Source organism: Anticarsia gemmatalis, chromosome 8 (genome assembly GCF_050436995.1).
Source record: "Anticarsia gemmatalis isolate Benzon Research Colony breed Stoneville strain chromosome 8, ilAntGemm2 primary, whole genome shotgun sequence".
Taxonomy (NCBI): Eukaryota; Metazoa; Arthropoda; class Insecta; order Lepidoptera; family Erebidae; genus Anticarsia; species Anticarsia gemmatalis.
In genome coordinates, this window is record NC_134752.1 from 8,037,371 (window position 1) to 8,139,396 (window position 102,026).

The 102,026-nt window shown below is 34.6% G+C and overlaps 2 protein-coding genes and 1 long non-coding RNA gene across 4 annotated transcripts; 1 reads left to right on the plus strand and 2 right to left on the minus strand.

Moving 5' to 3' along the window:
- The first annotated feature begins 13,828 nt into the window (after positions 1-13,828).
- On the plus strand, positions 13,829-21,858 carry LOC142974949 (uncharacterized). Its single transcript, XM_076117526.1, has 8 exons — positions 13,829-14,018; positions 14,171-14,394; positions 15,583-15,693; positions 15,779-16,171; positions 19,468-19,675; positions 19,888-20,392; positions 20,565-20,699; positions 21,210-21,858. The coding sequence occupies exons 2-8, from the start codon at positions 14,178-14,180 to the stop codon at positions 21,345-21,347; spliced, it is 1,707 nt and encodes a 568-aa protein (XP_075973641.1). The 5' UTR covers positions 13,829-14,018; positions 14,171-14,177; the 3' UTR covers positions 21,348-21,858.
- Positions 21,859-22,030: 172 nt separating this feature from the next.
- LOC142974951 (sodium-independent sulfate anion transporter) lies at positions 22,031-70,163 on the minus strand. 2 transcript variants are annotated; one of them, XM_076117530.1, is made up of 13 exons: positions 70,003-70,163; positions 50,582-50,798; positions 49,268-49,463; positions 46,138-46,277; positions 41,833-41,913; positions 37,880-38,043; positions 34,693-34,850; positions 29,323-29,484; positions 27,738-27,850; positions 27,145-27,318; positions 26,676-26,826; positions 25,642-25,815; positions 22,031-24,992 (listed from the first exon to the last, which is right to left on the minus strand). In XM_076117530.1, exons 2-13 carry the CDS (start codon positions 50,780-50,782, stop codon positions 24,814-24,816), a joined length of 1,893 nt encoding a protein of 630 aa, XP_075973645.1. In that variant the 5' UTR covers positions 50,783-50,798; positions 70,003-70,163; the 3' UTR covers positions 22,031-24,813. The 2 variants fall into 2 exon arrangements, with proteins under 2 accessions (XP_075973645.1, XP_075973646.1); XM_076117531.1 differs by lacking the exon at positions 70,003-70,163 and adding an exon at positions 66,403-66,536.
- A 3,516-nt stretch (positions 70,164-73,679) lies between these two features.
- On the minus strand, positions 73,680-77,148 carry LOC142974645 (uncharacterized). The gene is made up of 2 exons (XR_012959577.1): positions 76,600-77,148; positions 73,680-73,771 (listed from the first exon to the last, which is right to left on the minus strand). It is a non-coding gene; the product is annotated as an uncharacterized LOC142974645 (long non-coding RNA).
- Between the last annotated feature and the right edge of the window lie 24,878 nt (positions 77,149-102,026).

Genomic DNA, 102,026 nt, shown 5'->3' on the forward strand with positions numbered 1-102,026 from the left:
TCTAAGGACTTATCCTTGTTTAATCACCTTTGAGGGGATAATTAGGCCAGCGTTTGATGAATTGATAATCAAATACTAATATGACTGATATCTTAGGAGATAATCAAACGTTAATTTCAATAAATTTAGTGTAAAGTAGAATATAGATTTTGGAAGTTCAAGATGGCCTATTTTTTAATGTATCACTGTTCCAGATTTCAGAATATAATGCAAGAATATTGTGTAGGTGACAGAATAGGAAATATTATATTTTACTAATTATTTCAAAATTAATATTGTGTGAAGATTATTTATAACAATTAATTAGGTGGTTGATTGCCCTTCATGCGATGCAAGTGTTGCGGGGCAGAGCGCGAAGCGCGTCGAACTGGCGGGAGAAAGTCGAGTCTTCCGCGAATGCAACATCAGCGCGTGAGCGGGCCATGCCGGCTCATGTGACTCCGGGGAGGGGGCGGCGGGGGCGGCGGGCCGAGGGGCAACCGCCGAGGGAAGGGACCAACAATACATTGCGAAAACTCTACGTAAACTGGGCTACTAACATTATGTTTGCGTTACGAGTTATTTTGTATTTCTAACATGTTTTTATTGACATGATAAAAACGATTACACAATGCAATTAACGTGCCATCATGTGTACTTACATTGTTCAAAATTACAATTTAAGATTCTGATATCCGACTTGATTTGCCGATGAATATTAAAATACGGTCTTTTTTACGAAACACTCGACACTACTTAACATATGGAAACCTAATTACCATAAATGGATTCCACTGCTAAGCAGGCATGTCATTTTTGTTTTTCTTTTGGGTGCTCGGAAAAGTTCAGAATATTTAACAATAGTACGCTGTAATTTTATCCGAGAATATAGTAACTGATACGAAAAACATAATGATTTATGTTTAATGTTGTATATTGTGTTGTAATATTCTATGGATTTTGTTTAAATAAAAGCATTGGGGACTGAAAAACCATAATAAAAATCACAACACAATTACTGACTGTAAAAAGAGATTTCATAATAGTGGTTTAAAAGTCATATAGGCAGGTACCTACTTGTAAAACAGTTTTTCCGAACAACTTTGTATTTATCGTTAAGAAAACTACAGGAGAATTTCCAAACGCACGATAGACGTGTTTCAATGTAGCAAGCAAGTGACGTGTTGGGCGACAGTATTAAAAGTACTTCGTATAACGGTTTACTTCGAAATAGCAATATTATATACTTATATTTTGCATATTTGAGTAGGTATAAAACAAGTCCTACGAATGAATTTTAAACGAAATACTCATGCATAATATTTGTAGAATTGTTGCCCTTGGTTTGACTTTAGTTATGACGTAGGATAATAATAATTATAATAAATGAGCGCAGGTAATCCTGTTTTGACTAAAAAGGCTAAAAGATGTAACACAGACACACAGTCTATCTCAACTACTATATTTAGTTGACATAGGAACGTTACATTATTCTTGTTAGGTACCTATTTTACTTTTATCTCATTAAAAATTCAACATATCCATATACGGTGCTGCTTTGCTGTATCGGGATTCTCTAGCATTAAAAATCTGAACAGCGCCTCTAGCGTGTGTCGTGGTAACTATTTTTGCAGTACATTTTAAATGTTAAAATATCGATACTAGATAGTACCGGCTGTAGGGAATCGTGTTACTTATTATAAAGACCAGAGCGATTCCTTAGATGAGGTTTCTTCAAGAACTGACATAAACTATGTACAAAATATAGCTTACTTAACACAGATCAAAATAATAGAATTACAATGAAAATATAGAACTGTATTAATGCCGCCGTCTATAGATAACCAATATTAATTATATCACCATTTGATAGTATCTCAATATTCAGCAAAAGATCGTGTAGTCAGACGTCGAAAGTATGTCAATAATATCTTAATTCCAAGGTCTTTTCCGGGTTTCACGAGCAAAAATGCCTTTGACCCCAACCTTGACAACTCGTAACTTTTATACAAAAAAGTCTAAAATAGAGCGAAATATTTGTATCGAATCGATTCTAATAATAATCATTATATTTCTAGTTCCGGATGCCAAAGGAGTTACAACGGTTGGTGAAACGTATTGGGAAATCCCGACAGTAACCCGAAAGAAGCCTTGAAGTTGATCGGAGTAACATTTTTGAGACAAAGCGACGATCTAAAAAAGAAAAATGCATCGTCTTTCCCGGACGTTGCGGGACGGTCAATTCAAGAACGTGTAATAAAAAGGTGAAAGGGCAATAAGTAGAATCGATTTCCAATTGCTTTTGGTTTTAAGATGGGGACACGTTGTAAATTTTGTGCATTAGATATTTTGGTTACAGCCTACAGTAAATATGTACGATTTTTAATGAATGAATTAGGTTATGTATAGTCCATATTAAAATCTCTAGTTCCTGTAACTAGAGATAGAGTAGAGTTATAAAATTTCAATTATAAGGAATTTATTTTTTTAATTATTATTATCAACATTCTTAAATGCCTAACTTATCATAAAACGTTACAATCAGCAAATTGCATCAGCACATATCCTATCGGAAAACAAGAAAACAACACCAGTTATATAATTAGTCAATGAAGCTCCGCATATACATTCCATAAAGACATACATAAGTGGGCGTCGGTTGAGTAACAGGATGTCGTACGCATCACATGACTTGAGATAAACGCGTCAAGCTTACGTAGGTAGCAACCGACTTGTTCGGACCGCAGCTTTGATATCATCCCATTATGTCGGTACAATAACCTGTTGTTATATGGCTTTTGTAAAAATAGTTTCTTAGGAAAATGTTTTTTTATTAAACCTTTAAACGTCATTAAAAGTTCGGTTGTTGACATTACGAGATGATCAAGGAAAGCAAAATTCGTGATCATCCTGTTATGTTTCTATGAATTTGGTAAAATGTTCTCGAAATTTAAAATTAAATTTAAATTTTTTTTATTTTATTTATTTAATTTAAATGAGATTTTCAGTGTAATAGCTTATGATCGTATATCCAATAATCTAGATTGATTTATTTTTATTTTCTTTTAATTACAGTCCTTTATTTATCAAATTTATTGCGATACCATGACTGTGCAGTTTTTAAAAGCATTTATTATGAAGCTGCCTCATTGTAATGCATTTTATGAACCACATCCTTTTCTGATTTATATAAATGAATGGAATTTATAATTATTGTTTTGTAACCTCAAACCCTTAGAATCAGATGACTTTAGCGCTAGTTAGAATGACTTTGAAGTATCTGTTTAAGGGCACAAACATTTTGATAAGATCTGCTTTAAGTGCATGCTAATCCTAAAAGTCAGGTTAAGTATTAATGGAATGATGCTAAATTGCGTACAAGAATATTTTTTGTTTGCTATTTGTTTCTTATTGGTTAATAAATAACCACCTATAAAAGTTAAAGCGAATTGTATTTTAAAAAGGTAAGGTTTTTGTGTTAGAATAATTCTAATTCATTGATTTTTAATAATATTAACAATTCTTTGTTGTTTTAGCTATACTCCATACCAGTAAATGTTCACTTAGTAATAAAGTGGTTATTTATTCGGTATGTAATTATACCGCGATTGTAATCGATGATGAGTGCCTACTGTTATTGCTAGTTTGCATCGATTATTAAATCGATCATTAGTAATCACTGCTATTATGAACTTTTAATCAACTCTTCCAATTATGTGCAGCGTGATTGTTTATGATTATGAAAAAAAAGTAAGCAAAAACTCAAAATATCCAAAACTAATCACTCTATCATATTTGGAATTCTGGTTAAAAGTCATAGTTATTAATAAGATTACTAACTAGATATTCATTTCTTTGAAATTTACTATAACAAAAAGTTATAGAGGAAGATCCGGAACTAAGGAAAATTGAGCGGGAATACCTGAGAATGTATGAGTTTCGGAGAAATACATCTGCTTGTGTATACTTATATAGTACTCGCTTTTACCCGCGACTTTGTCCGCCATTTTCCTTTAGAAATGCATCATTTTCCCGGGGTAAAAAGTAGCCTATGTCCTTTCTCGGGTATCAAAATATCTCCATACCAAAATTTCATGCCAATTGGTTCAGTAGTTTAGGCGTGATTGAGTAACAAACAGACAGAGTTACTTTCGCATTTATAATATTAGTATGGATATAAGTATTTGTAAAGTGGAGGCTAATTGTGGAAGCGTCCGTTCGTGGGCAATTTGAGACGATTCCGTCGCAGAGTACCGCGGATGTGGCCGGTGATCACGCTAACAAACTTTACGTGCACGGTGCAGTACTACTGTGTAACTAATATATTAATGGCCATACATAATTTGGTTTATTGTTGGATATTGTGTTACAGTAATCTCGCAAAACCTAGAGAGATTTTGCTGCTATGTTTTTGTTAGTTTTAGAATCACAAACGCTTTTAGTCTGTATTATTTTTAAAGTTAATAACTAAATGTTCCTATTAGGTATTTAGACTAAACGAAAACCAAAGATAACTGAAATGTTCTGCCTACAAATTCAAATTGAAATGTTTATATTCCAAATATCAATAATATTTCTTCATTGCATTCATTGCATTGCATCCTGCTTGCAAATTTACATCAAAATCCAAAATATTACTATCCTAGAGGCAAACAGATCCTTAAATCCTACCAATAAACTTCAGGATCCGCATAGCCTAGAACAATAGGAGCTAGTTCAGACATGGCGTAATCCGTGCGGATGCAAATCGCGCGGTTAGACCGCGCGGATCTTATTTACATTAGCGCCTATAAATTCGTTCATACCTGTCCGCGCGGATTGACAAACCGCGCGGCTACCGCCACTCAACCGCTAGAAAATGAAGTCGCGCGGTTGCCGCTCGTACAAGTACACACATATTGCTTCTTCGACTTCCATGATTGGACTAGAACGCTGTCACTCTATGCGGATTACGGCACTCCGCATTTACATCCGCGTCTGTCTGAACACTTGCGTTTAGAACCGCGCGATTTGCATCCGCACGGATTCCGCCATGTCTGAACTAGCTCTAGATGTCCACAGTACAACAAAGTCGTGGCGCGTAAGCTCAACCGGTCGTAGTATCGTCCTCGTCGGAAAATGTCAAGGCTGTCATTGTGATACACACAAGCGGTCACATGACGATTGCTAATATTTATGTTCGATCGCACGCCGCATAACTCCCACCCTATATTTAAACAGTCACATGACTACTAGAACTAAATTTGTTTTTTCTTTTTATTTTAATTGCTCTAGGATGAGTAAATTGGCCTTATCTCATCTTCTATGTGTTTGTGTCGTGACTGTGCAATTCCGTTTATTGTGCAGTTTTCAAGGTCTGAAGATGTAGCTTTGACAGTGTGAATAAAAAATAATAAAGCAATTTTATTGCCAGCTTTTGAATGACAATTTAGTTGTTATTTTATTTGGTCATCCACATTATTCCTATTAAGGATGTAAACTAAACTTTTTATACAGGCAATGGTAAAAAAATCTAGACACAAAATAAAGACGACTTTAAATATTGTAGTAGTGCTATTTCAAAAGCTTATACTTAGAACAAACACTTGTATGAATCTGATTTGAATATTCCACTCGTCACGTAGCACACTACGTGACAGTCCAGATCATAAGGATTCATCTAAGGTTCTATTTTAGTTGTAAGCGTTGTAACAATGACTCAGCGACTCTATTTAAAGATTTAAGACGCCTTTCGTTTCCATAATAATCCTGTTTCATACGTAATTAATCAAATATTTCTATGCCTAAAGAATTTTGTTTCTAACATTCCAAACCATGACAAATCTTATAGTAATACAGTTATATAACAAGTTTCATGTTTTTATGTTTTCTGTTGGAAAATTCTGGTCGATTATTCAAACTATGATAGTAAATTTAAAAGCTATGAATCAATGTTATGAGGAGCTACGACTTTAGAACATTATTAAGGGACTTCTTTTTCTGTACTAGAAAACAATGAAAGTAGTTAATGCCAACATCTAAAATAATTGGCTTACTGGGTGACAATGAACCCGCATATGGCCAGCGTGGTGGACTCGAGGCTTAATTACGGGAGAAGATCCTGGCCTAGCAGTGGGACAGCGATGGGATTTTTTTTAAATTCATTATTATTGGTGACAAAGTCATCCAAGCCACCCAAGTTCCATTGTTTGGACAGGATTACTACAATTATTGTAACTGATCACTATTGAGAATATTGTTACTTTAAAAGTAAGTAGTTCCAATCCCCGTATGAACTAAAAAGTTTAGTAATCTTACTAAAAGAGCAGCAATAAGCGCCTATAAATATTGCCTTCAGCGACGCAGATGCTTGATATATCAAAATTTTTCACTTAGCATTCAAAATAGTCACTATATCATTTTATCCTAGCAGCGTAGGAATAGAAGAACATTATATTATACGAAGACCTTAATACAAGAACTCTTTGATGAATACGATTAGAGGTTAAAGTCTGGTTTTATACGCCCACTCTTTACCTAAAAGGCTTTTAGGCTACCTACGTTATAATGTAGAGCACAAGAATATTAAACATGTTTAGTGTTTTAGCATGCTTTTTCATCAATTTAAGACAAAAATAGCGGCATACTTGAAGGTCCTGTAAAAATGTTCCTAAAAAGATACAAAAATCTCTACCCGCACTTAGCCATTGTAGAGCACCGAAGGCCAGTCTAATGTGAGAGGAGAAGTTTCCCAGCAGTGAACCACTTATAAGGTAAATTCATTTACTATATGATTTATATTGTATACTTCGAAGCAGAAATAGCCAAGTAATATAAATTAGCAACTCTCACAAGTGGTTGACGCTTCGAACCCAAGGATAAAAATAAAAAATGTATACTCGACCATTTAAAACATTTTAATACAAGCAAAATTGCAAAGCGTTTTAAATTATCCTTAATGCCTTTGAAAGCTGCATTGTTTTAATAATAATTATAGGTACAGAAGCTTATAACTCATGATAATATTTAGAGCAACGGCCCTTTGTGAGTGATCGTGAGAGGTTCCGGGTTTGATTCATAGGTCGTACAACTGGTCGGCTTTTGAGAGGAATCTCAGCCATTTGGACATTGGAACTTAGCTTGGATTGCGGTAGCTGGACCACGTACTTACTAGTTGTAATAAAAGAATGATACATCAAATATTTTCTATAAAATTATAATATAGATTAGATGCGTTCCTGCATTGATTGGTTTGTTATAAATAGTAAACTGTACATGCTTATTGCATATTAGTAAGATTAATTCTTAAAGAAGTGCTTTGGAAGTTATGAAACCTACTTATAAAAATGTCTCCAAACGTTCCCTGTCAAAAATGTAATAGCAAACAGCACACGCATGGCTATAGCTTGAGTTGAAAATTTGAGACTAATTAAGTAGGCGTTGTTTAATGTTGCACTTAATTAGTTCAACGATTTAATTTCATGACACCACTTAATGTAACATTTAAGTCATAGTCCAATTTTGTGTATGTGTACAAAATCACTTTGGAATTGATAATATAGCTCATTGCAGAGAAATGGTAGACAGCGCCATCTATACGTAAAAGTTACGACTAACTTTGTGCTTCGTACCTTCACTAAGCTAGTCACGAAATAAGGCTCTTAAATTCGTAATAGTTAAGTGTGGGTACCAATAAACAAGCAGATATAACTTAAGAGAATAAAATAGTTACATAGCTTTCCAATAGATGGCGTACAACAGTAACTTAAATTGTTGTCGCTTTTGTTTAAGAACTAATAGAGACAGAGAAGTCTGCTTACAATAAAATATGGGTAGGAAAATGTAATCGTAATTGATATTTATGTATTGAATGCTACCTGATGTTATTAAAATTATATTTTTTTAATAAATTATTGCTATCGTAACTTTACGTACAAAAGACATCAACGCGTAACGCGTTGAAGTCTATTGTTAGGATAAAAATTTGTTTGCACGCTATTATTGTAATCACGGAATAACTAATACAATTTGTGTGAGTATTCCGTCATTATAACGTTATTTTATTTAAATAAAGTTCACATAGGAATATATAATGTTTACATTCAATGTGTCATAAAGAAAGCGGTATAGGTGTGGCAAACATGGTTACCCTGTGAGCAACATTAAAGCAAGGAGTAATAATATGCAAAATACTTGGAATTGAAATAGCTTCTCGAAAAATGTATATTTCGATTTTTACACAACTGTACTCAATGTTAAATGAACAATAAACCTGCATTTGCATTGAAAATTCATTACGTAAGTAAGAGTAGGTACATTCCATATTTATTCAACGTGAAATTGTGAAACCCACACATCAATGGAATGCGAAATTAATATTCGGCAATATAGATTTCAATTTCACTTTTATGTTGGAAAGCTAAAACCAAAATATTTTCTACATTCTAGTAGAAATTTTATGAAGCACATTCTAATGTTTATACATAATGATGTGATAGAGCGGACATTTGGTGTAGTTGGATGTGGGGCGGTATATGGGCGAGACAAGTCCTGTGCCGGTTGCGTGGAGGCGCGCAGGCGCAGGCGGAAGTGAGAACGCCCGAAAGAAAGTACTCGTCGGTAACCGGTCGTGTTTGTAGGCCATCAGAGTTCACGACGCGCGGTGCGTCCGTACGCTTAGCCGCTCATTTCTATTAACGTCAAAACTTGACATACTATGATTATCCCGTTAATGTAACGGGTGTAGCTGGTCGCTAGTGTCCCGCTGGGATGAAACACTATACTTTCAGTTATTGCTTTCTGGTCTAGATATTATTTAGAGATATCAAATATGTTTACAATTCATTTCTCATTACGCGAAGAAATGGTTCCACTTGTTTGGAACAAGTAATCAGTTCAAACATTCTAGACCGTGGTTTTATTGTTAAAAGAAATGTAGTCTTTTTAGTCGTCCCAAAAGTCTACTAGTAAAATCAATTTATATATATTTATCCTCCTTTCAAATGTATCAAAGTTTAAAGAGCACATATAAATTATGGCTTCTAATTACTAACAGAGACCTCACATCCAATTAACATACAAATTAAACAGGGCTGTGATTGCCTTTTATGATTTACGAAGCAAGATAACTAGCCTTGAAAAGAAAGTATTAAAGATAAAATTTCATCGAATTATATAACGTCGAGTAAGCATTAGCCATTAGAGCGTAATATCAGAGAAAATAAAACCAATTACACGTTATAAATTGTAAAGTGAAATCGACTAACGATACCTATTGATTTCCGTTAATAATCTTCGAAAAATGCTCGTTTACTAAATGCCGTAATAGAAATTTTATTTGACTTTAGTTTTGGAAATACAACTAGATTTAATGGAAAGAAAGTCTGGTAGATTTATATTGTAGGTTAGATCAATATAGGTTTTAAGGTCGGACAGGTTTTTATTGGTTATTTATGATAATGTTGATGTGACAATGATATAGATGTTTTTTACAGTACAATATAAATTATAACAATAACAAATCACCTGCGACTTGTCATTGAGTAGTATCGTCAATTTATTGAACGCCTTTAGCGTGTGTTGAAATAATATACATTTATTATTGGGTTTTTCTGTTAAGCAATTCTCAGTAGTAACTTTTAGTTTAGCTAAAGGTATTATATTCAGTTAGTGATACAGTCGACTACTTACTTCATAGGACTAAACCTTTGTTAACCGACATGAAAAAGGTGAACGATTTCAATTCGTCTGTTTCTTTACGATTGTTATATTCAGTTAGAGATTATAATTTCGAGTCAACTCCACACCTCATAGGACTTATTAACGAAAATGCGAACGATTTCAGTTCGTCTGTCTTTTTTATTGGTTACTTCACAATGCTTTCCTTTGTAAGAAAACTTCGATCGTAAACTCACTGTTTTCGTAATATTTCATATGCATAAATAAATTATATTACATAAATAATAATAATAAATACAAATGTATGTATAATAAAACGTGGCACTTGTACCGTGAAGACGCAACAAGTAACCGTGAACTTGCTTCAGAGCATTATTACATACAACGTAACGCGATGATTGACAGAATCATTATATTGTGCTTAGACTTGACCTTAATCATGTTATCTTGGGATCTCCCACCTGTGAAGCATGTTACCTATGTATGTATTTAAGCTTGCTTTAACGGAACTGTGTAATAGGGTGTTTATATGAGACTAATATAGTAGATGTTTTGAGGGTTTGTACGTTTAAAAAACAATAAAATCTGTTGTTGCTGCTGTTGTAAATGCTGTAATTTTTATTCACATAGATATGTTATATCCAGCTTATTGAAATAATCTTATTGGTTACTTATTGGTGTTTAAACAATTATAAATTAAATAAAAAATGTAAAATCGTGCATTGATGTGAATTATGTTCTCCAGCTCTTGGTAAATAGTTAATGCATCAATGTTATTAAAGACATATTAAAACACATCGTTAGCCATAAGTGTGTGCAAGTCCTAAAGGAAGTGAGGGACGACTAACACAAATATTCGCCCGTAACTGTGTCACATTGTATGCGAATACGTTGAACTTACGACAAGTGTCGCGATTTGGGGCCCGAGCATTCATACCAGTCGACAATGTGTGTACTGATGTCGTAGCTCAACAAAGAACCAACTAGAATATTAAGCAAAAGACGATGCCAAAAAATTTGTACACTCAATTATTTTTTTTACCCAAAGTTGCGTTTATGTTTATTAAACGTAAATATTGCGAATACATTGCATGTTTCGGCTTCCAGGCGTACATAAATAAAAATGTGGTGAAATCTACTGAACCTACTTTCCGATGTACAAAGAAGACATTAATTGTATCGAACGTTGATATTGTTTAGTTTCGTACAGAATTATTTCAATAATCCCGATACGATTGCTATGTCAGCAGCACAGGCGTCGTGCATACACGACCTGTGCACGCCAGTGTTAGAGACTCGCTTGGAGCGAGAGAAAGTCCTCGGGGTCCATTCACAAGGCGCATACAAATATTTGTGGACGCCTACAATACCAAAAACGAGTTTAGACCTTTCTACCTTCGGTAGCGATGTCGCGATATCGACCTGTATGGCCATGCGCGCTGACATTTTTGTTAATGAGTGTATACAATTTAATAGCTGTAAAACTATAAATTAAGCCATATCAAATTGCATGTAATCGCCGTATCGAGAATTTTTATTTTGGGATTTAATTGGAAATAATATTCGTGTGCACGCCATTGCTTGCTTGAAATATTGGAATGAAATCGAGAAACACTATACAATTTTAAACGTTCTTGCAGCGATGATTTTCACTGATAGAAGATGATACAATCATTATGAACATTGAAGTAACTACAAGACAAACATGAGAAGCACGTCATCGCTTATCACAAAATTAGAAGGAAAAGCTTATGTAAACATTTACTTTGAACAGCTGTTTAGATTATTCTCAATCTCTACTTTTTCTTAGAACTTCCTGAACTTTCTAGTGTAGACAAAACTCGTATAGTTTGTCGTGACTTGTCATTTCCACTTGACGTGACAATGTTTATCTTAGATCGTGACTCAGTTGATTGTATGTTTTCTATCATACAAAAATGTTATTATATGAAACATAGGAAAGTAATATGGCTTTTGTTTTCGTTGCGCTTATAATTTTTCCTGTAGAATTAACTTTGGTGAATTTGGCTTGTAGATTACAGGTTCAACAATAGTATGGGATATAGCTTTTACGAAAATGTTAGTAATAATATCTAGCTTCAATCCAATAAATAAACTAATTTAAAAAATATATATTTACGTTGCAATTCCATCTGATAAACTTGTATTTATCCTAAGATAGTAAAACAGATATAACTTTTCTCTTAAACTGCCTAAATGAATGAGTTTTCGTAGTAATTCTTCAATTACCTCATGCGAGAAACTATTGTCCACTTCAGTAATTGGTTATCTCGATAATATTGAAGTTAATTGCATAATTTCGTCGATAATGCGGTCGTTTATGTTCACACGCATTTGTGTGATTGCATCTCATGCATTTATTGCTTACGAACACTGGAAATATTGTATGTCTTATTTATCAATTATTGAGTAATTGATCTTTTACTTTGTTTTTAGGCACAATTATGGTGTACTGTTTGAAGTTTAAAATAGGTTTAAGACGATATCTTTGTATTGAAGATTTGAATGGGCCCACTTTCTTGTAATCTATACTAATATTATAAAGCTGAAGAGTTTGTTTGTTTGATTGTTTGTTTGTTTGTTTGTTTGAACGCGCTAATCTCAGGAACTATCGGTCCGATTTGAAAAATTCTTTCAGGGTTAGAAAGCCCATTTATCGAGGAAGGTTATAGGCTATATATCATCACGCTACGACCAATAGGAGCAGAGTAACAGTAAAAAATGTTACAAAAACGGGGGAAATGTTGACTCATTCTCTCTTATGTGACGCAAGCGAAGTTGCGCGGGTCAGCTAGTGAAATATAAATTGACTTAAAAGGTATATTTTGTTTTTAAGCACTACATTTATTATTAATACATACTTTCGTAATGTAATGTTGTTGCCGCTTATTGTTACATGTGTGTCAAGAAATAGCAGTTGCCGAACAAAAGAGGAAATATTAAAAAGCATGTTTCACGCAATTTAAAGCGCCGCTCGTTTGTTAACAATAAATATAACAAATTACCGCACTTTAGCAAGTTAAAAAAGTGAAATTATTTTTTGGAGTTCCTTAAGTGACAGTTGCGTAGTCCTTCCGACATCAAAAAAAGACAAGAATGTTCAATAAAATGATCAAAATGCCATATGAAGGAATATTTGCTTGAGGGTGACTGTGCATGTAGAGATATTTTTTTTTATTTTGAAATGATCCAGGAAGAAATTAAAGGATTTTTTGATTTTAACAGATTTCAATTAATTCTTTTTTATACGTCTTTACGCTTTCTTATAGAACCCAATGTGCAACATTTCGGTTCACACTTAACCAAAATGTACAACATTACAAGCAAGTGATTAAATAATTCTATGTATGCTGTGTTGCAAAACTTATATGTCCATACTTAACGCCCACGTTTTCGTTTTTACGTCACGTTATCAATAGCACTTAAAGCGCGTTTACACACATAACCTTAAGTGAAAGTATGGGGCCGGTCCCCTCATACTAATGTTCAAAATGTTTAAAGATTCTGACACAATACAGGCCGCTCGCACATTTCTCCAGTGAGACACGACAAGTCCGTAAATAAGCTGAATAAATTAATCAATCGGACCTAACCAACCCATCTTCGTATGCCATAGATTAAGAAAAACCAGATTTTCGCAATACATTATGAATGAAAAGAGGACTGGTTTATAACAATTTTGATTCTTTACCTGATTGCTTTATGAATAAGTGAAAGCTTTAGTGACTAATGGTTTTGGTTTGCAATATGCAAAACATGTTCCGCTGAAATGATTGTAAAAGTTGCAAAATACAACGCTTTTGGAATGCCCGGAGTTAAAATGTGGTGGAAGGAAATGACTAAGTAAAAACTTGCATCTGCGGTCTGACAAAGAAAAGTTTGCGCAGCCGACCTTTCAGCTCTGAAACATTGACATCTCTGTAAAATGAATCAAAAAATGTTATGTCTCTCATAGATCGTAAAACAATAAATGATAATCATGTTTAAAATTAACTCATGACACCTTTATTTTAATAGCTAATTAAGACTATGAGGAAATGTCGTTATGAGAAAAAGTGGGGAAAAAATCTTAAAAGACGTATCTAAAAACCAATGCAGACGATAGGTATAAAGGGGACTACCACGGTGTGCTTCTGTGTATTCATTGATCTGTGTCGGCGGCGACTACCATCACTACTTTCCTTCGCTGCGTGTGTGACGTAACTCTATAAAAGAGTGCGCGGTGAAGACGCCGCCGCTATACCGTTTCCGCTCGCCACGCTCGGCCATAGCGTCCCGTACACCGGCACTGAAGGACGCGAGCGGAACCTCTTCCGCTAGAGCCCACACGGACTCAACAGTGACAGACAGTTAGTCAAAAGGTGAAGTGTCAAGGACATGAGTGCATGTGATTGTGTTCGTGATAAGTGTTGTGATATCGTGATAGCAACAGTGGTCTGGTGGTGGGTCGGCTCGGCACTGTCGCGGTCGCGATGCTCCCGGTGATGTAATTAAAGGTGTGTGTTTGTTTCAGATACGAGATGAGGTCGTTGTTCTTGTTAGCGGCTTTGTGCTGCCTAGTGTTGTCAGCTTGCGGTAGTCCTGTCGCTCGCCCGGAGGATGACACAGAAGTGAAGGAAGTAGGAAGACAGTCCGCCGCGGCTGCTGCGGCGCCAGCTGCGGCTGCAGACGACGATGACGACGACGACGATGATGACGATGATGATGACGACGTCGACATCGACGAGGCGCTAGGAGGTCAGTAACACTTTATATACAACTTAACATAAAAGAGTAAAGGGAGAACAAAATTAAGTTCAAAACATTAGCTGAAAAAAGCTATGGTTGATTTTCAGAAATGTTGATCGTTTTTGAGAAAATAAGCCAATATTGCGATTAAAAATGTTGCGATAACTCGAAAATTATATGACATATGACCTAAGTCTAATTGAACCTTGTTAGGTCTGATGTTTCGAAAATAGAAATTAATTTGTGAAAGGTTTGATTTATTAGCCACTTTATTGTTGTACCGTTGAAATGAACTGAGGATGTAACGGTAGATATAATAAATACATCTCGTGAGATATACGCTCAACTGCTTCTGTACCAGAAGCAATAAAACATCAACGGATAACAGCACTCGAGCTTGATGGTCAATCATCAGGAGAGAATATATTGCGTTTTATGGAACACCTGCATAATTGTTCCGCAAATAGAATGGTAATAGCTCGATAAATGATTCAAGCATACCTGAACACTTAAGAGCAATTTGCATCTATAATTTACGACTTAATAATGCCTGCTTGACTACTTCAATAAACTTCAGAGTAGACGTATTACTTCGAAAATTGACTTCGTTGATAGCAAATAAATCTTAATTCAGCTATAAATATTTCTCTATACATTCATATCCATAAATATTTTTAACTATATAATGTCTTTTAACTCATAAAGATTCTTATAATAATTTAATGTGTGAAGAAATTGGTCATATGAATTTGTAGCATTCAACGAACACACTGCGTTACGGTAAAAGTGTTACGTTTCATCGATAAAAATTCCTTAGAATCAGGACGCGGCGGGGCCAATGCGGAATGCGAGCAGCGTGACAGGCGCTCTCAATCGTTAATTAATTCAAACAGAAAGACTCAATCAGAGAAATTGACGCTCCCCTGCTTTCTAGCTACGAAAGCCTCGCTTAGGACGTCACGCACCGAGAGACGGTGGCGCGCGACTCTGATTAACTGTTTGTTTAACAGTTCATTGGAGTTGAGTGCAGTAATGTGCTAATAATAATAATAAGCAGTAAAGCGGAGCAGTTTATTATAGGTGTTAATTTACGTGCGTACAAAATATGTACGATATCGGTAAAGCATTAGAATTGTCTGATTCTATTTAAGTGTCATTGTTCTCGTCAGGGTTGTTCTGATTTTATATTTTTTACAGATGCAGATGACGACGACGACGATGACGATGATGACGATGAGGAATCTGACGACGATGATGATGATGATGATGACTACCTCGAAAGATTCTTCGACGACATCTTAGGTGGAGGTAAGGAACTGAATACCTGAAAGTTAAATCTCGTCAGTTGGGCTTAAAACGATAACGTGTTTAATACTACTATTTTGTCTCACAGACGATGATGACGATGACGATGATACACCAGCGGCCGTCCAACCCGTTGTCGCACCCGCCGATACAGTCGCAGCTGCACCTGCCCCTGTCGCTAGCGCCTCTGAGGAAGCCGCGGCTGTCGCCGAGGAAGCCGACGCTGAGGGAGAAGTGCCCACAGAAGGCGAAGAGACCGAGGCACAGAAGGAACCCGCTAGCGCTGAAGTAGAGGCTCCCACCGAGGCCGTCGCCGCCGAAACCGAGGCCGAGGATGACGATGATGATGACGATGACGGCAGCATCGACCCGCTCGAGGGCGACGACGACGACGACGACGACGACGAGGCCGAGGACGACGACGACGACGATGACGACGATGATGTACTCGGCGACGCGCTCGGCAGGAAAAAGCACTCACGTGAGTCTAAAAAGCTGAAGGCGGGCGTCGCGGCGTATGTAAAAAAGGCGGGGAAAAAAGCCAACCACCTCGGTAAAGTAAAGAAAACCAAAGCGTCATCCGCCGCGGCAGTCGCCCCTGAACACAAAAAGTTCAGATAGTGAGTAGGCGGCGTCGAGTCCCGGGCGAGCCAGCCCTTCATCCACCTGAGAGACCTCCGCGGTCCCATCCTTTAGCTTAGCTATTTATTGACTATTTATTTATTCTATTTATTTTATTTATTAAGTGACGTGTGTTTGATGTGTGAAAGTGTAAGTATGGTACCGAGAAAGTTAAAGTTAAATTAATGTCTAGATCATGTCACATTGGTCTCGTGGCAATTTATTTGAAATAAATCTGTTGTTCTAATTTATGTGTGAAATTTTTTATCTCACCTTCACGACGATTTGTGCGTCATAATTGTACACATCATACTAAACACAATGTTGTACATTATTAACTTTATCAGTCGTACATCGGTCAGAAAACTAGTTGCCTGTTCTATCTCGGTGTCAACTAATCGAGTGACATTATCTAGTGATATTAATTTAATTTTTATTGTAGTAATAAATTGTATACTAGTCAGCTTCAGCTATTTATACTCCTTCTACCCTAATCCATAACTGTTACATATGTTTATAAACTTATGTTTCAATAATATACATATATAATTGCTTTATCTCCCATATTATCTCCATAGTACATATACGTAGCAGTATTGTTTAGAATTAAAATATAGATATTAATAACTAGCCTTTTGACCGATTTATGTATGTATTATAACGCACAAATATCCTTCTACCCCTATATATCCACTCCTTATCCTTATCCGACTAATGCTAAGAAAAATAAATTATATATACATGCTTATCATGATCGTGACTCAATGATGAGATACGGGCTCTATCGAATGATGAGAAGTAGAAACTGCGCCGATGTCCAGGTGGCGGCGCAGGCTCAGGCGCGGTGCCGCGGCGGGCGGTGTATCGCTCGACAAGGAACTGGTCGCGGGAGTATGTATGTTACGAGGTCGGCCGTCCACTGCCCGCTTACTTTCCCAACCGGAGCTCGAGCGATGAACCCGCCCGATTTCTTCTACAACCTTGACACTTTCTTTGACCTTGCTCTGTCCGCGCCCAGGAGCGACCTTGACGAATATTCGAGCATTATTTCTAAACGACTGATAGAAAGTAAATCGAAATAAATTTTTACTCTCACTTAATGACGAAACCGCGAAATTTGCGTACCGAACGTCCGGTACAGTGAAAACAACATAATGAGATGCGAAAAGAGAAATTTTAAAATATTTGCTGTCGTGAAACGCTGGGAGTGTCGCGAGGAAGTCATACACAACCTAAATGGAACTCGTTTCTTGCCACACATAGGCACTCGTACGACCGCTGAATATATTGCCTTCCTTTTACGGAAATCATAGCTTTACAATTCTCACAAGCATAGTAAGATACCTCGGAGATGATAATTACTCCGGTATAACTCTTAGCTATACAGGTTGCGCAATTATAAAGATCATAACCGTCTACATAGTTATTAACTTATTATAAACATATGTCATGAGAAACAATGTGAAGAACTAGGTATGTAATTATTAGAATTTTAGCCTGACTCCATGTTCAAGTGGTATAAAAGTAAGCCGTAATTAGATTTCTTCGAATGTGCGTGGCACGGCACGCAGTTTCTTTTACGTGTGGAAAATAGAAAATCCACCGTTGACTGGGCGTATTAATTGTGAACGACGATTAGAATTCAAGTGGGGCTCCGAGAGACCGATACAGTTAGTTCGCGTGCGTTCGGCATAACGTGGTTAGAATCAGGTGTGGGTTTCAGTTGAATAATTATCAAGTGTGCGCTACGGCCATACCTGCATGATCGTACTGTATACGCAAATAATAATTTAAGCCCATTTAAATAAGACGACGTGAACGAATGACCGTCGAAAGAGAAATTTATTAATGAAGTTTCCCTTGAGGTCGTACGCGTTCTGTTTGGCAAGTCAATGGACTCATTTACATATTTAGTTCTATAAGAGCGATTGACCCACAATTTAAAGGGACATTGTGTCAATCATATGTAAATAGTTCTAAAGGTTGCCTTTTAGCGATAGATAGCGATTATATTTTTCCGAACAGAACAAGATCTTTACTGAGTCCAAAAGCAATTGTTATATTGTAGTGCATACCTATATCATTTTACAATGCTCGAGAATCAATTGATCGATCAGCATAATAAGTTCATTCCGTCACACGAAATTTTTGAATGAATGCTCGAAATTAAATGATGAATCGTACACAATTCACGATTGTTCACCTAACAGTTCGACTTTTGTTGTTTTCTTCTAATAGATAATCGCTGATTTTCGACTGCCAAACAAACGTCTTTGTTTCTTATTGTTAGCCTAGAGTACAATAAAGTCATCGAGGTAAATCTAAATAAGATATAATAGGTCAATATTAATATGATTGAACTTTGTTTCAATACAAATGAATGATTGACAGACTTGATAACATCATAAGTAGTACTTAAATAAACAGTCACGTTTTAAGTGCCACGTACGGTGCCACGCCACAAAGCAATGGTTTAAAACAAATTTTCACTTATAAGCAATTGCATCCTACGATATATTTTGTTCTCAAGTCTCACATACAGTAAAACAAACAAAAAGCGAAGTGAGTAATGTAATTATCACAAGCACATATTATACTTGAGTCAATGTACCATTTGGTTACGTGTTAAACGCTAATTAAGTGAAGTTATTTCAGTAATTACTATAAACACCGCGGAAATAGTTAACTGTTGTTTTCATGTTGCCTGATAGATATAACACAGGCTTATAGTCAATGTAATTAGTTTATACTTCGGAACTAATGCAATAGAATCGAGGAAAGGCATCAACGTTGCGAATTATTAGTTTATGATACAGAGCAATGAACTCGTAACGGAGGAGCAATCTTGACATACTTACGATTGTTTTATCAATAGTTTTTGATCATAAGATTTCGGGCGTAAGTCAAAATCAAGGCCTCACCCCTCTCTCATAACGGGAGGAGACTCTCGCCCAGCAGTGGGACAATAATGGGTAAAAATCATTTGTTTATTTAGGTTTTCAAATAACATATACTCGAAACGAAGGCACGATCATATTTACTATCTACTATAATATCACGAAAGTAATCGTTCATTGAAGACATATGACACGAATCATTGACAATCTATCTATTGAGTTATGAATACAAATTGCTTACCCAACAAACATTTAACAGGCGCACTTAAGGAAGATACAACGAATAAGCCGGCGACAGTGCCCGCTATCTACATCGTCAAGTACAATCGTTTCGTCGACAATATTCTGGAGAAAATGAACGATATTCTCAGAACGTCGTATGATCCCGTCAACGTGAAACTACAACCGATCGACGCTAACAAGAAGAGCTCCAAACCAAAGAAAACTAATAAGAACAAGCCGAAGAGGTAAGATATAAAAGAGTTAAAACTTTCCAACTGGATAGGTTACAGTTAGATAATATACAACAAAATGCATACATTTCGGTGCAAATATCATAAAAAGAGCTTAGAGAAAACCAAAATCTTAACAGGTATAAATATCAATTTTCGAAAAAGTATCTTCTCACGTCACGTCAAAATGGTCTTTCAATAAGATATTAATGAAAATTAAACTTTAGGAAATCATCTACTAAAAAGAAGAACTCAGGCCGTGGAAGCACTACCACTAAAAGCATTGAGAAACAAGTTGAGGTCACCGAAGTTCCCGAACTGGTAAAAGAAGAAAACACTCAGACTAATGAAGTGAAACCTAACGAGGTTGTTGTAGAACAGACTCCAGTAGCCGAGGCAGTGGAATCTAGGGCTAACAAAGACAAGGGCACTGAGAAGGCTAAACCTACAACTATTAGAACTAAGCCGCCAGCGAAGCCGGTTGCTAAGCCGCCTACAAAGACTACCAAGCCAAAACCTAAGCCCAAGCCTACTAAGTCCACGACAAAGAAGCCGCCAACTAAGAACAAGACTAAAACTTCTGAGAAGAGCAAGCCCAGGGCTAAGGGAACACTGTACGGTCTGTCTTCTTTGAGAAGGACTGGAGATGTCGCTGTTAGCATCATGGCTGACCATACCACTGTCAAGAGCAACTTTGCTGTCGGCCCACTGATACTGAGGGTTCAGAAAGAGGTAGGTTTATTTTTTCTGTATGATTAATGCATATCTTTCTTTGCTTCTTTGGTTTCCGTTAACTGTTTTAATACATTTTGTGTAGTAAATTAAGAAAAAAAAGGACTTTAATGAGTTTAAAAACTGACTTGTTTATGTGTATCAGCTGTTAAACTTTTTCATTTGTTACTAGGTTGGTCATGGAGCCAAGAAAGACATTAGATCGGCAACAGCAACTACAGCGGAGATGATTGGCAAACTAACTCTGAGAGTCAACAACCAGGGCGTCGCTTCTCTACACACCATCAAAGTTCTTCAGCCTAAACAGGTAACTTATTTAACTGAACTATTGACAAAATAGATCGCATTAAAAATGTCTAACAGTTGTTAGTGTTTCGTACTTCGACTAATACAGGAATTTGTTCTATATAGTTCCTACAAGAGCGTTGATTATATTATTTGTTCGACAAGTGTAGTCGTGTGTTACCAATTCTGGAATTTGAATGGACATTGTGTTATTTGGTTGTAGGTTTATTAAGAAAACTGAGTAACATTTACACAATCAACAATACTTTACATTGACATGCAACTAGTGAATATTCAACAAGAACGATTATCCGTCACGATCATAAATAACTGTATCCACTTTGTTACAAATTATTGCTTGCAGTGGTTGATGATAAACGATTCATAACGTACAACAAAATAAGAAGTTATTTAGATGTTTTAATTTATTTAACTACCAGTTTAGTTAGAGCTTAAAGTTTATTACACATTCTTCATTATGTCTGGTGTTTTTGTATTTCTTTTTATACTGAATCAATTTATATTTCTGCAGGTCCGAGTAGACAGCAATAACGAACGTACTCGGGAACTAGTTTGGCAGCGCAGCGCAAGGATAGCCCACGTTGTTTCAGAGAAACTACTCTCAGCTTCTAAACCCATGTTCCACCAGCAAACTGTTGTCAAACAATAGATTTTAAACCTTATTTCACAGCGTTAATGTCTAGTTTGTAATGAAACTTAGCTGTTCAGAGGTATGGTGACGGGATATTAAACATTGCATTTAAGCAGCCGACTCGTCAGATGCGTAGTTTAAAATATATGCCAGAGACTGACATCTACGTTGAAAGACTAAGCAGTTATATAAGAATTTTCACATTCAGTTTAGTCTTCACATTTTATGAAAACACTTGTACAACTTTTGAAAAAATGCAAAATACGCCTTTGAATTGTCGGTTAGTTGAATTGACTGATTGTTAGAATATTATTTATTTTCTATATTTGCAAGGAATTTAAGAGTATTTTTAACACTGGCAAGACTTATGATACTCATTATTTTTAGTAAATAGTCAGAAAATGCATTTACTATTTGTAACTTAATGGTGCTAAGATTTTAATAAGATAGTACATGTAGGCAAGTACATAGTTTTTTTACGATGTACATTATTTATTTTGATTAAATATATTTTTATTTTACATGATCATTTATGGTTTTATTTTTCCCACACATCCCTTCCACAACACAGAGATTTTATATTAAGATCGATTTAGTAGAGCTAAGATCCTTGTATGCTATAAATTACCTGAAACTTATGAGAGTGTCAGTATCACTTTTGTTGTAAAACAAATGGGTGTAAATAAAAGTAAAGTTTATATTGTAAAAAATGTATTTCCAATAGTGTGCATGCAGTCCATTTCCAAAATTCACTGTTAAACTGTCAATATTTGTCTATTACATAAATTCAGAACAAATCCACTCTTGTGCTTATATTGCTATTTATAACGAACTAAATGCTGCAGAGAGCAATAAACATACTTATAAAACTTATACTTAAAATAGCATCAAAATAATACTTATAAATAAAAACTCACTGTGTCTATAAGTAGTCAAAAACTTAAAAAAATAAGGTAAAATATTTATTAGAAAACACCTCAATCATAAATGAAATTTACATAAAAATATTTTTGAGCTTTAAATAAAGTTGCAGTTGTTGTGTTGTTATTGTACTTTATTATGTATCTGATAAAGTGATTTAAAAAAGAATTGAATATTAAAATTTTATTAATTGTGCGTAATATTATAATTGAAACGTTTTCTAATAAATACAAAACTTCACGACGCATAAAAGGCATCGCAACGTTATACGAACATTATTCGATTCTCACAAACGTTTTGACACCAAATCGAATATATTTATCGATTTTGAATCGATCATTCGCATCTCTAAATGTTTAGTAGACGCTCACATCTTTGGTACTGTTCACTTTTATGCCTTCGAGACTTACAGGGCTTATATAATTTGGAACAAATAAAAACAACTTAAGTAACAAATAGGAATTTTTGAAAATAGGATTCATACACCACAGTTATGTTAATGCCCAATTATAAATATTTGGATAGCCCGTTACTAATCTTAAACTGCAAAAAAACATTACCAATATATTTAGCACTTATTTTGATCAACACATTTTTATATTGCATCTCATTCGCCGATTCCTTCGGCTAACTTCGGGTTGCTTTCGGGTCCCAAACGCCCGTAATATTATTTGCTAATTCAAACATAAGGTCTAGTTTATTTCATATTTTCTTACACTGACTGAGAATCACATTATTCACAGAATAGCGTCCTACGCTTTTTGATATTACTCTACGTACCCATTAAACAACTAACAAACAGTTTAACAAAAATATGATCTCTCACTCTTTTTATGGAAGAAAGACAAAGATGGCAGATTTATTTTCTGTACTTAATTTGGTAATTGTGTAAAAGGCTTTAATTCTAAATTATTACGTCAATAATTCTGTACAAATTCTATTACTATTGGCAATTGCTACGGACAATGGAAAGACTTGAAAGGTAGATATAGATTAAATATCATCTTTACTAATAAACCACAAACATCGTTTGACTAAACAACGCAATATTTTATATGCAAGCGTCTCAAGAACAAAATGTCCTAACAGTTATCATTTCTCTATTGAAATTGGACTTTAAAGCAGTTACATAAAGCTGAGAATCGCGTGGCAAATATTCAGGCATTCTAAGGTTAATTTACGTCGCGTATTTTCACGCACTCAACCGTGTAATAAGAGTCGCATTTCTCTAAGACTTACGATGTATTAATTGTCTTCAATTAATAAACACGTCACATGATTATTCGTATTTAAAATGGAGGCTTTTTTATACGAAATATATTGAATACACTTAGCATTTGTAATGAAAACGATATTTCGTTTATTAGTAAAGGACTTAGGTCGATAGAGAGTATGGAAATTGGCAGTGGAAAGCTGTTGAACGAAGAACGACAAAGTTATGTTTGAAGTCAATAAGCATTGAGCGTTAAAATTTTCAAAACAATACAGAAACGAAGCCTAACTGCAAAAAAACAATAAACCGTTACGTTTATGTCACATGTCACAACAATATTTCCGTTGAAAACTTTTCCTGAGATATATTTTTTTTTTATAATTCCATTTTAATGTAACTTATTGATAAGTTATTGAGATGAATTTAGACCCTTATGTAATCCACTATTTTGGCTAGGCTTTGTAACTATAGTGTGTCGAAAATTTGATTGCAGACAGTAGAAATTTCAATGCTGATAGTTAAAAAGGATAAAATAATCAATAAAATTATTTACATTTTGTGTTTAGTGTGAAATAGTAGCAGTAGATATAAAGTGTAAATCGTATGTGCTTGTAAAGAGTGACAGCCTTTCAGTAAGTAGCTAAATAAATTGCGTAATAAAAAGATATTTCATCAGCCGCGCTATAACGAATTAAATACATATACGATAGAGATTAATTCGTATGTCAAGAGAATTGGAACAAACGGATACATTTTTGTAGTTTATGTAGAAAGCATAAATTCCATTTGAAAATTAAGGAAGGCATATTATATAATACGGTAAGTACATAAGTAAAAATAAGTACTCAAAAATTCTCCAACCCTTATTTGTAAGCGTATTGGACATATTATCTAGCCCCGCTCTCATTCCGGGAGGGGAACTCTGCCCAGCAGTTGGACAGTATAGATTTATTAAATACTGCCAAAAATCACTGGGTAAACCTTAACAAATTATTCACAAACCCTCCCTCGAAAAGCACTCCATCCATTGATGGAAAATTCATGATAAGCTACTAAGTACATTTTGAGTTTATCGCAATTCGACAGCCAATCGCGGCGATGCGTCTTTGTTTTATTACTTATAGTGATAATATATCCACTACTACTATACTTGCTACACAAACTACAAAAAGTAAAACAAAAATAAAATTTTCATTAAGTACTTTCTAAGTGTCGGACAAACTTAAGTAGGAACTATTTATATAAACTAAGGGAGACAAAAGTCTTACACACTACAATAATAATAATAATATATCTACACACGCACACATATAAAGTACACAAACTACACAATACCTACTTATAAAACGGTCACGTGTCATTATTGACAGTTTTGATAGTTCCGTTTTTGTACAACAGAGGGACATTGTTTTGTTCGTCAGCAATCACTATTTCCGTGACGTCATCGTCGCTTTGTTTCAACGAGTCGTAGTTAGGCGGCGGCGTGTGCTCTTTGGTCATTATTGGTAGAGGTATCTGGCCGGTTAGACCTGTAAACACATAAAACATATTATTTAAGACATTTTCAAAATGATATTTCAACAAACACTAGATGGCAGCACTTGTATATCAGACTAGCTGACCCGCGCAACTTCGCTTGCAACATAAGAGAGAATGCGTCAAATTTTCCCCGTTTTTGTAACATTTTTTACTCGTACTCTGCTCCTATTGGCCGTAACGTGATGATATATGGGCTATGTAACACTGAAATAATTTTTCAAATCGGAACAGTAGTTCCTGAGATTAGCCCGTTCAAACAAACAAACAAACTCTTCAGCTTTATAATATATAGTATAGATAGTATAGATGACAGCAAAACTGTAAGGGTGTTTTTAACAAATCCCAACGACGACTGACTAATAAGTGTAGCCTGTGTAGCCACACTATAAATGCTTTTAATTTAGAGTTACAGAAACTTATAGTGGTCTTTACACTTCGGTATACCAGAGCGGTGCCCCAACACAGTTTATCCTCTCTGGTAAACCTGAATTCGTATATGTCTTTACGATGGAAACAACTACAAAAAAAAAATCCACAATAAAAAAAATTGTATAGCGTCAACCTGGATGTAAATCAATACAAGTAGACTGTTAGGACAGCAGTATTCTAGTACACATCGCTTTAATATTAACTACTCACCATGCAACGTAGAATCAAGTTCAGCATGTGTAAGTACAACAACGACGTTGGAGCCAGCACCGCTGAAGACTGCCGCGACTGATGCCCGCGGCGCTAGTAGCACGAGCGGTTGTCCGCGGGCCGCTAGTGAACTTGATAGAGCGCAGATGCCTTTAGCTGCTGTGAAGTCCGCGCCTGAAATAATATTTTTTGGTTAGTAAGTGAATTTAGTAAGTACTTATAACTTTAAGAAAGGATGTTGTAAGAATTTTTACGTACATGAATACATAAAATCGCGCCTTCTTTCCATGGGGGAAGGAAAGACACCAGAGAACAAGACATCACCCACATGGTCTGTGTATGTCTTTCTAGCGCGTTCCTCCCCCCTGCGTCGCCCACAGTGAATTACAATTTTTATTTTGTCTGTACTCTGTACTTGTATGACTAAGTAAACCTATTTCTACGATTGGTAACACGGCTCATACTCATGAGTCAATGACCTTATCACATCAAGTTCCACCAGTGGTAGGGAGGCTGCGTATCAATTGGCCATAGTTAAACGGAAACGATCCAACCCACACAGACGTAGTTTCGAGATATTTAACTTTAAAGTTCAGATCGTATTCCGTCATTGATTCTCCACTTTAATTTTGGGGACTAACTCAGGACTATAACTTCATGGCGGGTTTGAATTTTACTTGGATTGTTTTCGTGATATTAAAATTTTAACTTCAAGGAGTGTTTTAATAGTGTGGGTTGGATCCTTTCCGTTTAACTATGGCCAATTGTGAAATCATATTTTTTCTTCAGGGCCAGGCAGTCAATATTTTACTGTCCGGAATTTCATGATAATAAACTAAGTCCTATTAAATGTTAATTTATCATAAATCGTTTTACTATCAATAAGCCAATAAATAATAATATCTACCTCCTTCCTAGTTTGAATCTCTAAATTTCAAAACAGTACAATAAATATTATAATAACAAATTCTTAAGCCTTAATAAAGCTTAGCTCCTTAATAAAATCGTAAGTTGATATTTATATAGTTTCGTACCTAGTACATATCGACAGTCGATAACAACAGGCATGCTGCAGCCGCCCTGTTTCTTAGCAGCTCGCTCCACGTACTGACGGATGTACTCCACACCGGGGAAGTACAGGCTGTTGCCAACTGTCACTAAGACGTAGCTGAATCCGGAGGAATTCTGAAATGAATTAAAAGTAGTTAAATAATATGCTATGGTTAATAGGAAGATTATGTAAAGTAACATCGGTATTTCAGAGGTATCAGTAAATCAAACTATATTCAACCAGCTCTATACACAAACGAATAATTCAGTACATTTATATAATACACTCACACAATTTAGTTATCAGAGAACGCCTTTCATTTCAAAGAATTTAATAAAAAATATTGAAGAAGTATGCCATAGAACTAAATAGCGACATGTTATAAGAATTGATTGTTATAAAGTTAAACAAAAATTACGTAATAAATTTTTGAACTATTTAAGCAAACTCACAGTAACAATCTCTGCTTCCAGCTGTGGTCTTGCACTAGGGTACAACAACAGTATCACATTAACAGCAACCCCCGCAAGGATTCCCAGCTCCACTCCAACAGACAGACACAGGGCAAACGTCGCAAATGCAGGCACAAGATCTGCGCGCCGCGACCGCCACATTGGTTTTACTACCTGAGGAGAGAAAAACAAAGTATAGGTTAGCTTTGATTACATTAAGTGGAAAGCTATTTAAAAGTGGTTATATCATTCCTTTAAACTTGATTATTGTATCTTAATAGACACGTATACGTAAGAACGGATACGTGTACGAGCATGCCCGCACTATGACATTTGTCGTGTACACGTGTACGAGTATACGCATTAAATGCCCTCAGTCTTGTCTTTTACAACTGTTTATGTTGGTAGATTTAAGCGACTAATTAGAAAAAAAAATAACAGGCGTCTTGTGGTTATCATTAAAAGGAAAAGCGATCGATTGTAGGTAAAACTACACCTAATTTTGATCGAATACAGACAAACTCAAAATCGAATCCGGAACAGCACACATCTCATTATCAAACATAACACAGCTGATAACATGTTATAGTTACCTCATATTCTATCATGAACACCACAGCACATATAACGACGGCGGCCAGCGACGCCTTTGGAATGAAGTAGAAGTATGGCGTCAGTAGACTGAGCGCCAACAGCACCAAAATACCTGCAAACAGAATAAATATAAATTTTAAAGGACGTATTTTTCACCCATCTATACTAATATAATAAAGCTGAAGAGTTTGTTTGTTTGTTTGTTTGTTTGAACGCGCTAATCTCAGGAACTACTGGTCCGATTTGAAAAGTTCTTTCAGTGTTAGATAGCCCATTTATCGAGGAAGGCTATAGGCTATATAACATCACGCTACGGTCATTAGGAGCGGAGTAGCAACGAAAATGTTACAAAAACGGGGAAAATTTTCTTAGGTGACGCAAGCGAAGTTGCGCGGGTCAGCTAGTAAACTTATAATTTTGGTAGGTGCCCAAGTAGATTATAATTGGTACTAATAATTGAAGTTAATCTTTTTATGTACATAAAACCCAAGGTTTTAGGGGCATAAGTTAGTTGAGAACAAAAATAATAAAAAGTTAAACTTTGTGCTAAATTAAGCTACATAGGTCGCTAGTTTTGTAAATTGTGTTCAATATTTTACCGTCGAAGTATCGTAGAGATCAAATCGTATATCTGGTGTAGTAACTTACGCATACACAAAATGTTTCAATTCATAAAAAAAAAATTATGAATGTATACACGTGGCTATTTGTGTAACAACACTATACAATACTGACCTCGCAAGTTCATTCTATAGAAAAAATAAATATTTCGTGACGTACCGTGGAAATCCCTAAAAATACTTTTTGCGTTAATTCATAAATAGTATGACAAATTACATTTATTATATTATATTGTTTATGAATGGCTGTTCGAAATCTATAACTAATAGATTTTTTTTTCTTTGTTAGTATGGCGAGTCTTTTGTTAAGCCTGTTCCATTCATTTTAGAGTCAAAATAAAAACTCACGTGATGTTTAAAGACCCACCGTGAAGTTGAATCTTTATTTACTTTTCTATATCTTTATTTATTTGCTGCTGTGGATGGTAAATTTGAAATTCAGCTTTTTCTATTTGTTGTTATATATGTTAAGTCCGAACAAGCCGGAGTTTAAAAACTATGTTACGGTATATAAAAAATCCTCCTTCATAACTATTTCACGTTATAATTATATACTGTGACATAGTTATGAAGAAGGAGTTTTGGGCACAGCGACATGGGTAGGTTAGGTTAGAAGGCTGAGGTGGGAGCGAGCGAAGCGAAGCTCCCACCTTAGCCTTCGTGGTTTTTTTTATTTTAACCACCCAGTAGGAGGAGCCCCGCGAAGCGGGGCTCCGGCGACATTTCGACATCATCAAGTGAATATAGGTAAAATTTCGAAATAAAAGAATTGTTCGGACTTTTACCATTGCGAGTTGGTAAATCTTAGGTTATACCGGAAAATCTTAGGATTTACCACCGTTCGGGCTTTTACAGTAACATATATATGAATAGAAATTAATAGAATAGAAAAAGCTGAATTTCAAATTTGTCAGTGACCTTTGATTTATATATATTTAGAAGTAGTATTCATAATTCATCTTACCTGTATAAACGCTGCCAAACTGCGTGGCAACCCCGCTGGCATGGTTCACAGCACTCCTTGAGAAAGAGCCCGTGATGGGCATAGCACCGGCAAACGCGCCGAATATATTCGACAACGATAATGTTATCAACTCCTGTGTCGCATCTACTGAATCACCACTCGCTAAAATAGGAGAAAGAAGCAATGCAGTTATTCAATATTTAAATATGATTGTAGATCATTCACTATAAATTGGTACCTTCTACGCAAGAGTTTAACGGTTCGAACCCGAGGCAACACACCAATAACTTTTCGAAGTTATGTGTGTATTAGTAATAAATACCACTTGTTTCAACGGTGAAGGGAGATCATCGCGACGAAAGCTTGCATGCCCGAGAGTTCTTTAGAACAGTTCTTGAAGGTATGCATAATCCCCAACCCGCTATTAGCCAGCGTGGTAGACTCAAGGGCTGACCCCTCCCTCATTACGGGAGGAGACCCTTGCACAGCAGTTGGACAGCAATGGGTAATTTCTTTTTGCAGATTAGTTAGGAAACAGTAAGGACTGATTAATTATTTTCATCATCGCATATCTTTATCGAACTGATTATGTTCGGGTATAAATTTGTGTTTACTTATAACAATTAGGTTCTATCACGTTACAATATCGTTTATTGTGTATTTAAAAAAAAATCCAATCTCAACAATTGTGGCCTTAATGTACCATTCTCTTTCAAGGGGCTACTTATTTATGACACCCTTGTAACAAATCGTTATATTGATAAATTGCAAGTTATCGTGTGCTACGGTGACAATTAAAACTAATTAAATATGTAGTAACCTAGTTATTACAACAAAAAGCTGGTTTGTGGTTAATTGTCTGACTGTAAAAATCAGTATCGCAAAACTTTTTGACTAAAATAATCAACAATTCTAAATTTCTAGCGTTCTGAGTCTATCTGTGGTTGTTAATTTATATCACAATATAAGCGTCGCCAAAACCCATGAAAACAAGTAGGTGATTTAGAAAACAAGTGAACGTCGACCCAGAGCAGAAGACTCTCGGTTGATTGTTCTAGATTGTTCTAGCAATCGGACGATTGAAGCGTACTAGCATTCGCCGTCCCACTGGCATTTCTTTAACAGCTACCCTTAATATTATTTTGTATGATGTAGCGAAATTCTTTAAGGTGTTTGGCGGCACCGATACTTCGATTTGTTTGTTTAGGTGAGTTATTTTTTTAATAATAAAATAATATGCAAACTTTTTCAATCACGTTTAGTATCCTCTAATAACTTCAATAATTCAGTGTCAAATATATCATTCAGGCTATAACCGGTCAATGACCCCATGTATTGTGTAATTGAATGTCTGTTTTGTTTATAATTACATATAAGTCGTGTTAAATATACGCTTGGCTGCACTTAGCTTCATTGGCTAACATACCACTGTTACATGTGCAGTTATTTATTAATAACTAAACACTACTACTTGCAGCTAGTTGTCTGTAAATATTTACTACGTATTATAAAAAAAGCCTAACAAACTAGGTAATTACGTTTCAAATAGTAATGCAAGCCGCAATAAAGATCCGCCAAAGAAAGAATAATCCCTCCCTAACCGATTTCGACTACGGCAACCAGTTTCATTGAAACTGGCAAACGGTGCAGGACTTAGTTTAAAATCACAATCAAAAATCAAATTATTTATTCATATAGGTCAAATGCTGACACTTATGAGTCAATGATTATAGTACCCAAGTATGTACAGGGAAAATCTCAGAAAATACTTTTTGGCGGGACCCAGGATTTGAACCCGAGACCTCTTGTGATAGTAACATACACTGCCGACCGCGCCATTTTATCTTATATTAATAAACATCCAACGCGAAAGTTTAAAAGTTACCTTCTAAAGGCTTAAGTAAAGACGCGACGCGAGATTCTTCTCTATCAACGCATAAGAATAAAAAAGCTGAATGATTCTATTGACTATAATTTGAACTAGCCCGATAGAATAGAAACCACATAGTTTCTCGCACTAATCGTTATACTAAAGGTTAAGGGATATCGCTGTATGCACAAATGAGCGACAAAATAATTTGCATACTATGATTAGTTCAAAGCATATCTTGAACCGGCACCTTACACAAACAGGGCAATCACAGACCAATTAAGTTATAATTAGTAATTGTGTTCAATCTATACTAATATTATAAAGCTGAAGAGTTTGTTTGTTAGAACGCGCAAATCTCAGGAACTATTGGTTCGATTTGAAAAAATCTGGATTTCAGTGTTAGATAGCCTATTTATCGAGGACGGCTATAGGCTATAATAATATATCATCACGCTACGACCAATAGGAGCAGAGTACGAGTAAAAAATGTTACAAAAACGGGAAAATTTTGATCCATTCTCTCTTATGTGACGCAAGCGAAGTTGCGCGGGTCAGGTAGTTTATCATAATAGTGCACATTTTTTATACATGTAGGTAATATCACGCCTTTTATACCCAAAGTTGTAGACGGATGTGTAATACAACCACGCTGTATCAATTTAATAGTGGTTGTAAACAAAGGAGTAGAGCACCTACATTTCGATAATAATAATGTAAGCCTCATGTAATATAGGGGGCGAACATATTTACTTGGCACGATCCAAGACTCCGGGTTTAAATTGAAGAAATTTCAATATTATTTAGAAAAGAATAACACTTAACACATAACACTTCGCCTGGTCCGGGAGTAGAACCCGAGATATCATACTCGGCAGTCGGTTATACCACTGACCGCGCTACAGAGGCAGTAAATTAAGTAATGCCATCAAAAACATTCTGTAAAAACCTCAAGTCTCGCCGTAAAAAGTTGTGAGATCTATATAATACCAAGTCGATTAATCTATTTAGTCTCTACTTAAAGGACCTTCTGTCTTAAGTTATTACGTATGTTATTATCATGCCAATTAAAAAAAAATACCTTTAAAACAAATAGACCGACCTGGCCATCGCATGATTTTATTATTAGTATGTATCACACTACACACTACACACCACGACGAGAAGTTAATGCTCCTGAAATGTTAATGGCGAATTTGTGTTTTCTTGCGATGACCAAGTCGATCTATTTGTTTTAAAGGTATTTTTTTTTAATTGGCATGATAATAACATACGTAATAACTTAAGACAGAAGGTCCTTTAAGTAGAGACTAAATAGATTAATCGACTTGGTATTATATAGATCTCACAACTTTTTACGGCGAGACTTGAGGTTTTTACAGAATGTTTTTGATGGCATCTCACTTCTTTTTGTAGAGCGAACATAAGTTCAATTTGTATGGAAAGACGTTTTTCTTTCATAATTCAACATATTTTCCTATGGGAATGTTGTTCAGTTTCATGGGCTAAACACCCTTACCCACCCTATACCCCCTCCCGTTATGCCTCATATAGTAGGTACCTATTTACACCTATTTATTTTATTTTCTACAGTAACAATAATTTATTAACCGCAAATGTAACCTTGTAATCTTATACATTTATATGGTATTACAAAGTTATTGTTGCAGTTGGTGTATTTAGAAAACTGGACCGAAATTAGAAAATATTACATTTTTCCCATGATTAAGGCACTAAACCCTATTTGTATTCTAAATTTTAAGCTTCTAAGTCTGCTAGAAGTACCTTAGACTTTTGATGATCGGTGAGTCAGTGAGTCAGTGAATCAGTGAGTGACAAAATTCAAAATTTTAACAAGTTGTCATTCTTAAACTACTGGTTCAAATTGACTGAAATTTTAAATATACCGTGTTTATACAATGACTTATTAGTTGCTGAAAATCCAGGCTTCTAGTTTTATCCACAACGAAATTATAGGGGTGTCAAAAATAGCCCGAATTGCTTCGAGAAAAGGATGTTACGGCCGTGCCGCTTTTTTTTTGCTCGACTTGCGGGGGCACTTCCGTGCCCCCAGATGATTAGTAATTGTGGTCACATTATCATAATAATATATTTAATGTTACGTGCAAATACGACATTGACCGAGTAATTGAAGCACTTTTGAATGTTGAACGTTTTCTTCATTTATATCAATAAGTTTACATTTAGAAAGGCGTTACTTGAATAAACTAATACTTATTATTATTACTTTCATATTTATCATTTATGCTGACGACTCTTATTTTTTGTTTTAAATTATGTTTTAAAAGTCTTTTTTCTAGTCCGCATATATTTGCGCCCTCTTCGCTTTAGTAAATTAAATATTGTACGTCATTGTATGGTTCATGGGTTAAACACTTCAATCAATTTGTCATGTAAATATGTTTGTAGGGAACATAGCAAGTATTCATATTAAAAGAAATTAAAAATAATTAAAAAGATAACCAAGAGGATTAATAAACTTTTTATAGTGAAATTAACTTATGATTTATCGTGTTTCGTAATTATTTTTAATGTTATTCGTAATTGAATTTCATTGCCTATTATTCGATGATTATAATGTGCCTTTTATGAGTGCAATCAACTTTTTATTTGCTCTTTACGAGTCAAAACTTTCTTTTATTTAATGACTGTATGTACTTCATCGTAATAAGTGCCGTTTACACAATCAATTGTTGTTACACTAATTACAAGAATTTTACATTGGCGATTTTGCGATTAAAATGACAAGACGGTTTTTTTTACTACTACATATTAGGACTAATATTTACATCAATTAAGTAGAAAAATTTTAAACATAATTTTGACATTCTCCAGACCATCCCCACATTGGCCCGCGTGGTGGACTCAAGGCCTTACCCCTCCCTTATTACGGGAGGAAACCCTTGCCCAGCAGGAGGACATTTATGGGTTGTTATTATTATAGATTATTAAGTGCTTATGGCGTATCATTGAATGGTGGATACTCGTGTATAGACAATGTGATAAATAGTGTTTACTAGTTACTTATATGACACACTATTCTAGAGATCATAAAATTTTTAATGAAACGCTCAAAAATTCGATTTGTTTTTGACTCACATAATATGGAAAATGAAGCGTATGAATGCCATGTAACAGTATGTAACCGTCGGTAAACTGATTTGCACGCATATAGGTATTTTATTTTATACCGGATAAGATTATACGTGACGCGGATTTCAACACTTCATCTTTTACTCTTTATGGGTACGCATAAAAGTGGTTTTACAAGGATTCACATTCTTTTATGTGAACTTTAAAGGTATATAAATATTTGTGGAATAAAGTTTATAGTGTTTGTGCTTTAAAATCAAATATCACAGTACTATAACACAGTTTAAATCTGTTGTTTTTCTTTTATCATTCTTTAATGATGCGTGCAAACGATAATCAACTTTGAATAAACTAGTTTAAAATTCGATTCTAAGTGTATAACTTACCAAAAGCCTTGGCGATAGCTACATTTCCTAATACGGCGATGACAGGAACTATAAATATTGAAGAGCCGAGATCTGAGCACATTTCTATGAAGCCGACATGTCTGCCGTCTGGTAGTTCAGTGCTGAACGGCGGAACTCGGAATGTTGGAAGACCATCTCTGTAAAAGATAAGGAAGTAAGTACATTAACCAATTTGACTTTAAAGAAAGTAATGGTAATTGGCCTTATCTTATAATTGATACCAATATTTACCCTTCAGATTCAGATACGTTTCTTTCTATATATCTATCAAAGCAGAAATTGCCTAATAGCCAAATTTGGTTGAATAGTTTTGTAAATTTTGTTTGAAACTACGGACGTTGAGAAGTTGCCTAACAAGTCCACAATCTCTATTAACTATGGAAATAGTCGTTACACCAACAAATAATGGTCATGACCTTATTTAGTACTTACATACTAATTATTAAGAGCCTGAGCATTTATACGGTTAAGTTATAAGTGATAAATCGTAGCATAATAAATGAAGCACAGCATTTTCTGTTTTCCCGTCAATCAGGAAGTAAAAAGATCAGTTAACATTCAACATTCCGCGTGTTTCCGCGAAAATTGTAAATGTCAACAAATGACGCGATTACTACCGCTAAAGACGTGACTAGATACATCAATAACCTTATAGATTGTTTACACATCGAGTGAATTTTCAATCTTTATAAAATCTGAATGGTATTGAATGAAGCTGTTGCGTAGATGGCTCGGGTTTGATACCTCAGCGAGGCAAGAAGTTGATCGATTTATTTGTGTACGTATCTATATGCGTGTAGGTACATATACGCACTGAAGATTTTGTGTAAAGGCTCTCATTGAAGATGTAGTGCCATTTGTGTAATTTATTATCAAGTATATGTTTATTAGTATAATCGGTCAAGGCTAAATTGCTTTGTTACTTACTAAACTTTGAAAATTCAATGGCTGTAGTAGAATTTTAATAGTAATACGTTTAAAAATGAACATAAACATAAAAATAAATGGATTAATATATTTGGACATCTCACACATGGTCATCTGATTCTAAACTAAGCAAAGCTTGTACTATGGCAGCCAGATAACTGATAAACATACTTATATAGATTAATTTACAACCAGGCTCAGAACAGATACTCGTGCTCATTACACAAATATTTGTCCTGGGTGGGATCCGGACACGTACGACGCTACGGCTATTATGGCGAGGTGACCACGTTAACCACTGCGCCGAACGTGCAGTTAGCACATTGAAATAACATTTCAATAAGAACTGACTAATAAAAGTCCAACATCAAGCATAAAGAATGGCCTCTAGTGCACAGATCTACGAGTATTGTAACGTATCAATTGATAGTACGATCAACGGCCTCACAGTACGTTACTGAATATCGGTCAAGTTTGGACGCGATGAGGAAACGCTCGTTCTAATGTAAAAAACATACAACGTTTACAGTTGCTTGAACATGTACGTTAGAATTTAGAGTATTATATTTTATTTGTTTAAAAGATCCTGTTATGCCTGTAATGTAGAAAATCACGATTCACCATTGTTATTCTCACGTAATTTGGGGGCGAGGCTATTGCCATATACCGAACAAGTTAACTCAATTCGAACATCTATTCGGAATCCATACTAATATTATAAATGCAAAAGTAACTCTGTCTGTCTGTTACTCAATCACGCCTAAGCTGCTGAACCAATTTGCATGAAATTTGATATGGAGATATTTTGATAACCGAGGAAGGACATAGGCTTTCCATCCGCGTTTCCATGGGAAAATGCAGGTGGCGGACGAAGTCGCGGATAAAAGCTAGTATTTTAATAAAAATTAGAAAACCCCTATAGATCCTTGATAACACCGGGAATTGCCCCGTGATTAACAGTTGCATTCACTATCGCTAACAGTACAGAGGCGGTTTTTATTATCATGAAGTTATTTGTCGATTTCTTCATCTTTTAGTGACGTACGATTACTGAACATTTACGTCAGTAGCTTTATTATTACTATTAACGACTTTGAATACCTATTTAGTTTCTTTTTTCGTTTGCAAAAGTATTGTTAATGGTTTACTTATTTACAATAAAAAATGGCAATGAATAGGTCACGCAATGAAAAATCTATTTTAATTTTGAGTTATTGAAAAAAGTTAAAAATTAAGATTGCTGAATTTGAAAAAAAAAAAATTGTCCCGGAGACTTAAGACCGAATACTTTATAAGTTCTGCAGTTTTAACTGGGATTCGATCCTACTGCCGAGCAGTCAATCTAATTACTAATTCCGTTTAAAAGGCATAGAGTCTATTTTATTTAAATCCAGTATGCGCCAGTATTAGGCAGCCCATTCCCGTTTATGTTATAGACTATTACAGAACCGAACTGTACTATGCAATTGAGAATTCGTTCAAATTCTATCGTTTAAGTAGCGGTAAACGAACCTCATAAAAATATACTAGTACTATAGTCCCACAACTTAGCAGGGAGACTTAGCATACACGATTTATCTAGATTTTAATTAATAATGCTGTGTATTTCCATAAAAAACTAGCTGTATCAAACAGACCACTATCATCGATTTAAGTTTGCGGGTCACTTAAAGTTTAAATTCTGAATGTCCTATACCTCCGCAAGCCTTGAACCTTGCATACAAGGATCTCTACAAAGTTGTTGGACGTGAGTAGTATTGAAAGAGTGAAACGGAACGATAAACTTCCCAATACTTTTTATTTAAATTAGATGACATATTTTTGCTGAATCATTGTAAGTCTAGTAGTGATCGTGTTTCATTCTGTTAATAATGTGCAAAGAACAAAGTGTTTTTTAGTTAGTGCTTAAAGAAATTCACAATGATGAATTTCATAAATTGGAAAAATTCGTAATTGATCCCGTAGGTGGCACTTCTATCGTTCCAAACATTTATTAAACAATTATTAAACAAAATATACTATGCTAATATTAAAAAGTGAATGTGTGTTTGTTCATGTTACTTGCGTCAAAACGGCTGAATCGATTTGAATACAAAATTGTTAGGGTGAAGATTAGATTGTAGGGTTGAATATTGTCTTTTATTAATTATTAAATTAATAAACTAGTATTGGATAAAAAAATAAGAAAACATGAGCAAAGACACGGGCAGAAGCCAGACTTTTATATAATTTTTCTTACTTGACTTCACCAGTGAGTTTGAAAGGTTGTGTGGAGTATTTCTCAAAGAAGAACGCAGCTAAAGAACATCCAACCACGACGATAGCGTTTCTGGACGTGGAGAGTATCCACAGAGCTTTCTTCAAACCCTTCTGACTGGCTGGTAACTTGACGTCTTTTACTTTCTGTAAACAAATAAATTACGCTTTAGCAAAAATCTATTATTTTTTATATAATTATTCTGCTTAACTTCATACTTTTGGTGTGGGTTGTGAATGTTAGGCTTATAAAGGGTAAGTTAAACAAGATGGTAACAGTTGACCTTACTTTATAATATTATGACAGAAATTATTTTTCCCTCTATACTTTTTTGAATTGTAGTAATGCTCATATAACTTTATTATAAATTAGCAACATTCCTCGTACGTACGGCGTACGACATCGTCCGAATTCAATCAGAATTTGTAAAACTTATGGAACCTCTCAACATTAAATCAGATTTTATGTATTTAATATTGACTTTATATTGTAACTAGCTTTTACCCGTGACTTCGTCCGCCACCTGAATTTTCCCATAGGAATGTGTCATTTTCACGGGGTAAAAAGTAGCCTATGTCCTTTCTCGGGTATCAAAATATCTCCATACCAAATTTCATGCAAATTGGTTCAGTAGTTTAGGCGTGATTGAATAACAGCATACAGACAAAGTTACTTTCACATTTATAATCTATACTAATACTAATATTATAAAGCTGAAGAGTTTGTTTGTTTGTTCTCATGAATGTATGAATGAATCTCAGGAACTACTAGTCCGATTTGAAAAATTCTTTCAGTGTTAGATAGCCCATTTATCGAGGAAGGCTGTAGGCTATTTAACATCACGCTATGGTAATTAGGAGCGGAGTAGCAACGAAAAATGTTACAAAAACGGGGAAAATGTTGACCCATTCTCTTAGGTGACGCAAGCGAAGTTGCGCGGGTCAGCTAGTATTAGTATAAGTATGGATAATGTACGAGTATGTATTACTTTCCTCACCCATTTCTATTACGTGTATCAAAACATAACTTGTGACGTCACAAAACCCACAATGACAAAACATTCCTCTGCACGAATATATTATAATGCAAATCTAACAAATATCATTATGAGATTACTCAGATATTTGCATACGTTTTATGCATACGGAACACATTTAGTCACACATATCAATTGCATTTATGAATGCATTATGCATAATGTGTATGAAATTAGAATTACGCATAGTTGAACGGATTAACCGTTTATTTACGTGTCTGTTCTAGAAATATTACTACGCGTATGAATGAGAGAATTCGTATTCGTACTAAGATAATAATATAAAAATATCCATCGGCCTTGTAACACTAATAACGTGTTTTTGACTATTAAGTATTGCCTACTTGGTGACATCACAGTGTAGAAAACTATGCTTAATTTGTTAATACTTTACTTACTGTACGTAATAAGCTTTAATAGTTTAACGTGTGAGATTTCTTCAAACATCGAAAGTGTACCTTTACAAAACTCATCAGCCAACAAATTCTGACGTAACAATGACGACAATGAAAACATAAATTAGAACAATTTTCCCAAAATAAAAGAGCACGTGTCTTCAAACAATTCAAAATTAAAAACACAATGCGCAAATTGCAATATTCGCACAGCGCAAACAAAAGACGCTAACTTGATAAACCGCGTCAAGTTTACGAAAGTCTGTGGGAATTAACATAGTGACTTGCACGTTCTTCACATTATACACCACTTGTACAAGCTACCGAATAAATAATTCAGTTGACAACGGAAGCTTTAACCATTAATATGTATATTTGGAGCAAAAAAGAGAATAATCATAATTTTCACGCTCGTCAATGAATCAATAAAGATACCTTATTTTGCTATACAGCCTCAGTTTGTTCAAACGTAGTTGAAAAATATCCATTTATTAAACCAACAAAATGTTGACTTTTATGTCATGAAACGTGAACTTTATGTGCACTGTAAAGTTTGTACAGCTGATGAAAACTTGTCGAGTCATTTAAAGGTTCAATGTCGCGTGAATGCAAATTAAAAACATAAGGAAAATATTGTGTACGACAAAAGAAGACATAAGCGATTTAACGCAGAATTTTTAATGAAATATTGATGACGTGAACAGCTTGAATTTTTATGGGTAACTAAAGAAAAATCTATAAGTCAGCTGACACGTGCCGAGATGATAGCCTTCAGTAAAACAGTAGATGTAGTAGAGAAGTAGAGCGCTAGCTTCTACTTTTCATTTATTTCACATTCACAGGCATTTTTGGTGTCCGTATTATTACCAAATCTCATTCATGAACTACAGAACCTACAATGTAACTTAAATCTTTGTTACTTCGTTATTTAACGAGAATTTCACAATCGAATATTTGTATGTATAAAGCAGATGCCTGGTTGCTAAAATCATGGGTAAAAAGGCTAGTTTCGTGCAATCAGGCGGTCAAGTAAAATAGCAGCTGCAGTAATCGACTCAAAATGTATGTAGCACAAAGTAAGCTTGTTATTATCTGAACAGCGTCCCCAGCTGGTTAATTGTAGAGGACGACGCTCAGTGAACAATTGAGAGCCGATTTGATTGAGTCTCGTCCGCAAATAGACGACTCGATCACTCCGTCGCATAATAAGCGTCAATACTAGTGTTGAAACTGAAAGCGAACAAATATGTACCTATGTATATTTTATTATATTTATATTAAACATCTGTTTCCTGTAGTTTCATTAATACCATAGCTAATTACTTGTTAGCGCGATTATATTTTTGATGAATATTCTTTTACCTTTACAGGGACACCTGCATTCTTCACAATTATACTATTACGTAAATACGGTAGGTAAGTTTTCATCAAACTCTTGTTTTTATATCAAATATCTGAAATGTATCTAAAAAGGTACAAAGGTACAAAGCATTCTTCAGGGAGACCCTCAAAAATCTATTCAGTTTTTTAATATTAATATTATGACTTTAAATGCAAAATAGAATAGGGGTGTTGATTAAGCAATTACTCGATGTCTGCAGTGATTAACAAATAATAAGAATCAAATAAACACAGGAATCCGGGAAACTATTAATCACTTTATAATTTGTTTATTGGGCGCCTTGCAAATTGCGCTGTAATTATTATTGTGTATGATTTATTAAGGATATCAAATACGCCCAATGACAATTAACGTTTTTACAAGCAACTACGTAGGTTACATTATCCTATCGATATATTTCTATTTTTTACCTTCCTACAACCTTCGTTTTAGTTTATAAATATACGAGAAATATATTTTCGATATTTCATTTATTTGTTTGCATAAAATAATAATTAAAAAAGAATAATAACTAGTCTGTCATCGCTAACTCGAAATAATATGCTGGCAAAGATCTTGCAGTTACGAATTTTCGATAAACAAATAGTCTTCTGCTTATCGTATATTCTTAAGAAATACTCTCACTAATTTAATATCGCGTCAATCGAGAATCTCATGACGTCACTATACCAATTGACAACACTAATACACCAACAAACGTCGTGAGATATTAGTACTAAACGTTCATTACATAGTATTTGTTTTATACTAAGAACAGCACCTCGATTCTCTACCACTATCGACTACCGACAACCGGCTCGCTATCGAAATTTTGACATTTATAATGTACCTACTGCCAAAATATTTACTACGACGCCCGTCAGAGGCGCTGACCAGATTTTCATACAAAATTTCTCGATGACAGGTCGGTTGTCGGTAGTCGATAGTAGTAGAGAATCGAGCTACATCTCACAAAGAAAAGAGGTCGTATCAAGACATTCGCAATAACAAGTTGACATGATGACGTAACAACGTGCAATGTTCGGACGCGTACGCACTGAAGCGTGCACTACTGGTATACCTTTCGTGTCAAGAGTATATAAAAATGTATAGAAATACTCACACGTAACACTAGAAGTATAATGATGCAAGATATTCCTAAACTACTGTCCGCTATCCGCGCGTTTGGTATGTTTGTTATCACCTGAAACAAAGATTTTATGATTAATACGAAAATATATGATTCATGATGAATACGTTTATTCATTACTTTCCTAGTATAGGTTTAATAACTATGGATCACGAAAACTTGAATCAATGTTTTGTATTGTTATTAGATTTGAAATGTTCAAAAATTTCCATCGAACCCTGTTAGTATACGGCATATTTGCACTAAAAGTACCTTCAAAGTGAATCCCAGTAAACACTGAATTGATTCGTCACTGATGTTGTTTTGTGTTACTAATTGATCAGGAGTACCTACTTCAAAAGAGAGTCTCGAGTTATAGTGGATTGTTATCAGCGTTTGAGTAGAGATGAGTAACAACGTGATGGATATATCGTCCCCGTAGAGCGAAAAATCACTAACTAACACTTAAGTGATTTTGAGATACGAGGTGTTTTATGTCTTAAATGACAAAAAAAAATATAACTTTTTTCGGAGATTAGTTATCGATGCATGGAAGGTTTTGTTTTGAAGATATATTAATTAAGTATATGTTATATGTATTAAACCACGAAAATAGTATATAAATTATTAACTGTCAAGGATAATTTGTTTTACCCCAAGGTTTTCCTATTTATCTGTCACTTAGTTACTTTTCACATGTAGTTAGTTAGTTTTCGCATCAGCATTTAAATATTATACTAGTAACTAAAATCAGTTAGTTATTTTAGGAGTAAAACATATTTTACATAACTATGTCTTAATAAAATACCCAACTAAATAGACTTTGCTTATTTATTAATTTATTGCCTAATTTAAAACTAGTGTCCTATCAGTTGAAAAGTATAAAAGTAAAACAACATTCTTAGGCAACATTTATTGAAAAAAAAACTGTCTTTAAGTATACAAAACCTAATTAAAACATAATGAACAAGAACACGTTACAAAATCATCAATAGAACAGCATTAATGATGTAGCCACATCATTTTCCTCTTCTTCCTCGAGCTAAGTGACGTCAGGCTCACATAGCCTATCCACCACATCGTTACTAACAGGTAAAGATTCATAACAAAGATAAAGTTCGCTTGGTATGACACCTTTGACACAAAGATTTAACAAATCTTTCCTTGCAGGGGTGTATTTACCCTAGGGCTAGAAGGGCTATATCCCGGGCCGGTTTCCTCTCTTGGGTCTGCATCTTGTCGGGGTGAGGGGGCTTAGTAGAATTGAAAGGTTGGGGAAACAGTGATCGCGAGTAACAAAAAATTACTGCGCGTGTCCCTCTGTTTGCAGAGGACACAGGTGCGGGACAGGTGAGCCGTCAGTGGGAGGACGGGCTCAGTAGGCACTCACACTGCCCCGAGCTGACGAAGAGCCAGGCCGCTGCCGCCCTCGTCAACCGTCGGTTATCGTAAATCCGTCCATCCTTGACCGAGGGCCTTGCCTTAACCGGCTGGGTCGCGAGGAGACCACCTCTGTGAAAATCCCGAGTAACTCCAGCAGTGGCGCCCCCTTTAGGGGCCTTGCGTGGTCAGAGTTCATTCGCTTTGCGGGGACTCCCGCCCTCCAGTAGTATAAGAGTCACCGGATTATGGGGCCTCTACCTCGGTGGAACGATACTTGCCACCACACTCGCGGGAACTGTTTGGATAATATAAATTTGAAAACGAACCCAAATGATGTAAGTGGGAGAGGCGAGAAGCTCAAACCCGAGGAGATCGGGGGCAAGAAGCCCAGCCGTATTGACTGCATAGCATAGTTGCGGAGGGTCGGAGCACGCCCAGTTTTAGCAAGTGTCAGACAATGACCCTAAGGACAAATTCACCATCCAGCTGGCGGACACCATCCTCACTCACCACTAGGCAGTGGTGGAGGTGGCCGACAAATCCGGTCACCTCAAGGGTGACCTTTATAAAGTCCCTCAAAGACGCTGCCAGGAACGTCAAACTGGCAGTGTCGGAGTCGAGCAGGTAGTATGCCACGAAGGAGAATTTGGCGCGTCAGGCCCAGAATTATCGCTTGCAAGAGGAGGTCGATCACATGTCACAGGCAACGGCATCAACCTCCGCGCCAGAAAAACCAGGGGCAGCGTCCTCAGCTGTACCTGCTAACGCATTCGCCACGCCACCGCCACCGCACCGCAGCTCACAGGTCTCCGGACCAAGGAGAAGCAGGGTAAACAGCCGCGTCTTACAGTGCAGTGGCTTCCAAACCGCCGTTCACTAAACCGACGGCTGCCAAAGAGTAGCAGTTCGTCGGGAAAAATAGCAAGGCGCCCAAGGCTACGGAAGCCGACAAAAAGGGCAAGAAAATCAAAATCAAATCATTTCGGTCAAATATTGACACTTATGATAGTCGTTACAATTACTGAATCTACCACTAGCTCGGAAAGGTGGTGGAGCCTTATGAGAAGAGCTAGCAAGAAACTCACGGCCACTCTTTTCAATCGCCAAAAATTTTACAATGTGGTTGATACAATAATTGATCATGCGAGGAGCTGCCAACAATCAGCGATATAGACTAAACGTCAATTAAGGAAAATGAATATAGTTAGGTTATTTATTAGTCTCTGATCATACCGTATGTTGGGAGCACCTACTAGCATGTGATAATAAGAATATGGGCAGCAAGTGAGCACATTGGTTGTGATTAACATCAAATTGTATGTAACATCACCTATTTGCATCATTAAGTGCCCATATTTTACAATATTTAGACCTACTGCTACTGAGTTTATACAATTTATGGCAAAGTTCCCTAATTTCAAAGAATCCTAATCAAGCGAGCGACTATTCCCAAGAGCTATTGTCGTTGAGATACTCATCAATTCTGTAATAAAAGAAGAAGGAAGAAGAAGGCGCCCAATCTTCGGGCTCCAGCTGCAGCTGAAGGCGGCAAAAAGCGGTGCGACATATAGAGACGTTATTAGGGACGCAAAGGACAAAATAAACCAAGCCGACAATGAAATAGTCCGCTTCGGGGTTGCGGCTACGGGAGCTCGAATGTTGAGCTCCCAGGGGTCAGGGACCGGAAAAGCGGATGCCCTGGCCTCTAAATTGAGGAAAGTTATCGGGGAGGACACCTTCCGAGTGTCCAGGCCCACAAAGACCGCGGAACTGAGCATTACAGATCTGGACGACTCAGCCTGCCCAGAGGAGGTGAAGGTCGATTAAAGCCGATTTAATAAATAAAATTGATCAGGACAATGTAAAAAACTAATTTGTTAAAAATGAAAATAAAGTTTAGTTTTTTCATTCCTTGAAAGCTAGCGGAGCCCAGGGCGCGCCATCTTAAAATACGCCTCTGCGAATGACTGCAATAATGCGCGGGCGCGGCGAGGGTCCTAAGGTCAAAGGGCGTAATCTCACTAAGTAGCATCGTATCACGGGACATAGTTACCAACCTTTCATCTAGTAGTGTTTTTGCTGAGTGAAAAGTAGCCAAAACATTTTAATTATAATACTCTAATGTGTTTTGTCATCTACAGTCAGGGAAAATATTAACCAGAACACTATAGTTAGTTGTCGTTTTTTCTTTTAAACGTCTGGTCTTAAATAATATAGCTCGAAAAATAATTAATGGTAGTTAGTTACTTTTCGCACAAAATATCACATACAATAAAATTACTAAGTCACTTTGATGAGTTTTCGCATTACTATTTTTTAAGACATGCCTATAGGGAGTAATGCGGAAAAAGTAGATAAGGAACTTTAATGCGTAAGTATCTTTAACAACAAAGAAGAGAAAAAGTAATCAGGTGACTTAGTTACTTGTAACTCAACTGTCACAAATCAAATAATGTACTTAATTAAGTCTCGCGATTTACATTTTTCTAAATAATAACGTTATGAATACGAGAGTAAGACAGAAATATGGAGAAAAAATTACTGATTTCATTGGTATTTATAAGTCGATTTTGAACATTTTGTTACTTAATGACTTTTCGTTCTACGGGGACGATATTCACATTTTAAATGTCGCATAGTCATTATGAGTACTATGAGCGATACTGACGAAATAAAATCGGAATCTCAGGCTACACATACTATAACATATTTTTGAATATTTTAGTTTCCAATAAAACTAGAAATGCTTAAATTCTGTGCGTCGAATGTTCTTAGTTGGCATCTATGATTCATAATCTATGAATTTGCAGGTAAAGCAAGCGATGAATGAAAATTGCGACCTAATCATGACATAATAAACAAGTCTGTACATAGGAAGGTAAATGCATTGCTTCTGCTAACTACTGTACTACTTACCTTCTTAACAGTATCTAAAAATCCACCAGATTTGAACTGCAATCCGAGTAATCCTTTAAGTTGAGACACAGCAATGATCACAGACGTGGCCGACGTGAAACCCACGGTCACAGGCACTGATATGAAGTCTATTAAAACACCTGCGTAAACATACAAAACAATATTAGCATATTTACAATGAAAAGTGGCATGTAGCACCATGGTACAGATGATAAGGGAAAACAAATTAAGTTCTAGATTTAAGTTTTTAATTAGTTTGTAATATTTATATGTCAGTTATATTGATGCTGTGTATGTCTGTAATAGGCATGGCACACGCCCATTTATTTATTTTTTTATGTTTTATTTAAATGTTTGCGTTTACACTATTGACATGCCTTTAATCCATACTAATATTACAAATGCGAAAGTAACTCTGTCTGTCTGCTACTTAATCACGCCTAAACTACTAAACCAATTTGCATGAAATTTGGCATGGAGATATATTGATACCCGAGAAAGGACATAGACTATATATCATCACGCTACGACCAAAAGGAGCAGAGTACCAGTAATTAATGTTACAAAAACGGGGAAAAATTTCAGCAATTCTCTCTTATTGGACGCAAGCGAAGTTGCGAGGGTCAGCTAGTAATAAATAAATAAATAAATTATTTGATCATCGATTTGTATAAGGTAACCTTACTCCTGAGTATAACATTCATGCCTCTTTACAGTTCGCAAGTAATTTTAATTTATCAAAGCGGTATGATTTGCTCGTTTACAAACTTTCTTCATCAAAGATCCAAGTATACACAATGTAAGATATCTTTCGAGTTATCAATAGAAACGTATACCTTGAATTAAATAAGCAGAAGACCCCTATTAAACTTGGCCGAAGTTAATTAAACTTCATTACTAAAACACAAAATAAAGCTAATTCCAGAACAATATCAAGTGACAATTAATAGGAGGGAACCTTCGGCCTGTTAGGAACAGATCAAATTAACCGAATGCCACTGAATAATGAAATGGATCCCATACCCAGTCCTGAATGGAAATTGGGTAATGATAGTGAGATAAGTTTTGAGCAAACTAGCGGTATGTATACACGGTAAGTCGGATTTTCTAGGAAACATTCTGCTGGAGCCCCGACACTTAAACCTTAGATAAACAGTTCGCAGCAAATAATTTGTTTTTGAATCGCATCAAGCTGAAATTACAACAACGATGCTAACAAAATACTCGTTTACGAGAAACAAACATTGAGTATTACCACTCATTTACGTCGGTGTCGGGTAAAAGAGAATCGTGTCCGACTATTTTGCGTTGCAATGATTTAAATACGTCAACAGCTGCATATTTATCAAGTAAATGCCATAATGAGACGTGCGAGTTTACATTAAGTAGAAGTAAACCAAACCGACTGGAGACATTTCAACATGCGTCAACAGGTAAATAAAGTTATGTTTTATTTGTATCAAACGCATGCCTTTTCAGAAATAGTTCAGTTTACGCACAATACACAACAAATAAACAATGATTCATTGAACCTGCCTACTGGATTGTATTTACGTAAAACTATATACTGTAGCGCAAAAACATGCCTATTGGTAAATGTAGAGTTAAACACCTATTGACCCCTCATATCATTATGACCTAATCTACCGAAAATACTAGAGGGCACATTGTGAATGTAACTATTACATATCGCATTGAGGTACAGTTTCAATTTGGAGATTACAAAGGGAAAATTATTGAGTCGGCTTATAACAAGCTCGCACACATTGAAAGCGATAAATTGTACGTTTGTATTGTTGTAATGTGCGATTTAAGGACAAAGTAATTTTGTATGAGATTTTGCGCTGGGAATTTCGGTTTCCATTTTAGATAATTCAATAATAAGACCGCAATAATGAAATGAATATCTACTGTTATTTTAGCAATGACAGTACTAGGCTTTCATTATAGACATTGAGAATATTATTATACAATAACGGGTTACCGATTTTAAAATGAGAAGATAGCATTATCAGAGTCCGGAAACACAATATCGGTAGTTAGCCTAGTAGTACCAATATGAAGCCTAAATCTAAGGTATCGATTACACGCTAGGGACAACCTTATCCATTCAGCAGGTTTGTAATTCTATTTGTAATTTGTTTCTTTTCATAAGCTTTTTAAGCCGTCAACATATAAAATGCAACACAAAAATTCTACAGTAATAAAGGGATGGTATGTTTATTAATAAAAACTTTTAACGCGTCCTAAAATCGTTTTAAAGATGATAATGATGTTGTATTAATCATGTATAGATACAATATCAGTATTTACGTGCTCTCTCTTTAACCAACTACAAGCTGGCCTTGGTCCGTACAGGATATAATTATTGTTGAGTATTCGCCATTCATGCAACGATTCTTTGCGTATGTACTGGAAGTAAGACTTGAAGATATGAAGTCTAGTTCAAGTAGGCACCAGGAACTACTTGAATGATGAATGTATTTGATAGAACCTTGTTCGTTGTCTAGATATTCTTTGTATAAAGAAACGTGAACTGAAGGGTAGGCAACACATAACTTTAAAATCCGTTAAAATTTGGACATAAACCAAAGGAGTTAAAGTTCTTTTTTACGGAACAAAGAAATGTTTAATGTAAATTCTAGAATAATATAGTACTCGTAAACAAATAAAGCGACTTCTCAAGAGCAACTGCATTGTCCGCATTGTAACTTGGTACAATTATCGAATACTGGGAAATTTTAAAAAGCCGGTAAAGTAAGTAGTTTATCAACAAGTCATTGCACTTAAGATTGCTGTAGCAACGAGTTATTAGTCTGTCAGCCGTGAGATTGAATTATTGACACTAAGCGCGCGAGAGTATTGAATTCAATAGTTTGTTATAAAATAAGAACTGTATACTTTGGATTCGTGAAATAAAACTAACACAATCGAACATTTATTGTGTCCTATAAATACATACATTTTCGTCTTCGAACCAGTTACGTAACTAAAGCGATTTAGTATTTTCATTTTATAAAAGTGAAGTTCAACTGGTTCAATTGTCAATATAAACTTAGGTTTTTACACTTAACTTAACTTTTAAAGAATCGAATAATAAAAGTAAGAGATGGATTAGAGTGTCACTTACCTAAATGTAAAATCCCCATAACAAGTTGTACTACTCCAGACAAAAAGCACAGCAACACCGCATAATCGGCATTTCTTCCCTGTATTTGTTGATAGGTCATAAGCGCCAGTAACGCTGTAGGCCCTAGCGTAATGTCCTTGCACGAGCCGAACACTATGTAGACGAAACATCCCATAAACGATGAGTACAGACCGTCCTGAAAAAGTTACGACTATGAGCGCATTCTGTGTAACGAGGGAGAGTAAATGCGGAATACATAGCACCTGGAAATAGCTGTAGACAAGTCATGACTAACAAAACACGGTGGAATTTACGAAAAACTTTGTAGGTACACTCGGGTGAAAACGTATTTCGTAACATAGAATAGTTCAGTTTTAAAACATAGCTGCACTATCAATTTTTTATTATGGAATGTATAGGATAAGTACAATTAGACCTATCAGGTTATTTATAATAGTTACATGGTCTTGTATAAACGGTCTAACATGGAACCTCTGGTCATCTGTTCCACAAAATTCATTATTGTCTCGAGAGAAAACATATTTAGTTATTTTGTGTAGCAAAATATGGAATGAATTACTAAAGTATTGTTACTAATTTGGCAGAATAGGTATGACAAAGGTAAATTTAGTCACCAAATTTCTAAAACTTAAAATTAATCCTCTAGTTATCTAGACATTAAACGCTCTCATTCGTATCTTATCTTAATTAGCAAAACGTGTTTGCACAAGGACTATGTGAAAACACATCAATCAATTTCGAAAGTTCTGAACTTAAAAATCCATTATCTGTTACATAAATCTCATTTGCAATACGTGCTTGAACAATTTTACTCTGACCTGTACTTTTAAAGGCTTTAAGCAAACGGCCTTTTGCCTCAGTCTGGTCGTTGCTCTCAAAAAATGCAATCAAAACCTCATACGCCTACGTATTTGGACCGAATCCACTCGTACCTGCGTTTTCTGCTATGCCGATATTCAAATTTGTTTAGATGCCTGCGGTTTACCAGCAGATTTGTATCATTTAAATTCAGTTTTACGAATGTAAGCTTTCGTTCATTTTATGAAAAATATGATTGCAATAGTATTTTTTGTTGGCTGTTTGTCTGTTTTTGTGCGGCCACTATACAAAAAGTACTGAATGGATTTTAATAGAACTTTCACTGTTTGAAAGCCTAAATTGTGATTTAAAAATGATGAGTTTGATGAAAAATCAGTTTGTCAATGTAGGCTATGACTTTCTCGCAGCCATATGCTGAAACTAATTGTTTTTAGATTGTGATAGTTAGTAGTTCTGTGTAATCCTTTGACTTACCTGTGGACTAAGTCCAGCCAACGTCGCATATGCTAAAGCCTGTGGAATGACAGTGAGGCCCACGGTGATGCCCGCAATTAAATCTGCTACGGCCTTCTCCGAATTGTACTCCGGAAGCCATTTGGTTATGGGCAGTCGTTTGTGTAATAACCGCTTGCATCTAGTTTGTCTTTTGGACCGGAGTTTGGAAGGCGAGGACATGTTTGTTTTTTTCTACCTGGTGACAAAGACAAAGAAAATGAGCTATATAATAACCTACTTTTAAAAAAAGCTGAAGAGTTTTTCCTTGACGTTTTGACGCATATGCGCGTCTGTGGGAACACTAGTGGTTGACATGAAAAGCATACACGGCACGGTAGCGTAAGGTTATGACCGGGAAGCAGAACTGAAAATATATAGTACAAAGGTTATCAATTTAACCTGTGAATAGATATCTAAAAAGATCCGGCTTTTTTCACACGGTTTGTAAGTCTACTCGGCCTGCTGGGTAATCTAAGCTTAATTAACTAATTAACGTCTCAAGTGGTCAATGACTGACCCAACTATCTACTATGTAAACAAATACCATAATTATTATTATGTTTACGCAAAGCAAATAAGGGGAGTTACCGTTTACTTTCTTGTCAATCATGTCATAGCAATATAAAATATTGATTGACTCGGAAATATGACTCTGTCTCCGTACATTTTAAAGTCACAAACATGTATTCTACGAAAAGAAAATGAATGCAAAATCCGATACCAAACGTAAAATGAAAATAAACGTCTTGCAGTCTTCCTGTAATCCATGCGATGCGAAGCGCGACGCTATATTAACAAAATTGTACGGAACTTTTAGTGGCAACCAAAGCTTCTTTTCAGATTTCAGTTTATAAACCCGCGATATGGAATCAATTGAATACAAGAGATAGAGATATAAAACACATTTTGAGATCAACAAAGAAATACTTAAAAGAAACATACGACTCTCAATTGGATTAAACTCGCTCATGTGCAAATAACAACAATCGGTCCAAAATTTGTGAGGAAAGTTTTTAAAAACATCGTAAATAGTTCTAGCAACTAAATAATACACTAGCAAAAGATATAAACATAAACCCTTTATAGGTAAACGGTAGCTTACACAAAACATGATAGAACAATAAAATGTGAGTCAAACTTTGCAACATTGTCTAGAGTTTGCTAGCAGCGTTGTATTTACGGAGAAATGGAGGAGCACTTTTGAAAAATAAGCATTGAAGTTAATTTACTTGGACGTAAACGTTCAATTTTGTGTTTTCAAGTTTTCATACGAAACCGCATTTCCCAGAAATAAAGTTCGTTGTTTTATATAGTGGTGTCGAGGCAGACGTAGTGAGTGTGGAGTCGATAAGGCGGCAGTGGTCAGAGCGCCCTACACTCCCCCAGCCTATAAAGCACTCCTGTAGGGAATATTGGGGTAGTTGATTTAATTTAAGACCCTTTGTGTCGCACACTTCCAATTTCCTAATAAAGGCTGGCCGCTAAACATGGCCGCCGAAAAACAAAGGACCAAACGTAGTTCTTACTTATGGAAGAGCCACAATAATATTAATCGATGGTCTGGTTATTATAGTTGATATAACAAATATTACGCATTGTTACCGGAGATCTCTGGGTTTACTATTATGCTTTGTGTTAGAGATAATGAAAGGGCCGGGGACCAGCTTAAGTGAATGAACGTCTCGTGGAATTTTGTTACTATCGCTGCAAAATTGAGGTGGTTTTACTTAGATTTTATACGAGGACAAAGTTAGTTTAAGCAGTAAAAATAATAAGGTATTGTTGACAGAACTCAATTAAATCAGACAAAACGTAGGAAAGAGAACATGTAAAGATTAAGTCTTTGAAGAATACAGAATAGGTCGCAATCTCCCTTGTCTTTTACTATACCTACGTAACAAAAGAGTAAGGAAAGGGGACGGAGGAAATCTATTACTGTCAATTTACCTCTCGAGTGGTAAGTACTGGGAGAAAATTAGCTATTAGTGTGTAGTGCGTCCGGACATGAGGCGGTAGCATGTTCCCCGATAATATTGAGGTCGGCTGTGTTAATTTGCGATGGTATGTTACATCGGTTGCCAATAAACCTCCTTGAAACAACGTCGCCACTACGCTTTGTTCGGGGGCCAGGTGGGTCTAACCAATTATTCGTCCAGATTGGCTAGAGGATTTCCATTAACCCTTGTGTTTGTTGTACATCTTTGACACTGAAGGTTTTACGTCAGGTGATCGAATCGTTATCTTTACAATATACTGTTTGCGTAATAGGCAATTTTAGAAAATACAGGATGTTGTGTACATAATGATGCAGTATTCTATGTATAGACATCTAATTTAACGTAATGATATATTGCAAATTCTGTATACAAGCCAGTGACTTTGATAATCATCAGTCATTTGTGGATATCTATTGTTAGAATGTAATGCGATAATAGGAAAAATACATCGTTTAATTGCGTAGAATTGAGTTTATGAGTTGCGAATAGCAAATCTTAGATTAGCCTTGAAATATGCTTCCTTGTGTTCGATAAAATATATATTTTTTGTAGTTGCATCTATTGCTAATGCTAATCTATTCTATTTTTAACCGTATTTTTTGTTGTTTTACTAGTAATATTATATGATTGATAGGGGTTTTAGCACTGATAAAAATAGTTTTCTAATTACTTGGGATAAAAACGGTCATTAGTCAACTTACTGGCACAAATTATCTAATCAAAAATTGATTTAGCTCCAACAAAATTTTATATCTGGTATTTTTTTAAACGGAAGCATTCACAAAAGAAAAATTGCTGTATCATGAATACGTAATATCGTAATTTTTATCGTAAGAAATTGTATTGACAAGTAATTTGCTAGTTCGTTTCAGATTGGTTATAATGAATGTTCAATAGAATAGTATTATCAAGGCCTTCATGTACTGTTTGATATTCTTTTTTGTTTTATTCAATGTTGAGTCAGTCTGTACTTGGTCACGAATCTGTATGTAGGACTGTAGGTAGCTCTACTATGGGTTCTTGAACTAATTAACTCATTTGCAAAGCCATCTGCTGTGATATTAAGGAGGCATTCGTGGTAAAATTGACACAAAATACACAAATAAGATTTGAAACAATAACTATATCAGTTGAATATGTGATATTTATGGTAATCGACTCTACAACACTATCATACGCAGTATATTATTTTGTTTTGTGCCTATATTTAGAATTAAACACAATCAAACTAATAAGTCAAGGTTAATTCAATGCGTAATTTTCATATTTACGCAGTAACTGTTTATTATATCGACGAGCCCCTCAAAATTATCTAATCTAGAAACATGATTTTGCCTACTAAAAGACTGATGTAAATAAATGACGTAACGATATCACAGCTGTTTACGTCGTCCGTTCGCGAAATTGTCACAATCGATAATAACGATATTGACCATGAACGATTACCAACAATTCATAACACTTTATCAGAATAAACGCGATAAAATTAATGATTTAACGTTTGCGATTACAAAATGCTACCGACAAAAAACCTTTTGTTGTACCCACTTTGGTGCTAATGACAGCGTAGAAAAATTAATGAAAAAGCTTATATTATTTGGGATAAAAACTGTTAAAATCATACGCCAACAAATTTAATTTTAACTGAAATGAACCTTTTGTGATTACATATTTTGTTTACACAAGTCAGGTTTTGGAAATGTTATCGCATTAATTACCAGTGTTGTTGTAGCTCAAAATAAATGCAATTAACTTTTACGAAGAAGTTAAACAAGGTGCAACGTCAACGAACGTTGAGAAAAGGAAAGATAAGACACAAGTAATTATTTTCTACGTCAATAGTTCGAGAACGGCTAATCAATGGAACGCGATACCAGTATATTAGGGTTCGTAACGACGCACGCGACCATTGGAATCAACTATCGCACTAAACGCCTATCAGGGATCCAACAATAATTCCGCATCCCAAGACGGCTATCAATCATTTTGGTGGATGGTAGCCACGTAATTCCTCGATCAATCCGTCGACCCGTAGTCGAATGTAGGGCTGCTACTGATTTTGGGTCGCAGTCTCACCGTCTGATGGGCATATCTCCCGGCTCTAGGCTTAAGCCCCCATTCAACGAAGGCTTAGTATTTGTATTCCTGCTCTCGGGTTTACACGGCTTCTGTGTTTGTGTGAACGCTGTACTGGTTTTTATTAGGTTTAATTGGATTGGTTTGAGAATTAATTTAGACTTATAGGTGGACCAGGAAGTTGTGTAACGTTGTGCATCAACCCTAACGGTATGCGGTACGATCCGTCACACGCGACTCGACGTGACGAATGCGAAGTGGTAAATGCCCGCAGAAACGATAATCCAATGAACATTCCTATGGGAAGTACATATGATACCAGGCGCCGTCTACTTTAATATTACATTCCTTACAGCTGTGACGCAACTCGCGCATGTGAACGCTCCATCATCTAACACAGTTATGTGATATTTTTGAAATAATAACAAGCTGTAGTGACGTGGGAATAGAATATAGAATAGAGTAGAAAACAACGCCTAACTCGGTTGTTTATCTTGGTAAGTTGTGCGAGTTAAGTGAAAGAAATGGGCCTCCATGGACCACCTAAGTTATTGGCCGGCAACATAGTGTCTTGCACTTTTTAATCCAAAACTTTGTATTCATATGAGAAAATATAACTTCAGTAAAGTTTTCACTGCAGAATAATTTTTGTTACTACGTGCAAAAATATGTGAAGTCATACGTATATACAGAGATTTTACTTATAACGGCGCATCATCACGAATCAACAAAAAATATAATTTGTTGATTGCAAGATTTTTTATTATTGCAGACTAATTTTATTATTGCAGATTAGCTTATTTCATCATCTAAGGAGATCGTACTTGTTGTACTGAAAATACTCACAATAATACCAGGCTTACAATATTAAAAATCAGGGAAGTATTCTTGAAGCAAAATTTGTTTAAACAGCGGTCGATAGCAACAGACCGCGTTGTTCCGCTTCTGTCAGATTATGTTAAGTTGTACTTTAAATAGAACCTGTAAAGCGTACCTAACGAGAGAGCGTCATAGGACATAATAGTGAGACCTTTTAAATATGTTACAGATTAACCCCTCAGGTTTTGACAGGCTGATTGGCGTATAAATTGGTTAACAGGCTGATAGTCTGACTGCTAGCTGTGTTAGTCAAACAATGAGCGGACATAAACCGGGGTGTAAGTGTAAAATAGTCTTCAAAAGCACGTTACGTATTTAAATCATATAAATGCTTAGGCAGCAGGCTAGGGTCGATTATTCTTTTTGTTCTGGTAAACCTAATGCCTTGACGAATAACGATGGATAACTTCTTGAAAATAAAACGAATAATTATAGTGCGAAAAACTAGTGCGAGTAAATACAAAAGTGAAGTAGATAACTGGTCCGTAAGTTATAACAGTGTTTAAAATTAGAAAGTTGTAAACATTACATACCTACTAGAATAGAATTACTTTATTCATTTCTTTATTTAAAATGTTTATGTGGATAAATGTATAAATAGACGCGTGTCGCAAAAAAGCTATCAAAGGGATTTGGCAAAAAAACGAGTAGTACTATTTCGGCAAGAACGGATTGACAGCATATTTTGATTACAAGAAATTAAAAAGAAACCATATTCATATTTACTAGCTGGTAAGAAATGTGCTCAGTTCATAGTAACACGTCTAAATCTCTAATCACGATTTTGTGGAAAATAAACTTCAGCCTGTAGAATATTTAGAGCTATCCTAACATTAAGTAACTTTATTTTAGACAGGGGCAGTTATTACTTCGTCATAGTGACACAAAGATGATGATTAATAATGTCAAATCAAAGTCATTAAAAATATTATTTGTAAATAATCTTATTTATATCTACCTTTTATCAGAGTATTTAAGTGAATGTTATCAATTTAATAATTTATACCTACGCCCTGGGAGGTTGAATAAACTAAGCCTGTTATCAATGAATTACGGGATTAATATATTAAAATTATCGTCTCTTTTATTAACGAAAGCGAATTAAAAAGATAAAGTAATTAATGCGCATACATCGATGAGTAAGTCAGTTTACAATTATTGAGATAAAACTTTAGTTCATTTTTTAGGATTCATTAGTAAAAGATTAAATATTTTTTAAGAATAATAATGTCTTATATACCTTTTCATTTATTTTTTTAATATTTTACAGAAGTAATTAATTTTAATAACACCTGCACCTAACCTTTCTTTAATGCATTTAAGGAATCGTCTATTATCGTTATCCTACGTTAAACTTAATATAATATCCTATTAAATCATTGCAAACCTTTTGTATTCAGTTCACTGCAAATCCTGAATGCTAGTAAATCATCGTTTGTTAGCTGCAACATGTTTAATGCTGAAGATAAATAACATTGTGAAAAGATTAGTGATATTTTCAGTGAAACAAATTGCCGAAATGCGCGTTACTCGATTACGAGACATCGATTTGTTTCGCGCGTCGTCGCAAGCGCGGCACGTCGACGTCATTAATACCGTGTTACAGGCAAAGGCGAGTTGTTTTCTTAGAGTTCTTTACCTAAAGCCCTGCTCTGAGCGACGAAAGTCACGCGATGCAAATGCAACAAACGCATACGTCAAATAGACATCCAAGTATAATCATCATTTACCGCTGGAAATGATTCTATTTCTAGTTCTACGCTGATAAGTTTTACAATAAAGTTCAAATCAGACGAGGTAAATGTTTCATTTTTATACGGTATTGAACATCGTTGATGTATCAATTATTAGGTACATCCATGATACATCACTTTAGTCTTCATAAATTTTATGTTAAATAACGAAAAACAAGAATGAAAGTGAAAATAAATGTTAGGTTCCATCTCACATCCAACCAGTACTATAATGTAATTGTACAGGATCAGTAATTAAATCTCTGTAGCAAGAGAAGATTATTGATGTAATATAATAGTTTATAAGCGTAATCGGTCTTAGTATTTTCAAATAACTATCTATAATTAATATTTCGCAAATATATTAATTAAATCTAAGAGCACCATTATCACGCAAAATAAACAATAGATAATATAATAATTATGCTCAGTAATAAACCAGAGTTAAGTTCCCGACACGGGAACTAAATTCAATGAATTGTTAATAATTATGAGTTATAAATAATAGTATAATAAAGCAAAAAAAAACGCTACAATAGATATTTATTTTTTTGCATCAAATTAAGCCCTGAACTTAACTTGTTATAAATGATTGTTTTTTCTCAAGGACTCTCGGACACTCGTGTCTTTGATGGCCAATTTATTACATTAGTGTCAACAAATAGCGCTCCTGTTTTTTTATTCTAGAACAAATCAGATGTGCGAGTCAAATTTTCTTGAAAATTTTATTATTATGCAACGGCAGCAACAATTTCACAATAGATTATTTACACCTGAATGACATGTAAATACTGTATACACACACAGCGGCTGAGTTATTAGAATTTTCTAGATTTTCTAGCATTATAGACTTAGCAAGTCTAAAATGCATACAAATTATTACTTTAACATTTAAAACACTACCGTAACAAATTTAAATTTTCTGCTGAACATTTTAGACAAGCCGGAAAAATTAACCTACCTAAATTACAACCTCCGCGAGATGCGGGTCCCTAAAAGTCAAGTCAATATAACGGGCCATAAATAAACATGTCGCGTATTCGTTCACAATAGATGATAGTGCACATCTGCAAGGGTCCCAGGACCCAATGAACTTTCCCTTAACAAATTACGGGACCCGTGTTAGTCCAACGATTACAAGACGCCGATTCATCACGCGGAGTTTCGGACGTAGCACGTATTTCTCTCATCTATTCCACCCGTCCGCCGTCCGATCAGTCAACGTTATCGGGACTCAGAAACGACAGGTCTGCGCGCCTTCAATGAGCAACAAAATTAATTTCTGAAAGGGCTGAAAATCCATGTTTTTTCAGATTCAAATAGTACCTAGTTATAAAAGTTGACATTCTGCATGCTTAAGTCCGAGATTAGATACTTAAGCGCGGAGCTGAGATTTTCACTACGTGAAAGATAGATTTGCTTTGTTCACATCGAGTCGCGAGTATTTAAATAATAATAATAATAACATTTATTTCAGACTTTGTCCATATTCTTGTTAGTAACAATGTTCTTAGTCTAATGTTAGTAAAAATACAAATACAAGTACACATAAGTCAGGCGCTTGCTCTCGTGTGGAGGCCTATCCAGTGTGCCAACAGTACCGAGTCCCAGCGGCCGGCACACGTCGTCAGCATGGTGCTGGGGCTGCCGCGCACCCGGGCTAGCATCGAGGCACAGCGCTTGCGTATGATCGCATGGAAGCCGTCCACGTGCGCCTCCGCGAACATGCCACTCGCGCTACAGTAGCGCGGCAGCCCCATCAACACCCTGAACGCATTATTATACTGTATACGCAGAGCGCTGTACGTCCCCTGCGTGTAATTGGCCCACAGACTGCACGTGTAGAAGGTCTGACAGAATGCCCTAAATAGTGTGACCTTCACTTGTTCAGTACAACGTGCGAATCTGCGAGCCAACATATTACAGCGGATACACAGCGCCCTACGTTCTCTCTCCATATCCATGTTGTCTTTAAGGTCTTCAGTGACCCAATGGCCCAGATACTTGAAATGAGTGACTCTGTTTAAAGGTGTACCGTAGAGTGAGACGGGTGGTATATCTGAGTAATCTTTTTTGGGAGCTCTAAAAACCATAACCTCACTTTTCTTAACATTGTATCTGAGCCCATGGGCCTCCGCATACCTTTCACATATTCGAAGTAACTTGCGCAACGCTCCGATTGAAGGGCTGAGCAGCACCATGTCATCTGCGTAGCTAATATTGTTAACACAAATTCCCTCGATATGACATCCAATTCCTGTGCTGCTCAGCTCTCCAATCAGGCGGTCAATATACAAATTAAAAAGTTTCGGTGAAGTCAACCCTCCCTGCCTCACCCCACACTCTAACCCGTATTCATCCGATCTACTATCCGCCCACCTAACAGTATTTTTCTGGTTATTGTACCAGTACTCAAATATCGATACAATCTCAGGGGGCAGACTAGTGTCTCGACGCATTTTATTCCACAATAGGTCGTATGAGACCATATCAAAAGCCCGGGACAGATCCAGGAAACACGCGTACACTGGCGTCTTACGCGAGGTGTAGTAGTGCACAGTCTGCTTGAGACACAGGATCGCACTTTCAGTTGATAGACCAGCCCGAAAACCGAACTGACCGTCATACAGTTTTATATGTTCAGTTAAATGGCCGTCAAGCAGACTGTCCAATACCTTCGCTATGACCGAAGCTAGCGAGATAGGCCTATAATTTAACCTATCCGATACATCACCAGTTTTATTTTTTACAATAGGGACCACAACAGTAAACATGAGATCGTCCGGTAGGTAGGAGTGGCTAACACACAGATTAAATAACAAAGCTAGAACCCTTGGCAAGTGTGGCCCAGCGTGTCGCAGGTGCTCAATGCTGAGGCTATCATGACCTGGAGACTTTCCTCTTTTCATACAATTTATGACCAAAGCTATATCTTTTGCAGTAAACCTTACATTGATATCTCCAGACGTAGCCCCAACACCGGACACCGACAACAGATCCGATTGCGCAGGCCTCAAAAACGGTTCAACTCGAAAATGGTGCTGAAATAATCTCGCGATGTCGTCCGGATTGTGAACTCCATCGACGCTCACGGGTCGGCTTGGCTTCAAATTCAATTTATTTGTTGATTTCCAAAATTTATTAAAGTTATTATTGGAATGGTGTTGAGCTATGATATCCATTTTAATTTTTTCTTGGTTATTTTGACACCATTTCAATTTTAACTTGAACGCTCGCCTAGACTCTGTCATTTCATTGTATAACCATCCAGAGCTAGGTTTCCCATACAATAACCAATTCTGATAACATTGTCGAGCCTTACCGTGAGCCTCTCTCACGTGTCTATTCCAGCCTATTATGTGTTTACCCCTCCCAGGATTTGAAGCCGCGCTGTATGAATATTTCGCGCCCTCAGACAGTACACGCACAATACTTTTATACATATCATTAATTAATGATTTATGGTTTGTACAGTTACACATTTTATCAGCACAAGTAGCAAATTCCACTGGAAAGTCGATATCCCTTAAGTTTGTATGACAAAAATTATAATAAGTCTCTATTTGACACGCCTGCCTTTCACCCCATATTACTTTATTTTTACAAAAACTATTCATTATAATTTTAGGCTTTATCAAATTTAAATTACAAGTTAACTGCATAGGATAGTGATCAGACCAGTACGTATCGTACAATATAGTCACGTGATCGATAGTTGCGCGCGCGGCGCTCGAGACCACGCAGTGATCGAGCCACCGGCGGCACCCGTGTGCCTCACTAACAAAAGTGTGTGAATTTAAAGATACAAAGGAAAATTGTTTGAATAAAATTCCGTTTGAACTGAACTGTATGATAATTCAACACTTTCAGTCTATTTTTAATACATCGCATTACAATTCCAAGTCATATTATGGAACAAACAGGAGTGAAACATTGACAAATAAAGTATCATGTCGTAACTAAGCCATCTGAAAGCAATGCGGTATTCATTGCTTTCAGACTGAAGGTTATTCGATAGCAGCAGATACTTTACTGTAGAAATTTTGCAGCGCTTGCATCAAACCCTGTCAAAAGTACTTGGGACTTTTGTATATAGTTTTTACCGCGTAACTTAATATTGCGGAACTCGTAAAACTTGCTGAGTGACTGGCATTGAGTACCGTTGTCTCGACATATTACGCGATTTCCTAGCAAATAGCCCGATCACAACAGATAAAAATGTTACTCGCAGTCATGTCACGATTTGGCACTCTCCGCGTTTTTCGCTACTGTAATTTTGAACAAAAAATGTTTATGGTTTTATTGATACTAAACTGTATGTTATCAAAGTTAACGTCTTTTTCAGATATCTTATAAACATGTACTATATTTTTCTCATATTCTTAGTATAGAGACAGAATTATTCTGGAAAAAACGGTATTCACGCTGCATAAACTGAGTCGAATCGAATAGCGCCTCAACACAAAGAGCTCGTATGTATTCTGGATCTCAAAACCAGACATTCGATATAGAGACGGTAAGTATTGCGAAAATCGTGTTCAAATTTCATTGAACCAATTTTCAACGGCTGCGGCGTTTGTTGAGTATGTTATTTCCTTATAGTTTTCGTTACGCTCTTCTTTTATTTTTAATAAAATCAATTAATTGGAACGTGGTCTATATTCCAATAAAATGTACTGTACCTATTTATCATAAATGACTCATTGTATTCTAATTAAAACTTATCTAAAACCAAATAAGGTTACTGGGGCACAATGATCTATGACCGATACGTCTTTTGAGAATATTCTTAGATAATAATCTAAGACACAGGGGCCTCTTCTTAATTCATGAATATCATGTTTACCGTATCGAGAATACATAATGTATTAATGTCTGAGAAAGGGCGTTGATATAATATGAACCTAACGTGAATGTCTAAATCCTATCAGATTACTCCATTGTTTTCTATGTAAGCGTATGTGCTAGGTCGACTTTCACGAGTACATTAGTATTCTCTTCTCGCTCCCCGAGAATAATGTCAGTGCTTAAATTCGTTATAAGCTTTTATGAAAGACCACAAATATTTTCTTTTTTTCTTTATTAACGCACTACATCGAGTTAAACCTAATTGGGATGCTACAGGCGTTCTGGTGTTTTATCAAAAAATAGCTATTTCACATGTAGTGTATCTAAGTTTTGAAGGTAACATACGTAATTACGTGCTCCGCTTTCACAATGTACTTTCACGCCAATATATTATTTATGAAGTAGAAAATAAAGAAAAATCTGTTTCTTTGAAATATTTGCTCTTATAACAAAAGCCCTACGCGTATTCGCATGTCTTAAGAAATATTGGCTAAAATAAAATTCGCAACAAAGCGAAAAAGAATTTTATTGTGGAACCACATCCTATTGGTGTCAGTTTCTCTAGCCTAAGAACATTCCGGCGTCTGTCACTTGATACGTGACTCTCGTGTACTACGATATCATTGTGGACTGAACCGAAGAGCCATTGCTAAACAAAACCTCATATTATATACGTTCCCAAAGTTGCCGTCTGAAACACAATGCATGAAGATTTTTGGCAATTTCATAAACATCCTTTTGGGAACGTATTGTTTAGGCAGGCCAGCTGTGGAACAACCAGACAAGATAACGAAGTCTGGCAGATTAGGTTCTTACATATGATTATCACAATTCTGCTAAAATCTGAAAAGATTACTTAGCACAGTACCTATTTATTTCGAAAAGATAAGATTTATCAAACATTGCAGTCTTAAAACATAATTAAAGTGATTTCGGTTATAAATGACACTTAAGTATGAATGATGCACAACGTGACGTTAAAGCGTTGATTCATTCATTTATTATTGAGCTGTAACGAGTTAAAATTACAATATTCCCGGATGTTTCCCTTTCGACCTTTACAGAGTTTGATAAGCTTATATTGTTTCTTCCGATGCACTGGATGCAATTTATCGGACATCAAATAAACTCCATCCATAAAGATTAAGCGAAATGTTTCGCAACAACACAAAAACTTTAAATATCATGTCATAAATGCAGTATTAAAACATATATAAAATAAATATATTAAAGATGCGACAAAGGCGAGTCCATTATCTTTATTAGACTGCCCCCAAAGGCTATTGATAACATAGATAACAAAAACTCACGGATTCAACTATTTCCGTGATCCCGAACTACGTATTAATAACCATCTAATATTTTTATAAATAAACTAACGAAGTAATCGTAAATGAAATATTTTGATTACGCCTAATGATAATATGAAGGTCGGTCTCATCTTACATTAGCTTATTACCGCTTATGCAATATAATAATAAACGACTTTTAAAAAATAGGTCATTTAGTGGTGTCACAATAGCAAACAATTGTCTCAATTGTTGTTATCAACGAAACTGTAAAACGACTTCGCATTGCAGTCTTGTCTCTACAGTTTACTTGGGTTTTCATAACGAGAATGTAAGTTTGCTACACGTGCGCAGAATCACAGATATCCCAAGACAATGTTCATTATTTTACTGATTTAATAGTACTAGAAATTAGGCACTGATTTATAAAAAAATGGAATTAGAATTCTAGACAAAGCATGAAATCGAATTCGCGTAAATTAAAAGAAACATTAGTGATTGAAATAAATTCTAACTAATTTAATAAAAGTAAATATAAAACGAGATCAGCGAACCATTAGATTTATTTATATTCTGCTTCGTCAGCTCTCGAAACAAAAATAAAAACAGATTGTGCGCTAGCTTTCACAAGATATACAGAAAGCTGAGCTTAGGCTCATTATAAATTCTTTCAGTGCACAATAAAAACTAATTACATAGACTGACTTGCTTCGCCGTTACAACTTTAAGTCGACGTCTTGGGTCTAAGCACTCTGGGTAAAGTCGCAAACAATAAATATGTATGTAAACGTGCAACTTTGACAAGATTTTATAGATGTGATTATTGTGTTAATATATTCCCTTTATAAAAGTTTTTCTTAATATCTATAAAAAAATTGGTGGTCACCGGTATCAATAGGTACCTACGTTTTATTTTGTGTGTATGCGTACATGTAGACTAAAGGAACTTAAGTACTTTTTAGTTCTGAATTACTAAAAAAACACGATCGCATGACGGTATTGAGCAATAAAACATAGCATTCTATGTTGATATTGTTCTTGTCTAGTACAAAATTTACATAATATTATGAGCTAAAGTAGGGTACACAAAACTAATGCGATTGTTCAACTTTATAGCTGAAATTATACATCAATAAACATTTTCAAAATATATATGCTTTAGTTTACTAGCTTTTGCGCGATATCGCTCGTGATTATATTTTTCACAAAATATAATCTATCACCGTTTTCAATTCTGTCTTAAATCTGTTAGGCAGCTAAGCTGTGGAGACTTCACATACAAACTGTCAGATTTACTTTCGCTAATAGCAGTCATAATAATTACACATTTAGTTTAACATGCTCATAAATGATTTCATTAATGTTAGTAAATAATAGTAATAAGACCTCCGAACTTTTTAAATCAGTCGAGTCTCAGTAGCACGATTGATCAATATTCTGTAAATGCATAACTACCTACGTAAAGTAATCATCTACAGTGATCATTATCATTGTAAAAACACGGCGAATAATTGTTTTCTTAGGATCATAAACGAGAAAGGACACAGCTATTATACGCTGTGATAAATTGATACCGTCTACAATTAAGTGTTTGTCTACTATTCAAATCAGCTAGTCTATAAGAAATTAACGTTTCTTGAAATGCATTTTACTTCAGAAAAAACTTTCCGACCTAGTGTTTTTGTTTGGATGCGATGGATAATGAGTGTTTAATTATATTTGTAGCAATTTAAAAATTTTACATTATGTCAGAACGATTTTATCATATCGTTTAGGATATTCATTCAATTTGCTAGCTCTTAATTCAACCTGTTTCGGAGAAAGGTAGTTTCACGAAGCAGCATTACCTCTGATGTCTATGGAGATGACTTTCGTGAGTGAATTGTGAAAGACATAATGGAACTAAATAAACTAAAGTTTATTAGTTTTTGGGAGTTTTTTTTTTAATAAATAAAGTAAACTATTGAATATTGTTTAAAAATCGTAATTTTCCAGAAGCTTAAGAGTTAATTAATAAAATTAATTATAACTTTTATGCAATTTACGGGTTTCTGTGAGTATCTACCGAAGTAAATTGATAATATTATCTGAAAGATAGCGCATATACCTGTACCTTCTGAAATAATTTACTGAAGTTCTATGGTCAAGTTCATTCGGATCTTTTCTAGAATTTGAATCGTTTTTAGTAAAACAAAATGTTTGGAGCACCGAAGTTTATCCATTACTGGTTTAGACCTCTAGCCTCTAGTTGGTAAGGGTTAAACCTCTAGTCCATCACGGTAGCCAACTGAGAGTTAGAGTATTAGATAAACCCTCTTAAAAATCTATTTAGATTTTTGTAAAAGAAAGTGTTTTCTTTTTACTAATTAACACATAACTTTGAGAAAATATCGATAATTTGACTAAACTTAGGTTGATTGATCACATCGATCACAAGTGGATATTTTTTTTATAAATGTAAGCGAGTAATTATTGTAAAGTATAATATTCGCGATAATATATAAGTGTCTAACACCAGCGTCAAAACGAGTGTTCCGTTGTAGTTTCGCCAATTTTATTAGGAAGTTTTGATAACGTGCTGTAAAAATGTAAATTCGCTGTATTAACGATAACGTGACAATAACAGTTTTTTATTTGATAATATTGTGGTTTCATGTTGTTATTTTAAATAATTGTGGTATTGGATACACGAGGTTTTATAGTAGAGTTGCACATCAAGCAAGTACCCTTCACAAATATTAGATATTTAAATGTTTACATTGATTAGTAAGTATTTTAGTATGATATTGTTTCCATTTAGTATATTTAACGTGAAAAATGTATTGATAAAAAAAACATTTTGCTAAGAAAAATATACTTCTAATATTTATCCGGTTTCAGATTTATTATAAGTAACTAGCAAGTAAAAACATAAGAATGAATTATGTTCCCCTAGCCGTATATAAAAATAATAAAATAAAAAAATAGCAAATAAGTACCTGAATTTATAAGAAAAATTACTATATAAAATCACTGTCACAAAAAAACAAAATTAATTCCACATTTTAAAATTAAGAATTTAGGACAAAACCCTGCGCGGGCACACCACTTGAGCGTTCGTTCACTGACTGACAGGTCGATACGAATGCCGATAGGCGCGCGACCACTTGCCCCTCATAACTTCCCTCGTTCTATAAAAAAAATAAAACCTCTCTGTCTGTCCGTCGAACAAATAAAAATAAATACGGGTTTATACGCGGATTTTTCGTTCGCAGTTCAAGGAATCGTTCCATTGAGTTTTTAATCGACTTTTTCAATTTCAATAAAAATATGTTACATAAATAGTTTTTACTTTTTGAAGCTTCTTTGATGCTTTGCTTTTTGTATCGCGTTTTTCTATGCACTTAACAAAAAACGTGTAACGAAAACATACTTAAAATAAGTTAGGTACTACAACATTTGTTGCTATTTTCTAGTATATAACAATACGAAATAAAATAATATTTCCGTATAATGCGCCAGTAAGCTAGAAAGTTGTTTTTTATTCGGCTCATTATATTTTAACATCGAGTCAAATTAAGGGCTGTAACAAGTTCTTCCGGTGAAGGTACAATATCGATATTATTTACTTCCATAATAAACAATGTTTGAAAGGAACTGTATCAAGGTAGGTACTTATAATTTACATTACACTTTTACATTTTTGCAAATTAAGTTGTAACTGAAATGAAATAAATTATATAAGCGAATTTCGGTTGTGGTTGTAACTAAAAATATGTAGAGTTCATGTAGAGCAGGGGTTCCCAACCTTTTTTTAGTCCGGGACCACTTTTATATAAATTATTCTTGTTAGCAGGGACCACTATGTAAATATATTAAAAATAAAGTGTAGTAATCATCCGGAAAATATAAAATTTTTATGACATTCGCGGACCATATTTTGACTTCGGCGGACCACTGGTTGGGAACCACTGATGTAGAGCATGTAGACAGAATAATTGCGAAGCATGTAATTGTCATTTTTAGAGACTACAAAAAAGTAGGAGTTATATGTTCCTCCTTACATTCGACCGGTTTTTGTTTTCTTTAAATGATTTGACAAGAAATATTTTAACGTAATTTTATCTGGTCAAAATTTTTGTCTACTCACTATTTAATAACACTGATACACAGTGACTTAAGAAACAGGGCTTAGATAGATAGACTGTGGTCCTTAATATAACCACAGGTTTTTCAAAAGGATCATTTCTCTCAAAGTCAGTAAAAACAGCTATCAATTAAGACACGTCAGTAAGTCATATTCATAAACCTAGGAGTGATAGGAAAAACTTGCATCATATGAAAGATTTTTTTCCTATCAACTGCATTTAATGATAAATAGTCAGAAAATTGCTTTGTAGATGCAATCAAATTTTGAAGGAAGCTAAGTCGCGTGCGATTGTTTGCAAACAAAATAATAACGCACATCAATCTATTAACGATTTCATCGTCAGTTGTAGTTGCGATGGTAGTTTATTGTTTTACGGACAAATTACAACCAATTTATTATTGGTTTGTAGCAATTTTATTTGTTAACATAATAGCATTTTTTTCTTCTAGGTTTAAAACACTACTTTTTTAACTAGACCAATCATTGGAAAAGGTAATATACTCTGGTATATCAACAAACCATAATTTCAATAATAACTTATTATTATCAGACATATTTGATTCATTCCATAACAAATTAAAATGGTAAACAGATTAAGTGGTACTTTATATAATTTATTGTTATTTTCAGTCATTGTTATAAAATTATTATAAAATAATGATATAATCATAAAGAACTTAATATGTACTGATAAGAAAAATAAAGTATTACATATGGAACAATAAGAAATTAAATCACCTATATGTATTCTAATAATATTAATGTAAATGTGTTGGTGGGTTTGTTTGTGGGCTAAACTAAATATAAATATAATACATTTTTATAAAGAGAATAAAATAAATAGATTTAATCCATTAATGTCCCACTGCTGGGTGAGGATCTCCTCCCGGATTAAGGGACAGGTTACACTGAGTCCACACTGGCCAAGTGCAGTGAGCCTATTTCATTCCAATAAGAAAAATAATTAAACTACAAAAACTTAATCATGCACAAATTATAAACTGATTGTGATAATATTTGATGCATAGTTAGCAAGAGCTGAACTTTGAAGACAAAGTTGAAGGTAAAAATATAGCCAGTTAATTAAGACCAAACTAAGATTAGTAAAAAATAATGCAGTTATAAAAAGATAGTGAGTACTCAATGAAAATTTATCTTTATTAAATTACTGAGTGATTGATTATTTACTTGTATTAAATCATGGATTAACTTATATTATATGAATCAATTAATAACTATCTAAACATATTTAATATATTTATGCTTGGGTCGGGAGTAAATCATTGTTATCCATTGTGGCAATGCTAGATTCTGGGATTGCACTGGTCTATGATTATTAAGAGAAAACTATGATTTATGAAGCACGAATATCACAACGCCTACATACCAGGTGTTGCCACTTGGTATGACTCTTACCAACTTCCTTTAATTCTTTCACATCTATACATCTTACTATGCAGGACTCCCGGTTACTAGTACTATTCACCTGATTATGAAGCACTCCTCTATATGAATATTTTAATACAATATGTTCAATATTATACTGAAGTCTGATCAACTAAAATGTTTACCAGTATGTTTAAAGATTTCTTTAAAAAAATTTTTTCTCTAATCATTATTAGTTTTACAGAGTAAAGTACTAAACAATTGTTGTTGTACACAGTATGATTACAATAGAGAAGTATTATAATTGCATATATAACGTAGATATATAACCTTTATTCTCTGTAATATTATTGTTAATTTTGTTTCCTGAAACAACATGCCTTTTGAAGTAGTGTAGGTACTGTAATATTAACTTTATGACATGATATATTAACTCTATGAAAAAAAAAAAAAGTTTTAGAATTATTTTCCCCTGAAAATGTAATAAAACGTCTGATTTATTAATACAAATATTGTAAGTTTTTAAAAGTAAAAACATACATACATCTGCAATGTCTTATAGTAGGTATCTGTGAGCAATTTTTAAAAAAATAATCATCAATCAAACCCCATTTACAAAGATCAGTAAATTAAACCTCTTTGATTTCTACTGCATTATGTACACTACACGCCACACACCTATTTGTTTAAGTAAACAAGCAATGAACTAGACAATAGAGCTTGATTACTGCACTTGGCATAAACACTTGGTTCACAAAGGTTAAAAAAAATTGTAGTCTTAAGTCTTAAGCTGTCTTTATTTAAAAAAGTAAATTTATGTTAGTAATAACGTAGTGAAAATTCACTTAACTCATTATTTAGAAGTGAAAGGCCTTATTCCTATACCTGATATTCTTATTAAAATAATTTATGGTTTAAAAATTTCAAACCAGTTTTATTCCTAAAATGTTTATTAAAACCTTATTCTTTTTGTAACTGTTACATGGTATTACCCTTTTAAAGTGCATTAATGTTACGAGAACGCAATCTGTTACATTCTAATTATGAAATGTTAATAACTGACCTTTTTGTGCCTCCAGCAGCTGATGCGACAATTTCACTTATTTTATAACATAGCGCTGAACATTTTTATCAATTTTCAAGCAATATTTGAATTAGATTTATGTAGAAAACTATAATTAAACTAAAATGTACAGTACAGCACCACCTCAGAGCGGTGTGTTGACAAATATAGTATTGTCAGATTTGACAGTGACAGCTGGGACAACGTTTAGTTATTGCTCTTTCGTTTCGTAATAGCTTGATTTGCTACTTAGTTACTTACATTAATTTTTAGTAAATTATATTTAGAACATATACAGGGTGTGGCGTAAATAATGGATATTCCTTTACCAGCGGATGGGCGACAACCCAACTGATCTAAATATCAAAATTTACCTCTGGCACAAGTATCATAGTTTTTGAGATTTTGGCCATTTTGTGTGTTTTTTAAAAAAACGATTTAAGCTCGTTCTTTTTAATGCTGTGATCACAATTTAAGGCTTTTTTTAAATCCGTTTTTTGCAAATAAATCCTGAATAGATGTGCTATTGAATCTACAATCTTGTTTTGTTATTACTACTTGTTTTTTATTTAAATTATGCATTCAAAGTTGAATTTTATAATCTTTCACAAAATTTGTGCAACTTTGAGCACTTGTGGTGAAAAAAAAATGTATGGTGGCTTTACTGCCCACGCCATAAATAATTTCTAAATTTTATTAGAATTCTAAATTGGTATAACATGCAGCATTAATACCGATTATTGTCAAAATATTACAAACAACTTAAATTATTAACACTTTTGCCGGTCGACTAATTTAATTTTTTCACGCTATGCGCGTTCTAGATTCAATAGCACATCTATTCAGGATTTAATTGCAAAACACGGATTAAAAAAAAGTCTTAATTTGTGATCACAGCACCAAAAAGTACGAGCGTAAATCGTTTTCTTAAACACACATAATGGCAAAAAAAAATTGCATTTAAATCCTAAATTAATGTGCTATTGAACCTAATATCTTGTTTTGTTATTACTACTTGTCTTTTATTTAACCTGTGCATTCAAAGTTAAATTTTATAATATTTCAACACTTTTGTTCAACTTTGAGCACTTGTGTGCAGTGTTGAAAAAAAAAAAGAAATACAAAACATAAATACTATTCAAATAATAAAGATAATTAGAAATCTAAAGAAAACTACTCTGTTGACAAAAAAATCATTTTTCATCAAATTGTAATACATTACTTTGAAATAGACTTGGTAGAAGCAGCACAGTTCCAAGCTTTTTTATCATCTAAATAATCTTTAATAGTGTAATAACCCTATAAACATGAATATTTGAAAGCAAACTTAGCTTAAACGCGCTGATAAAATAAAATTAGTCGACCGGCAAAAGTGTTAATAATTTAAGTTCGTTGTAATATTTTGACAATAATCGGTATTAATGCTGCATGTTATACCAATTTAGAATTCTAATAAAATTTAGAAATTATTTATGGCGTGGGCAGTAAAGCCACCATACATTTTTTTTTCACCACAAGTGCTCAAAGTTGCACAAAAGTTGTGAAAGATTATAAAATTTAACTTTGAATGCATAATTTAAATAAAAAACAAGTAGTAATAACAAAACAAGATTGTAGATTCAATAGCACATCTATTCAGGATTTATTTGCAAAAAACGGATTTAAAAAAAGCCTTAAATTGTGATCACAGCATCAAAAAGAACGAGCGTAAATCGATTTTTTTAAAAACACACAAAATGGCCAAAATCTCAAAAACTATGATACTTGTGCCAGAGGTAAATTTTGATATTTAGATCAGTTGGGTTGTCGCCCATCCGCTGGTAAAGGATTATCCATTATTTACGCCACACTCTGTATATTAATAGATTTTTTTTCATAATCGAAAAAAAAATAGATTGAATTACATGCATAACAAGAATAGGGTCTTTACCCTATTCTTGTTATGCATGTAATTCAATCTATTTTTTTTCTGTCTGATCTGTTCCTTTGAACATCACAGCTAGTTTGTTAACGATTGAAACAGCTGTGGTAAACTTTATTAGTAAAGTAGTAATGCAAATTAAAATAAACAATATAGTTGTTATGTGCTAGGATTTGGTGCACAGGCGGAAAATATAAACCGCTGAACACTAACATTTTAACCAATTACCGCCTCACTGCTGGACAAAAGTCTCCTTCCGTAAAAGAGGAAAAAGTTGAAATTATAATCTATACTTCTATACTAATATTATAAAGCTGATGAGTTTGTTTGTTTGTTTGAACGCGCTAATCTCAGAAATTACTGGTCATTGAAAATTTATTTTAGTGTTAGATAGCCCATTTATCGAGGAAGGCTATAGGCTATATATCATCACGATACGACCAATAGAAGCAGAATACCCGTAAAAAAAATTAGAAAGACGGGGAAAATTTTGACCCATTCTCTTATGTGACGCAAGCGAAGTTGCGCGGGTCAGCTAGTATTACATAAAATATTACCTTCGTGCATAATAATTAACTTTATAACAGACTAACTAAAGATTTCGGTGAAATCATAAAAACTAGCTATTATTAGGTTGTTTTCAATAGTACGAGCGCTGGGATCGTATCGCTGACCCGATTTGTGACTCTGCCTAATCCAGGAATTTGTCACCCCATTACATCATGGCCATATATCTTACCTTCCGTTGTCGGCCACCTGCGTCACCAAATCCACCCGTTTCGGGGCCCGCCAAAACAATTGTTACGAACTTTTTAACTTTTTCTTTGTTGGTCACGTTCAAGCGTTATGTTTATACAGACATCAATAGTCCCATAATCCTTTTTGGAAAGTAATTTCTAGTCAATTGATAATTTCTCACTAGATAGTTTAGATACTCGTAATACTTACAATGAATGAATGTTTCCGGTATAGGTAAACGTAACGTGAAACTCCTGTTTAAATTATTTTAGTTTTAAATATGATACTTTGAATGAAAATATTGTTGTAGCCATACCTTTTGCTAGCTTAAAAAAGTAAGGCGTCTATAAAAAATTAAGTGATAACTAAACGTTATTTGCTTAGCTTTAATCGCTTCATCAATGGCTATAATAATACTTAATACTTATGTATGCAATGCCAATAACTCCTAGCCAATGTCCGACTGCGACGGCCAGTTTAATTGAAATGACACAACTGTGCAGGACTTTGTTTATAGAGTCCAAGTGTGTCAAGCCTTAAGAATAACCGCTAGGACGGCAATGAGAGAACAGGTGCTTACAGGACCGCTTTCGTGCTCTCCAAAGCACGGAGGTCTACAACCTCAACTTCCCACTTTAAAGCAATCACTGAGAATTTCTAAGTATTTCTTCAGGATTTTTTGACCCGATTCGGGACTCGAACCCGTGGCCATTGTATAACAATCACTTACTCTACCGGCCGCGCCACATAGGTCCGGGCATGAGATACCCAGGTCTCTGTTCTGAATCTTATTCTATTGAGAGACTTGTGAGGTTTGTTGTTTTGCCTGTTCATTATTCATGATACCGCTGAGCCAATTGTTTTGGCATCGTTTCCAAAATATCGACCCTTAATGCATTGTTGTAGATCAAAAGACCTCCCACACTTCATAAAAATAATTTCAACTTGCTAAGAGACACTACTGACGTACTTAGATACTTTAGTTTTAGATCGGTATGTTATGAAAAAAAACTACATGGGTAATTTATTTTATTTATTAAAATTAGTGCATTGCTTGAAAAGTCTATCTTATTTCTGTTAACTGTAGTTGATGCCTTCTACTCGTGCTACCTGTAACAATAAAGAAAACAAATGAATTTCACATAAATTTTGTTGAAATGAGAGAGACACGTGATCTACTAGCGGTCGAAAACGGTTTGTTAAAATGTATGTGGTCGTACATACATATGTATGGGTTGAATCTGAAACGAGATAAATCACAGAGCAGGCGTTATGCACATAACTCTCGGCTTCGGACTCGAACCACTTGACATTAGCAAGGTCTTGTCCCCTGCCAAAGAATTATGAAGTTCCTTTGTATCTGGAAAGGTCGCGGTAACAAAAGAACCAACTAATCATAAAACAATGCCTAGGTATAATTTTAGTACCGCCCTATATTACAGGACTACGGTAATTCGTATATAAAAAAAATGTGTAGAGAAAAGTTACCTACTTATTTTGCTACTTTTAATCTGTTTTTTTTTTTAACAGTAATCACAAGTAATGTTCCCTAACCAATTTTTTGACATTGAGAGTCAATTTTAGAGTTAACCAATGAGTGTCAGAAAACCTATCCCTCAGATAAAATGGCAGCTAGAGCATAAAAACTAGTGTCAAAAATACATCTGTTGAACTATTTGACGCAAGAGTAGCCAAACCTTGTTTAAGTTCTTGTGTTGTTAATGTTTGATGTTTGGCGGCACCATACATGATATAAGCTTGTTACTGAATGAAGCATAAAGTGATATTTGGCATAATCATTAATTAATTGACTATTACTGATATTTAGTGAAAAAAGTGGCTTTGTTAATTTTTTGACCGAACGCATTGTATTTACGGAAGGAGAAGCACCTCAGTGTCTTTTGTTCATAATTCAACACTTATACTATACCATAGTATTAGTGTGGTTTTGCTTTATTGTTTTTATATGATTTGCAGAATATTCATTACTTAAAAATAGAAATAGACGGAACAAGGAAATTCTAACGTTTTTGTAGTATTATAAAAATCTGTCCGAAGATAAAATGAATGAATTAGCAAGCAACTTGTTTTAAACAGAGATATTGTAATGACAAACTAACTCATTTGATTTATTTTGAACAATTAAAATGTTCGTAATTCTTAATATTATAATATTTATGCGTTTTTGGAGACATTATAGATTTGTGTCGAGATTCATACAGCATCTAAAGAAATAATTATTGTTATCAACAAGCTTACAGTATTATTAATATCGTTATAATGATTTAAATATATTCTAATTTAATTAAAACATTAATAATGTTGAGTTTGTTCCTCTTCTGTTTCCCTATATCTTTGTTTTGTCCCTAGTCCCGAAATTGTGCGGAGAGGTTATCAGTAGGACCTAATTTAATTCATTATGCCCGCCTTGTGTCGACCCTTCCACGACAAGGCGAAAATGTTTCTATGCAAAATTCTTTAACCAGGATTATTAATGTGCCCAAATTTACCAGCCGTTTATTTCCATACGGTCTTTCGTTTAATGAATATTTAAGGAATTAAAAAACGAATGTGAATCAATTTAGTTAAAGCCATTTTGTGTCGGACTTAATGTATTATAATTTATTCTATCAAACAAAATCAATTCTAACAATGGCTTAGACGAAAGCTATTCAAATCTAAATGCCACTATGTTATTACTCGGGAATATTTGGCGAGTCGGTAGGTATGGACGCAAACACTAATGTTCTAGAGTTGCAGCTCTGAATGTTGAATTTGATGACTTGTCAAACGCTATTAGTACAGATCGTTGAATAGGTTTAAGTCTTACGATGTATTACCTTAGTAGTAATCAATTTTAAGTTTGTTTACAGTTAAATACATTTTTGGGTACAGTCACACGATTCTCTAAAGACGGTACTATTGAGTTGCTGTGGTACCCGCTAGAGGCGCTGATCGGGTTTTCAGAGAAATTTTCTAGATAGCTAGTTGTTTGTCAAAAGTCGATAACAGTAGTAGAAAATATATATACATTGATCTGGGCGCCTTAGGGTAGTCCCTAAGGCGCCCAGATCAATGTATATCTTTTGGATTGGACAATGGATTTGTTATTTAAAATGTACTGCTAGAATAGTTTCTAGCAGTACATTTTAAATAACAAATCCTCGACACTTGATAGCACGATCTATAGAGAATCGCTTTCTCACCTCTATTTATAACTTTGTTTATCTAGGTTTTGAGTTTTAAGGATCGGTTCGCCCCTTCCGCAATGCAGACTCCTTTAAAATGAGTATAAAAGTCCCAAAACAGAGGCTTTTCGTTTTACTGTTACCGTTGCCTAAAATGGTATTTACACGAACGTAGGCAAGATACTAAAAGGCTATAAAAAGTGAACTAGTATACCCAAGTATTTGCACGTATCTGCCATTTACCTGGTTCCAGGCATTTGACATCTTTCCATCATTTTTTATTTTAACCGACTGCATAAAAGGAAGTTCTGAACTCTGTCTGAATTGTCTATTTTATATGTTTGTTATCTCATAACTTTTAGTGTCTTGGACCAATTTTGATGATTCTTTTTGCAAATTGAGAAGTGGTGTCTTTCACATGGCTTTTTATTTTATACAGGTTGACGAGTATTTTTTGGGTTATCTATAAAATGCGTAATTTAGTCTACATTGATGCTGATGCATACAGTGGGTGCATCACAATAATTGAAAAAAAAAAACACAATACAAAAATAATAATCACTTCGACGAAATAATACTGTCTGAAAGTATTATTTTAGTTCGAAATATTTTTTATTCCAAAATGTTTTTCGTTTGAATGAAATGACGCATTCGAATCTGAACCAATAGTACAATAACAATACTCGATGCACAATCAGTTACCGCTAATTATTACTGAAGATACAAAAGAATAGATTCACATAAACATACCTTTTTCTATTTACCGGTGAATAGTTCCCTTTCTTCTTTGCTCCAATCCGTAAATACGTTAATGTCAGCTGTCGAACTGATTTCTTTATCACTGTTAATTCTATTGATTTCCTTTAAATTCTCATAAAACGTTATGTAATGGTGATTCAAATCAGCCATGTCTTTATATGACTTATTAAACTTTTTTATGAAATCTTCAAATAATTTCGGAGCTTCATCCAGTTTGTATATTTTTTTATTTTCTGGTTCTGGTACATCAAAGCCATTTGTTGGATCAGCATCGTCTTCGTAGTCAAAACTTTCAATATCACTTAACGGTGGAGGGGCCTCACAGGAACATAATTGTATTATAGTTAATGTTAAAGTAATTATAATAAACCGCTTCATATTGATGCGGCACGCGATTATAAGGTACGATAATCGGAACTCGTCTGGGTGTTTGTATTAAGCACCAGCTTATATTGTCTGACCTCGGAAACCTGTATTATGGTACGTTTATGAACTTGTAGAGCTTATGTCAGAATGTGATGCACACAATTCAAACGACTGATACTGTGTTGATATAGTGTGGCCTGTCTAGAAAATAATAATTTTATTTAATTAGCATTGACCTATTGGAATATGAAAAACGACTTCTGGTGTCAGAATGTGATCATTTAACATTGTATTAGAAATATTATTTCTAATGAGCACACTACCTACTTATACATATATAGCATTTCGCAAAAATGTAACATGGGCCGGTTTAAATAATTATTATTAAAATTATACATTGACACAGATAGTAATGAATTCTGGATATTGTTAGTTTTCACTCGACAGTACGCAATATGCACGGCTTAAATTGTTTTAAAGAAACTTACTATCCTATTTTTTATATTGATAGACGTATGTTAAATAACAGTTATTTATTGTTTAATTCGAATTACTGTTAAGAACTATAGAATATCTCTGATTTATTTTTATATTCTGAATATTTTGTTTCTTGATATGTGATGCCGAGAGAACGAGGCGAGACTGTATGCCGTTCCTACTAAGAAAGACTTACAACATTGAATATCGTAATATTATTATAATATTCTTATTATATAAACATTGTGCTCTATAAGTCAATATTTATTATTTGTTGTTGTTATTGTTTAAATTAGTAACAGTGAGTGACAGAGCATTAGTTCATAAATAAGCTGAGAAAAACGTTCATTGTTATAATTAGCACGTATTTTTTAAGCCTGTGAGACTAAAGTTAAACGGGTAAATAACGGTATACTGAAATCTCGTGGAATACGATGGCCGATAGAGTTATGGAGAAAGGACAGTAAAAAAGCGAAACTCGTAGCGAGATGGGAAAAATTAAAAGAAGATATAGTAGATGATAATATGCTTATTTACTTTGAAAGTATAATATTTTCAATAAAAATTATAGTACGATGGTGACATTTTTTAAGAGTTATTGACGACAAATTGCAAATTCCGTCAGTTCGTGTTCATTGTATAAATGCCCACTGCTGGGCGTATTACCAGGGGCCATCATAATTTTAAACCAAGCTGAAATATGGATAACTAAACATAGAGAATTGTTATTTGAAAATTGTTATGTAAGGTGTAACGTACAAAAACCATTTTTTTGTATCTAATAAGACATTTGTTATTCACCGTCTACAAAAAAAAAAACATTCGGATTACCGGTTCCTTCTAATATTAAATCAATCATTATTTCAATCATCGGAACCAAGGTTGCAATATCGAAAAATGTTAAATAATTTCGTTTCATTCGTTTAAACAAATATGTAGTAGAACTCCTTACATTATAAACTAATGCTTTATTTCAAGCCAGAATGTGTGGTGCTTTGGGAATCATCAACTCACTCTACATTACTCTACAACACATTTTCGCAAAAAAAAAAACACAATATTTTCATAATATAAATCCGAGCCCGACCTATCGCTATTGCAATTTCTAAATGTTTATTACTATCTATGTTTTAACTAGTTAACAAGAAACCTCATTGAACTATGTGCGCATTTCTAATCACTCTGTACATTTGTGAAGACCGCATGCAGATCTGCATAACCATTTTTGAGTTAATTGCAGACACACAGACAGTTGACAGTCTTGGTTTTATAATACAGTGTAGATTTTTACAATAGAATTTAATTTGAAAACAACTAAAAATACATTAAACGAAAGCACAGTTCAAATACAGTCTCCTCGAAACAAAACCATAAAATATCGGATACATTTTATCGCAGCGGCTCAAAAGGCTTGTCTCAGACCGGACTAAGTTTTTAAAAAAAGATAGCGGGCAGTCCTGGTGCGATGTCCATGGAGACAGGGCAGTGGCGGTCGGCGATAACGGAGGAACAAAGGTTTATCAGCCAGCTGTAGGCACGTACACCGTACAGCGCAAAGCCTCTGAATTACGCGGCGAGCTTGGCTCTCCCTTATCTGTCAACAAAACACCTACCTCCTATCTAGAAAGGTTGAATTTTAAGGCTTAGTTTCAAGATTGTCTGGTGATGTAATTAAAGGTGACACAATGTCGGGTGACCTTTACTTCAAGTTTAGAAGTAATGATTAATGTTTTATTCTAAAATTGGCGATGTTAAAAAAACAATGATTGTTTTTTTAATTTTAGGGTTCCGCAACCAAAATGTAGACTTAGGATTTTATTACTGAGACTTTTCTGTCTGTCAAAAGTCTGTAACTCATTAAACGTGATAGATGGACATTCGAAATTTTCACAGATGATGTGTTTCTGTTGCCGCTATAACAACAAATATAAAAAAATGTTTTTTTTTGCCGTTCTCATATTAACATTTTAAGTAATAATCTGGCTTATCTTCTAATGTATCGTAACGATATCTTGTACGCGATGTTACGACGACACCACAAGGAAGTAAATTGCCAACTTAAAAAACGCGGAACTGATAACAAGGAAGCTTCATACTTGATTGTCTACTCATACTAATATTAAAAAATATTATAGTTAATTAAAAACATACTTTTCGCTATTCATACATGAGGACCTGACTAATTGTAAAATTAGTTATTCAAAATCAAGGTGCTTTATCTAATATGCCTAGTTTTAACAATGTCACTAATGAGAAAAGGTACTACCTACCTGCTTTATTAGTGGCCTATTATACAATGATTTTCGTGCTAGTAAGATCTGCCGGGGCGGTTTAAGATTTAGGTTAACATATTAATTACGAAATAGTCATATGTATGACAATAGGGACCCGCCTCAGCTTCACCCGGCTTAATGCAAGACTTTACACAAAACTTAAACTTCCCCGGGAATCTCTCTACCTATAGTGAAAATTTCACTATAATCCGTTCAGAAAATTATGAGTTTTTTTGCATAACAGACAGACAGACGCGGCGATGGTACTTTATAATATGTACTGATTATCAGGAAATTTTATAGAGCGAGCAACACCCATAGTTACAAGTAACGAGCACTATGTCGAATACAGTACATGTTAGCATTGTAAATTGGGTTAAGTTTGGGTTGTGTAATACTGACACTACACGACCAATTCTCTCCGCCGGGTACTTTGTTACAACGTGTCTATCATTTACTTAATAAATTAGGGTATATCTATAGCTCTCTTGTTTCAGTCGCTGAAATAATAGTGGTGAGTATTCTGCTTCTTTTTAATACTGTCCAGGCGCAATTGTGAAAATTATAGATCCTGATTTAATTTAATATCAAAGCCTGCTACCATTGTGCGTTACGAACTGGTCTGAGCGTTTGAAGTATAAAATCTGCTGATTGAAAGACTTAATCCATGAATTAATTTATTATTTTGGCAGAACAAGTGTTATTGTTTCGTATCAAAATTGTAAAGCCGTAAGACTCTACTTGTTCGTCATTCTTTTGCGGTTATAATCAGTTTACTGGAAGATATAAATGCTCTTTTTATTATTGAATTGAATTGTAGGTCACAACGTTAAAGGTAAATAGACGATTAAATTTGCAACAGCACGATTAAGGAAAACTTAAAAGATAAAGCCTGGAATTCTAATAAAAAAATACAAACAATTTTGTAGCAGAAAATGTTATTTTGTGTTATTCAAAAGATATAATACCTAGGTTCTGAGAGAAAAGCCTTTGCGGTATTATTCTGACATTACTCTTCTTTTCGTGTTCAGAAAATAATTTTGCGAGCATTCCATGTTTCTAGCCTATTAGGAACCTGTTTATTGTTACGTAGGATATAAAGAACTTATTAATTAGGCTTTAGGGACGAGTGCCAACCGTAACCGCATTGGCTAGGGTGGGGACATGCGCGCCAATTGACCTAGGTCTTTGTTCGAATAAATTTAGGTTAATTCATAGCTGTTCGTTGGTATCACTACCTAAAACTGTAATTGTAATTAAAAAGTTGATTGATTAACATTTCCTTTATTCGAACCTCATGGGTGTTTCACAGGTCGTAGACATGTAAGTTTAGAATTTAAATACGTACATTGTATGTAGTTGCTAAATAATTAATGTTGTCACAATGTAGCTTGGTGCTAACTAAAGTTAGGGGCACACCTTGCAGTATAACTAGGTTTTAGTATAGTTTTAGTATAATATTTAGTATAGGGTGTTTTATAATTTCAAATACGTAATTTAGGAATTATTATGTTGTAAAAATAGAGTTTGAAATCGTACTACCGTAGCTATTTACGCTTGTAAATCGATTAAGCAAGCAGCATGAATTGTCTCTTATTTTATTATGACCGCTAAAATACAAAACGTGTCATAAAAACATAAAACAATTTGAAGAGTTTTATAAAATACAAAATAATTAATCGTTCCTGTTTTTATTGCAGACGAATAAAGTAGTTATACAGTGGGAGCCATAAACTCGAAATTATCACTAACAATGTAAAACAAGTGGTAGACAACTAAAACACTTTAGTGTTAAATAGTTGTTGGTTCCAACGTAATGTGAGTTCGTCACGCAGTTGGTGAGTTTCTCGATTCACAACTAGAACGTGTCGCTGAGATAAACAGGAAAATATTATATTTTCTCACCCTTTTGTGTAGGGGATATGTTTGCAAGAATAACCGGATAAGTTGTTACTAAATTAACCGTATATTTTAGTTTGTGTGAATAGAATACCCTATCAGTTCTAGTGGCTATAAAAATAGAGTAAAGATAATGCAGAGATACCTACTTTGTCTGCACTAGTTTATTAGAGTATGTGTCATATAGTAGTTGGTAAACTTTCGTGCATCTTCGACGGTTGAAGTATTTCGTTTGCGAGCGATGTGGGTAAAGTAAACCGAACTAAAATGTGACCTGGGTCAAGTCATGTTTGTATAGATTCATGTTATAACACAGATAGTTGGTATATCAACACAGTGCATAATATATACATAAAAGGCGTGATATTATGTAACATAAATTAACAAAAATTACGTTCTAGTAGTACTATTACTTATTCTGTGGTTCTAGTAAACATGTTTTGAAGAAATCAAACCGCCATTTGAGTGTCATTCAAAGTCTTATGTTTCTGATGCAAATCTTTAGAAAGCAGTTTTGTCTCATTCCATCTAAGTTGAGCAAAGATATTTAAATGCGGAGAATCGCATCCCAGCATTACTCTTCCTGGCGTAGAAACTAGATCGTACGCCCAGGATTTGCAATAGGTAATAAAACACAGAGACAAACCGGTTTCCGAACGGAGTTGAACCAATGTTACCACTTGATTGTTCATGTTGGACGTGACGAATGGCAACACTTATCGCAGTTTACAGGCTCTTGCACGGATCAACATAAATTGGTTTGTGAAAGTTTAAATTTTAAATTAAACGCTTCTCATTTTACTATTTTAGTCGTTTGCATCCAGAAATGATTTTGTTGCTCTATTTGTAGGTGTCGTTTCAAGGTTTTCAATGATTATGATTATGAGGCTACTGAAAACTTAATAGTTAATTTACATACTAGAATACGTGAATAAAACACAAACAAGTTATACGTACACACACGCACACACACACACACACGCACACATACACACACACACTAACACACACACACACACACACTAACACACACACACACACACAAACACTAACGCACACACACACAAACATTAACACACTTAGATATAATTAGAATAAGAAATGCAAAAGATTGTATATCGTATAATAATAAAACTGATCTCACTTAATTTTAAAATATTATTTTAATTGTAATGGTCTAGGAGTGAGAGAGCCTGGAGAACTGTAACACAGGGCTACCCTAGTACAGGCTCCAAGTCTCTCAAAGGTTTATTTTCTGTTGTATATATTCATTGTAACACTGAAAAATTGTATTACCTTTGAAGAGAAATAAATGATTAATGTTTGATAGAGAGTGAGTCTTCTGAATTGTATGATTTGATCGGCGGAATAATTAAACTTAACAGGTTTTTCTGTATCACACTTTAAATAATAACAAAATAATGTTGACTTGAAACCAGTTAAGTCAATAAAGTATAGTTTTAGATCCCAGGATTAATCTCTTGTTCAGCAAGTACTGTCTGCGATTTAGTGGAACTTAGTCTAGTAGTTTAGAAAAACAGCATACTTAAAAGTATCCCGATTTGGAAATGCATGACGTCATAATTATATAGGCAACTATATTGTTTTTAAACAATTATTATTAGGGACATGGTCACCTAAATAATAACAAACAATATTAGTAAAATTTTCCACAATATAATTCTATTATATTTAATATTCAATTATAATAAATCAGCCCACATCTCGCGCACTCGCGGTTTCCACTATTTTCGGATTCCTATTTATATTTTATAATCATTGATTCCTTTGAGTCCTTGAGTGTATGAGTATATTCGGTAATATTAACTCTACTTGAAGAAATATCACAAGAGCACGCATACTTTCTAAAACTTAGTTTTTTAAATAAATATTTCTACATACTTTATACTTTAGGATTTTTTTATTTTGATTCGGTGTGTCGCAACATGATACACATTCAAAGATAAACAAACAAACTCTTCACAAATATTTATAGTTATATAAATAATATATTATGCTTATAAGTTTTTAAATTACATCATAATAACAAGTCATCTTTGGTTTTATTTATAACCTCGTATATGCCAAGTTCAAGTTCATTATGTTAAGTCACTTAGTTGATGGAAATATCATAATGTATCAAACCAGCTTTGTTTGTTGTTTTAGTAGAGTCGCACTAATATAATGTTATTGTGAAAAATAACCGGAGAGCAGAGTTAGGGGGTCAATCTTAAAATATTTAAAACCACGTCTTTTGTTTTTAAAAGATTGTAACTTCGACTAAAAATAATAACTTTGCAAAGACAAAGTAAAATAAACGATAAACTTTTTTTTTTCATTTTTATTTCTTCGTAATCAATATTTCAACAAAAAATAATGCTTATGTAATCGAAAAATAATATTATTATTTCATTGATTCGTGTTGGCCAGAAATAAAAACTTCGCAACCAAGATTGGATATTAATTTGGACAATAAAATACACAAATTATTTTATAGCATTATTTGAGAGTGACCCCTGTCATAGTATAAGATTGCTTTTTGTTTTGTTTGAAATGTTACTTCTACATAATATTTCGATACTTAAATTAATAGTTTTTACGTTGTCCAAAGTGTTTGATATTTCATTAACTTAGTTAGCTCCATATAAAAGCAGTAGTGTCACTATGACATATAAAACGTAAATGTGATGGGATTTTTTGATGAGAGACGAACTCATTTTAATCTCGTCAAACTGGCCGGCTTATATATTTGCTTTCATTTTTTTAACCCTATGTCCTACTGCAGTGCAAGGGTCTCCTATCAAACTAAGGAGAGGTTCGGCCTTGAGTCTGCCATGCTGGCCAAGTGCGGGTTGGGGACTTTGCAAATTTTTAGGCATACAAGGTTTCATTATTATTTATTAAATTATTGTTTTCTTTCATTAACAGTAGTATGTAATTTGTAGTATGTAATTTTATGTCCATAACATAAAGCTACATCCAAAAGAAATGTTTTCTAATAGCATTCCAAGTATGTATGTTTCTCAAACAGCGTATAGCTAGTTCTCATCCGACCTACACGTTATATAAAATGCATAGACACACAGAGCACGTTACAAGATACGTCCTTTTGGTTTAGACACTGTTTGCTGTCGGCCCCGAGGGGTTTTGATTCCAATTCTTGGATTCATGTTGTATTTTATAATATTTCTGAATGTACTGTTAATTTAGATCTTGTCGGAGATATATTTGCCGTTGTGATTGCTCTGGCGAGTATTAAAGGATCTTGAGCAGAATGTAATTTCTAGGCTTCAAGTTTTACTGTTTAAAATCTCGCATAACCGTTAGTTAATAAAACGAATTGCCAAACTAACAATCACAATCTAAAAGAAAATAACTTCTCTACTACAATTTGGATAATTGTGTTAAGTTTTGTGTGCTCCGACAAAATCAACACTGAACATAAAACATTCCGTAGCCGTAACACGAAACAGAAAACTCTGCGAACAATTCTCTAGTTCCACCGCATGCAATTGAAACATTTTTACCTCTTAGCAACTGCGTCTCGGGTGTATCGTTTAGACAGTACAATGTTTAGACATTCAAACGTGACCCTCGGCTATAAACGTGAAAGTTTTATGTAAATGCGACTCTCCGGTGGCAGGGCATCCGTCCGTATTGCATAAGTTGACTAATAAATTAGTGAGTTGCTCTTGTTGTCCGGAGATAAGTGGGGCGGACAAAGGATTACCTTGTGTCGGGCGTGCCGCGGCTCTAACTTCTGAAATAAACTGTGAAGTCGTTCGCTTCGGAGGGTTGGCCGCCCTGTCAGATATAATCTGAGCAGAAGGGTGAAAAATAAGATAAAAGGATTGTACGCTAATGGTTCGCTCCAATGTATCTACTCGTAAATAAACAGCTCGACAGTATAATTGCGGTTGTTAGCCTGAATTTTTGCAATTTCGTTCAAAATATTTGCTGTGTATAAATAAATCCACAAGCGTAGCAGTATCGTTTGGCGTTCAATTATCAATGTTTGCGAACAAACATCTTTTACGTTTTAAAATAAAAATAAATCAGATTTTACAGCAACAATTAGCATTCGACAAACAAGTACACACTCATTAAAGAGCAAAAGTATTTCGCCTATCTCTTGTAACAGAATTAAAATGATATCTAAACTATTCAGCTCTCGAAAGCTCCTATTCAATTCTCTTTGTAATCAAAGGACTCGCAGTTTGATGACAAAGTTACAATCTCTATTGGTATTATGGCAAACCATTTCGTACTTTAGACAGTGCGACATTCAAAGATCAAGTAAAAGTTTTTGTAATTTGAGAACAAAATACTTAATGAAAACTTTCTCATCAAATTGCCACGGTATTAAAGTTCAAATGAGAAAATATCAAGTTATTTATGTTGTTTTTAAACTAAGAGTTTCGATACGAAACTGCAATAACGTGCGCGCAATAAATTCTGTAGCGTCTTGTACTAAATTAATCACGCTGCGTAGTGTAATACAATCTTTTGTAATAGGTCGTGAGGGAAATCTGAGTGAATAGTACTGAGTGGCTCATAGCGGCAGATGTTTGGAAACTTCGAACTATGATAACGGAGTCGGGGACAATTTTTTACAGCTCTCTTCCACAACGTCCGCGAGTAAATAATATACTAAGTGACAAACGTCTCATTCCTTTTTATTTCGGGTCACCCTTGAACCGAATAAATTGCTCGCAATTTTCGGGGTCGTTTGCCACGCTCCGGGATGCCGATGATACGCTTCTCAAACTTCGCGCTTCTCATCCTGTACATATTATTATTTACAGTCGGTGTGCTCTGCAAATTCGATATTCAACACATTTTGTTTTATCCAGTTTAATATCAGTTATTGTGTTCATTTATCTGTTCATTTATTCTGGTAATTATACATATATATTGGAATGACTAATTAAAATTATTCTACGAAATACGAGTAGCTGTTGTAATTATTGGTAATTTAATGATGTTCCTTAGCGTAACATTTACATGGTACGGTAGGTTACATTAATTTTAATTATTTATTTTTCACTGTAGATCTCTCACTGTTCCGAGTTGCACAAATTATTCTGATAATACCGACATTACTTACCATTAAGCTAATGTCTCCTTAGTCCGTCTGTATATAGGTGACCGCTCGGCTTAAACTACATTAGCAGATAATGTATCCTCGTACCTCTTAGTGAGCAGTTATCTTAGTCTCACGGATCTGCATAGAGCATAACATTAAAACAGTAATCTCGATTAAAGCGAGGAATTGGCGAGGCAGGTCTTATCTAAGTAGTTGATTGTTCTCTATTTGTATTTTTGGCTCCAATCGGGCTCGGGGATTGTGTTGGTTCGTGTTTTTGTCAACAGTCACGTTGCGAACGGTTGCTTAATCATGAATGACACGTTTACGTATTCAGACGGCTCGCCCTACCCGCTAACGAGAGACGAGATAAGTTTACAAACGTCGTAATCTTGAATTCCCGAAGGCGTTCAGTCTCAGCGTTGATTATCCAGGATTTGAAATTAACATATTAGGAATGTTCTCTGTTCCCGTGGATCTCGATGTAAGAGATCTGCCACATTAAACGTGTTGAACGGTACAAAGTGCTCCAGTCTGTTTATTTACAACGCGTGAATGTTTATTTTCTTGGATAAAAGACAAATGGGTTGTCTTAAGCACGGGAGCGTGGATGTGTAGTGTTTGCATCGAATTAAGTTTCGGGGGAGAATTCCGGAACAAAGACAGTTTAGTGCTTCAATTTTAAACGTAATACAGATTTAACGGGGACATTATTACATTGCTGCATTACGCTTTTGAATAGCCAAGATTACGAGAATAAACTCCTCCTTCTATCATTATGCTACTCGCTTCTTATTTTATTAATATTTAGAGATTTAAGTTAATTGACACAAACATTTCTCAAAAAGAAAACCTACCAATAAAGTACACAGTTTGGAACTGAACAATAGGCCAGCGGTTGGTAAAAAAAACATTTCATGGATAATATTTTTTTGTTAAAATTTGTGGTAATACCGTTGTTTTTTTTACTGGAACTGATGTAAGTTTATAATATTTTCCCAATTTGTTTTTATAAAATTTGCCGGTTGATAATGTAGTTATTTCGTGTTTCAACAATATGAAACTTTTTGAATTGTTTTGCTTCGTCATAAATGAGTATTTTATTTTGATTTTGAATTCGCGTTTGATTCAGATATTTTTTGTTTTATCTGTACCTCCTGACTTTAACAAAATCATTGTTATTCAAGTGGTATATAAAATATTTTTATCACATAGAGATGCAACTAGCTTTATTTAAAAATCTACAAAATACTTAGTACGGATTGTTGAAACGGCGACACTGTTAAAATTATTTGCTGCTAAAAGAATTGCGTAGAAATTACAAACTGTATACTTTTATCACAGTACAAAGCGAAAATAGCCTTGAAGGCTTGAACAATCTATCTCTAAAGCAGAATCGTAGCAACAAATTAGTACATATTTTATACAGAAATTACCCAACAATACACTCTTTATTACCATTATATCCTCAGATTACGAAACAAACAACGCACCAACAAATACATAGAACAAAACAAAAACTGGCACAAGATATAACATTTAATTTGATATCCGGCTGAGGCGAGACACAAACTTTAACACGAACAATATCATGTGTAAGTGCCCTAAAGCGGAACGATGTATATGTTTGTTTGAATAGCGGATTGAGCTTCCAACGTCCTCCTTAGTTGGTTCATAAACAATGGCTCCTATATGTACTACTCTTTATATACAAACTATATATACATGTTTAATTAAACCTACATCAACACATAAAAGGCTGTTGTCAGTGACTAAAACCACCAGACCAGAGTTCGTGGCACTATGTTGCTGTGATTCCGAGAACAATTAAACAACTTATATTATTACCGTTATATTGCAAAACTTGTGATCTTCTGTCATTACTCTGTATGAGGTTTAATCGTGGCTCCTCATAAGGCAGTTCTTTCTAGGAGATTTGAATCTAAATAACTTGTCACTGATCTTGTTTAAAATGCTCTAAGTTTATCTGCAAATAATTTGGTAGCAACATAGTAAAAAAAACATAGTAAACCTATGTGGTGATACGATAGTAAAAACATAAAATATTATATTGAAATACTTGATGTATTATAAACGGAAGGGTCCTCTCGGAACACGTTAGGCGAGTTAAAATCTCAACTTGTTCCGTTTGAATATCTCAATCACGTTAAACTACTCATATACCTCGTCCTATAACTATAAACATAGTGCGAGGCGGTAGTAAACAATTCCCTAGCTTGCGTCATGAAGGGTACCGCCGCACAGCCGTACACTACACTACTCGTATTTCATGTTTCTATGTCCGGAGTTTTGGGTTAGTCATTAATGAGTCTTTTGAGACACCCGCCTAGCATATTCGCAAAACGTTACACCTAGAACTTCACGATAAATATGTATTAGTTTAGGCGCGGTTTATTCATCAACTGTAGTTTAATTAGCGAAAGTTCTCAATTATACTTAGCTTAGTATTATAAATAAAACTACGGTTTTAATTGTGGCTACAATTAGTTCAATACGCTAGTCCGATAAAAGTTCGTCGAGTACAAAATACGAACAAAATTGAGACAAAGTTACTCTCATCTAAATCTGTAATTAGTTAATAGACCAGGTAAGCTATTTCTGTCTAGAACGTTTCGTTGTGTAATTGTGTAACCTCTGTCTCTCAGACAGGTCTGGGAAAATTGAAAGCTAAATTGTATAGCCATTGTAGCACAAGTAATTCGAGCCGTGGCAAATGAATCATTAGTCCTAAACTAATATTAACCTGTGTTGTACAAACAAAGAGTTTGGGGGGCACTTCTAATATCATCAGTGGAGCGACGCTCGTGAGCTCTTGTTTCGTTTCAAGCAAATGTTCTTTCATTTTCTAATGGATCGGCACTGAGGGAATATTTGTTGGCAAACTTTTGCCAGACACAGATATTTACATAACAAAGAAAAGGGGTAAGAGATCCGAGTGTCCCTGAAAACGTATTCTTGTCAGGAATTTGGATTTTGTAAAGGATTTGTCGGTCAATTTCGCGTCACTACGTTTTTGTTGTAGTCAAAATTTGTGCATTATCAAAACCGGGATCTAGTGGAGCATATAAACTTGACATATAATAGACCCGAACGTATCTTTTCACGGTAGTTTATTGTGAAAATCTATATAATACGACGAGCGTGTTGTTCCTTCTGCTTATCAAATTTGCTTTTACACTTACCTGAACACTTTGATACGTAAATGTTTTGAATATTAAGTTGAGTTAGGTGCTTTCTCGCTGCGAGATAAATCTTAGATTACTTGTTCAAGCAGTAGTGAGTCGTAGCGTAGGTATGCTAATTAAATAAGTTTTACAAAATTGAATTTGTTCAACAAAAGGAACGAACAAAAGCTCCTGCGTTTACTTTAATAGCATGGGGGTGAGCAGATTTGTTATGTACTGTTGATCAATACTTGAACCTGAAGTTGATTAATAATAAACGACTTGTTAACATTAAGAGCAAAATATAATAAAATGTAGGAATACAATTTAAATTTATAATTAATTTTAAGCTGAAATACCATTTCGAACAAGTTCCCGAGAACGTCAACAAAACTTTTTGGTGTCACGGCGCTTACAAGTTGTCGCTACACTTTAATAGGCTGTTATTACAACTATCAGTGCTTCGATATGACGTGGTCGAGCGTTTCTTTTACGATATCGCGCCCTAAAAGTGTCCATGAATTCGAAAGAAAACGTGTTGGGAACTGAACGCCCGCAAAAATAGATTATATTTTATTGAACTTTGTTGTCATCATATCTCCGTAAACCCTCGGGGACAAAGGGGGATCCTTTGACAATGTTATCGACGCAACACAAAAATACTGGCTAACAAACAAAGGGAATAAAGTTCAGAGTGTTATTCTTACGCCTTTCACAGATAAGTTTAAAGGTTGCGCTCGAGTTTTATTGTTTATTTTACTCCTTTTAACATGGCTTTTACAAAAATCTTAAATTAAAACTAACATATTGTTTTACGCCGTGAAAGCTGAGATTGGTTTTCTTTTTACACAGAGCTTGGATTTGAAAATGTGAAACGTATTATTAGTATATTTATTTTAAAATCAAACATATTTTTTTAAATATTTGTAAGTTTAACCGATGATTTTTTTTCATCTTTAATTAAAATAGGTTTATTTCTAGAAAAAAAATGAACAAGGTATGATCGGCATACCGACATTCCAGCGCTCAAAGACTTAAGTTCCATAAATCAGGAAAGGATTTCCTTCAGCGTATTTCTAAGTAGCTCGGGATTAAAATTCCAATAAATGGCGACAATTTAATTTCTAGCTTAATACAAGACTACGAAGGATAATGTAGATAAAATCTTAGACTTATCCTGATGAACTTTTAATTTTATGCATTGGTGACTAATTAGACATTAATTGATATTTAAAATCATATAATAGAGAGGTTTTCTGTACTGTACTGTGTAAAACGTGCAAGTTATTTTTCGTTTTGTTTATTTTATCAAATGGCCTCTGATAACCGTTATCAGCCTAACCATTTAAAAAATAAACCCTTTTATTACCAAAAAATACAAAAATATATTTGTTTAAAAATAAAACGCCGACCATAAACCAAAAGAGAATTTAAGCAGCGTTTTTATATTTTAAAAGATGCAGCATCCTTTTACACCCACATCTAATTCTCATCTCTAAGCCATTCATGCGGTTTAGCTAAAAATTTAAAAGCAACATTTTTTAAATTCTCGACGTATTTTACTTGCCTTGCCAGGACAGCTAGAGGGCTTATGAAAACCATTACTAGAATTAGTTTTTTTTTGTAGCACTTTTTTAGAATCACTATTTCGTACTTAATTTGTTCGTACATTTTAGGACGGCGCTTTATTTGTTGCTGGTGTTTCGATTACACAAATTCTTTGACTTAAAAGAAATTTCAAAGCGTTAAAAATAGTGTCACAAGTCGGTTGAGAAAGTTCCATAAGAATATTTTAATACTCTTGTAATATGGAAAAGAAAGATGGTTGAAACAAAAATTCATATGCAATTTTCATATACCGATACTTAAACTCACCAAGACGCGGCAGGTATAACTGTCACCTATTGTGTTCATAAACAGTGACTTTCCTTCCTTATTTGTTTCATGCATTTTATACTCAAAGCTCTCTAAATGATATTCACCTCTTTAAAGAACATTTATCTTCAGTTATAAACCTTCTTTTTTATTATTTTAAATGCGAGAAATAAACCCGCGTCAACACCCCACTAAGTTCCAACACAATTAAGCGGGATCCTTTGTCAATACACACACCCCCTGCACTTGGCTCGAAATAGAACTGTGTCAAATGACATTCAAGTCGCCTGAGTTGCCTCTCAAGTTGCAAACGCCTGGAGCCAGGGAACTTCGTGATATGATAACGTTTTCATATCCACGAGTTACGTTAATACACCGAGTTCGTTTCGCCTTTGTTAGTTCATTATGTTGTAAGAATAGAACGTGGAAGTAAATTGTTTAATTAGTTGGTTGAGACGTTTATAAGTTGGTTGTGGTTGTAGTTCTTATCAAATATTCGTTTAGTAGTACAACCTGCGTTTAGACGGCAATGACATGTGTTTTGAACACGCAGAAATAGCCAGTGAAAAAAGTCTCCAAACTTCTTTTAATTAGATACGTTTGTGATTATTAAATCCGGACTACGTGTGAAGACATAATTATAAGTTATAAAACAATAAAAATAAAAGAATACGTCATATAATTTTCTATATAGAATGCGTATAAGTACGCAGGCAGCGCGGGCGGCGGTTTGTAAAAACATCGGCCAAATCTCTTTATAGCATGTTTTTGAGAAAGAAAACACTACTCAACAGGATAAGGACAAAGATAAAGATAGTAGACGTTAAACAAAGTTTAGAACTAAACACAAAATTACGTGTCACGGTGAACTGTAGTATGATCATAAAAATAAAATCCTCGATACCCCATAAAATAGTGATAAGAACGATGGTGGAGCGACCATTGAGCCATACGCGCCATCATTGAACGTGATATAAAATTTAATCATACTCGCATCGTGCCACCGATATTCAGAACAGCTGAATTTCCGACACAATGCCGCTATGAACCGAACGCACCACTAACTTATTTACGTCAAAATGCGGAACAGCTATTTATTCAGTAGTTCTACGCTGTAGAATTTCGATATAATCACAGTTAATGCATCGCAGCCTCAACAATTTGCTTGCATTACGGATTTACAACAAAGTTCTAAGTTTAATTCGAGTCTAGTAGGAATAATAAAACCGATAAAAAATAAACCATCTGTAGTACCTACGGTAATTTATACACGGTGATTGCTTGTAGACGTTAATATTGTTCTATACAACTCATTTATTTCTAGCTTATTCAAAGCTATGTAATAAGATCATTGCGTCTATTTTCCGGATCAGTTAACAAACTCTTAGCTGGTACTGAGAATTTCTTGACAGCAAAACCTTTATAACGTTGCCTGAATCCACCATACACCACTAGGATTAGCGATGCAGTTTCCAGTGAATAAAACGTCAGACTTGCCTGTGGTTTATGCACCAATGCTGGGTCATACGATATGTGAGCACTACGAACATTAATTTACCAGGAACCAAAGCTATATTACAGCGGCAATATGTGAAACAGACTAGCTTTAAATGTGTCAGCTGCAAAAGTTTCCAATTAAAGTTACACAGAGTGGAAATAAAAAAAACATTTACAGATTAGTTTCATATTGAGCTGCATGCGGATTTGAGTAAAATGCTACCGCGCCGGCGCCGGTCGGTATATGATATGAATTCATATTTCTGACTTCAAGCATTCGTTGAATCCAAAGTACTATTTGTTTTTACTGCCTATTTTGGTCTCCCTTAAAAGTTTGTCTTGATTATCTAGCTAGAACAATACAACAATATACATAAAAAAATATTTATAACCGACATGTGAACGTGTACCGCGCAGTTATCTAACCGATAAAAACTCAGTCGAGTCTCTTAGGAGACTTTTGAACTTTCGAAATTATCCTCAAGTTTTACGCACTCGGTCTTCTTTTAATGAGATTTCTTCAAAATTATATATAGGACTCCCTAACAACGAATACCCTATTAGAAAGATTTTTTTCTTTGTCGTTTTGCGGTATAAGTTTGATATACGTTTATTTGTTAAGCTTTTGGTTTTAAACAACGGCGCACACCTACGCTTCATAATTAAACTTTGTTCTTAAGACGTGTCTCTGGCATTCATCAAGACGATTGTAAAATAAGGTAATTTAAAAATAATATTCAAATGAAGAGATTTCGTACGTCACAATATCTATTTTAATCTCTTTCCGTTGCTTGATTTTTACGAAATAGATGATGTCATGATAATTTATTATTTAATTTATTTTACCTAAAACTTACATACGTAAATCGACAACATACGTCAGCTCTAAAAGGTTACCATACATAGCTATCCGCTTACATAATTCTAGGAAAACAAGCAACTTTCAAAGTTCTAAATGTACGAACATCCTGATAAGTTCCGAGAGGTCAGCATCAAAAACTATCTGACATTGCAAGCGTTCTTTATCTCTTCCACTTTTCCCCAGCGAAGTGCCTCTCCGGCAATGTAAAGAGTTTCAAAAGGTTTAATTCCCATTAGAGAACTGGCGTTTTATACAGTTATAGGTTAATGGAGTTACGTAGGTCCCGGAGTCTCCGGTAAACGGCTGCTTGTAGTTCCGCCAGCGAGTTTGTGTCAACATAGATAGAGATTAAAGCGCTGTGCACCAAGTTTTCTATTGTAAGTGAAGGCTGAATGAATTATATTCGTGAAGACTGCAGTTGCTGCGTTAGGAGCAAGTTTTGTTTGTTTGTGCAAGATATACGGGCAAACAGCTTGACGATATAAAACGGTTTAATGATCAAAAGTTATTTGGCTAAAACAGGATTCAAACTGTATGTTACGACTTGTGTTCATAAATAACATGTTTTACTACAATTTTAATACGTCAAAGTGATATCGACTATTCATTTAAACAAAAAGAATCATCTGCCAAGAACTAGACAGTAAGTTTTAAAATAAATCAGATTTTTCTTGTGAAGTTACGGATGGAGAAAAAATGGTTCACGGATTACTTATCTTTTTTGCTCTAGATTTTAAACAATTAGTATGAATGTGTTTATATTTCTATCGTTGTAAATATATTTACTTTAAAGTTTTCATCAATAGGAAAAAGAACACGATTATGTAAATAGCTGTGACAATCGTCAATAAAGCGTTCATGGCAATTGTGTTGTAAGTGACTAGTGAAAAAGAAATATGATTGATGACAAAAAAAGCAGTAAATGTTTTTCTTACAATGCCAAACAAATGAAAATCGGGTATCACCACGACTACTAATTAATCCACCCTTTCATGATCTCCTTATAACAAGTTCCACAATTTCTCTCAATAGAGTTTTACAACAGTTTGCAAAGTCCCCTACAACGGCTTACTGTTTAATTGGAACCTAAGAAATGTTTTCAGATGTTCATGAATTTTATACGGTTTTCCTTGGTTTCAGTGCGAGTTCTAGTCACAACTTTTTAATAGGCTTATTCTGTAGAGGGTCGGAATTATATTAAGTGAAGCCTTTGGAGAATTAATGTTTATAAGATTTGTTTTTGCGATAATAATAACTCTTGGAGTTCTCCGAAAGAGGCTCTTTGAAGACTTCAGTCATTATTTTGTCCAATAACAATCTGAGTCTGTTATTTTTAGTTAGTTATTGGTGGAAAAGGTATCATGGAAAATTTAAGGGTATGATGTCGACCTTGGAATCTGTTTGGCTTAGTAATCAATTCTAACAGTAAAACATTATACGTTTAAGATTAGTATTTTAATGCAGTTCGCATATAATTCTCAGTTATTTCCGTGATTTATACTCGAAAAAGTGGTTTCTTCAATATCGTAAAACCAAATGCCTTAATAATGGGACAAGTGAATCCATTTACTAGAGACCCGCTAAAACTCTTCAATTACCAGTTATGAAGGAAACTCACGATAGAACCCGAGACTCGAAAGACATTGATAAAAATATGCAAATAAGAACATTACACTCAATTAACTTCGACCGTCGCGATCTCTGTCTAAATTCCACCAGTGAAATGAACACTTATAACGTGGGTAATAACCCCTAGCTCATGCCAAAGGAAATTTCGTAAAAATTCGGTAGTAAATTTTTGAGTATTTTTTCCCTCTTTTATTTAGTGCTCGACGGCGATTCATACCAGCAGTGAATTTCTGTGACACATTACTCGTAGTTCACAGACGATTTGTAATCTTTCTCTCGATATTTTTCCTGTAGTGCCCCAGTTTTTATTATTCAGAGGTTATTTAGTGCGAAGCCATGAATAAATGTATGTTTGAAGTTATGATTTCTTTTTAAGCGTTAGCGGGTGATGACTTATTTGGATGTTTATTTGTTTGAGTTCCGTTGCGTCGAATGAAGAAACGTTTCAATCGAAAAGTATTTTTTAGAAGAAAGCTTTAAAGAGAATCTTGATAAGGCACACGTTCTTGGAATATAACTTGCCGATAGCCGTGAAGTCAAATCTATAATGGCTCAATGGAATATTCAAAATGTATAATCTTTTCTGTTTTCTTTAGACGTGTCCGTTGTACCTTAACAAAATCGATAAACACAGCCGGCTTAGCTGAGAGACAAAAATGTTTTGATAATTGTATCAGATATTTCTTTCATATTTCAATATCAATGTCAAACAGATTTACGGAATTAAGTATGAAATCTGAGAAAAGTAATTCCACCTTGACACGTTAGAAATATTCTGAAGGAACAAGCAACATTCTTGGAAGAGCCTAGCCGCAGTCACTGACGCTTAAGAAAAACATATAAATGTGATGTTTACGTTCACACGAGATACTATCTTTCGTTTACGGTTTCGCTTGCTTTAAAGTAAGTATTTAGAGGGAGAGGAAATATTATGAAGTAATTTTTAAGTTCTTGTATAGTTTTACTTGCTTGCGTCAGTGTTTGGAGCTCATTCAATTAAGTTTAATGCTTTCAAACAGATACTTAGAATAAAATACTGAAAACGCTATCACTAGAAAACTAGTTATAATTTAGCGTGAGTTGAGCCGAATTCGTACAAACTGTTGAAACAATTTAATTGTTATGGAAATGGGTGAACAGTTTTCGCGATTCATTGAACCATTCAGTCTCTGACAACGTTGGGTCAGCGAATTAAATCGACCTTTCATATTACATAAAAACCGCAAATATATTGAATATCCTTCGGAAGATATTACCACTATGCTTGCCCTGGTTTCGTTTGATGCTTCGTATATTGAAACTCCACTGAAATATTTAAATCAGGTTACAGTTTTAAGATCATAGGAGGTAAATCCTGGCTTTGGTTAGTAAAGTAATTTAGTTAGCGTGCAACGGGGCGTGTAACAACTCAATGCCTTATAGAGCATGTTAAACTATGGTTAAATAATATTCTATATTGTTACGAGAGGTATATAAAAATCAATAGATCGATTTTCATTCTCATGTCATTTTGTGTGATTCATAGACTTCAGTAAATAAATGCTGGACAAAAACACGACGACATATAAATTACTATGTACTACTACAGATGTTCCTTTCTGATAAAACTTACTTTTTGCGAGAGCGTCATGTCTGTATGTGTTTTACAAAACGACAAAAAATAGTTTTGTCTGTGACTAAGGGATACTAGAGGAAAGAGAATAGTGTCAACTCACCTACCAAGTGGGGTAATTATCCAACGTTCCCTTGCGAAAAGACCTTAAACTTTCAACGTAGAATTGTCACAGTTTGCAACTATGATGCACAACTTCCTGACAAATAAATTTTACGTTTTGTTGTTTGTAATTATGACGAAAATTACACTTTTAGCTCACTGAAGGACAGAAGTTTTAGTCGCTTTATATTATTATACATTATGAGCAAATTAAACATAAGCTTAGACATTTTGATGAATATTTTAAATTGAATGTAGTATTTTTAATATTGAACGTACGAACTTATGCTGCTGGCGGATTATTGAGATGATAATTATAATGTAAAAGTAAATGTGGCTTTTAAACGCACCTATTACTGGTATATTAACTTATAAATATGTATGACGATAACATTGCGTACTAACTGTTAACACCGCTGTGACATAAAATAATACATTTGAGTTTATCAAAGGGGCTTACATTTAGGGTGGCAGGCTTCTCGTCCCGCCGACGGAACGTTGAAATTTTGACAAATTACACTTGAGGATTACTCCGAGGGAATATGAAGAAAACCACGCATTCCCACAAATTACTGACTTGTGACAAATGTTCCCTCAGATGACCTGCAATTTATTCGGCTTGCTGAGAAATCTAGCTAATCTTGGCACCAAGGAAAATAATAATACCACCGTAATGAATGTTGAACGAGGAACACACGTGCCTTAATTTTGATTATCTATGAGTATGGCGTTCTTGGCATAGCACAAACTAATTACTACGGAAAATGTAAGACACAGCGGTTACATAAAACGATAGGATAATACATTTAACCTTTCATTTTCTTAGCATAAATAAACTTACATATATTGGAGTTCCTTTTATCAGTCTTTATAAGTAGCCACAGTAGCGTAATGCTCTACCACCAATCTTTATCGGCAACCAGCTAAATATCGAGGGATTTTGGTTGAAAATCTGATCAGCGTATCTAGTGGGCGCTGTAGGAACAATTGTTGCGGTACGTTTTAAATGCCAAACTGTCGATACTCGATAGTACTGACTGTAGAGAATTGAGCTACAGAATAAAAATAGGACTTCATAGCAATACCTTCTTAAGTATCCTTCTCCTTAATGTATCCACGACTCGTTTAATTATTTTCACGAAATAAAAACGCGTTGATACTCTCCGCTATCAAACAATTTGTCTAAATGTAAACTTAGTGACACAAATTAGTTTCCGAGGAACATTTTGTGAAAAACTCCGCTGCGAATATCTTGACAGGGGAATTTCCTTTCGGATGGCAATTATAGGAACATTGTAAATTACATTACTGACTTAATATCTTAAAACGTGTTCGACGATACTGGTTTTAAATAATTTATGTACCCTTAGACATAAATTCACGTGGTGTTACTTGGAAATTGTAACTAATTAGGCGGAATTTTGATGTGTATGCATGCATTTTTGTTGGTGTTAAAACTAAAAGTGACCTCAAGAATCGAAGAAGAATTTGTATTTTGTACAAAACAATAAAAAAGCAAACTTAATATCGCATGCAAATGAATGACATTTATTAATAACATCTTATTACAATATTTTAACGAATGTTAATTTAAATACGTACATATTTCATATTATTATGTTATCTATAAGTATTTGGTGTGTATTAAAATATTATTATCAAAACATGATATTTTATTTATTCTTCAATTTTCCGCATGTTTGTCTGTTTGGGGATTTTGGGAGTAAGCTCGCTTACTCTCTTCAACATAAAATCTGATAATAATGCATTTTATCTCGTTTTATAGCATAAACAAAAATATAACAACAGCTTTATGTGTTCTACTTTTATAACTTTCAAGTTCTTTTAATGTTTTAAAACTTTTAATTATTTAAGATAATTTCCAAAAATATGATGAAAAATTAAAATAACATTCTCGCTTTTCGTTTACCGAAGTTTTTAAGTGTCAAGCCGAAAGGAACAGATTTTTAGCTTAGTAATGTTATATCAATCACTCATACCACCAAGTTTATTAAACAAAGACAAGAAAAATGGAATAACAACATTGTAACCTAATAAATAAACAGCGGCAGATTGTAAGATATTCGTTTATAAACGACAAAACAATAAACTCCCCACAAAAATTAATTGTATCCAATAAAAAGTTTACTATTTTCGTATCGACTGGGTGTTTTCAACAACTTGTCAATTTTCTCATGTAATGAAAAGGGGATTTACTGCATTATCATCTAAAAAGGAGCGCAACCATTACATATCCCCGAAAGGAGATAAATATTTTATGTCATAATTCATCTCGGCTATAAAAAGGGTGAGCGTAGAAACTGGCACCGTTATGAAATGATTTTGTTTCTCTCGGGAATAGCACAGTATCTACACTGTGTACATGGAAATGTCGATCTTTCCTTTAATCTAGGAAATAAAAATATTCCCCAGCTACGTAGAAGATCGTGATTTGAACACCGCCGTATTTTCTTTGGATGCTTTACAAGATTCCGTTTTTATATTCTCCGTGTTTCAACTTATTCAACTGCATTGCAGTGTTTTTAACGAAAATACACTGAATATATCTTAGAACAGTTCTGTAAGATTTAGATTGTTGCTTCAATGGAACATCTAAGCCAATTGCGACAAATTTTATTTCGAATAGAATACCTATTGTGGAAAAAGTATTCAAAGAAAAACTTCGCTAGAAACCTAGTAACTCTTAAATTAGAGTAAATTTACGTTATTACCAGTCGCAAAGCAATAAAAAAACATATACGTAACAATAGATAACCATATTAAAACTCAGAGCTAGAGCACAAAAATCTAGTGAAAAATATCATTGTACTGAAAGTTTGGCGTACACCACCCATGTCAATATAATCAAAGACCTTCGCGAGGGCAAACGAGCTTCTATAAACAAAAACAAAGCATCTCATAACGTAAGTAATTTTATGAATTTTCCATTAATTCAATAGTATAATTGGAAAAGTTTGACCGCAAAACGAGGGGTGGCCATAGGAAGAACTATAAAATTGCAGTTAACGGAGACAAAACGACTTCTCAATACCATTATTCTGAAATACGATCTAATTGAGTGGCCACCCCGGCCCTCGGAGACAATAATGGCAGCTAGGTCCCCGAGCTAAATTGTTCCTTGGCGATTGCTAATTTACTTATTACAAACGATCTTGCCTTTAATTAACCGTTCACTACGCGAAAGTAAAAGTAAATCGTAGACTTCATGCTAATGATACTGAGAGTTACTGCTATTGGTTACGCTAAAGGAAATATTTTAATAAAGAAGAATTATAGTATTGAAGTTTTGTTTGATAATACTACGCAGTAGGTATGCCTGTTGAATTAAATGTTGAAGACTAGACTAATATGTAGAAAACATTGCCTTGGGAATTCAGAAAGCATATACAAAAGCTAACTGTTGCATATTCAACATCCAAAAGAAAGTATCTGTTTCAATCAAATTGATACAATCAATACAAATTGATTTTATACAACGAAAATTGTGACTTTTGTTTGTTCCAAGACTGTCCCACTATTGGGCAAGGGACCCGAACGAAGGAGGAGTTAGGCCTTTAGTCTATCGCTTATCAAGCGCTTGTAAATCTCGCATATGATATGTCGTGTGCTGTAATGGCGGCTTAAATACCACATTAGGCAATCGAAAACTATACAAACTTTCACTATAAATGTACGTAGAAGAAAACCAATAAATAAATCCTATAAAAACATAGTTCAGGTGACGGTAGTACATTGTTCGCAATATCGTCTTTGGTGTTACAACATCAACAATGTGGGTTAATTTATGATCTAATATCGAAAATGGTCAGACAATGTTACAGCTACATATTTGCAGAGTTTCGGCGCTAGGAAGCTGCGTAAGCTTAGCGAAAATGTATGTATAATATACTTAGGGGACATGCTTGAGCTATAGTAGATTCAAATTTAATTCTGATAAAAGTAATTCTAGTATTTTAAACCACTTTTTTTGTTAGGAATAGACGATTAGAAACGATACAAGATTTTACATTGAAAACAAATTCAACCGGACAAGTATGGAGCAGATGGTAGCTTGTTTGGTACGAAAACTTTTTTTGGACATACGAGTACACCTGAATCTACGAATTTTAGATAAATTGTCCAATTCAAGGCTCTCTGCTTATTTGTCGAACCATAGAGCCTATGTGCTACACGCGGCGTTTATGCATAAAACTAGTCACAAACGTCAAGACCTGTCGAATTAAGGTCCTCAAGACACATTCTCTCATCACTCTGATTATTGGACATTGGTCGTCTAGAGTCCAGTCTGATTGAACAATTTTCTGCAAGAGGAATGACCGCCAACAAACCTTATATACGGATGCAATTGGCAAAGACTTTTGTGCACGTTTGCTTTTTACAATGTATCCCGTATTTTACGACTTGTCCGAATGAGATTTGTTGCATATTTCATTTATGCTAGATTTGTAAATGGCGTAGAATAAAAATAAAGCATATATTTACGTTTGGTTTTTCTTACCAAAAATAATTATTATTTGCTATAATTTAAGATATT

What these genes read in the sequence shown, in the direction of transcription:
- LOC142974951 (XM_076117530.1), bottom strand. Translation starts at nt 50,782, where the DNA reads ATGTCCTCGCCTTCCAAACTCCGGTCCAAAAGACAAACTAGATGCAAG. An exon ending in TGGCTGGACTTAGTCCACAG is followed by an intron (nt 49,464 to 50,581) that starts GTAAGTCAAAGG and finishes TAACTTTTTCAG; the next exon opens with GACGGTCTGTACTCATCGTT. An exon ending in TTTTAGATACTGTTAAGAAG is followed by an intron (nt 41,914 to 46,137) that starts GTAAGTAGTACA and finishes TCTTTGTTTCAG; the next exon opens with GTGATAACAAACATACCAAA.
- LOC142974949 (XM_076117526.1), top strand. Translation starts at nt 14,178, where the DNA reads ATGAGGTCGTTGTTCTTGTTAGCGGCTTTGTGCTGCCTAGTGTTGTCA. An exon ending in CATCGACGAGGCGCTAGGAG is followed by an intron (nt 14,395 to 15,582) that starts GTCAGTAACACT and finishes TATTTTTTACAG; the next exon opens with ATGCAGATGACGACGACGAC. An exon ending in CGGCAGGAAAAAGCACTCAC is followed by an intron (nt 16,172 to 19,467) that starts GTGAGTCTAAAA and finishes AACATTTAACAG; the next exon opens with GCGCACTTAAGGAAGATACA.